This window comes from Hyla sarda, chromosome 3 (assembly GCF_029499605.1).
Source record: "Hyla sarda isolate aHylSar1 chromosome 3, aHylSar1.hap1, whole genome shotgun sequence".
Taxonomy (NCBI): domain Eukaryota; kingdom Metazoa; phylum Chordata; class Amphibia; order Anura; family Hylidae; genus Hyla; species Hyla sarda.
Window position 1 is genome coordinate 8,168,883 of NC_079191.1, and position 144,179 is coordinate 8,313,061.

General features: G+C 44.3%; 4 protein-coding genes across 4 annotated transcripts; all 4 read right to left on the reverse strand.

The window, feature by feature from the left end:
* Window positions 1–4,398: 4,398 nt before the first annotated feature.
* Window positions 4,399–5,334, reverse strand: LOC130360479 (olfactory receptor 1019-like). Its single transcript, XM_056562970.1, has one exon. The coding sequence runs from the start codon at window positions 5,332–5,334 to the stop codon at window positions 4,399–4,401; it is 936 nt and encodes a 311-aa protein (XP_056418945.1).
* Window positions 5,335–55,106: 49,772 nt separating this feature from the next.
* LOC130360480 (olfactory receptor-like protein OLF3) lies at window positions 55,107–95,212 on the reverse strand. The gene is made up of 3 exons (XM_056562971.1): window positions 95,150–95,212; window positions 56,732–56,767; window positions 55,107–56,052 (listed from the first exon to the last, which is right to left on the reverse strand). The coding sequence occupies exon 3, from the start codon at window positions 56,049–56,051 to the stop codon at window positions 55,107–55,109; it is 945 nt and encodes a 314-aa protein (XP_056418946.1). The 5' UTR covers window position 56,052; window positions 56,732–56,767; window positions 95,150–95,212.
* On the reverse strand, window positions 85,304–86,221 carry LOC130360481 (olfactory receptor 11-like). Its single transcript, XM_056562972.1, has one exon. The coding sequence runs from the start codon at window positions 86,219–86,221 to the stop codon at window positions 85,304–85,306; it is 918 nt and encodes a 305-aa protein (XP_056418947.1).
* Window positions 95,213–129,443: 34,231 nt separating the features above from the next.
* Window positions 129,444–130,355, reverse strand: LOC130360482 (olfactory receptor 13-like). Its single transcript, XM_056562973.1, has one exon. It carries the CDS (start codon window positions 130,353–130,355, stop codon window positions 129,444–129,446), a length of 912 nt encoding a protein of 303 aa, XP_056418948.1.
* Window positions 130,356–144,179: the final 13,824 nt, after the last annotated feature.

Consider the following 144,179-nt stretch of genomic DNA (forward strand, 5'->3'; position numbering starts at 1 on the left):
GGCGTAACAACTACATCTTCGAACTATGACTCAACCAAGGTCTATCATGTGATTGGCTGCTTTCATGTGTCAATCAGCACGAAAGCCAATAGGACACAGCCAGGGACACAGATAAAAGAGCACTGACGTCACCCACATTGTTCAGAGCCACAGTGCTGCTGAAGAGAGCAGGAGAGGCAGTAATAGGGACAGCTAGTGTTCATATAAAGAGAGATACAGATTAGAAAGATTGAAGTAATAGGGACAGTCAGTGATTAGAAATAGAGACCGTGTGTGTGTGTGTGTATGTGAGTGAACAGGTTTTAATCCCCATACAAACATCCTATGGGGGCTCCTATACACCAATACAGCATATAAGGGGGATTCTAATGACAGCCTCTGAAGGGCTCATCTTTTGCTACCACAAATCCAAAGTCATTTTCAAGCCTGCATATACCTGAATTAAATAGTGTTCCTAAACCAGCTCCATTGAGGTACATTGATTTGTTCCACTCACTCACAAAGCTTATTAAAGTGGCACCTATATATGCCTATAGGGCCTGTGACAGTAGTGATTTGTGTTGCTGAACCAGCTACAGTAGCCAGTGAGGTGCAGTGATCTGTACCATCCAAAAAGCATGTTGAAATTACACGTATCTAGCCTGTAGTGTTATTTGGTTGTGGTGTATTTAATATTTTTCCACAAACACCTTCAGTACTCACTGTGCTGTCTCCCCTGCCACCCAAAAAGCGTGTTAAAATTATACTGTATGTGTCTAGCCTGTAGTGTTAATACAGGTCTTTTGCATTTTATATTGTTCTTCAAACATCTTTAGTATTCATTGTGCTGTCATCTCTGGCACACATCTCCGATATGTATCTGGCATCTGGCCTGTTAACACAGTTTAGTTAAATTTCATATTTTTCCGCACACACACACACTGTTTATCTTTCTAGTTGTGTACACAAAAACATACATTATACTAAAAAAGTCTGTGCATTCCAAACACATTGAGCTTCTAAAGCGACTGTATTTTTTAATTTTGGTTTTATTAAACTTGCCTTACAGTATGTTCAAAGCATTAAAACTTAAAGTTTACAAGTAGGTTGGTGAAAAATCACCCAAAAAAGATAAAACAACCCTAAAAAAAATATATCTGGTAAAGGAATTGTCCTAGAGGGTCTGTTTCCTCATCTCTGTCTTTACTCTCCCCTACTGCTACGCAGCAGGATAGCACTAGCCATGAGGAGGAGCTTGGTCATGGTCAGCCTTTGGAGCTTGTTGCTGAGGTGGAGGAAGGGGCTGCAGTGGTCGGGCACAGCACTAGTGGGACTGGTAGTTGTGGTGGGGATTCTGGAAGGCATCATGGTGGATGTGGAGGAACGAGGAGACCACAATGACACATCAGAAATGCTAACTGAGAGGAGTGGTGGGGATGATGAAGAGGTGTTTAAAGAGGAGGATGTCAGCGGGCCTTCTGGTATGAGCAGCCCAGGAGAAAATTACGGTGACACTGATGCTGGATCTGAAGGCTTGAGAAAGAAACGTTCACGAACAGCGGCACAATCGGGTGTTGATGAACCTAGCTATTTACGATATCCTGCCATGTGGAAATTCTTTACTATGTTACCATATGCAGGAAAGCAGGCACAGTGCAGTCTCTGCGGAGAGAAAGTGAGGTACAGGCAGGGTCCAAATCTAGAAATTAGGCCTCTACATCAGCACCTAAAGTATCACAAAGCCTGGGTAGAAGTATACCTAGTCCACTACTGCCTGCTCTCTGCTGGCTACAGACAACTCTACCTCACCACCTGCTGTATGCTGGATACTACAAACACCAATCCACCATCACTGTACTTCCAGCGAGGCCTCCACATACACAACCCATCATGCCCAGAAAAGGGCTAATTTTTTCAGGTTTTCATAGAAGAGCTATTTTTCCTTCAGTCTTCACTTTTTTAGAACACTAATTCTGTTACTACTCCCAAAAAAGGGATACTTTTTGGCACATCGGGATAAAGCCACAGAGTCTTCCCATGCCTCTGTGTGCATAATAAAAGTGGCAGGTTTCTACTGACAACCAGGGATACTTAATGCACTTTATTTTGGTGTGAATAAGCCTAAAAAGGGTGAGCTGTAATAGTACCATTGGTTACCCCATGTCGCCATAACTGAGCATTAAAAACACTTTAAAACTACTTGAATACATTCCTAACAATGTTAGACAGGGGTTTACAGCTGTTAGGCAGTGTTATAAATGTGTTCAGGGGCTTATTTCATTGCCAGTCTACTTGAGCCAAATCGAACTTGCTATTTTCAAAAAGTCCGGCGAGTCCGGCAAACTGAACTTTTTAAAAGTTCACTCAACTCTAGTATCTACTATAGGTTTTTCTGGAGCTAAGATCACATAATAAAATAGAGACATCTTTATCATTATTTTTGACTTTGTCGAATATAAAGCAGTTCTTTATGACTTGTTTTATATTTTTATTTAATAGCAGCAAAATACATATAATTTATTTTTAGTTTTTTTTTTATCTTTTAACATATGTTTGCATAGTCCTCATCATCATTACAATCCAGTCATCCACACAAACCACACAGACGAGGAGTCAGACACACACCTGTAACAAAACCTATTAAGAGAAGGTACATGAGAATGAATTCCAGAGTCATTGAAGTCAAACAAAAATCAGAAGTCAATTAGTCAATTATCAAGATGTGGATGAACATCTCACCAAAAAGCACAGCCTTTATAGAAATCCCTTCTCACTTAGGACCAAAGGTTGATCTAGTCCAGAAACCGATGAAATCTTTCGAATCCAATGTAATAGTGGAAAAGTGTCATTTATGAGTCAATAGGGATGGAACAGTTGATGCTTCAACCAAAATATTGCTCAAGATATCGATGGATGGTCAACTGATAGTCCAACCAAAGATGTTATACATAGAGCCGTATACATGTTGCTTGTCCAAAGGAAAGTGTTCAATTCCAGATGGCCTTATATCTATTGGACAGACAAAACTCTGCCCCATAAAAAGACATTAGTGTTGCTCGCGAATATTCGCAATTCGAATATTATTCGCGAATATCGCATATTCGCGAATTCGCGAATTTCGCGAATATAGCGCTATATATTCGTAATTACGAATATTCGTTTTTTTTTTTTTTTTTTTTCTTCACAGTACACATCACAGTGATCATCCCTCTCTGCTTCCAGCTTGTGTGGTGTAAAGAAGGCTGTAATACTACTGTGTGAGACTGACGCGCGAAAATTCGCATATACGAAAATTCGCATATGCGAAAATTAGCATATGCTACTTTTCGCATATGCGAATTTACGCGCGTGTTAATTTTGTATATGCCAATATTCACATATGTTAATTTTCGCATACGCGAATATTCGCATATGCGAAAATAAAACGAGAATATAACGAATATGCGAATATTCGCGAATATATGACGAATATTCGTCCATATATTCGCGAATATTCGCGAATTCGAATATGGCCTATGCTGCTCAACACTAAAAGACATAAGGAAGGTTTGTGCCCAATGATAGATGACAATATTTAATTTAAGAGAGAAGCATAAAAAATTTTGTAGACAAAGTTATTAGTCCATAAAACTTGGTATGGGGCCTAAGGGCTGGTTCGTTGTAACAAAGACACTTTTTGTATTTGGGACAAATGCAAAAAATGTATGTGTACAAGTTGGGAACTGTTCATGAGATGAGCTAGAGGTGGATTCCTATCACAACATGACAAGTTGGAATATCTTGTACTTCCCTTTGAAATGTCTATCAATGTAGAAGTTTTAAAATACCCTGGTAAGGACACGAGGTGAAGAATGTTCTCAATAGTCAATCGTAAACTCCATACTAAGAGTATTTTTTTTTTTTGGTGATAAAATTGTTATGTCATTCGGACTATTTTAGTTTGCCATAGACATTGTGAAAGACATTAAGCACTTGTTCATTCATCCAAAAGCAGATCCAGTTTACACTTAGGTTTTGTTATCAATTAAACAAAAATAAATAAAGCAATCCTACCAAATTCAATACCATCCAAAATGTTAGTACAGGCAATTCTAGTTTGTATTTTGTGTTACATGTACTCGAGGAAGTCTCTTTGTGTAGATCAGGGCAATTGGAAGATTTAAAGGGGTACTCCGTCCCTAGACATCTCATCCCCTTTCCAAAGGATAGGGGATAAGATGTCTGATTGCGGGGGTTCCGCCACTGTCAAGTTTTCCAAAAACTTCCACCACGCCCCCTCCCATAAATTTGCATTGAGGGGGCGTGGCCATATTTGATGGATGGACCTGTAAGAAATGGGAGCATACTCTATCCAACATTGTCTATCTGCTGCAGAAGTTAGGCTTCTCCCTATTTGTTTAGATGTCTAGGAATTATTTTCTAGAGTGAACACCTTTGTGTGAAGTTTGTGAGGAACATTTTGATTGAGTCTTTAACATCCCTGTTATTGAGACTGTAGATGAGAGGGTTCAACATCGGAGACACAATAACATAAAAAATGGAGCTATACTTCTCCTGATCTGTGGAGTACATGGATGAGGGGCCAAAGTACATCAACATGACCGTCCCAAAGTACAAAGCCACCACCGCCAGATGGGACGTACAGGTGGAAAAAGCCTTAGACCTTCCAGTGGAGCGAATCTTTAGTACAGAAGATATAATAGAAGCATAAGACAATAAGATCAACATAAGAGGAAGGAGAAGAGTGACAAAACTGATGGAAAATATGTTAAGTTCGCTGGACGAAATGTTCTCACATGCTAGTTTGATGAAAGCCAACATCTCGCACATGAAATGGTTGATCCTGTTGTGGCATATAGTAAGTGGATTAAAAATCGATGGAAAAATACAAAGCATGAAGCTTAAGAAAAATACACCAGAAACAAGCCTATAACAAATGCTCCATCGCATGAGAATAGAGTAGTGGAGAGGTCGGCATATGGCGATGTATCGGTCATAAGCCATCACTGCAAGGAGCTGACACTCACATCCCTCCACGAGGAGGATGACGTAAATCTGGATGACACAACCAATGGCCGGAATTGTTCTCTCCTTAGAGAGGAGATCCATTAATAATTTTGGCAAAACAGTGGATGAGTAACCCAGGTCAAGAATGGAGAGCATGCAGAGGAAAAAGTACATGGGTTTGTGCAACTTAGGGTTAATGATGACCATGCAGATGATAAGGCTGTTTCCAACAGTCGTTACTATGTAGATGACTAAAAATAAGAAAAAAAGGGCGCTATTTATCTGCATATTCGTGGTAAATCCAAGAAGAATGAATTCTGTTATGATGGTTTGGTTCATGGGCTCCATCTTGGGAAGATTTTTAGCTAAAATTATAATAAAAATAATGTTTTTAGTAAGAACTTTTAGAGAAACAATGAGCAATTTCGCATCATTTGACATTATTTATTGTAAGTCCTATTAGTATGTGTGGGATCTGTTAAGGGTGAAAGTAACGGGGTCGCATTTTAGAGTCTAGATTACAAACACAACAACTTAATACACCACTTCACTTAGTTGTAAGACCTGAGTGATTTTAGAACAGACATAGATTCTAAGATTAGAGATGCCACTGTGCTTGTTAAAAAGGTCTCATGACTATTAACAGGTCAGAAAGGGACTCCTGCTGGGAATCCTAGTGATTAACTCTTTTTTCATGGTAAATCTGCCACAAGAAGGGAGAATTGTTCTTTGCCCATTGCAGTCACTTTTCCTGGTCTCCTACTGTGGTTTCCACTTCCCTACCAAATTCCACCCCCAGTAGGGCCCAGTTGTATAACTTACTGGCAATGCTGAGGGGTAGAAAATAATGTGATGATGATGGAATGGATTATGGCACTAATGAATGATGATGTAGACTGCAATCAGGAACTGAAGCAGAATTCTACAGTATAAAACTAAACATGATCAGATATCCCTGATCTTTTCCTGGAACTTTACCTAAACTCTAAAGCTAAGACCACACACCACCAATCTTCAATACCTCTGAAAATGTTCCTTTGTTAACCCTGGTCTACAAACAAGCTGATCCAATGGTTTAAAGACAAGAATAGGACTAAATCCCAGAAAACTAAATCACAGGAACAAAGGTAAATAGAGTCCCACAGTAGCAACACACAGATACAAAGATTACACATGGAAGAGCCAACTGGAGAAACTGGAACAAAACTAAACTTGAACAAAGTTTTAGAAAACAGAAAGAACAATTGACATTATCGTATGCACTCTGGCCGTACAACCTGGCCACGAGGGCATGGTCCCATTACCTGCTGCTGCCAGTGGGGCTAGCATTCCCATGCTAATCCCAGTCCTTCACTCACCGGGTGCTTCTCCTGCCCCTGCCTCTGTCTCTCTGCTCCGGTACGCGTGTCCCCATCCCCTAGGGAGTTGCCTTGCCGTGTATCTGATCCTCTACTCTGTGACCTTACCTTGCTCCTCTGCCGCCTGCCTACTGACCTCCTGCTACTTCCTTACTACACTACTGTGCCGCCTGCCCTGACCTTCTGCTATCCTGCCTATGAGCTGCCTTATCCCTACTGTGCCTCTCATTTCCTCAGCCGCCTGTTTGGTTTAGCTGTGCCAGGGGTAGCGACCTGGGTGCCGCCTGCCGCAGCAAGTCCATCTCGCTTTGCAGCGGCACCTTAGACTCCGCTCCCTTGTACGGTCCAAATCATCTGCTACACAGGTCCAGCGGATTCACATCCACCGGTGTTCCTGTCTTCGGAAACGTGAGTGTTACAGACACAAACACAAATGCCACTATAATCCACATCTTATGCAAAAGCCATTGATCTAACCAATCATGAACTGTACTCTAAACTAGCTTGGGCTGAGCAGTTATGACTATCTGATCCAGAGAAAACAGCTACCAGACAATTGCATAGCAATTGCCTCAAAATAACAGACAAAAGCAACAACTTTACAGCACAACCAGAACCAGACGGAGATACTAGAACAAAACTAGGCTTGAACAAAGTATTATAAAACACAAAGAACAATGGACACAAACAACATAAACTATAATCCGCATCATATTGCAAAAGCCATTGATGGTGAAAGTGTAAGTCCAGAGTAAGTCCAGCTCATGCTGGGAGGTACAGTTGCTGAGACAACCATTTGATGCCCATAGAATTCTATGCACAAGCCCTTTTCTGATGAACAGGAATCTTGCACAGAATTTTCTAGGCTTTGTGTGGTTGTCTTAGCCAAGTGCGAGCGCAACTCTAAGTCCCAATCTTTGTAGAATTAGCGGGAGGACTTACACTTTAAATAAGAGTCTAACAAATCAGGAATTCCTCTGTAAACTAGCCCTTGGGATGAGCAGTTGTGATCAGCTGATCCAGAAAATAAATCAGCAGCCAGACAAAAGGATAAACTCAACAGTACAAACTTTCCAGTACCAAAAAAATTACTCAACAACAATGATCCAAGAAAAACTAGGAGCAAATTACACTGGAACAAGGCACTAGAAAATGTACAACGAAGGCTTGAAACAAATGCACATATGATATCATACACATCATACTGCAAAAGCCAGGGGTTGTTAAAGAGAGGCTAACCAATCAGAAACTCTGCTCTAAACTAACTCTGAACAGAGTAGTCATGACCAACTGATCCAGACTAATACAGAAGCCATGTAAATAAAGTCCCAGCACCCATCAAGTATATTCAGGAATAAGGAGCTTTATTGCATATCCTTCAGATCAAACAGGAAACGTTTCGGCATTCTGTAGACAACAGAGGAAGGCTATTGCCGAAATGCGTCCTGTTTGATTTGAAGGATATGCAATAAAGCTCTTTATTCCTGAATATACTTGGTGGGTGCTGGGACTTTATATACAGTTTCTTGACCTGATCCACCACGTGGGCCACTCCCAATGGAAGTGCTGACCTACTTATATACTAATACTGTGTTTTTCCTTCTCTGTTACTCACACTGACTCTCTCCAACTATGTGAGTCTCATCACATCACAATACTGCAGCCCACCAGCACACCGCAGCCCACCTGCACACTGCAGCCCACCAGCACACTGCAGCCCACCTGCACACCGCAGCCCACCAGCACACTGCAGCCAACCAGCACACCGCAGCCCACCTGCACACCGCAGCCCACCAGCACACCACAGCCCACCTGCACACCGCAGCCCACCAGCACACCGCAGCCCACCAGCACACCACAGCCCACCTGCACACCGCAGCCCACCAGCACACCGCAGCCCACCAGCACACCGCAGCCCACCTGCTCAACGAAGCCCACCAGCACACCCAGCCCACATGCACACCGCATCCCACCTGCACACCGCAGCCCACCTGCACACCGCAGCCCACCAGCACACCACAGCCCACCTGTTCAACGAAGCCCACCAGCACACTGCAGCCCACATGCACACTGCATCCCACATGCACACCGCATCCCACCTGCACACCGCAGCCCACCTGCACACCGCAGCCCACCAGCACTCCGCAGCCCACCAGCACTCCGCAGCCCACCAGCACACCACAGCCCACCAGCACACCGCAGCCCACCTGCACACCACAGCCCACCAGCACACCGCAGCCCACCAGCACACCGCAGCCCACCAGTACACCGCAGCCCACCAGCACACCGCAGCCCACCTGCTCACCGCAGCCCACCAGCACACCCCAGCCCACATGCACACCGCATCCCACCTGCACACCGCAGCCCACCAGCACACTGCTGCCCACCAGCACACCGCAGCCCACCAGCACACCCCAGCCCACATGCACACCGCATCCCACCTGCACACCGCAGCCCACCTGCACACCGCAGTCCACCTGCACTCCGCAGCCCACCAGCACACCGCAGCCCACCAGCACACCGCAGCCCACCTGCACACCGCAGCCCACCTGCACACCGCAGCCCACCAGCACACCCCAGCCCACCAGCACACCGCAGCCCACCTGCTCACCGCAGCCCACCAGCACACCGCAGCCCACCAGCACACCCCAGCCCACATGCACACCGCATCCCACCTGCACACCGCAGCCCACCAGCACACCGCAGCCCACCTGCACACCGCAGCCCACCAGCACACCGCAGCCCACCAGCACACCGCAGCCCACCTGCTCACCGCAGCCCACCAGCACACCCCAGCCCACATGCACACCGCATCCCACCTGCACACCGCAGCCCACCAGCACACTGCTGCCCACCAGCACACCGCAGCCCACCTGCACACCGCAGCCCACCAGCACACTGCAGCCCACCAGCACACTGCTGCCTACCAGCACACCGCAGCCCACCTGTACACTGCTGCCTACCAGCACACTGCAGCCCACCTGCACACTGCAGCCCACCTGTACACTGCTGCCCACCAGCACACCGCATCACACTAGCACACTGCGCCCACATACCTCCTGGTCCTCTTGGCACATTGTAGATGCTATCCAAATACATGCACATGACCGGCAATGTATACACTATACTATATGCATCACTTCATGCTCCAATCACTGGGCCGAACACCCGGCAAGGCCAATGTGTACTGTGTCTGTGAGCCGTGAGGTGAGTGGTGGTGCGGGTCTGACCAGTCGAGTAAATGGTAAATGAGCTATATGGATCACCACTAAGTGTGCAGGAGCCCCGCCATTGTCATCTTTCCATTCAGCTTGACTTTATGAAGAGAACATGTCATGGGGCCGGTTAGAAGCTCTGGTTAGGGTTAGAAGCAGTGGTTTGGGACTTTTTTTTTATTTTATCATTTATTTATTTTATTTAGTTTTTTATTATAGATTTTTTAGTTTTATATATTTACAATTTTTTTTTATATTACACATGTCAGAGGCCGTATTTTGCCATTGCAATATATTTATGTAATTTAATTTTTAATTTTTTTTGCTGATTTTCTTTCTCTGATAGGATGTGACATATTAGCCCCAGCTGTAGGAGTATACAAGCCCCTAAACTCACCGCCCCAGCAGCTTCATCACCTGGACAGAAGATCGAAGTGCCGCGGCCGTTTTCTGCCTTGTATACAGAAAAAGAAAAGGCAAAGACGATAACAAACCATCTGTGCATTCCCTCTTGAGCACTGGCGTACATAGAAAATATTGTAATGGGCTTCCTATTATGGAGTTTGATGCTGCCCACCAGGACAGAAAGGTTTAGAGTCACTTTCCATGACCCTTTTGGTCTATACTGTCCATTAATTGCTAACAATGCAGTTCGGCACAGTTTCTTACCAAAAGTAAAATTCATGGGACCAACCAGGACTGGGCCCCATAGGGCCCCATAGCAGCAGCATGGTCTGCCACTTTAGTATTTACGCCCTTGCTCTTCAGGGTCTTGCTGTCTCTGACAACCTTCTGTCCCCTTATCAGATACAGGAGCAATGGTTTAGAAATGTCCTTTGTTTATTTGTTTAGAAAAAAAAAACAAAAATATTCATAAAACATCATTAAGGCACCAATTCACTTATCTAGTATTGATGTCACTGCTAAGGTAAAGCCGGGATTACACTGGTTTCCGGTTACTATGGAGTAGTGAGCGGAGTATTATGGGTCGGCACGAATATTCTGATGGATTATACGTAGATCAGAGATGGGATTGAATTACCATGAAAAGAAAAGAAAAGCAGCGCTGGATAGGAATGGACTCAAAATAGTACAAGAAGAGTGAAGAAACATATGAACAACGTCTGCAGAAAATACAAGACTGCTGAAAAATGAAATTTTAAAATAAGTTTCCCCGCCAATACAACTTAAAAGAAATCTAATCCTTTCACTTACATGTTCTAAGAGATTAGAAATTCAGTAAAAAAGAACAAAAATAGAATAAACACTTAAAGGTAGAATGAAGGCAGGAATGTAGAACAAGCGGAGGCTGGTGTAGCCTCGGCCACACGTAATGTGCAGTGCGGATTATATGAGGTTTATATAAGGGTTTATTCATTGTGTGTGACCTCCTGAGAATAATTATTATTATACACAATGAGGAAAGTAATGGGAATATTATGCAACTGAAGAGACTAGAAAAGGCCAAGAATAAAGGTAACACATGTCGAACCAAAATACAGTGATCCCCCGACTTACGATGGCCCCGACATGCGATCATTTCAACATCATTCAGCATCCTATGTTGATGCTGCCTTCAACATACGCTGGCCTCTGAGAGGCCATCGTATGTTGAAGGCAGCATCAACATACGATGCTTTTGTGCTTTTGTATGTCGGGGGCCATCTCATAAACGGCTATACGGCAGCCCAGACTGCTTCAGCTGCTGCTGGATAGCCGTTAAATGTGCCCCTCAGCGTGGTCCTGCATCAAATTGTCCAAGTCCACTATAAGTCGAAGCAAGCCCTAAGGTCTCTGAAGTCACTGGTCACCTCCTTGGGCCTAGCCAAGCTGTATAGACTGTTACATCTGTCCGACTTAGTAAAGCTGCCGTTGTAAGGCCACTCCAGGACCTTGAAATGCTTTTTACGAAGCCACTCCTTCATTGCCCGAGTGGTGTGTTTGGGATCATTGTCATGCTGAAAGACCCAGCCATGTTTCATCTTCAATGCCCTTGCTGATGGAAGGAGGTTTTCATTCGTATGTTGAAGGCAGCATCAACATACGATGCTTTTGTGCTTTTGTATGTCGGGGCCATCTCATGAATGGCTGTCCGACAGCCCAGACTGCTTCAGCTGCTGCCGGATAGCCGTTAAATGTGCCCCTGTGAGTGTCACTCACCTGTCCCCGCCACTCCGGACCATCGTCTACACACTCTCCTTTGTCGTCATCACGTCGCCACGCACGCCGTCCCGTCATCCAATAGGAGTGGCGTGCACGGCGACGTGATGACAGCGATCCAGGGCAGCGGTGACGGTCCGGAGCGGCGGGGACATGTGAGTATAACTTTGCCTTTTATTATTGCACGGATCCCTCAACATACGATAAATTCAAGTAACGATGGTTCATTTGTAACAAATTACCAACGTATATTGAGGGACCACTGTACTAGATACATGCGATTTTTTTTTGAATTTTTTTTTTTACGTTTTTCATTAATTTTCTTTTTTTGTACATTTGGATCCATGCAAAATAGAAAAAACTCAATCATTTATTCAGACAAAACAGGAAATCAGAATAGTCAATATGAATGAGGAGAATGAAATGACAAAAAATCCGAATGATGCAGAAAATTAAAACGAAAACTGTCTTATAACAAATAAATTTGAATATTTTCGTTAAATTCCTTCCAAGTATAAATAAAATGCATTTAGAATTAATCGATTCGTTTTTCAGATGGGAAAGGAAATAAAAATGTTCCATAGTGTGAATAATGAAATGTTCAGAATACCATATAAAGTTGAAAAAAACAAAACAACAGAAGAAAAAAAAAAAAACATATGCACTTAAAGAGGTATGTTTTTTAATCAACTGGTGCCATAAAATTAAACAAATCCTTCCAGTACTTATCAGCTGCTGTATGCTCCAGAGAATTTGTGTAGTTCTTTCCAGTCTGACCACAGTGCTCTCTGCTGACACCTTTGTCCATGTCAGGAACTGTGCAGAGCAGGAGAGGTTTGCTATGGGGATTTTCTCCTGCTCTGGACAGTTCCTAAAATGGACAGCAGAGGTGGCAGCAGAGAGCACTGTGGTCAGACTGGAAAGAACTACACAACTTCTCATGGAGCATACAGCAGCCGATAAGTGCTGGAAGGATAAAGATTTTTAAATAGAAGTAATTTACAAATTTTTATCACTTTTTGGCACCAGTTGATTTAAAAAAAAGTTTTCTACTGGGGTACCCCTTTAACCCCTTAAGGACGCAGGACGTAAATGTACGTCCTGGTGAGGTGGTACGTAACGCACCAGGACGTACATTTACGTCCTAAGCATAACCGCGGGCATCGGAGCGATGCCCGTGTCATGCGCGGCTGATCCCGGCTGCTGATCGCAGCCAGGGACCCGCCGCCATTAACCCCTCAGGTGCCGGGATCAATACAGATCCCGGCATCTGCGGCAGTTCGCGATTTAAATGAACGATCGGATCGCCCGCAGCGCTGCTGCGGGGATCCGATCATTCATAACGCCGCACGGAGGTCCCCTCTCCTTCCTCCGTGCGGCTCCCGGCGTCTCCTGCTCTGGTCTGTGATCGAGCAGACCAGAGCAGAAGATGACCAATAATACTGATCTGTTCTATGTCCTATACATAGAACAGATCAGTATTAGCAATCATGGTACTGCTATGAATAGTCCCCTATGGGGACTATTCAAGTGTAAAAGAAAATGTAAAAAAATGTAAAAGTAAAAAAAAAGTGAAAAATCCCCTCCCCCAATAAAAAAGTAAAACGTCCGTTTTTTCCTATTTTACCCCCAAAAAGCGTAAAAAACATTTTTTATAGACATATTTGGTATCGCCGCGTGCGTAAATGTCCGAACTTTTAAAATTAAATGTTAATGATCCCGTACGGTGAACGGCGTGAACGAAAAAAAAATAAAAAAGTCAAAAATTCCTACTTTTTTAATACATTTTATAAAAAAAAAATTATAAAAAATGTATTAAAAGTTTTTTATATGCAAATGTGGTATCAAAAAAAATTACAGATCATGGCGCAAAAAATGAGCCCCCATACCTCCACTTATACGGAAAAATAAAAAAGTTAGATGTCATCAAAATAAAGGGATTATAAACGTACTAATTTGGTTAAAAAGTTTGTGATTTTTTTTAAGTGCAACAATAATATAAAAGTATATAATAATGGGTATCATTTTAATCGTATTGACCCTCAGAATAAAGAACACATGTAATTTTTTCCATAAATTGTACGGCGTGAAAACAAAACCTTCCAAAATTAGCAAAATTGCGTTTTTCGTTTTAATTTCCCCACAAAAATAGGGTTTTTTGGTTGCGCCATACATTTTATGATATAATGAGTGATGTCATTACAAAAGACAACTGGTCGCGCAAAAAACAAGCCCTCATACTAGTCTGTGGATGAAAATATAAAAGAGTTATGATTTTTAGAAGGCGAGGAGAAAAAAATGAAAACGTAAAAATGTAATTGTCTGAGTCCTTAAGGCCAAAATGGGCTGAGTCCTTAAGGGGTTAAAAAAAAACGAGCAGAACAAATTTTTAGTCATCCACATATCTACATAATCCTGATACTTGTAGAGGGATAATATGTACAGGGTACAATGACATCTCAAGACTAGACTAGCCAATGGTTTTGTACTCAGTAAAAGGTCATTGGTCCACTAACTGGATAATGACCCAAAACACATAGCTAAAAACACCCAATAATGAGTGAAACATTGGACTATGGTGAAATGTCTTCTATGAGCCCTGATCTGAGTCATATAAAACATATATGGAAGGAGCTGAAACCTGAACTCTGAAGAAGACACCTTTATGTGGTGGCCCAGCATAGGAGTTGCACCCCTGTACCTAGCTGCCCTGTTAGCAGACTCCATTCCATGACCCCTGGGCCCCTCTGTACTTGTGTCTTATGTATCCCCTTAAGTGCCTATGTTATCTAGAGGAATGTACATAAATTGTTATATACCTTTAAGCATTATTGTCATGTGATTGTAACCAGGGAAGGTACCAGTGACCATGTGACCTACAGAGTGACCTATGGGACCCCTCCTGAGTCTCCCCCATATAAGCCCTGGAAGGAGCTTCCTCACTCCCTTCAGTGCTGAGTTGCAGTGAGGTCAAGGCTGGAGAGAGTGTCTGGTGTCCTAAAGAGGCCTAAAGTCTACCATGCAGCCACGGACCCGCAGGTCCAAGTCAAAACCTGGTAAGCTACAAACGGGGTGAAGTCTGTCACAGTCAGTCAAGTATTCCGTATCAAGACAGCGTGGTTCTGCATCAAATTGTCCAAGTCCACTATAAGTTCCAGCAAGCCCGGTGGTCTCTGAAGTCACTGGTCACCTCCATGGGCCTAGCCAAGCTGTATAGACCGTTACATCTATCTGACTCAGTAAAGCTGCCGTTGTTGGCATCGAAGTCATTATTTGCCCGCGTGCCTAGCCAAAGAGACAGCGGTATACCTTCGGGTGGTGAAGATGATAAACCACGTCCTGGTGTCACGAACACAAGGGGTTAATGCCATCTGCCCCTAAGGTAATTCCATCACACCCTCAACACATTTACACCTGAGACAGCTGTATATTATGAGGAGTGGGCCAAGATACCTTCAGTCTGGAGAATATACCATCACACCTGAGACAGCTGGAAAATGATCTTATGAGGAGTGGGCCAAGATACCTGCAGTCTGGAGAAGACACCTTCACCCCTGAGACAGCTGGAGCAATAACCTATGATGAGTGGGCCAAGATACCTGCAGTCTATGAGGAGTGGGCCAAGACACCTACAGTATGGAGAAGACACCTTCAGCAGGATCTTATGAGGAGTGGGCCAAGATACCTATAGTCTGGAGAAGACACCTTCACACCTGAGACAGCTGGAGCAATAACCTATGAGGAGTGGGCCAAGATATCTGCAGTCTGGAGAACATACCTTCACCCCTGAGACATCTGGAGCAATAACCTATGATGAGTGGGCCAAAATACCTGCAGTCTGGAGAATATACCTTCACCCCTGAGACATCTGGAGCAGGATCTTATAAGGAGTGGGCCAACATACCTGCAATCTTGAGAAGACACCTTCACCCCTGAGACAGCTGGAGCAATAACCTATGATGAGTGGGCCAAGATACCTGCAGTCTGGAGAATATACCTTCACCCCTGAGACAGCTGGAGCAGGATCTTATGAGGAGTGGGCCAAGATACCTGCAGTCTGGAGAAGACACCTTCACATCTGAGACAGCTGGAGCAGGGTCTTATGAGGAGTGGGCCAAAATACCTAAAGCCTGGAGAAGACCCCTTCACACCTGAGACAGCTGGAGCAGGGTCTTATGAGGAGTGGGCCAAGACACCTGCAGTCTGGAGAAGACACCTTCACATCTGAGACAGCTGGAGCAGGGTCTTATGAGGAGTGGGCCAAAATATCTACAGCCTGGAGAAGACCCCTTCACACCTGAGACAGCTGGAGCAGGGTCTTATGAGGAGTGGGCCAAAATATCTACAGCCTGGAGAAGACCCCTTCACACCTGAGACAGCTGGAGCAGGGTCTTATGAGGAGTGGGCCAAAATATCTACAGCCTGGAGAAGACCCCTTCACACCTGAGACAGCTGGAGCAGGGTCTTATGAGGAGTGGGCCAAAATATCTACAGCCTGGAGAAGACCCCTTCACACCTGAGACAGCTGGAGCAGGGTCTTATGAGGAGTGGGCCAAAATATCTACAGCCTGGAGAAGACCCTTTCACACCTGAGACAGCTGGAGCAGGGTCTTATGAGGAGTGGGCCAAGACACCTGCAGTATGGAGAAGACACCTTCAGCAGGATCTTATGAGGAGTGGGCCAAGACACCTACAGTATGGAGAAGACACCTTCAGCAGGATCTTATGAGGAGTGGGCCAAGATACCTATAGTCTAGAGAAGACACCTTCACACCTGAGACAGCTGGAGAAGGATCTTATGAGTGGTCCAAGATACCTGTGTCTGGGCTAGTAATTTATTTTCTGAGATTAAATTATTTAGGGGTTTGGTGTGTTTATTCATTAAGATGTGTGAATTTATTCAGGGATCTGGGGTCTGAATTCACTCAGGGGTGGGGGTATACATTTATTTATAGGTATGAACTTATTCAGGTTTTTAGGGTATGAATTTATTCAGGGATCTGGGGTTTGAATTTATTCAGGCATATGGGGTCTACATTTATTCAGGCATCCTGGTAAGAATGTAAATAGGGTACATTTACAGTGGGGCAAAAAAGTGTTTAGTCAGCCATCAATTGTGCAAGTTCTCCCACTTAAAAAGATGAGAGACTCCTGTAATATTCATCATAGGTTATAACCTCAACTATGAGAGACAGAATGAGAAAAAAAAATCCATAAAATCAAATTCTCTGATTTTTAAAGTATTTATTTGCAAATTATGGTGGAAAATGAATATTAAGTCAATAACAAAAGTTTGTCTCAATACTTTGTTATATCCCCTTTGTTGGCAATAACAGAGGTCAAACGTTTTCTGTAAGTCTTCACAAGGTTTTCACACACTGTTGTTGGTATTTCGGCCCATTCCTCCATGCAGATCTCCTCTAGAGCAGTGATGTTTTGGGGCTGTCGCTTGGCAACACAGACTTTCAACTCCCTCCAAAGGTTTTCTATGGGGTTGAGACCTGGAGACTGGCTAGCCCACTCCAGGACCTTGAAATGCTTGTTATGAAGCCACTCATTCAATGCCCAGGCGGTGTGTTTGGGAGCATTGTCATGCTGAAAGACCCACATTGCCCTTGCTGAAGGAGGTTTTCCCTCAAAATCTCACAATACATGACCCCATTCATTCTTTCCTTTACAGGATGAGTCGTCCTGGTCCCTTAGCAGAAAAACAGCCCCAAAACATGATGTTTCCACCCCCAAGCTTCACAGTAGTTATGGTGTCTTTGGATGCAGCTCAGCATTCTTTCTCCTCCAAACACGACGAGTTGAGTTTTTACTAGGGATTGACCGATTATTATCGGCCGATATTCACGATTTTGGACATTATCGGTATTGGCAATTACCTTCCTGACATGCCCATAATGCCTTGCCCCCCCGGCTAGAGACCACCGCCGCCACGACCACTGCCGCCGCTGCCCCTTTGTCTCCCCCATCCCCGGTTTTATAATTACCCATTCCCAGGGCCCGGGGTCCGCGCTACTTCTGGCTCCTGTGGCGTCCTTCATGTTGCTCTGCGCAATGATGAGGGACGTCCTCAACACGACGTCACCGTCAGTGCACACAGTGAAAGCTCAGGATGCCGCCAGAGCCAGAAGTAGCGCGGACCCCGGGATCAGGTAATTATAAAACCGGGGATGGGGGAGGCAATGGGGCAGCGGTGGTTGTGGTTGGACTAGGGAGGACCCCAGGACAGGCAGGGGGAGAGAAGCGGGTGGTGTTGGCGGTCTCTGGCCCCGCAAAAGCCGCTGCAGTTCATTGATTTAAAGTGCCCGTTTTTAATCATTGATCTGCAGCGGCTTCTGCAGGGCCGGGTGGGGGAAATGGCCGATAACTTATATCGGTACAAGTTATCGGCTATCTGCTTGAAAGGTCACAGATTATCGGTATCGGCCCTAAAAAATTGATATCGGTCGATCCATAGTTTTTACCAAAAGGTTCTACTTTGGTTTCATCTGACCATATGACATTCTCCCATTACTCTTCTGGATCATCCAAATGCTCTCTAGAAAACTTCATAGGGGCCTGGACATATACTGACTTAAGCAGGGGGATATGTCTGGCACTGCATGATTTGAGTCCCTGGTGGTGTAGTGTGTTACTGATGTTAGCCTTTGTTACTTTGGTCCCAGCTCTCTGCAGGTTGTTCACTAGATCCCCCATGTGGTTCTGGGATTTTTGCTCATCGTTCTTGTGATCATTTTGACACCACGGGGTGAGATCTTGCGGGTAGCCCCAGATCGAGGGAGATTATCAGTGTCTTGTATGTCTTCCGTTTTCTTATAATTGCCCCCACAGTTGATTTCTTCACCCCAAGCTGCTTGCCTATTGCAGATTCAGTCTTCCCAGCCTGGTGCAGGTCTACAATTTTGTTTCTGGTGTCCTTTGACAGCTCTTTGGTCTTGGCCATATTGGAGTTTGGAGAGTGACTGTTTTTGGTTGTGGACAGGTGTCTTTCAAACAGGAGCCATTAATACAGGTAACGAGTGGAGGACAGAGGAGACTCTTAAAGAAGAAGTTACAGGTCTGTGAGAGCCAGAAATCTTGCTTGTTTGTTATTGACCAAATACTTATTTTCCACCATAAGTTGCAAATAAATTCTTTAAAATCAGACTGTGATTTTATGGATTTTTTTTACTCATTATGTCTCTCGTAATTGAGGTATACCTATGATGACAATTACTGGCCTCTCTCATCTTTTTAACCCCTTAAGGACCCATGATGTACTGATATGTCATGAGTCCGCTCCCATTCTATAATGCGGGGCCACGGCCTGGCCTCTAACAACGGGCGGGACCCGTGGCTAATAGCTCGTGGCACTGATCGCGGTGCAGCACACTATTAACCCTTTAGACGCAGCGTTCAAAGTTGAATGCCGCATCTAAAGTGAAAGTAAATCATTGCCGGTTAGCTCAGGGGGCTGTTCGGGATGTCCGTGGTGAAATCGCAGCATCCCAAACAGCTGTGACACAGCAGGAGGGTCCCTTACCTTGCCTCCTGGTGTCTGATCGCCGAATGACTGCTCAGTGCCTGAGATCCAGGCATGAGCAGTCAAGCAGCAGAATCATTGATCAATGTAAAAGATCAGTGTATCCAGTGTTATAGCCCCCTATTCCTTGTCCACGTGGTAGGACCCAGAAGGACAGGAGCGAAATTTGGCTTTCAGGACATCATTTTAGGCCGAATGGATTATAAGCCACACTTCATGCCTGGGTTTTCGCTGCCAGAACCATACAGAACCCCCACAAGTGACCCCATTATGGGGTATTTATCTAGACCAAAAGTGATTACTTTGAGTCCTTTTTGTGTGGCTGGAATGGTTACAAAGTCGGTGAAATTTTTTTAATTTGCTTTCTTTTCCACAAATGCATCATTTGTGGGGCATATCTTTTTTACATTGCAACTGAAAAGGAGGAAATACACCCCTTATTTTATTATGCTGTTCTTTCATGTTCGGTAATACCCCCACTTAGGATATATTTGGTTGCATTGCTACATGTGGGACCCAAAAGGAGATGAGACCCATTTGGCTTTCAGGATATCATTATGCAAATTATAGGCCGCACTTCATCTTGCAAAGCATTCTAGCTGTCAGAACAATACCGCAACCCCAGAAGTGACCCCATTTTCAAAATAACACCACTAAAGTATTCACCTAGGGCAAAAGTGAGTATGTTGAGCCCTTATTGTGTGGCTAGAATTATTTGAGTCAGTGGAAAAAAATAGCAATTCACTTTTTCCACACAAATTCTTTATTTGTGGAACATCATTTTGGTAAGTCGCTTTTGAAATGGAGGAAATGTGCCCATATTTTATCAAGCTGTTTGTCCCAGGCTGGGCAGTACCCCTACTTAGGCCATATCTGGTTACCTGACCACCTGGTAGGACCAAGAAGGAGAGGAGCCCCCTTTGGCTTTCAGAGCATCCTTTTATGAAGTATAGATCCCACCCCATGCCTGCAAAGGATCGGAGCTGTCAGAACAATACCGCACCCAAACAAGTGACCTCCAATTATATACTGCACCCCTACAAGTGTATTGGCTGGACCAGGGATCACTATGATTGGTCCTTGGTTGGCTAGCAGTGACGTGCGGTTGTCTGTGACAGTTAAAGTACCTAATGGATAAATCCGTCATGTTGTGGGAATAAGCACCTACTCATGACCAATATATCCATTAGAGATGAGCGAACTTTTGAAAAATTCGATTCGGCCGATTCAACGAATTTTCCGAAAAAAGTTTGTTTCGATCCAATTTTTTTTGCGGCAAATCTATATTAAAAAAGGTTATTTCTAGCCTACATACAGCCTCAATAGGGGTATAGAACACTTTGCTGTGTTCTAAAATGCATATGGAGTGTGCTGGGGTAGTGAAATAATACAGTTATTCAGAATAACATGCAGATTACTAGCATCGCCTTTAGAATCACTGCCGCACAGCAGCACAATGACAGAGCCTGGTGGTGGCATCAGTGTCAGGAGACCATATAGTGACTGAATGACACAGCGTGGAGGTGTTGGCAGCATGAGGAGACCATATAGTGGCTGAATGACACAGCCTGGAGGTGTTGACAGCATGAGGACACCATATAGTGGCTGAATGACATAGCGTTGAGGTGTTGGCAGCATGAGGAGACCATATAGTGGCTGAATGACACAGTGTGGAGGTGTTGGCAGCATGAGGACACCATATAGTGACTGAATGACACAGCGTGGAGGTGTTGGCAGAATGAGGACACCATATAGTGGCTGAATGGCACAGCGTGGAGGTGTTGGCAGCATGAGGACACCATATAGTGGTTGAATGACACAGCTTGGATGAGGCTGAAGCATGAGGAGACCATATAGTGACTGAATGACACAGTGTGTGTCACGATGCCGGCTGACAGGTAGTGGATCCTCTGTGCCAGAGAGGGATTGGCGTGGACCGTGCTAGTGGATCGGTTCTAAGTCACTACTGGTTTTCACCAGAGCCCGCCGCAAAGCGGGATGGACTTGCTGCGGCGGTAGTGACCAGGTCGTATCCACTAGCAACGGCTCAACCTCTCTGACTGCTGAAGATAGGCGCGGTACAAGGGAGTAGACAGAAGCAAGGTCGGACGTAGCAGAAGGTCGGGGCAGGCAGCAAGGATCGTAGTCAGGGGCAACGGCAGGAGGTCTGGAACACAGGCTAGGAACACACAAGGAAACGCTTTCACTGGCACGATGGCAACAAGATCCGGCAAGGGAGTGCAGGGGAAGTGAGGTGATATAGGGAAGTGCACAGGTGAACACACTAATTGGAATCACTGCGCCAATCAGCGGCGCAGTGGCCCTTTAAATCGCAAAGACCCGGCGCGCGCGCGCCCTAGGGAGCGGGGCCGCGCGCGCCGGGACAGGACCGAGGGAGAGCGAGTCAGGTACGGGAGCCGGGGTGCGCATCGCGAGCGGGCGCTACCCGCATCGCGAATCGCATCCCGGCTGGAAGCGGAATCGCAGCGCCCCGGGTCAGTGGATCTGACCGGAGCGCTGCAGTGGGGAGAGTGTAGCGAGCGCTCCGGGGAGGAGCGGGGACCCGGAGCGCTCGGCGTAACAGTACCCCCCCCCTTGGGTCTCCCCCTCTTCTTAGAGCCTGAGAACCTGAGGAGCAGACTTTTGTCTAGGATGTTGTCCTCAGGTTCCCAGGATCTCTCTTCTGGACCACAACCCTCCCAATCCACTAAAAAAAAGGTTTTCCCTCTGACCTTTTTAGATGCTAGAATCTCTTTGACGGAGAAGATGTCCGAGGATCCGGAAACAGGAGTGGGAGGAACAGATTTGGGAGAGAAACGGTTGATGATGAGTGGTTTAAGAAGAGAAACGTGAAAGGCATTAGGAATACGAAGAGAAGGAGGAAGAAGAAGTTTGTAAGAGACAGGATTAATCTGACACAAAATTTTGAAAGGACCAAGATAGCGTGGTCCCAACTTGTAGCTAGGGACACGGAAGCGGACATATTTAGCGGAGAGCCATACCTTGTCTCCAGGGGAAAAAATGGGAGGAGCTCTTCTTTTCTTATCCGTGAACTACTTCATGCGTGATGAAGCCTGTAAGAGAGAATTTTGGGTCTCTCTCCATATGATGGAAAGGTCACGAGAAATTTCATCCACAGCGGGCAGACCAGAGGGCAAGGGGGTAGGGAGGGGGGGAAGAGGGTGACGGCCGTACACCACGAAAAATGGGGATTTGGAGGAAGATTCAGAGACTCTGAAGTTATACGAGAATTCGGCCCATGGAAGGAGATCTGCCCAGTCATCCTGGCGGGAGGAAACAAAATGTCGTAAATAATCACCCAAGACCTGGTTAATTCTTTCTACTTGTCCATTGGATTGGGGATGATATGCAGAAGAAAAATTTAATTTAATCTTGAGTTGTTTACAGAGAGCCCTCCAGAATTTAGACACGAATTGGACGCCTCTATCCGAGACGATCTGCGTAGGCAACCCGTGAAGACGAAAAATGTGTACAAAAAATTGTTTAGCCAACTGAGGCGCTGAAGGAAGACCAGGAAGAGGGATGAAATGTGCCATTTTGGAGAATCGATCAACGACCACCCAAATAACAGTGTTGCCACGGGAAGGGGGTAAATCAGTAATAAAATCCATACCAATCAGAGACCAAGGCTGTTCGGGGACAGGCAGGGGATGAAGAAAACCAGCGGGCTTCTGGCGAGGAGTCTTATCCCGGGCACAGATAGTGCAGGCTCGCACAAAGTCCACAACATCCGTCTCCAGAGTCGGCCACCAATAGAAGCGGGAGATGAGTTGCACAGATTTCTTGATGCCCACATGACCTGCGAGATGGGAGGAGTGACCCCATTTGAGGATTCCGAGGCGTTGGCGTGGAGAAACAAAGGTCTTTCCTGGAGGAGTTTGCCTGATGGAGGCTGGAGAAGTGGAAATCAGGCAGTCAGGAGGAATGATGTGTTGCGGAGAGAGTTCAACTTCCGAGGCATCCGAGGAACGAGAGAGAGCATCGGCCCTAATGTTCTTATCGGCAGGCCGAAAGTGAATTTCAAAATTAAATCGGGCAAAGAACAGAGACCACCGGGCCTGGCGAGGATTCAGCCGTTGGGCAGACTGGAGGTAGGAGAGGTTCTTGTGATCGGTGTAAATAATAACTGGAAATCTTGATCCCTCCAGCAGATGCCTCCATTCCTCAAGTGCTAATTTGATGGCTAGAAGCTCTCGATCCCCGATGGAGTAGTTCCTCTCCGCCGGAGAGAAGGTCCTAGAAAAAAAACCACAAGTGACAGCATGCCCGGAAGAATTTTTTTGTAGAAGAACAGCTCCAGCTCCCACTGAGGAGGCATCAACCTCCAATAGGAAGGGTTTGGAAGGGTCAGGTCTGGAGAGCACGGGAGCCGAAGAAAAGGCAGACTTGAGTCGTTTAAAGGCGTCTTCCGCTTGAGGAGGCCAAGACTTGGGATCGGCATTTTTTTTGGTTAAAGCCACGATAGGAGCCACAACGGTAGAAAAATGTGGAATAAATTGCCTGTAATAATTGGCGAACCCCAAAAAGCGTTGGATAGCACGGAGTCCGGAGGGGCGTGGCCAATCTAAGACGGCAGAGAGTTTGTCTGGATCCATTTGTAGTCCCTGGCCAGAGACCAAGTATCCTAGAAAAGGAAGAGATTGGCATTCAAACAGACATTTCTCAATTTTGGCATAGAGTTGATTGTCACGAAGTCTCTGAAGAACCATACGGACATGCTGGCGGTGTTCTTCTAGATTGGCAGAAAAAATTAGGATATCGTCCAGGTATACAACAACACAGGAGTATAAAAGATCACGAAAAATTTCATTAACAAAGTCTTGGAAGACGGCAGGGGCGTTGCACAGGCCAAAGGGCATGACCAGATACTCAAAGTGTCCATCTCTGGTGTTAAATGCCGTTTTCCATTCATCCCCCTCTCTGATGCGGATGAGATTATAAGCACCTCTTAAGTCCAGTTTAGTAAAGATGTGGGCACCTTGGAGGCGATCAAAGAGTTCAGAGATGAGGGGTAGGGGGTAGCGGTTCTTAACCGTGATTTTATGAAGACCGCGGTAGTCAATGCAAGGACGTAGGGAGCCATCTTTTTTGGACACAAAGAAAAATCCGGCTCCGGCAGGAGAGGAGGATTTACGGATAAAGCCCTTTTTTAAATTTTCCTGGACGTATTCAGACATGGCAAGAGTCTCTGGGGCGGACAGAGGATAAATTCTGCCCCGGGGTGGAGTAGTGCCCGGGAGGAGGTCGATAGGACAATCATAAGGCCTGTGAGGAGGTAGAGTCTCAGCTTGTTTTTTGCAGAAAACATCCGCAAAGTCCATATAGGCCTTAGGGAGACCGGTTACTGGAGGAACCACAGAGTCACGGCAAGGGTTACTGGGAACCGGTTTTAGACAGTCCTTGGAACAAGAGGGCCCCCAACTCTTGATCTCCCCAGTGGACCAATCCAGGGTTGGGGAATGAAGTTGAAGCCAGGGAAGTCCAAGGAGAATTTCAGAAGTGCAATTGGGGAGGACCAAAAGTTCAATCCTCTCGTGATGAGATCCGTTACACATTAGAAGGGGCTCCGTGCGGAAACGTATGGTACAGTCCAATCTTTCATTGTTTACACAATTGATGTAAAGGGGTCTGGCGAGACTGGTCACTGGGATGTTGAACCTGTTGACGAGAGAGGCCAAAATAAAATTTCCTGCAGATCCAGAGTCCAAGAAGGCCATAGTAGAGAAGGAGAAGGCAGAGGCAGACATCCGCACAGGCACAGTAAGACGTGGAGAAGCAGAGTAGACATCAAGGACTGTCTCACCTTTGTGCGGAGTCAGCGTACGTTTTTCCAGGCGGGGAGGACGGATAGGACAATCCCTCAGGAAGTGTTCGGTACTAGCACAGTACAGGCAGAGATTCTCCATGCGGCGTCGTGTCCTCTCTTGAGGTGTCAGGCGAGACCGGTCGACCTGCATAGCCTCCACGGCGGGAGGCACAGGAACGGATTGCAGGGGACCAGAGGAGAGAGGAGCCGAGGAGAAGAAACGCCTCGTGCGAACAGAGTCCATATCTTGGCGGAGCTCCTGACGCCTTTCGGAAAAACGCATGTCAATGCGAGTGGCTAGGTGAATGAGTTCATGTAGATTAGCAGGGATTTCTCGTGCGGCCAGAACATCTTTAATGTTGCTGGATAGGCCTTTTTTAAAGGTCGCGCAGAGGGCCTCATTATTCCAGGATAATTCTGAAGCAAGAGTACGGAATTGTACGGCATACTCGCCAACGGAAGAATTACCCTGGACCAGGTTCAACAGGGCAGTCTCAGCAGAAGAGGCTCGGGCAGGTTCCTCAAAGACACTTCGGATTTCCGAGAAGAAGGAGTGTACAGAGGCAGTGACGGGGTCATTGCGGTCCCAGAGCGGTGTGGCCCAAGACAGGGCTTTTCCAGACAGAAGGCTGACTACGAAAGCCACCTTAGACCTTTCAGTGGGAAACTGGTCCGACATCGTCTCCAGGTGCAGGGAACATTGGGAAAGAAAGCCACGGCAAAACTTAGAGTCCCCATCAAATTTATCCGGCAAGGATAGGCGTAGACCAGAGGCGGCCACTCGCTGCGGAGGAGGTGCAGGAGCTGGCGGAGGAGATGATTGCTGAAGCTGTGGTAGTAACTGCTGTAGCATAACGGTCAGTTGAGACAGCTGTTGGCCTTGTTGCGCTATCTGTTGTGACTGCTGGGCGACCACCGTGGTGAGGTCAGCGACAACTGGCAGAGGAACTTCAGCGGGATCCATGGCCGGATCTACTGTCACGATGCCGGCTGGCAGGTAGTGGATCCTCTGTGCCAGAGAGGGATTGGCGTGGACCGTGCTAGTGGATCGGTTCTAAGTCACTACTGGTTTTCACCAGAGCCCGCCGCAAAGCGGGATGGACTTGCTGCGGCGGTAGTGACCAGGTCGTATCCACTAGCAACGGCTCAACCTCTCTGACTGCTGAAGATAGGCGCGGTACAAGGGAGTAGACAGAAGCAAGGTCGGACGTAGCAGAAGGTCGGGGCAGGCAGCAAGGATCGTAGTCAGGGGCAACGGCAGGAGGTCTGGAACACAGGCTAGGAACACACAAGGAAACGCTTTCACTGGCACGATGGCAACAAGATCCGGCAAGGGAGTGCAGGGGAAGTGAGGTGATATAGGGAAGTGCACAGGTGAACACACTAATTGGAATCACTGCGCCAATCAGCGGCGCAGTGGCCCTTTAAATCGCAAAGACCCGGCGCGCGCGCGCCCTAGGGAGCGGGGCCGCGCGCGCCGGGACAGGACCGAGGGAGAGCGAGTCAGGTACGGGAGCCGGGGTGCGCATCGCGAGCGGGCGCTACCCGCATCGCGAATCGCATCCCGGCTGGAAGCGGAATCGCAGCGCCCCGGGTCAGTGGATCTGACCGGAGCGCTGCAGTGGGGAGAGTGTAGCGAGCGCTCCGGGGAGGAGCGGGGACCCGGAGCGCTCGGCGTAACAGTGTGGAGGTGTTGGCAGCATGAGAAGCCAATATAGTGGCTGAATGACACAGCATGGAGGTGTTGGCAGCATGAGGAGACCATATAGTGGCTGAATGAAACAGCGTGGAGGTGTTGGCAGAATGAGGACACCATATAGTGGCTGAATGGCACAGCATGGAGGTGTTGGCAGCATGAGGAGACCATATAATGGATGAATGGCACAGCCGGAGTTGCCAGCAGCATGAGTAGGCACTAGGACTTCACAATCCCTAAGATTAAAAGATGAATTTAGAAATTTAAACCGAAGATTTTGGATAGCGGGTGCTACCTATGATAAAATTTTAATTTCCCAGACCCAGGCCCAGCAGTGGCATCAGTAAATCATATATTGCCTGAATGACACAGCCTGGAGTTGGCTGATGCATGAGCACACACCAGGGTTTCACAATCCCCCCCAAAAACTCAACAATGTAAGAAATTTATGAAGAAGATTTTGCATAGCGGGTGCTACCTATGAGTAAATTAGAAATTCCCAGACCCCGGCACCACAGCGGCATCAGTAAACCATATATTGCCTGAATGACACAGCCTGGAGTTGGCTGATGCATGAGGAGACCATTGAAATGTCTGATTTTTTTAATTGAAATTTAAATCTAACTTTGAGGGGACCGGACCCCATTGTGTGGGTACGAAGGACCAAATCCAACAAACCCCCACAGGGCTCATGTGGCTGTGAGATGTAGACGCAACGTCTCCATTGCCCTGACCGACCCTTTTTTTTTTGTACCTTTGTTTGAGAACAAACGCATTTCCAAGAGTCCAGAAGACTCTATAATGCAGGACGGTGGACCACCAAAAGACATTCTTCTCTATAGTAATGTTTTCTGAAATAAAAAAGCAGAGTTCATCTATCTCCATATTATTTTTGACAATTTTAATTAAAAAATCACACACAACAAGCGTTCAATGGTGTAATGGTTATTATTCTGGAAAATTCAAGTTTATTACTGTGAAAATTATCATAAAATTTGAAAAAAACACTGCTCAAGAGGGTTTAATAACCCCATACATTGCACCATAAATGTTGAAATTTTAATTAAGCATGTATGTATCTATTTCACAAATCGTAAAATTAAAGGCCCAAGCCCAGAAGCATCATGAAGGCAAGTAGTTCCTGAAAGACACAGGAGCAGTCAGCAGTAGGCATCAGCAGTACCCAAGAGGCTTTCATAACCCCTTAAATAGCACGATCCATCGCGAGATCGAGCAAGAACAGGTGTTTGATGCCCTCAGATGTCCGGGGCTGCACATGCGCTACACTGAACGGACCAGCGTGTGTCTATCCTTCACCGACAAGTGCGGGTAACCCGCTAAACCCTGTTCGTGATAGGGATCGGGGATTGCAATTATTTGCCATGAAAGAAGGATTCCAACTAAGTGCGGGTCATAAGCTCGGGTTCATTAAGTCCCTGGCCTTTGTACACACCGCCTGTCTCTACTACCGATTGGATGGTTTAGTGAGGTGCTCTGATCGGCTCCGGCGGGGTAGGCGACGGCCCTGGCAGAGCGCCGAGAATTTAAAGATCATTGTTGAAATTAGCATTAAGCATGTATTAGCTACTGCTAAACTTCCAAAAATTAAAGGCCCAAGGCCAGAAGCATCAGTGAGGCAAGAAGTTCCTGAAAGACACAGAATGAGCCAGGAGCAGGCATTCACAGTACCAAAGATTGTTTCATAACCCCTTCACTAAAGATCAATGTTGAAATTTGCATTAAGCATGTATTTAGCTACTGCTAAACATCCAAAAATTAAAGGGCCAAGGCCCGAAGCATCTGTGGGGCAAGAAGTTCCTGAAAAACACAGGATGAGCCAGGAGCAGGCATTCACAGTACCCAAGAGGGTTTCATAACCCCTTACATGTAAAGATCAATGTTGAAATTTGCATTAAGCATTAAGCTCCTCCCCGGAGCGCTCGCGGCGTTCCTCTCTCTGCAGCGCCCCGGTCAGACCCGCTGACCGGAAGCGCCGTACTGACTCTGCCGGCGGGGATGCGATTCGCATAGCGGGATGCGCCCGCTCGCGAATCGCATCCCAAGTCACTCACCTGTCCCGGTCCCCGGCTGTCACGTCCTGGCGCGCGTGGCTCCGCTCCTTAGGACGCGCGCGCGCCAGCTCTCTAAGATTTAAATGGCCAGTGCACCAATCATTGGTGCCTGGACCAATCAGTCTAATTGGCTTCCACCTGCTCCCCGTGTATATTACCTCACTTCCCCTTCACTTCCTTGCCGGATCTTGTTGCCTTTGCGCCAGAGAAAGCGTTACAGTGTTTGACTTACCAGTGTACCTGACCTCTTGCTGTTGCTATTGACTACGAACCTTGCCGCCTGCCCCGACCTTCTGCTACGTCTGACCTTGCCTCTGCCTATTCCTTCTGTCCCACGCCTTCTCAGCAGTCAGCGAGGTTGAGCCGTTGCCAGTGGATATGACCTGGTTGCTACCGCCGCAGCAAGACCATCCCGCTTTGCGGTGGGCTCTGGTGAAAACCAGTAGCAACCCTAGAACAGGTCCACCGACACGGTCCACGCCAATCTCTCGCTGACACAGAGGATCCACATCCAGCCTGCCGAATCATAACAGTAGATCCGGCCATGGATCCCGCTGAGGTCCCACTGCCAGTTGTCGCTGACCTTACCACGGTGGTCGCCCAGCAGTCCCAACAGATTGAGCAACTTGGACAACAGTTCGCCCAACAAGGACAGCAGCTGTCGCAGTTGACCGCCATGCTACAGCAACTTCTGCCACAGCTACAGCAGCAACCATCTCCTCCGCCAGCTCCTGCACCTCCTCCGCAGCGAGTGCCCGCTCCTGGCCTCCGCTTGTCCCTGCCGGACAAATTTGATGGGGACTCTAGACTTTGCCGAGGTTTCCTGTCACAATGTTCCCTACATTTGGAGATGTTGTTGGACCAATTTCCTACAGAACGGTCGAAGGTGGCTTTCGTGGTCAGTCTCCTCTTTGGGAAGGCCCTGTCATGGGCCACACCGCTCTGGGACCGCAATGAACCTGTCACTGCCTCCGTACAGTCCTTTTTCGCTGAGATTCGAAGTGTCTTCGAGGAACCAGCCCGAGCTTCTTCTGCCGAGACTGCCCTGCTGAACCTGGTCCAGGGTAATTCTTCAGTAGGCGAGTACGCCATCCAATTTCGTACTCTCGCCTCCGAATTGTCTTGGAATAACGAGGCCCTCTGCGCGACCTTTAAAAAAGGCCTATCCAGTAACATCAAAGATGTGCTGGCCGCACGAGAAATTCCTGCCAACCTGCATGAACTTATCCATTTGGCCACCCGCATTTATATACGTTTTTCTGAGAGACACCATGAGCTCCGCCAGGAAAAAGACCTTGATCTCTGGGCACCTCTCTCACAGTATCCTTTGCAATCTACCCCTGTGCCTCCCGCCGAGGAGGCTATGCAAGTGGATCGGTCTCGCCTGACCCATGAAGAGAGGACTCGCCGCAGAGAGAAAAATTTATGTCTGTACTGCGCTAGTACCGAACATTTCTTGGTGGATTGCCCAATTCGTTCTCCACGTCTGGAAAACGCACGCACGCACCCAGCTCACGTGGGAGTGGCGTCTCTTGGTCTGAAGTCTGCTTCTCCACGTCTCACTGTGCCCGTACGGATTTCTCCTTCTGCCAACTCCTCCTTCTCAGCTATGGCCTTCTTGGACTCTGGTTCTGCGGGAAATTTCATTTTGGCCTCTTTTGTTAATAAGTTCAACATCCCTGTGACCCGTCTCGCCAAGCCGCTCTACATTTCCTCGGTCAACGGAGTGAAATTGGACTGCACTGTGCGTTACCGCACAGAACCCCTGCTCATGAGCATTGGACTGCATCACGAAAAAATTGAACTTTTTGTTTTGCCCAACTGCACCTCTGAAGTCCTCCTCGGTCTGCCATGGCTAAAACGCCACTCTCCTACCCTTGACTGGACCACCGGGGAAATCAAGTGCTGGGGTGCTTCTTGCCACAAAAAATGCCTCACGTCTGCTCCCAGTCCCGTCAGGCAAGCCTCAGTGCCTCCTCCTACACCTGGTCTCCCCAAGGCCTATCAGGACTATGCTTTGCCTCCTCGTAGCCTCCGTCCTGGTAACACTCTGCCCCGTACCAAGCTTCACCCTCTGCCCCCCTCCCCATTCTCACTCCTTCTGTACTGCCAGCCGTTGATATGTATACCCAGGACTTCTCTGTCCTCCAGAAGGAGACTCCACAATCGCTCCCAAAGTCCTCGTCCCTGGTGGAGCGACAACCGGACAAAAAGAAGGGGAGACCTAAGGGGGGGTACTGTTACGCCGAGCGCTCCGGGTCCCTGCTCCTCCCCGGAGCGCTCGCGGCCTTCCTCTCTCTTCAGCGCCCCGGTCAGACCCCTGACTGGGAGCGCTGTACTGACTCTGCCGGCGGGGATGCAATTCGCATAGCGGGACGCGCCCGCTCGCGAATCGCATCCCAAGTCACTCACCTGTCTCGGTCCCCGGCTGTCATGTCCTGGCGCGCGCGGTTCCGCTCCTTAGGGCGCGTGCGCGCCAGCTCTCTTAGATTTAAAGGGCCAGTGCACCAATGATTGGTGCCTGGCCCAATCAGTCTAATTAGCTTCCACCTGCTCCCTGTGTATATTACCTCACTTCCCCTTCACTTCCTTGCCGGATCTTGTTGCCTTTGTGCCAGAGAAAGCGTTACAGTGTTTGCCTTACCAGTGTACCTGACCTCTTGCTGTTGCTATTGACTACGAACCTTGCCGCCTGCCCCGACCTTCTGCTACGTCTGACCTTGCCTCTGTCTAGTCCTTCTGTCCCATGCCTTCTCAGCAGTCAGCGAGGTTGAGCCGTTGCCGGTGGATACAACCTGGTTGCTACCGCCGCAGCAAGACCATTCCGCTTTGCGGCGGGCTCTGGTGAATACCAGTAGCAACCCTAGAACCGGTCCACCGACACGGTCCACGCCAATCCCTCGCTGACACAGAGGATCCACATCCAGCCTGCCGAATCATAACAGCATGTATTTAGCTACTGCTAAACATCCAAAAATTAAAGGCCCAAGGCCAGAAGCGTCAGTGATAACCCAAGAGGGCTTCATAACCATAATTGGGAAGTGCTGGTGTAGCAGCATGGTCAATCTACTCTGAGGCATCTGGCATTGGTGGCTGGAAATCTTGGCTGATCCATCCTTGATTCATCTTGACAAACGTCAGTCTCTCCACATTTTTTGTGGACAGACGAGTTCGCCTTGGGGTGACTATGGCCCTGGCCTCACTAAACACCCGCTCTGATGGCACACTACTGGTCGGGCAGGACAGCTTTTCCAGGGCAAACTCTGCTAGTTGCGGCATAAATCAAGTTTGGCTGCCCAGAAGTCAAGCGGATCATCAATGTTTATTGGCATGGCCATGTCAAGGTATGCCACCACCTGCTGGTTCAGGTCCTACTCCATGTCTACCTGCTGCTGATGAGTTGCTTCACTATGCGGATGAAGAAAGCTACTCATCAGCGACTGTAGACTAAGGCTGCTGCTGATTGAGCTGGTATTGCTCCTGCCATCCCTCCCCTCCCTAGCAGCCATGGCAGTAGAAGGTGAGCGCAGAGGGCCCCCCGAGTCAGTTTACTTCAGTCCTGGCAGTGCGGCAGGCCCTCACCTGCCGGGAATCACACACAGCATCCAGCGATCGCGCTGCGGGGTGCTGCTGGGAAGACAGAGGGAGCTCCCTCCCTTTGTCAAAATATTTATAGTCCGTGGTCACTTCTGGCCACGGCTGTAAGGGTTAAACTGCTTGGACTGAAGTTTACTTAGGTCCCGGCAGTGCGGCAGGGTCCCGGCTCTGTGTTACAGCAGAGTCCCTGCTGCGATCTCGTGGGTACCCGCGAGAACCATTGACGTGCATACTCGTCCAAGTGCAGGAACGTTCATCCACCCTAGACGTTTATACACGTCCATGGTCATTAATGTGTTAAGTGCCTTTCTGTGTTATTTCTATATTTAAAATAAATGCTGTGGCCTGCCTCCACCCATTCATAAGTTAAAATGTTGTCATGTTGTTAATTGATAAGGGCTACAAGAGGTAGCATGTGTTTTCCTTTAGGTTAGGTCAGGTCTGCAGAGAGTGGAGGACAGAAGAATGTCTACTTGTGAGAGACCCAGGATGCCTTCTCTTGCTGTGAACATTGACATGTACATAAAGGGGTATTCAGGGCAAAAACATCTTATCCCTTATCCAAAGGATAGGGGATAAGATGTCTGATTGTGGGGGGCCCGCTACTTGTAATCCCGCAATCTCCCTGCTGCACCTGCATTCTATGCGGGGCTGCGTCTCCAGTTCTGGAAACCTCCAGGTTTCCGGGACTGGGGACGTCACACCACGCCCCCTCCATTCATGTCTAGACATGAATGGAGGGGACGTGGCGTGTCATCACGTCCCCAGTCCCGGAAACCTGGAGGTTTCCAAAACTGGAGACGCAGCCCCGCATAGAATGCTGGTGCTGCAGGGAGATTGTGGGGGTCCCAGCATCGGGCCCCCCACGATCAGACATCTTATCCCCTATACTTTGGATAGGGGATAAGATGTTTTTGCCTGGAATACCCCTTTAATGATCATGACAAGAATAAAGAAAGGGAAAGTGAGTGTAGGAGGGGAAGGAGAGATGTACAGCCTTTTGGCAAGACCTAGAACCATGTGGGTACCAAACTACAGACCCGCAAAACCTGCAGCCTGGAAACTGCATCACCAGTTGTGAGTAAAGGCTTTTGCACAAGCTGTGAGCTGAACAGCTAGATTCTGATCCAGGAGGAAAGACAAGACGTACACAAGGGATAGAGCAAAGAGAACAAGCTCCAGGTTCTCTGGTAAACACTACTTTTCTGGGTTACCCTTGCTACAGCCAAAATCATCCTGTTATATGGTTCAGGAGAATACCACCTCCTGTTGTTTTCAGTATAGATTGTAATGTTCTTAAAAAAATTCAGATCAACTGGTGCTAGAAAGTTAAACAGATTTGTAAATTACTTCTATTAAGAATTCTTAATCCTTCCAGTACTTAATCCTTCCAGCTGCTGTATGCTCCAGAGGAAGTTGTGTAGTTCTTTCAAGTCTGACCACAGTGTTCTCTGCTGACACCTCTGTCCATGTCAGGAACTGTCCAGAGTAGAAGCAAATCCCCATAGCAAACCTCTCCAGCTCTGGACAGTTCCTGACATGGACAGAGGTGTCAGCAGAGAGCACTGTGGTCAGGCTGAAAAGAACTCCAGAAAGAAATACAACTTCCTCTGGGGCATACAGCAGCTGATAAGTAATGGAACGATTAACCCCATAACGACCAAGGACGTATATTTACGTCCGTGGCCGGCTCCCAATCTGTGAAGCGAGCTCAGAAGCTGAGCATGCTTCATATCTGCCGGGTCCTTGTTGCTATCAGCAACCAGGACCCGCGGCTAATACCGGACATCGCTAATCGAGCTGATCGGGTATAAACCCTTTAGACGGAGTCTCAAACTGGAGAAATCCATACCGGATAGCTCAGTGGACCGGATAGCTGTTTGGGACCACCACGGTGAAATTGCGGTGTCCTGAAGAGCTGAGAGGACAGCGGGAGGTGCCTTACCTTCTTCACGGCTGTCCGATCGACGTTTGATTGCTTCAAGCCTGAAATCCAGGCTTGAGCAATCAAACGCAGAAAACACTGATCAATTCATTCCTATGGAAATGCATTGAACAGTGCCTGCAATCAGTGAATGCAATGTTATAGCCCCTAGAGGGTGTTATAACACTGCATAAAAAAAGTTTTAAAAAAAAGTTAATAAATGTGATTTAACCCCTTCCCTAAAAAAAATCCGAATCACTCCCTTTTCCCTTTAAAAAAAAGTGTGTAAATAAAAATAAAAACAAACATGTGGTATCGCAGCATGCATAAATGTCTGAACCATAAAAGTATATTGTTAATTAATCCACACAGTCAATGGTGTACGCGCAAAAAAATTCCAAAGTCCAAAATAGCGTATTTTTGGTCACTTTTTATACCATAAAAAAATGAAGAAAAAAAACGATCAAAAAGTCCAATCAAAACATAAATGGTACCACTAAAACTTCAGATCACGGCGCAAAAAATGAGCCCTCATACCGCCACCTTCGTGGAAAAGTAAAAAAGTTATAGGGGTCAGAAGATGAGAATTTTAAACATATTCATTTTCGTGCATGTAGTTATGATTTTTCCCAGAAGTACGACAAAATCAAACCTATATAAGTAGGGGATCATTTTAACCGTATGGACCTACAGAATAATGATAAGGTGTAATTTTTACCGAAAAAATGTACTGCGTAGAAACGGAAGTCCCCAAAATCACAAAATGCCTTTTTTATCTTAAATTTTGTCGCACAATGATTTTTTTTTCCGTTTCTCCGTAGATTATTGGGTAAAATGACTGATGTCATTACAAAGTAGAATTGGTGGCACAAAAAAATTAATTAAAAAAAAAAACATCATATGGATTTTTAGGTGCAAAATTGATAGGGTTATGATTTTTTAAATGTAAGGAGAAAAAACGGAAGTGCAAAAACTGAAAAAGGCTTGGTCCTTAAGGGGTCAAGATTTTTTAATAGAAGTGTTTTACAAATCCGTTTAACTTTCTGAAACCAGTTGATTTGACAAAAAAAACCTTTTCACCGGAGTACCTTCATTACTTGCACCATCAATGCCACCCCACCTGATAATATGCCGGATGTACCTTGTGAAACTTGGGTCTTCATTGATCTTCTTGTCTTGATGCCTCCAAAACACAGTAAACTAACCCCCAGCCAATCACAGAAATGACCTGATTCTGACAGTGAGAGGGTATTTATTTTTTTTATGTCGAAACATGGACCATGAAGCAAAGATCTCTCAGGACCCAGGCACCATCGGTAGGGGATCGGTGGGGTGAGTACAGATATATATTTTTTTTACTTCGTTTTTTAGTCTTTTGTTTATTTTATCCTGCACAACAATCAATTTTATCATAGATTTTTATTTATAGATTTTTAGTTTATATAATAAATACTCTATTTAAACATTAACACCGCATTTTGTAATCAAAATTTTGAATGAGGTTTTGACTTCTCTGTTGTTCATACTGTAGATGAGAGGATTTAACATTGGGCAGATAATAACATAAAAAATGGATGTATATTTCTCTTGATTAGATGAGTACTGAGACGAGGGTCCAAAGTATGAAAACATTCCTGTCCCGAAATATAGAATGACCACGATGATGTGGGAGGTGCACGTGGAAAAGGCTTTGGACCTCCCGGCCGACTGCATCATCAACACGGAGGACAAAATACAGATGTACGACACAAGAATAAGCAGGAAAGGAAGGAGGAGGGACACAAAACTGATGCAAAAGATCCCAACCTCATTGAAATGGATATCTTCACAAGTCAACTTTGTGACGGCCAAAAGCTCGCACATGAAGTGGTTGATCTGGTTACGGTTACACAACTTCATAGGCACCAACAAGCAAGGGAAGATGTAAATCATGAAGCTAAAAAACCATACAAAAGCCATCAGCTGATAACAAACGCTCCACCTCATCAGAATAGGGTAGTGGAGCGGCCTGCAGATGGCAACGTATCGGTCATAAGCCATAAGGACAAGAAGCTGACACTCGGTTCCTCCCATGAAGAGTATAATGTAGAGCTGAACGCCACAAGCGAGGATGGAAATGGTCCTGTGAGTCGAAAACAGGTCGGCCAACAATCTCGGCACAGTGGTTGAGGAATAACAAAAGTCTATGAGAGATAAATTGCAGAGGAAAAAATACATGGGGAGGTGTAGACGAGAGTTCATGAGGATGATGCATATTATAAGGAAATTTCCAGAGATGGTTATAAGGTAGATGGTCAAAAATAAGAAAAAAAGAGCAACGTTTGTGCTTAGATCTGTGGAAAAGCCCGTAAGAATGACTTCTGTGATGACCGTTTGGTTGTCCATACTAGCTAAACATTGGAGAAAGATACTGTAACCGGTGATAGAAAGTTCTGTATATAATAAATATATAGACTTGTTGATATATTGGGTGCTTAAATCTATATAATATGTAGAATAATCACAAACATGATCAGTCTCAGGAGGGTTCACCAATGGTGGACTATACAGCGGTAACAATGACCTATCGGAACAGCAAAACACAACCACACTAGGACTTGTGTAATTAACTTCTTCACTCTGTTAAAAGGAATAAAAATTGTATAAATTGACCCATAAACAGTCATATTGTTACTTAAGTGAGGTCTTATGTTGTATATGGGCCCCTTGATCTCCTCAGTCTTGTAGCGACTTTGCTGTTATTTTCTAAAACCTCTGTCATATAGCAATACAACCACAACGTGTGAACATAGCCGAAAACTTCAGCAGACCGGTTATCATGTTCTAGCTGCTTAACCACGTACGATCTGTTGTTAAAGGGGTATTCCGGCCATAGACATCTTATTCCCTTTCTAATGGATAGGGGATAAGATGTCTGATCGCGGGAAGTCTGGGACATTGGGATCTCCATGCAGCACCCGCATTCTATGCAGGGCTGCTGCTCCAGTCTTGAAAACCTCTGTTTCCGGGACTGGAGACGTGACATCTCACCATGGTCCCTTGTGGCATCACGCCACACCCCCTCCATTCATTTCAATGGGAGGGGTATCACGGCCGTTGGATGCTGCAACAGTTTACTTAGCTCAGACAGCTGGACAGGGACCTATTGTAGCGGTCCCTGGCCAGTGATTGCTGCTATTGGTCCGTCAGTACAGAAGGACCAATAGCATGGATATTGCGGGAGTCTTCTCTCTCACTCTCCCCCGTCGCTTCACACAGGTAGAGTCTGATCTGCTATCCTATGCCTGTCAGTGTAAAACTGACATAGGCATAATTCAATAGAGTACAGATGTCTACTCCATTGAATTATGTGCTTAATAGTAAAAAAAAAAAAAAAGTTGTGTTAAAAAAATTTGGGGAAAAATAAATAAAAATTTAAAAAAATTAAAAAAGATGAAAAAAGTATGAAAATAATAAAATAAATTACATATAATATATATATATATATATATATATATATATATATATATATATATATATATATATACCCCAAAACACACCCAAAAATAGTCATAATCATATCAACCTGCAGTGTAAAGTTAACATGTCATTTATACCGCATGACGAACGACCTCAAATTTTTTATAAAAAAAACAATTGCAGAATAGATTTTTTTTATTTACCACCTCATAAAAAATAAAAAACGATCAGATTGTCACATGTACCCCAGAATGGTACCAATGAAAGTGTCAACTTGTCTCCTAAATATTTTTGCACCCCAAGGCCTCTGCAACTTTACATAATGCCAACCAAATATCCTAAACTAAAAGGAGGCCCCAAAATCCACACAGAACGCCTTCATGTCTGAGGCCTGTGTGAGAGACACATAGCGCACAAAGGCCATATATGGGATATTTCTAAATACGACAGAATTCGGGGAATAAATCTTCAGTAGCATTTCTCTGCACCTGCTGTGTTACAGAAATAATGTATTAAAATGAAAAATCTGCAAAAAAATTTTAATTACGCCTCCACTTTGCTTTCATTTCTGTGAAACACCTAAAGGGTTAATAAACTTCTTTACTGTCACTATTTCTACTTTAAGGGGTGCAGTACAGGCCCCTCAATTCCACTTCAGAACTGAACTGGTCCCTGAAAAACCAGATTTAGAAATTTTCTTGAAAATCTGAAAAATTGCTGCTAAACTTCTAAACCTTCTGACATTCTAAAAAAAGTAAAAGAATGTTTATCAAATGATGGGAACATAAAGTAGACATATTGTAGATGGGAATTAATCATTAATTTGGTGTGGAATGATTATTTGTCGTACAAGCAGAAAATGTAAAATCTCTAAAAATTTTTTTTTTACAAAAAACGCTAAATATATCAATCAAAATTTACAATTTAATGTAAAGTACAATACGTCACGAAAAAACTATCTCAGAATTGCTTTCATAAGTAAAAGCGTTCTAGAGTTATTACCAAATAAGTGAGCATTAAGATCAAAACAGGCTAAGGAGTAAAGAGGTTTATGAAGCAACCGCATGGTGAACATAATAAAATCGGCAGAATTTTTGATGATGGTCAATTCATATATCAAGAAAAAGATTAATATTATGCGATCAAAAAGTCCCATGTAAATAAAAATTATACTGATAAAAACTACAGATCGCTCCCAAAATAATGACCTTAATACATCCCAATTTACGAAAAAAATTTAAAAAAATTCTAAGGGGAAGAAGAGGACAATTGTAAGCATACTGATTTTGATTTTAAAAAAGTAAAAAAAAGAATAATAACAATAATACTAGTAAAATAAAACAATATCTATATAAATTGGGTATTGTTGTAATTGTATGGACCTACAGAATAAGGATAACATGTCATACCATACCATAAAGTGCATTTTGTAGAACCAAAAACGCCCAAAATAAGATTTTTTTTTTCTCAGTGGACGGCCAACCACTAGGACCCCCATTGAGATGTCTTCTCCTAGTGAAAGAGACAGCAGCACACATGTTGGATGGGGAACAATTGGTCTCCATATTTTTCATTATTAGGAATTCCCATCCATTAGTTAGACACAGGAGAGAGGGTAACTTTCATGTTTGGATACATTTTTTTCGAAAATTGCAAAAAAATTCAAACATTTTTGATAAATAGCGCCTCTCGTACATGGTCTATATTTGGTATTGCAGCTCATCTCCTTGAGAAGAAAATATCATAAAGACTCTTGCACATGGGTGATGATGTTTCTAGGAAAAATTGTTCATACCGCTCCTCTTATTAGGTACACCAAGCATTAAACACTAATAGATGCTATATAGATCACCCGGTATGGGCATCTCGAGTTTCTCAAATTCCAAACTACATAAAGGGGTACACAGGTGGGAAAATAATGTTTTTAAATCAACTGCTGGCAGAAAGTTATACAAATTTATAAATTACTTCTGTATGCTTCACAGGAAGTAATGTAGTTCTTTCCAGTCCGACCACAGTTCTCTCTGAATCATAAAGAATCATCACATGAAAACCCATTTTACCTGTTAGATTTGATGTTTTTTATTTTCTTCCCATCTTGGTCTTCATGGAAGGTGGACAAAAACATTTCTCGATACAGAAACAATAAAATCATAAAATATTTAGAAAGTAAATAAATTAAATGTACGGAGGAGGCACACACAGCATGCCATGCCACCAAAGCCTCAAGGCATTCCTATCCATTGGCTTTTAATATGTTTCAGGAGATTACACCAGTGGTTAATAAACCCCCTGAGGCTCTTCAGTGCAGGGCACTAGAGGCGTCTAATGATGGCGAACAAGGGAATAATTTCTAATATAGAAAATGAAATTAAAAAAACATAATTTTGCATGGATTTCTATGATTGTAACTGTAAATAACAACTACTGCATAATCTAAAATTTAAAAAAATGCTTAGAAGTTCCCACAAACATTTTATAGGAAGCATTAGGCCTTGAATAGTAAGAGTGGACCTTTGGTCAACCATTTAGATCTCTAACTTGGCCATTGGGTCAGTGGAAGGAATTGAAGATTTTTCCTACCCTTGTAAAACTTGTATGTAAAGAAAAATATGCTACAATATGATCAACCAATGAGGAGTGAGTCCAGGTGATATTGGCTGTTACATCCAGGTATTCTCCCTCTTTCTTTGCGATAACTGTAGAACTATCAAAAAATAATATCACAAACTGAGGAAAAAACTGTACAATTCAGGAAAAGGGATCCAACAAGGTTTAGAGTCTTGAAAAAGAAGCTCAAACTATGGCAGCAAGGAAGTGAGGCTCTCAAATATGGATGAAGATCAACAGGAATCTGTAGATCAGGAAGAATATGGACCAGTGGCCAAAATGAGACTGATGAAAGAGGAAAGAAGAACAAATACAATGTAAGGAATGGGTTAAAGGGAGGGATAATGTTTGTCTCCTGTCTTTCATAAAATCTATATTTTCCATCACCAAGGGTAGGAAAAATCTTCAATTTTATATCAAGACAGGAGACTTCCATTATGCAAGTTTAAAGCTAAAGCATAATATCCATAATGTATTATAATAACAATAAAATATATATACAGTCTAGATAAGAGACAGAATTAGACAACATGTAGAGAAACATGAGGATCAGGTCGAAAATAGAAAGTCTTGAAAGTAGACTCAGAAGACCAATTGGCTGCTTTGAGAAGATCAGATAGGGAAGCACCGGCCTGAACAAGTCTGGTGGACATAGCACCTCTAGAAGAATGAGCACCAAAAGCAGAGATGTCGATGCCAGCAAGAGACATGGTCTGTCTGACCCATCTGGCCAAAGTAGAAGATGAGACAGGAAGATGGGGTTCAGACAAGGAAATTAGGAGTTGGGAAAGAGAAGACAATGAAGATTTTCTGTTCTGGATTCATAAGAACGTGAACAGCAAACCACACAAAGTTTATCCTGATGAGGAAAAGAGGGATAGAAGACTTTATGTAGAGTAGTTTTCATGCGTCTACAGACAGTAAAAAGAACACCTTGTAGAGAATATTGTCTTCGTGAAATATAATGCTCTAACATCAGAGACTCATTTGATGGAACTGAGACATTAAAGAGAAGTGAGTTTGAAAGATAAAAGTTTTAAGGATAAAGCCTCTTTATCTTCCAAGAGAGAAACAGGGAAAACAATTTATTAACATTCCAATTTGATTGATATTTAGGAAGGGGAGGACGTCTGAAACGAATGCCTTTAAGAAGTTTACAGATCAAAGGATGTTTACCTATAGGAATAGAATCAACAGGTATATGAAAGAAAGAAATAGCAGCTCTGTAAAGATTCAAAGTCCGATAAACTTTACCAGAATCAAAGCAAGCCATTCTGGTACTTGGAGCCCAGGCGTCAGAAAGGATGCCTAGCTGATTTAGAATATTCTGATTCAAAGACGGAAGACCCGAGATGAACCAAGCAATTAGAGGAAGATTGTTCGATAGGATAAGAGGATGAAGATTCCCCAATGGGTCCAGAAGGAGAGATGTTTTGTATGGAATGATTATCGGAACATCCATTAACAATTTGAGAATCCGAGGAAACCAAGATTGGGTTGACCACCAAGGGGTGATTAAAACAATTGTGGACTTCTGAACCGAAATCTGCCAAAGAACTCTGGGAATCTGAGCAAAAGGAGGAAAAGAGTAGAGAATCTTGGATGGCCAAGATTGAAGAAATGCATCTACTCCTAGTGCCTCTGGATCTGGACACCAACTGTAAAAGAAAAGAAGTTGATGGTTGAGATGCAAAAAGATCCAGATGAAGTGGAGATTGATCTGGTGAAAGATTGAAGGGTCCAGTCTCCAATCACTGGAATAGTAGGTAGTACAGTATGCTTTCAAGGTAGTACAGTATGCTTTCTTGCCAGACCACCTGGCTCCACGCACAGGAGTCATCTGGTCTATTGGGCCAGCCACAACCCACAACAAAACCACTCTTGGGAAGTGACCTGATACCCTCTAGTAGCAGAAGTCCAGCCTCTGCATCCTGTATTGGGTAATGGGTAAAAACCTTGAGAATACTTGGACTCTGCTTCAGAGCCAAACCAGTGGGTAGCGCAGAGGGTTTGAGACTTTGCTGATCACTTCACTATGGTTTCCTATTGGATCAAGTTCCCACGGAAAACAGTTTAGCCCAATGATTTTACCATTAATGGTTTATTTAAAGGGGCACTAAAAAGAAAATTATCCAAACATCCACTTAAACTGTGTTTGTGTAAAGATTTGTCCAATCACTAATTACCATATGATGGGGTGTAACGTACCCAGGGTTCCCCTTACCCTTATAGAAGATAGGTTGATTTATTTTTGTTCATATTTGGTCTTGTCCTGATGGTGCACCTGGGCAAGGATAGTGTCCTCCACTTCCCAAAATTTATTTGGGGACCATTCACTCAAATTGGCAATTTAGTTTTGGGTTTGACATCCGATTTAGTATTGGGCATACACTTGTGGTGCCCCAGCACCAAAGGCTATCCCAGGCCTTTGGGCTGTCTCGGGCAGCTCGTCAGCAAAGAGTGTTGGGCCGACACCAGTTCTACTGGGATAATGTTCATGTTATAAATATGAGATCAAGTAATATATTTTAATAAGTTAATTTTGTTATTTACGTGTATATAAGTTGTGATAAGTGTACTGTGCCTTTAAAAATGTGAGCAGTGAACCCCATGTGACACTGCCTGCCAATGAGACCCCTAAAGTCTCCCTTGTATAGTGAGGTACAGGGGAGGAGTTAGCCAGTCTAGTACTGGACATTACTCAGTCTAGTTCCATCCAGGCTCCTGAGCAACAGCTTAGCTCAAGTGTGCTGTGTGTCTGGGGTGCTCTAAGTAGAGGCCTACTCCAGTTCAAATTTGGGTGGCACACTGCCCAGCCCAGTGAATGTGCACTGAGCAGTGGGCCTGCAATTTATGCATACTGCTCAGTAGGTACAGAAACAGGATCTCTGCCCCTGTACTTTATTTCTGCCAAATAAATTCCCAAAAATTCTAATTTGTACTAATTCGCTTAGATTGTTCTCTCTCTCTCTCTTTTTTTTAGAACTGTTTATTTATGAGTTTTAACCCCTTAAGGACTCAGCCCATTTTCACCTTAAGGACTCAAAACTATTTACGTTTTTGCACTTTCGTTTTTTCCTCCTCACCTTCTAAAAATCATGACTTGTTAAATTTTGCACCTACAGACCCATATAAGGGCTTGTTTTTTGCATCACCAATTGTACTTTGTAATGACATCACTTATTTTATAACATAACCTGCTGCAAAAATAATAAAATATTTGTGGGGTGAAATGAAAAGAAAAATGGCATTTTGCTACTTTTTAGGGCTTCAGTTTCTACGCAGTGCCCTTTTCAGTAAATATGACACCTTATCTTTTTTCTGTAGGTCCTTACGGTTACAAGGATACCCAATTTATATAGTTTTTATTTATTTTACTACTTTATAAGAATTATAACTACATGCACCAAAATTGTGTTACGTTCAGACCCCTATAACTTTTTTATGTTTCCGCATATGAGGGCTCATTTTTTGCACTATGGTGTGTAGTTTTTATCGGCACCATTTTCTTAATGGGAATTTTTGATCGCTTTTTATTAATACTTTTATTAATACATTTTTTGACGTGTATGCAATCGACCATGCGGTTTAGCTAACATATTTTAATAGTTCAGACATTTATGCACACGGCAATACCGCATTCCAATGATTATTTTGACACTTTATTACATTATTTTTCTAAAAACAATGGGAAAAGGGGGGTCATTTCAACTTTTAATGGGGAAGGGGTTTATGAATTTTTTATAAACTTTTTTTTTTTACACTTTTTTTTAAGCCCCCACAGGGGGCTACAACATGCAATATTCTGATTGCATATACTGATCATTGCTATGCCATAGCATAGTATTGATCAGTGTTACTGGCACTCTGCTGCTTCTGCCTGTTGAGCAGGCATGGATCAGTAGATTGATGATTGGACAACTGAGAGGCAGGTGAGGACCCTCTCGTTGTCCGGTAAGCTGATCGGGACATAGCAATTTTGTTGCTATAGCCTCAATCAGCTCCGCTGAGCTGCCGGGATTCTTTCACTTTCGCTTTAGATGCCGCAATCTAATTTGATTGTGGCGTCTAAAGGGTTAATGCCGGGCATTGGCCCGATCGGCAGTGCTTGGCATTAGCCGTGGGTCCTGGCTGCCCGTAGCAACCGGGACCCACCTGGTTTAACCCGTTCTCTGCAGGGAGCTCAGGGAGACTGCAGTACTCCCTGTACTGCAGCGTGTTCCCTCCTATAACATGCATTGCACTTATTGCCAGCACTGATCAGTGTTATGCTATAGCAGAGCATTGATCAGTGCTTTCAGCGCTTGACTGCTCCTGCCTGGATCTCAGGCATGGAGCAGTCTTTCGGCAATCGAGGCAGGTAAGGACCCCCCCCGTGTCCGTACCTCTGATCGGCACACCACGGTTTCAGCTCGACTGAGCAGCCTGGAACGCTTTTAATTTCACTTTAGACGTGGCGATCAACTTTGATTGCGGCATCTGAAGGGTTAATACTGGGCATCACTGCGATCGTTGATGTTCTGTATCCAGCCGTTGATAGCCGCCGAGACCGACCCGATATGAGGCGTGGTCACAGCGGGACCCCTCGTTATATTGCAGGAGAAGGTTCAGTACGTAAATATTTACGTCCTGCGTTGTTAAGGGGTTGAGCATACTTAGGTATATATTTTTAAAAGGGGGAGATTTATCAAAATGTGCCGTGGAAAAATTTTGTAGTTGCCCATAGCAACCAATCAGATTGCTTCTTTTAGTTTTCAGAGGCCTTTTAAAAATTTAAGAAACAATCTGATTGGTTGCTAGGGGCAACTGCACTTTTTCTCTGCACAGGTTTTGATAAATCTCCCCCAGAATTTTTAGGTAGTAAATTAAAACAGAAACATTTGGTATCATGTAATCGTATGGACCTACAGAATATAGATAATGTGTCATTGTTACTGAAAAGTGCACTGCATAGAAACTCTTCATAGAAACTCTGCTTTTTTTTTCAATTTCTCCCCAGAAATGTTTTTTTGCTTGTTTGACTGTAGATTTGGTGCTAAAATAAATGATGTCATTACACAGTAAAATTGGTGACTGCACAAAACAAAGTCCCCATATTGGTTTAACTAATTTATTTAACTAAAAATAATTTTGATAACACAATAAAAAAAAAACTATAGTAACAAAAAAGTGGGCGGGGCAATGTATTTTTGTTTTTGGTTTTCGGCAGAGCACAGCCAAAGTTTTTGGTTTCGGCCTAAAATTTCCCTTTCGGTGCATCCCTAGTTTAAACCCGGTAAGCGCGACCAGGGTGTACAGGTATGCCCTGCGTCCTTAAGGGGTTAAACAATTTCTCCAAGAAAAAGTAACATACATAGAAGTACATTCAGTGAATCAGGATATTATAAGAGACCCACAGAGTGGCAAAGCCTCCAGGAGTACAAATGAGATCTTCAAGAACTAGGGTAAGTCCAGGTAGGTCCAGGTTAGCGGATGATCTCTGCTTAAAGGGGTATTCAGGTCCAAGACATCTTATCCCCTTTGTTTCTGGGACTGGAGACGTGATGTCACACCACGCCCCCTCATGACATCACGCCCCCTCCATTAATGTCTATGGGAGGGGGCATGATGGTCATCATGGCCCCTCCCATAGACATGAATGGAGGGGGGGTGGCATGACATCATGTCTCCAGTCCCGGGAAACATAGAGGTTTCCAAAATTGGAGCAGCAACCCAACATATAATGCGGTGCTGAACGGAGATCCCTGGGGTTCCAGTAGCAGGCACCCCGCGATCAGACATCTTATCCCCTATCATTTGCATAGGGATAAGATGTCTTTGGCTGGAATACCCCTTTAATATGTTAGCCTTGAATTACATCCAGGATACAGCTTCGAATCAATTGAAGCGAAGACTTTGTATTTATGAGAAGCAAAAAATTGATGGTTCACTAAGAAGTTGAGGGAGAAAAAAAGAATAGGAAAATAGAGTAAGCAGGAGATAGGAAAGAACAAGAAGAAAAGAACTCGCTTGGCCAAGAACATCTCCGATTGTCCACTGGGACTAAGTAGTCCCCAAGATCTTGTTGTAGTCCTCCCATAACCTCCAAATCTTCTAGAAGTTTGTAAGTCTATTGTCAGTGATAGCTGAAAGATGCTCCATCCGTCTTACCTCTCTAATTCTATCCAACAAAGCCTGTACAGGTTGCGTCTCTACACGTCACCACCATTGAGCTAGGAGACACTTTGAGGCATCTGAGACATAGAGAATCAGTCTAGCGAAGGTGCTGGGGAGACTTGAGGGTGGGAGGCTGAGAAGATATGAGGAATTCTGGGTTATGAGGAATATAGACTCCCATAACTTTCCGTACCAGGAATTGGACTTCTAGCCAAAAATGTTGCAATGAGGGGCAATGAATATCTGAAAAAACAAGGGGGCAGAGCTCCTCATAGGGCAGTACTGTTAGGTTAACAGCAAATTGGTTAAACAGAAGGACCCTGCGGGGTTAACAGTCTGCTCACCTACTCAGGTTTTGTGCCAGACACAGACACTTTGACAGCATAGTAGGAGGCGGTGCAACTATCCCGGAATTGGTTAGGGTGTACAGTAGATTCAAAGAAGGTGTGAAGAAGCTGGGTCCACAGCGCGATCCACCAGTCAGAACCACTATGGTCAAAAGCGTTACAAACTTTTTTTCAAGGCGTTAAAGCCTCTTCGTCAGATGTGTAGGCATAGCAACGTTGCTATGCCTATACATCTGATGAAGAGGCTTTAGGGCCTTGAAACGGGTTATGTTTGGCTAATAAAGTTTGTAACACTTTGAACCATAGTGGTTCTGACTGGAGGATCGCGCTGTGGTGGATCACACCATGGGCCCGGTTTCTTTATACCTTCTCTGAATCTACTGCAATGAAAGGCAGTCCCCAAAAATATGAGGGAGGGTACCTATATCTGTGCCACATTTTGGAGACAAATGTGGAAAGAGGCGATGTCATTTTTCTTGGGTGTGGTACCAATAGGTGACCATTTTATACTGATTCTCCTTGTGGGATATACAGGAGGAGGTTTTAGAGGCCAGGGCCCAGATTGTTTGCCATTGTTCTTAAGAGAGTGATTCCCCAAGGTATGCCTCCCACTTGTCTATGTAGGCATGCTGAAAGTTAGAGATATTTATTGGTGAAGATATTTATTGGTGAAGATATTATGTCATAAACTCTGCCTCTGGTAGTGACAGGTCCCCTACATTGCATTTCCAAAGGTGAAGTTGGAGGAAATGTTGCATCTCTAATGGTGTCCCCTGCGCAGTGACCTCAGGGGTGGTGGTGAGACCTCCTGTGTGATCCATAGATACGGCCGTAACCAAAGTCGTAAATGATCTCCTGATTGCCAAATCTTATGGCAATTTCTCTCAATAGATTCTCCTAGATTTCTCTCCAGCTTTAGACACTGTAGATCACCAACTCAGTAGTCTCTGCGCCACTGGTCTTAAAGGTGTTTTCTTATGGAAAACTTTTTTTTTTTTTTTAAATCAACTGGTGCTAGAAAGTTAAACAGATTTGTAAATTAATTCTATTAAAAAATCTTAATCTTTCCAGTATTTTTTAGGGTCTGTATACTACAGAGGAAATGGTTTTCTTTTTGGAACACAGAGCTCTCTGCTGACATCCCGAGCACAGTGCTCTCTGCTGACATCTCTGTCCATTTTAGGAACTGTCCAGAGCAGCATATGTTTTCTATGGGGATTTTCACCTACTCTGGACGATTCCTAAAATGGACAGAGATGTCAGCAGAGAGCACTGTGGTCATGATGTCAGCAGAGAGCTCTGTGTTCCAAAAGTAAAACCATTCCTCTGTAGTATTCAGCAGCTAAGTACTGGAAGGATTACGATTTTTTTATTGAAGTAATTTTACAAATCTATTTAACTTTCTGGCACCACTTGATTTAAAAAAAAAAAGTTTTCCACAGGAGTACCCCTTTAACCACATAGGGACCCAGGGCGTACAGGTACGCCTTCGCTCCCTGGTACTTAAGGACCCAGTACGCCCGTGGGTATTTCGGTTCCCTGCCGCACACCGGGCAGGGACCGGACCGGGATGACTGCAGATATCTATCAGCAGGCACCCCACGCAAAGGCCTAGGGGAATCCGTATTGGCATGGCTGGATTTACTGAAATTGACTTTTTCAGTAATTTTTTCAGTGACAGTTTTGTCACTCACATGGTGGAGCAGACGAATCTATGTGCCCAGCGGTTCATCACCCATCACCCTGATTCTTTTTTGGCCAGGTCCAATGAATGGTACGCCATTGATACAGCAGAAATTAGGACATTTTGGGGCCTCGTGCTGCATATGGGCCTGGTCAAAAAGCCAAGTGTCAGGCAGTACTGGAGCGGGGACATCCTATACCAGACCCCGCTTTACATTATGGTCATGACATGGTTCGAGGCCATTCAGAAATGCCTCCATTACTCTAAGCACCCTCAGAGCTCCTAAAGCTCAGACATGAGGTATGTCCTTACGCCAAAGAAATGTATTTACAAATTTATGGTGACATTTTCTCCTATTACCATTTGTGAAAATGAAAAATTTGGGGTAACCCCAGCATTTTAGTGTAAAAAAAATAAATTTTTTCCTGTTCACATCCCACTATAATGAACATTTATCAAACACCTGTGGGGTGTTAAGGCTCACTGTACCCCTTGTTACGTTCCTTGAGGGGTGTAGATTCCAAAATAGTATGCCATGTGTTTTTTTTGCTGTTTTGGCACCATAGAGTCTTCCTAAATGCGACATTCCCCCCCCCCCCCCACACATTTCAGCAAAATTTGCAAATGTGACTCCTTCTCTTCTGATCATTGTAGTGCGCCCGGAGTGCACTTGACATCCACACATGGGATATTTTCATACATTTCATGAAGAGATGGGGTTACACATTTTGGGGGCATTTTCTCCTATTACCCCTTGTAAAAATTAAAAATTAGGGGGAAAAAATGCATTTTAGTGGGAAAAAAATAATCATCTACACATCCAAAGTTGTCAAACACCTGTGGGGTGTTAAGGCTCACTTTACCCCTTGTTACATTCCTTAAGGGGTGTAGTATGCAAAATAGTATGCAATGTTTTTTTTTTTATTTATTTTTTTGCTGTCCTTGCACCATAGGGGCTTCCTAAATGGGACATGTCCCCCAAAAATAATTTCTGCAGAATTTGCTTTCCAAAAGCCAAATGTGACTCCTTCTCTTCTGAGCATTGCAGTGCGCCCGAAGTGCACTTGACGTCCACACATGGGGTATTTCCATACTCAGAAGAGATTGGGTTACAAATTTTGGGGGGCATTTTCTCCTATTACCCCTTGTAAAAATGTAAAATTTGGGGGGAAACCAGCATTTTAGTGAAAACAAATAATTTACACATCCAAATTTAACGAAAAGTCATCAAACACCTGTGAGGTGTTAAGGCTCACTGTACCCCTTGTTACATTCCATGAGGGATGTAGTTTCCAAATTAGTATGCCATGTGTTTTTCTTGTTTTGTTTTTTTGCTGTCCTGGCACCATAGGGGCTTCCTAAATGGGACATGCCCCCCAAAAACCATTTCAGCATTTGCTTTCCAAAAGCCAAAGGTGACTCCTTCTCTTCTGAGCATTGTAGTGTGCCCGCAGTGCACTTGACGTCAACACATGGGGTACTTCCATACTCAGAAGAGATGGGGTTACAAATTTTGGGGGGAATTTTCTCCTGTTACCCCTTGAAAAAAATTAAAATTTGGGGGGAAACTGGCATTTTAGTGAAAAGAAAATATATAATTTACACATCCAAATTTAACAAAAAGTCTTGAAACACCTGTGGGGTGTTAAGGCTCACTGGACACCTTGTTACGTTCCTTGAGGGGTGTAGTTTCCTAAATAGCATGCCATGTGTTTTTTTTTCTGTTCTGGCACCATAGGGGCTTCCTAAATGTGACATGCCCCCCAAAAACCATTTCAGAAAAACTGACTCTCCAAAATCCCACTGTCGCTCCTTCCCTTCTGAGCCCTCTACTGCGCCCGCCGAACACTTGACATACACATATGAGGTATTTCCTTACTTGACAGAAATTGGGTTACAAATTTTAGGAAGATTTCTTTCCTCTTACAACTTGTAAAAATTCAAAAACTGGGTCTACAAGAACATGCCATTGTAAAAAATGAAGATTTTGAATTTTCTCCTTCAATTTGCTACTAATCCTGTGAGAATGTCATTTTGAATACTTTGAGGGGTGCAGTTTTTTATAATGGGTTCATTTGTGGGGTATTTCTAATATGAAGGCCCTTCAAATCCACTTCAAAACTGAACCGGTCCCTGAAAAATTTCGATTTTGAAAATTTTGTGAAAAAATGGAAAAATGCTGCTGAACTTTGAAGCCCTCTGATGTCTTCCAAAAGTAAAAACATTTCAACTTTATGATGCAAACATTAAGTAGACATATTGTATATGTGAATCAATATATAATTTATTTGGAATATCCATTTTCATTTTAAGCAGAGAGCTTCAAATAAAAAAAAATGCAAAATTTTAAATTTTTTCATCAAATTTTGGAATTTTTCATCAAGAAATGATGCATGTATCGATTACATTTTTCCACTAACACAAAGTAGAATATGTCAAGAAAAAACAATCTTGGAATCAGAATGAAAGGTAAAAGCATCCCAGAGTTATTAATGCTAAAAGTGACAGTGGCCAGATGTGCAAAAAATGGCCGGGTCCTTAAGGCGAAAATGGGCTTGGTCCTTAAATGGTTAAGGATTCTGCTTTCTCCTGGTTCTTCTACTTCTCTGACTGCTTTTTTAAAGGAGATTTCTGGCAAAATATAACTTATCCTCTATCCAAGTAGCTGATCGTAGGGGGTTTGACCGCTGGGGTCCCCTGAGATCACCAGAACGGGACCCGGCGCTCAGTGAGAAGCACATGCTGCAGCTGGCACGCGCTCCATTCATTCTTATGGGAGTGCTGAAAAGGACCCGAGTACAGCTCTCGGGCATCATCGGCGCTCCCAAAGAAATGAATGGAGCGTGTGCCATCAGCCGTCTTACCCTCTGCGATCAGCTAATTATTCCCATGTTGTGGATATGGAATAAGTTATTTTTCACTGGAGTAATTCTTTTGAGTCTCATTTTTCCAGCTCTACTTCTTCTCCTCTTCCTATTGGTGTCGGGGTTCCTCAGAGATCAGTCTCGGGTTCTCTCCACTTTTCTCTCTACACAGCCCCCATTGGACAAACTATCAGTAGATTTGGTGTTTAGTAACACCCTCAACTCTCTATCCCTTCCCATGATATCACCCCTGTACAACTACAAAATACCATCATGTCTTTCCTATATCTGAAACAAAAAACTTTTTAAAAGTAAACTTCTGGTGTTTCCTCCATCGTCTAATTTCCACCTTGGTGTGTGGTATTACCTTAACTACCGGGTATCACACTGACTGTCTTGGCGTTATTCTAGACTCTGATCTGTCTTCCACTCCCTTTATTCCATCCCTCTCATGTCACTTGCATCTCAAAAACATCTCCAGAATTTGTCACTTTCCTACTGTTAAAACAGCCAAAACTCTCTGATTCATTCTCACCTTGACTATTGTAACTCTTTACTACTAGGCCTTTCCTTCTCGTAAAGGGGTATTCCGGGTTTATACATCTTAACCCCTATCCAAACGATAGGGGATAAGATGTTTGAACGCAAGGGTCCCGCTGCTGGGGACGTCCGCGATCTCGGTGCAGTCCCTGGCATTCTGTGTCAGGCGCTGCTTCCGAGACGGTGATGTGAAGTCACGCCACACCCCTCCATTCATCTCTATGGGAGGGGGCGTGACGGCCGTCACGCCACCTACCATAGACATGAATGGAGGGGGCGTGGCGTGATGTCCTTTGGATAGGGAATAAGATGTACAAACCCCCTTTAAGTTTTCCCTTCTCCAGTCCATCCTAAATTTTGCAGCCAAACTCATCCTCCTCTCCAGCTGTTACGCAGATGCCTCCAACCTGTGTCAGTCACTTCACTGGTTACCTGTATCCAGAATGCACTACTCAGAACTCCTCAGTCTCTCCCCAGTGCTCCACCTCCCTACATCTCCTTCCTCATCTCTGTCTACCATCCTACACATTCTCTCCGCTCTGCCAATGATCTAACGCTAACATCTTTTACAATCCGAACCTCTCATTCCCAGCTCCATGACTTCGCTCGTGTTTCACCAGTTCTTTGGAATACAATACCCCAAACCTTCAGACTAATACTCAAGATCCATAGTTTTAACCGTGCCCTGAAGACACATCACAATCATTCACAATCATTCGGTAGTCTCTCACCATCCTTTATGTAACCTCCCCATTTATAAATCATGGCTGGACCATTGTATTAAAGGAGACATCCAGTGGTGAAAAACTTATCCCCTATCCTAAGGATAGGGAATAAGTTTCAGATCACGGGGGGTCTGGCCGCTGGGGCCCCCCGTGATCTCCTGTACGGGACCCCGGCAGCCTGCGGGAAGGGGGCGTGTTGACCGCCACACGAAGCGGTGGTTGACACGACCCCTCAATACAACTCTATGGCAGAGCTGGAGCGCTGCCTTTGGCAATCTCTGGCTCTACCATAGCGATGTATTGAGGGGGCGTGTCGGACGCCACTTCGTGCTGTGGTCGACACCTGCTATCTGGCTAGCGAGCCAGGGCCCCAGCGGTTGGACCCCCCCATGATCTGAAAAGTTTTTCCGCATTGGACTACCCCTTTAATAAACCACTGTCCACCTTGTGTTTTGCCCCGTTCCTTGTAGACTATAAGCTCTCGCGAGCAGGGCCCTTACTCCTCCTGTTTGAAAATATAGTGTGCAATATTGTAATGTCTGATACTTGTCATCAACAGAACACTTGAATATCTTTCTTTGCTCCTGAGTTGCTGCAACAGTATTTTTTTATTGAGGAAAAAAAATCCCCCCAATAGGGTGTGGTGGTCAGACATTCAAGTTGCCACAAAAGAAACCAAAACTCTTTTCTGGGACAGTGCCACCAAATTATCTGTAGAGGAGGAGGAGAAATGGACTGATTCCTGTCTCAAAGTCACATATTGAGGTAACATCATCCTTATTTGTTTTCCGATTTCTCTACCTTAACATACTTACTGGAGATGATGAACAACGGTGACCTGATAATTCTGGCCCTGCTATTGCTTGCACTACTGTCACCCACATACCTTCTGGTGGATGATGTGTCACAAGTGTTTCCGGTTGTAGTTATATTGCCCCTTTGCCACTGTCTTTTACCAGACTTTTTCTGACTGATCTATAATGCGGCTGTATAAATTCTTGCTTGACATGAAACCGTTAAACTCTTAGTGGCACTAACTAAAAGATACAAAACAGTGACTGCAAAGTGCCATTAACCTGTTAAGGACCCAGGGCGTACCGGTACGTCCTGAGTCCGCTCCCGTTCTATAATGGGGGCCACGGCGTGGCCCCGCGTCATAGCGGGTCGGGCCCGACCTCTAACAACCGGGACCCGTGGCTAATAGTGCGCGGCATTGATCGTAGTGCTGCGCTCTATTAACCCTTTACGTTCAAAGTTTAATGCCGCGTCTAAAATGAAAGTGAAACCATGCCGGTTAGCTAAGGGAGCTGCATCCCGAACAGCTTACATGACAGCCGGAGGATCCCTACCTGCCTCCTTGTTGTCCGATCGCCGAATGACTGCTCAGTGCCTGAGATCCAGGCATGAGCAGTCAAGCGGCAGAATCATCGATCAGTGGCTTCTTATGAGAACTACCGTAACTACCCTGCTTCTATTATCGTGAGGGGATCTCAAGATCCTGAAAAGCAGGAAGTGTTCTGGTTTTCACAGAAGAGAGATATACATAGGGGAGATTTATCAAAACCTGTCCAGAGGAAAAGTTGCTGAGTTGCTAATAGCAACCAATCAGATTGCTTCTTCATTTTTTAAAAGGCCTGTAAAAGATGAAAGAAGCGATCTGATTGGTTGCTGTGGGCAACTCAGCAACTTTTCCTCTCGACAGGTTTTGATAAATCTCCCCCATAGAGTATTGTATGGTGTCTCAGTGTGAGAAGGTTTGGAGGATAGGGTCTATAAGAGGGAGAGACTTTCAACAGATATATGGTAAAAGGTATGAAACTAGTGTGGATCTGGGAAGGGATTATGGTCGGGTAATGTACATCTCTAACACCCAATAGCTTTACAGGGCATACAGGCAGGGCCATACAATCAGGACAACCACTTTGACGGAAGAGTATAAAATAAAAGATAAAAGCAAAATATAGCAAAAAAATGTAATCCACATATCACTGGAAGAAAGTATTACTTATAGTTATAATCATGAAGTGCCGGCCCAAGACATTGTGCTGCCTGTGTGCCCCCCACATTAGGTAGGTAGCATAGTTCCCCCACAATAGGTAGGCAGCATAGTTTCCCCATATTATATAGGCAGCATAGTTCCCCCACATTAGATAGGAAGCATATTTTCCCCATATTAGATAAGAAGTATAGCTCCCGACATTAGGCAGGCAGAATAGCTCCCCCACATTAGGTAGGCAGCATAGTTTGCCCACATTAGATAGGCAGCATAGTTTTCCCACATTAAATAGACAGTATAGTTAGTAGGTAGGGCCAGCCCTGTAATCATGGAAAATTAGTCATGGATTTATTTTTGTCATCTTAGTTCATTATCGAGGATGAGACAATGTGCTTTGTAAATAAAGTCCTAAATGATTTTCTTACTTCTCTGTTATTCAGACTGTAAATTAGCGGATTTAACATCGGGCAGACAGCAACGTAAAATACAGAGATATACTTCTCCTGGTTGGATGCGTATAGGGACGAGGGGCCAAAGTAAGTGATCATTCCAGTCCCAAAGTACAAAACCACCACAATGATATGGGAGGTGCAGGTGGAGAAGGCTTTATACTTCCCGGCAGTGCGAACCTTTAATACAGAGGAGATAATACAAATGTAGGAAATTAAAATAAACAAGAACGGAAGCAAAAGGGAGATAAAACTAATGCAAAATATCACAAGTTCATTCAAGTAGATGTCCCCACATGAGAGTTTTATAACAGCCACAAGTTCACACATGAAGTGGTTAATTTGGTTACGGTTGCATAAGGATATTGGCATCACTAGGGAAGGGAAGATGTAAATCATGAAGCTGAAAATCCATACAAAGGCGGTGAGTCTGTAACAAACGCTCCACCGCATCATTACCGGATAGTGAAGGGGCCAGCAGATGGCAACAAACCGGTCATAAGCCATTAGGACAAGAAGCTGACACTCCGTTCCACCCATGAAGAGTATAATGTATAGTTGGATTCCACAGGCCCGGTTGGAAATGGTTCTATGGAGAGTGAAGAGGTCAGACAACAATCTCGGCACAGCGGTTGACGAATAGCAAAAGTCTATGAAGGATAAATTGCAAAGGAAGAAGTACATAGGGAGGTGAAGACGAGCGTTCATGAGAACGGTGCATATTATAAGAAAATTCCCGATGATGGTTATTAGGTAGATGGTCAAAAATAACAAAAACAAAGCAATGTTTATCTTCAGGTCTGTGGAGAAACCCTGTAGAATGACTTCAGTGATGATCGTCTGGTTCTCCATTCCCATCCTATACAATTATTCAGATGACAGAAATCTTATCATTATATTATATACTGTATGACACATTTTTATATTATAATTTTGTAAATCCAAAAAAATGGATGAAAATATTTTTTGGTCCAAACCCTGCAGCTCCCGTTCAGCTACATTCAGTCCCCCAAACTTCTCTCTTATAGCACTTGGTGCTGCAACTGCTGGCTCAGCCTATCAATGGCCACAGCAGTGTCCAGTCTTGGGCTGTCATTGGTCGAGCAGGCAGGTCCTGCAACAAGAGCTCGGCTTGGAAGCTAGAAGAAGGCGAAAAATTCCGGGGACCCATTGGTGCTAAACGGAAGCTCAGGGTAACAATTGGGAACTGGGACTAGGTTGGTATAGTTTTACAGATGCACCAAAACATAGATGCACCAATTTTTTTCAAGGATACTGTAAAAATAAAAAGTTCTTAATTTTTATTTTTTTTACAATTGTACAAAATTTTTGGGATGTTTGGCAACACTGCTAACCACAATATGATAGGAATATCCATGGATTAGGATTCTCATCTCCTTGAAAAGGGTGGAGATTCGTACAATCCCGGCAAAAGATATTTAGTCTATCCCCTTGTCTAGTCCATCGACTAGTATGGAGCTTCCTGCACAGGGTGTGAACCAGCGTGTCGTAGGACCATAAAAAGAGGGTTCACTTACCTTTAATCACTGCACTGTGGATGTTTACTCAATGTGCTAAATAAAAGACATGAACGGTACAATATAAGTTTAGTTAGGTCATATTTTATTAGAAATCAATTCAGAAATCCAGGTAATTGCCAAGGGTTCACTTACTTTTTCTTGCTGCACCGTGGAAGTTAATTAAATTTGCTCAGTAAAAGACTTGAATAGTACGACTGTCTGTTGGTTGTCAGTTTAGTAAGATTGTATTTTATTGGGATTCAATTAACAAATCTAGATTATTTAAAATGGTTCACTTACTTTTCTCCTGCACTGTGGATGTTTACTAAATTAAAAGCCTTAAAGGGGTATTCCGGGCAAAAACATTTTATGTCTGATCGCGTGGGGATAAGATGTCTGATCGCGTGGGGCCCGCCGCTGGGACCCTACGATCAGACATCTTATCCCCTATCCTTTGGATGGAGGAAAAAATGTTTTTGCCCAGAATACCCCTTTAAACTGTTTAAAAGACTTAACCAGTACGGCAGTCCGTGTTTTACTCATTTAGTTAGACTGTGTTTTACTAGTAATCAATTCAGAAGTCCAGGTAAATCATTTACTTGTTTCCTGCAGTTGTATAGGGTAAATAAGCCCTTTAGCATTGTAAATATTATAGTAATTAAAGGGGTATTCCAGGCAAAAACTTTTTTTTATATATCAACTGGCTCCGGAAAGTTAAACAGATTTGTAAATTACTTCTATTAAAAAATCTTAATCCTTCCAATAGTTATTAGCTGGACAGCTCCTGGGACGTGAGTCATCAGAAAGCAGTTAGACAGAAAACAGCAACTCAACTTCAGAAGCTAATAACTATTGGAAGGATTAAGATTTTTTTATAGAAGTAATTTACAAATCTGTTTAACTTTCCGGAGCCAGTTGATATATATAAAAAAAGTTTTTGCCTGGAATACCCCTTTAATTGTATTTTTCTATAAGATAAATATGCAGAATTTCAAAATACTGCTGGAAAAGAAATAACAATAAAAACATTTAAGATAAAAAGCAATTTAAAGTGTAGCTAAACTTTTGTTTAACTTTGATATGTCATAGTGATACCACATAATCTTGTCTGGATGCTAGGACCCCCATTGATCGGTAGAATGAAGGGACAATGTTGTGTATTGAGTACTTTGGTGGGGGTCCTAGCGGCGGGATTCCCACCATTTACAACTTCTGATAGAATAAAAGGTTAGTTACACTTTAACCCTTTAAAGGGGTACTCCAGTGAAACAAAATGTTTTCAAATCAACTGGTGTCAGAAAGTTAAACAGATTTGTATATTACTTCTATTTAAAAATCTTAATCCTTCCAGTACTTATCAGCTGCTGTATACTACAGAGAAATTTGTGAAGTTCTTTCCAGTCTGACCACAGTGCTCTCTGCTGACACCACTGACTGTAGAAGGGTGTCCAGAGCAGGAGAGGCTTTCTATGGGGATATGCTTCTAACCTGGACAGTTCCTGACATGGACAGAGGTGTCAGCAGAGAGCACTGTGGTCAGACAGAAGGGAACTTCACACATTTCTCTGTAGTATACAGCAGCTGATAAGTACTGGAAGGATTACGATTTTGAAATATAAGTAAATTTCAAATCTGTTTAACTTTCTGCCACCAGTTGATTTGAAAACATTTGTTTTTCCACTTGTTTCCACTGGATTTCCCCTTTAACTCCTTAAGGACTTAGGGTCCGCTCAGAAGTACGACAAAATCAAACCTATATAAGTATATATGTTTCATTTTAATTGTATGGACCTACAGAATAAATATAAGGCATAAATATAAGGCATAAAAATTTACTGCATAGAAACGGAAGCCCCCAAAAATGACAAAATGGCGTTTTTCTTCAATTTTGTGGCACAATGATTTTTTTTCCATTTTGCCAAAGATTTTTTGGTAAAATCACTGATGTCATTACAAAGTAGAATTGGTGGTGCAAAAAATAAGCCCTCATATGGATTTTTAGGTGCAAAATTGTGATTTTTTTTAAAGGGCAGGAGAAAAAAATGAAAGTGCAAAAACGGAAAAATGCTCAGTCCTTAAGGGGTTAATGACCACCCAGTATCTTTCAATGATGAACATTGTTTGTGCACCCAATCTGCAGGGACCTCTTTTGGCATTGCTGCAGTTGGAGGAAGTTCTCAGTGCTCCGGCCACTTCTAGCTGGAGCTGTCATTTACTGCTGTGCCACATCGACAGGATCGGAGGAAACTCCAATTTTGGGTGATTTTTGGGTCTTATTGGGCCCTCTGCAGTGCAATGTGTTGGCCCTGATCAGTAAACATGGTGTCTGGAGAACTTCTCTATAACTCTATAATTCTCTATAATGTGATGCCCAATTTCAGATTTTCTTATAGAGACTGCCTAGACAGCCTGTACATGTAGATCACCGATAGTACAGATCTGTGCTGATGTCCAGTATTAACCTTTTATAGTTGATCTATTGCTGATTAGCTCAGGGTAGCTGATCGGAACACTTGCAGCAAAATCACAGGTTCTGAGATGAAGGTCCCTTACCCGCCTCCTGCTCGGCCGATTGATGCTCCATGACTGTAGGCAGCCCTCAGCAGCCTGTAGTAATGGAGCACAGATAACACTGATCAATTCTGTTCTATGGTGCAGCATTGTTCAGTGTATGCATTCGCAAGATTATATTTAATAGTCTCATATGGGGACTAAAAAATTGTGAATAAAATGTAAACAAAATAATAAATGTGAAATGCATATTTTTATCACTTTATGTTCCAGAAAAAAAGGTAATACAAAGTCTCATCTAAATAAATGGTAACAATAAAAACTACAGTTCACGGCGCTAAAACTGCTTCTTACATAGCCCCTTATATGGAAAAATAAGTGTCAGAGAGGTCAGATAAGGGCAAATTTAATCATACTTATTTTCTTTTAAAAATTTAACACTTTATTTTTTAAAGTAGTAAAATAAAACAAAAACCTATACACGTAGCATATCATTGAATTGTATGGACCTACAGAAGAAATGTAAATTTTACTGTAAAGTAATCTGCAGCAATGCGAAAAATCCCCCCCTCCCCCCTAAAGTTAAAATTTCACATCACAAATATCTTTTTTTTTTTTTTTATCTCTTTCCCCATACATAAATATGCCATTAACAAAGTACAATCGTTCCTACATAAACAAGTCCTAATATGGGTGAGAAACTGAATTCATAGGTGAGGAGGAAAAACAAAAATGTCAAAAAGGAAAATCTTCCCAGTCAATAAGGAGTTAAAATGAACATGGACATATCTGAGGCAAGGAATTACCTGTATACTTTTTATGTATGTGTGATGATTTTTATTTTTTTTCTTCTACATCAAATCCTAAATTCACAAGATTAAAACAAATTATAAAAGAAAACTAAATGTAAAAGAAAATGTACAAAATAAACAAAGACAGGGACGACAATGACAGGACATGGCACAACAAGCACCGCTCCACCGATCCCACGGCTTATAAAACAGTTCTACGCACTGGGAGGAGAATTTATTGGCCCCAGAGATTAATTATTTTTGTCTATTTTCTCGCGTAAGATAAAAATATTTAATAATTCCAAACAAGAAATTTTAATAAGGTGAATTAGTTGATGTTTTATTAACAAAAATGGAAAAGCAAAAAGTTGCATATGAACATGAATTCTGCCATGATGCTATGCTCTGATTTAGAAAGTACTTTAAAGGGGTTATCCACCATATGGTGATTTTAGTACGTACCTGGCAGACAGTAATGGACATGCTTAGGAAGAATCTGTGCTTGTCTTGGGGCTAAATGGCTATGTTGTGAGATTAACATAACACTGTGGTTAGCTTTTTGTGAACTGGTATTTCCTGTTTGAGTTTTCTTTTTTTGCCTACAAATCCCATAATTCCATTTTCCTTCCTCCCACACATCTGCCACCCCACCCATTGAAACATAAATGAGCTGCATCCATTCAAAAGACCTGTGGTTTTCAATCAGGGTGCCTACAGCTATTGCATTAGTTGCAGATTGATCTCTCTCCCACCAAGTGATCCCTCCACCCATTGAAGCAGACAGGCTCCCTCTCATCAGCTGACTAGTGATGTAAGGTCTCGGCCGCATTGCAACCTGGGAAAAATCTGAGACAACAGTCATTTTGTATCCTGTTAAAAATAAATATTGTGGTGAAAACCACATAAGAATTGTGAGAAAACCGTCCCACACAGGTAGAGACACTATATTATGAACTACACTAATTTTACAGCCCCTGTAGCATAGTCAAATAAAAAAATTCCTGGAATATCCCTTTAACAGGGCAGCTTATAGTGGGGACACATTCCAATTGGGCAAAAATCTTCATAGAGAAAAATAGAAAAGCTAATATTTTGCGCTGGTCCTCCAGAGCGAATTTTTTTGTCCTGGTCCTCCTGTTTGGTGCAGGACCTGCCTCTCAGTCAGTCACTTGACAAGATGACACATCACTGCAGACATTAATAGGCTGAGGACCGGAGCTGCAGGGAACCAGGGCTACGTAAGTACAGTTTTTTTCCCCATCCCTTTATTGGTAGCAGCTCTGTATATTATTTTTAATAAAGATTTCTATTTCCTTAATTTCTCTGCTCTTTATTTATCCTATCCCATAGAACTTTTGTGTGTTACATAACTTTACAGCTTGGACAGTAAAGCAATGCCTTACGACTTTGCGATGACATTGCAAAATTGCTATTTCTTAACCCCTTAAGAAGGACCCATAACGTATGCATACGTCATCACACCCTGGGTCTTAAGGACCCATGACGTATGCATACCCGGCGGAGATCGGAAGCGGATCCCTGCTGAAATCCTTCAGCAGGGATCCAGGGCAAAAGCCGAGGGGGGCCATGTAGGCCCCCCATGTCGGCGATTGTCGCAAATCGCGAAGGAAATCGCCCCTGCGATCTGCGGCAATACCGGGCTGATCGGGTCTCTGGGACCCGACCGCCTGGTAATTTTGCATGATCCCGGCTGTCACAGACAGCCAGGACCATGCTGGAGGCTAGGAGCGAGGTGGCAAGCCTGCCACCTCCTCCTCTCCCCTGCGATTTCTCGGTTAGCTAACCGACCAATCGCTGGGGGGGGGGGATAGGGCGGTTACATCCTCCCGCCCTGCCCGGCTTCTGGAAGTCCGCCGCCGTCTTCTTCGCCGGGATCCGGGTCTTCAGGGATGAGGTAAGTACGGATCTTCAGCCGCGGTTGGGCCCTTTACAGCAATGCATGTTGCCGTAAAGCAACATGCATTGCTGTATTGGGACCCTGTATACTACAACTCCCAGCATGCCCAGGCAGCCCTTGGTGTCTGGGCATGCTGGGAGTTGCAGTTTTTCAACATTTGGAGGTCCGCAGTTTTGGGACCACTGTGCCCTTCCAGATGTTGCAAAACTACACATCCTCAGCATGCCCTTACTGTCCAGGCATGCTGGGAGTTGTAGTTCTGTAACATCTGGCCCTTCAGATGTAGCAGAACTACAACTCCCAGCATGCCTGGACAGTTTTGGCATACTGGGAGTTGTAGTTTTGCAACATCTGGAAGGGCACAGATTGGAAACCACTGTATTAGTGGTCTGCAAACGGTAGTCCTCCAGATGTTGCAAAACTACAACTCCAAGCATGCTGGGAGTTGTAGTTCGGCAACATCTGGCTCTAAAGATGTTGCTGAACTACTACTTCCAGCATGCCTGAGAATGTTTGGGAGTAGTGGTTTTGCAACAACTGGAGGCACACTGGTTGGGAAACATTGTCTGTTTCCTAACTCAGTGTTTCCCAAACCGTGTGCCTCCAGCTGTTGCAAAACTTAACAACCAGCATGCACTGATAGACTGTGCATGCTGGGAGTTGTAGTTTTGCAACAGATGGAGGTCCCCCCCTTGTGAATGTACAGGGTACATTCACATGGACAGGGGGCTTACAGTGAGTATCAGGCTGCAAGTTTGCGATGCAGCAAATTTTGTGCGGCAGCTCAAACTCGCAGCGGGAAACTCGCTGTAATCCCCCGCCCGTGTGACTGTACCCTAAAAACACTACACTACACTAACACAAAATAAAATAAAAAGTAAAAAACACTACATATACACATACCCCTACACAGCCCCCCTCCCCTCCCCAATAAAAATGAAAAACGTCTGGTACGCCACTGTTTTCAAAACGGAGCCTCCACCTGTTGCAAAACTACAACTCCCAGTATTGCCGAACAGCCGTTGACTGTCCAAGCATGCTGGGAGTTTTGCAACAGCTGGAGGCACCCTGTTTGGGAATCACTGGCGTAGAATACCCCTATGTCCACCCCTATGCAAATCCCTAATTCAGGCCTCAAATGCACATGGCGCTCTCACTTTGGAGCCCTGTCGTATTTCAAGGAAACAGTTTAGGGCCACTTATGGGGTATCGCCGTACTCGGGAGAAATTGCCTAACAAATTTTGGGGGGCTTTTTCTCCTTTCACCCCTTATGAAAAGGGGAAGTTGGGGTCTACACCAGCATGTTAGTGTAAAAAAATAATTTTTTTACACTAACATGCTGGTGCTGCCCTATACTTTTCATTTTGACAAGAGGTAAAAGGGAAAAAAGCCCCCAAAATTTGTAATGCAATTTCTCCCGACTACGGAGATACCCCATATGTGGGTGCAAAGTGCTCTGGGGGCGCACAACAAGGCCCAGAAGGAAGAGTGCACCATGTACATTTGAGGTGATTTGCACAGGGGTGGCTGATTGTTACAGCGATTTTGACAAACGCAAAAAAAAAAAAAATAAAACACATGTGACCCCATTTCGGAAACTACACCCCTCACGGAATGTAATGAGGGGTGCAGTGAGAATTTACACCCCACTGGTGTCTGACAGATCTTTGGAACAGTGGGCTGTGCAAATTAAAAATTTTGTACAGCCCAGTGTTCCAAAGATCTGACAGACACCAGTGGGGGGGTAAATGCTCACTGTACCCCTTGTTACATTCCTCAAGGGGTCTAGTTTCCAAAATGGTATGCCATGTGTTTTTTTTTTTTGCTGTTCTGGCACCATAGGGGCTTCCTAAATGCGACATGCCCCCCAAGCAAAATTTGCTCTCAAAAAGCCAAATATGACTCCTTCTCTTCTGAGCATTGTAGTTCGCCCGTAGTGCACTTCAGGTCAACTTATGGGGTACCTCCATAGTCAGAAGAGATGGGGTTACACATTTTGGGGGTATTTTCTGCTATTAACCCTTGCAAAAATGTGAAATTTGGGGGGAAACACACATTTTAGTGACATTTTTTTTTTTTTACAAATGCAAAAATCGTGAAACACCTGTGGGGTATTAAGGCTCACTTTATTCCTTGTTACGTTCCTCAAGGGGTCTAGTTTCCAAAATGGTATGCCATGTGTTTTTTTTTTCCTGTTCTGGCACCATAGGGGCTTTCTAAATGCAACATGCCCCCCAAAAACCATTTCAGAAAAACGTACTCTCCAAAATCCCCTTGTCGCTCCTTCGCTTCTGAGCCCTCTACTCCGCCCTCCGAACACTTTACATAGCCATATGAGGTATGTTATAGGAAATGCCGAGGGGCAACTCAGCTCACTCACCACACCGTAATGTAGTCCTGGGCTTCGTGGAGAGAAGACAGTCTGGAGCACGAACATGCGGGCCGCTTCCCGTTAGTAGCATGCAGAGAGAAAGGGTAGGAAGTTCAGCTCACGGACCAGAGAAAATAAAACGTAACCTTTACTGTGGACGGTTAAAATCCATGAGGACAAGAAAAACTAAATAAAGTATAAAAACATCGCGCCGACGCGTTTCGGGCTACAGACGAGCCCATAATCATGGCAGTGCATAACCGGACAGTGCCCGTTTATATATGAAATACCATATTGGAAACATACCGGAGAACCAATGACCTCGAGGTCCGGCGTCTGACATCAGATCCGGTCCGGCAGGCGCGTCACAGCAAGGTAAGATCCGAAATGGATTGAATGCTTGTGACAGCATACCTATGATGCGGGCCGGCTAACGGCAGGTGTGGACAAAGGGAATGGGCAACAGTAAATAAGAGTAAATTAAATTAATAATGATAATTACTCAAGAGAAATTGGGCTACAAATATAAGTATACATTTTCTCCTTTTACCCCTTGTAAAAATTTAAAAATTGGGTCTACAAGAACATGCGAGTGTAAAAAATGAAGATTGTGAATTTTCTCCTTCACTTTGCTGCTATTCCTGTGAAACCCCTAAAGGGTTAACATGCTGACAGAATGTCATTTTGAATACTTTGGGGAGTGCAGTTTTTATAATGGGGTCATTTGTGGGGTATTTCTAAGATGAAGACCCTTCAAATCCACTTCAAACCTGAACTGGTCCCTGAAAAATTGTGATTTGGGATATTTTGTGAAAAATTGGAAAATTGCTGCTGAACTTTGAAGCCCTCTGGTGTCTTTGAAAAGTAAAAACTCGTCAATTTTATGATGCAAACATAAAGTGGACATATTTTATATGTGAATAAAAAAAAACATTATTTGGAATATGCATTTTCCTTACAAGCAGAAAGCTTCAAAGTTAGAAAAATGCAAAATGTTAAAATTTTTCATCAAATTTTGGGATTTTTCACCAAGAAAGGATGCAAGTTACCAAAAAATTTTACCACTATGTTAAAGTAGAATATGTCACGAAAAAACAATCTCGGAATCAGAATGATAACTAAAAGCATTCCAGAGTTATTAATGTTTAAAGTGACAGTGGTCAGATGTGCAAAAAATGGCCGGGTCCTAAGATATAAAATAGCTGGGTCCTTAAGGGGTTAAAGTATAGCTGTCATTTTTTTTTTATTTAGGTGATTTTAAAACTTAGAAAAATTTTATTTATTAACTTTTTCACAACTCTTCTGTGAGAAAATGGCATCTAAACAGACACCCTCCCCTCCTCAATCCTTAATAGCCATTGCTATGTTGCGCACATATGGTACACAGAAGCTGTATAGCTGTATTTTGCTGCTCCCAATGCTGTGTATCTCTAAATAGTTATACCAGATGCCGTTACTGATGCCAGAGACAAAGAGCATTGGGAATGGCATCGGGAAAAGCTATTTAGGGTTAAACAGCACTTAAAACAGCAGAGCCGTTGGTGCACTACAAATCCCATCCAGCATTGAATGAGTCCATAAAAGATATCACATTACAATACCTAGCAAGCTGAGAAAAGCAGTGGGCTGACTTTTTTTTTGTTGAATAAATATATGTTACATGTATTGGCAACGTGGAATACCCATTTTAGGCCAAGTTACTTGTATTTTCTGGCTTTAATCTAACATATTCAAACATATAGTTTAACATAACTACGTATTTAAAAGCGATAAGAGTAAGTGCAGCATTGCCAACTAAGGACAAGTTAAGTGCATTTTCTGGGTTTTATATAGTATTTATGTGTGGGTTTATCTTAACGCATTGAAAGTGAACGTGGAATAGTCATCTAAGGCTCAGACACTTGTATTTTCTGGGTCTAATCTAACAGTATTTCTTCCTGAGTTTAAGATAACAACACAGTAAAAAGCATTGAGAGTGAAGACTGACTATTAGGTGTGTGACAAACTGCCCCAAAAATATACAAATATATTTTACAGTAAAAAAAAAGATATGCCTGGGAATGACAGGTTAGAGGACAAAGCATCCCTCCCATGTTCTTTGCCACTAAGAATGTTGGTGGCAATACCAGCATCAGTACAGATAGCAGCAGCCAGATGCCTATCCTAGGAAAATATGGGCCTTGATAACTAGTTGACTGGTTTGAGGTCTTCTCAGGAGCAGGAAGAAGTGTCTGAAGATATGAAGTTGAGCCAGCTGTCAGTGGCTTCCTCATCATCTACAGTTATATGGCACGGCGGAAATGTCCATCCTAGATTGTCTGTTCCATCATCTCTGTCTTGGCTCCCCCTCCCCCTTAGGGCTAAGCAGAAGAAAAGCATTAGCTATAAGGAGAAATTGTATCACAGTCAGCCTTTGGAGTGTGTTGCAGAGGTAGTGAAGGGGGGACACAGTGGCCAAGCAAAACACTAGTAGGACTGGTGGTGGTAGACGTGGTGGGGATACTGTGAGGCATCATGGTGAATATGCTGAAGAGGAGCAACAAGCCCATGATCAGACATCAGAAGTTCTTACTGAGAGGAGTGGTGGGGAACATGAGGAGGAGCAGCTATCTTCAGCTAACACTTGTTCACCACTGCCTGCTGTCCATTGGCTACAGCTACCACTAGTAAGTCCACCATTGATGACCCTGACAGGTAATTTTTGCACATGAGAGAAATAAATAGGTACCCAAAAGACACACTATAAGACCCTTGGTACAAAGAAGAAGGCTAGATTAGGGACAAGCTACGCAGCCAGCTCCCACAGCTTCACAACAGCAAACTCCTGTCAAACGGGAGTCCACTTTCTCTTCCTGAGCTGCTTCCCCTGCAAGAGCCAGAAGCAGTAGATGCATTTTTATGTTTAAGTGCATGATAATGACAAAGTTTTTACATCTGGTATTCCACCCTGACATGAGTCATCACTGAAGGGATATACTTCTACTATCAGCGAGTAGACAAATCAATAAAAATGTTTATATATTTTTAAAAATTTTCACATTTTATATTGTGTCTTATAGATATACTGTGTACAAGTTCTTTAATATCATGTTTCAAATTGTCAAAATTTTCAAAAAAACAAACAAACAATGGCCGGTTAGCCATGAACCAACAATTAAATGATTAAACACAACTTAACCTTCATCGCCGGGTACTGGTATTGCCACCCTCTCTTTCCTCCCCTCTGCCACCTCCAGGCTGTCTCTTTCAGTCACTATATTGTCTTTTCTCATGCTTGTGCCAACTCAAGACTGTGTCATTCAGCCACTATATGGTCTCCTCATGCTTCAGCCACCTCCAGGCTGTGCCAGTCATCCAATATATGGTTTACTAATGCTTCAGCAAGCTCCAGTCTGTGTTATTCAGCAGCTACATGGTTTAGTGATGCTGCTGGGCCTAGGACATTACCTATATATGTTTATAGTAGCACTAGGTACCATACATCTTTCAAAATTCATCTTTTCATCTTAGGGATTGTTAAGCCCTAGTGTCTCCTCATGCTCCTGCCAACTCCAGGCTGTGCCATTCAGACACTATATGGTCTCCTTATGCTTCAGCCAACTCCAGGCTGTGTCATTCAGCCAATATATGGTTTACTGATGCTGCTGGGCCTGGGTCCTGGCCTAAAAAATGTTTTAGGTAGCACTAGCTACCCTAAATTTTCAATTTAAATTGAAAAACGTGTCTTTTAATCTTAGGGATTGGGAAGCTCTAGTGTCTACTCATGCTGCTGCTCACTCCAGGCTGTGCCATTCAGCCAATATATGGTTTACTGATGCCGCTGGGCCTGGGTCTGGGATTAAAAAAATTCATGGTAGCACTAGCCACCCTAAATCTCCAATTTAAATTTAGAAAATTCATCTTTTAATCTTAGGGATTGTGAAGCCCTAGTGTCTACTCATGCTGCTGCCAACTCCAGGCTGTTCCATTCAGCCAATATATGGTTTACTGATGCAGCTGGGTAGAGATGAGCGAACTTTTCAAAAATTTGATTCGGCCGATTCGCCGAATTTTCCCGAAAAGTTTGTTTCGATCCGAATTTATTTGCGGCGAATCAATGTTAAAAAAGGCTATTTCTAGCCTACATACAGCCTCTACAGGTGTATAGAACACTTTGCTGTGTCCTAAAACGCATATGGAGTGTGCTGGGGTAGTGAAATAATACTGTTATTCAGAATAGCATGCAGATTACCAGCATCGCTCTTAGAATCACTGCCGCACAGCAGCACAATGACAGAGCCTGGTGGTGGCATCAGTGTCAGGAGACCATATAGTGAGTGAATGACACAGCGTGGACATGTTGGCAGCAAGAGGAGATCATTTAGTGGCTGAATGGCACAGCGTGGAGTTGGCTGATGCACTAGTACACTACACACCAGGGCTTCACAATCCCCCCCAAAAAAACCAACACAATATATGAAATTTTTGTGAAAGATTTCTCATTGGTAGCACCCGCTATCCAAAAATGTGAAATTTCCAGAACCAGGCCCCACCCCTGTGGCATCAGTAACCCATATATTGCCTGCATGGCACAGCCTGGAGTTGGCTGATGCAAGAGTACACACCAGGGCTTCACAATCCCCCCCAAAAAAACAACACAATATATGACATTTTTGTCAAAGATTTCTCATTGGTAGCACCCACTATCCAAAAACGAATTCAATATGTGTGTAAGCGCATCTGTCTCCTAAAGATCATATCACCAAAGGACTTTTTTTGCCCAAAATGATGAAGCAGAGTTAATCCTTTTTATATATTTTTTTTATTTTCATTAAAAAATCACACGCAACAAGCGTTCCGTTGTGTAACGATTAGCATTCTGGAAAATTCAATTTTACTACTGATAAAATTATGAGTAAATAAAAATAAAAAACACTACCCATGAGTGTTTAATTACCCCATACATTGCACCAGAAGCAGTCAAGAGTAGGCCTCAGCAGTACCTTTGCACGATCAAATGCGAGATTGAGCAATACCAGATGTTTTTCGGGGGCCGCAGGCGCACTCCACTGAACGGATTAGCGTGTCTCTATCTTTAATCGACCGGTGCTGGTAACCCGCTAACTCCCGGAAAGGTAAGCTGGCGCGAAGCAGGTGGTCTCCAGCGAGCACGTTTGGCTTCAGAATTTCCACTACTGCCACACCACGCTGACTGCCAACCGTGCTACCGCCTTGCTGACTCAAGGGCAACCTGCAACTCTCTTCTCCTGAGATCGAGCAATAATTGGTGTGTTATGCCCTTAGATGTCTGGGGCCGCAGGCGCGCTCCACTGAACTGATTAGGGTGTGTCCATCTTTTTTTGTAGCACCCTCAATCCAAAAATGTTTAATTCCCAGACCCAGGCCCCACCTCTGCGGCATCAGGAACCCATTTATTGCCTGGAGGACAAAGCGTGGAGTTGGCTGATGCACCAGTACACACAGGGCTTCACAATCCACCCCAAAATCAACTAAATTGTATAATTTTTTTTTAAAATTTACAACTTTGTGTAAGCACAAGCGCATATCCAACATTTCAGAAGACCCTATAAGGCAGGACAGTGGACCACCCAAAGACTTTCTTCTCAAAAATAATGAACCACACAATTGTTGAATTATTTTTTTTTAAATTGAAATTCCTAGACCCAGGCCCCACCTCAGCTGTATCAGTAACCCATAGATTGCCTGAAAGACACAGCCTGGAGTTGGCTGAGGCACAAGTACACACCCGGGCTTCACAATCCACCCCAAAAAAACACAATTTTTTTAAAAATGATCTAACAAAATATCTTTTTGTTAAAACAAACGCATATACAGCAGTTCAGAAGACTCTATAATGCAGGACGGTGGACCACCCAAAGACATTTTTCTATAATATAATAAACCACACAATATGTTCAATTTTTTTTTTAAATAATTGAAATTCCAAGACCAAGGCCCCACCTCTGCTGCATCAGTAACCCATATATTGCCTAACGGACAAAGACTGGAGTTGAGTGATGCACGAGTACACACTACACACCCATCAACCGGGCTTCACAATCCACCCCAAAAAAACGCAAAATTTTTTCGAAATTGTCTGAAAAAATACCTTTTTTTGAAAAAACAAGTGCATATACAGCAGTTCAGAAGACTCTATAATGCAGGATGGTGGACCACCCAAAGACATTCTTCTATAATAAACCACACAATATGTTCACATTTTTTTAAATAATTGAAATTCCAAGACCAAGGCCCCACCTCTGCTGCATCAGTAACCCATATATTGCCTAACAAACACAGACTGGAGTTGACTGATGCACGAGTACACACTACACACCCATCACAATCCACCGAAAAATGTTATCGAAATTGTCGGACAAAATACCTTTTTTAAAAAAACAAGCGCATATACAGCAGTTCAGAAGACTCTATAATGCAGGATGGTGGACCACCCAAAGACATTCTTCTCAAAAGTAATAAACCACACAATGTTTGAAATTTGGTTAAAAAAATTATTACATGTGTGTAAGTGCATCTGTCTCCAAAAAATCAGATGGCAAAAGGATTCTATTCGCCAAAAATGATTAAGCAGAGTTAATCCCTCTCCATCTATTTTTTTTTTCATTAAAAAATCACACGCAACAAGCGTTCCGTTGTGTAACGGTTAGCATTCTGCAAAATTCTATTTTATTACTGATAAAATTACCAGTAAATTTAACAATAACACTACCCAAGAGTGTTTAATTACCCCATACATTACACCAGGAGCAGTCAGGAGTAGGCCTCAGCAGTACCCAAGAGGCTTTAATAACCCCTTACCTTGCCCCAATCAATTGCGAGATCGAGCAATAACAGGTGTGTTATGGCCTCAGATGTCCTGGGCCGCACTAGCGCTCCACTGAACGGATTAGCGTCTCTCTATCTTTTAAGGACAGGTGCGTGTTGCACGCTGAAACCAGTTCGTGATAGGGATCTGGGATTGCAATTATTTAATCTTAAAACAAGGAATTACCAGTAAGTGAGGGTCATAAGCTGGCGTTTATTAAGTCCCTGCCCTTTGTACACACCGCCCGTCGCTATGAGCGATTGGATTAGTTAGTGAGTTGGTTAGTGAGGTCCTCGGATCGGCCCAGGCGGGGTAGGAGAAGGCCCTGGCAGAGCGCCGAGAATTTAACGATCATTGTTGAAATTTGCATTAAGCATGTATTTAGCTACTGCTAAACAACCAAAAAATTAAGGCCCAAGGCCAGAGGCACCAGGGAGGCAAGTAGTTCCTGAAAGACACAGAATGAGTCTGGAGCATGCATTTGCAGTACCCAAGAGGTTTTTCATAACCCCTTACATTTAAAGATCAATGTTGACATTTGCATTTAGCATGTATTTAGCTACTGCTAAACTTCAAAAAATGATATGCCCAAGGCCAGAAGCTTCAGTATTCCCCATATTAGGAGCATAGTTGTCCCCCAGATTAGGCAGCATAGATGTCCCCCAGATTAAGACCATAGTTGTCCCCCAGATTAGGCAGCATAGATGTCACCCAGGTTAGGCAGCATAGATGTCCCCCAGAGTAGGTAGCATAGATTTCACCCGGATTAGGCAGCATAGATGTCCCCCAGATTAGGAGCATACTTGTCCCCCAGATTAGGCAGCATAGATGTCCCCCAGATTAGACAGCATAGTTGTCCCCCAATCAGCGCGGGCCGGTCAGAGCCAATCAAAGGGCCATATGTGTCAAGCAGGCCATACAATCCCCAGGTCTGCCCCAGAGGGTTTCATAACCAACCACAATAGAGAAAATTTTGTTGTAGGAGCATGGTCAATCTACTCAGACCCATCTGTCATTGGTGGCTGGAATCCTGGCTGATCCATCCCTGATTCATCTTGACAAACGTCAGTCTCTCCACATTTTTAGTGGACAGACGAGTTCGCCTTGGGGTGACTATGGCCCCGGCCGCACTAAACACCCGCTCTGATGGCACACTACTGGTCGATCAGGACAGCTTTTCCAGGACAAACTCCGCTAGTTGCGGCCATAAATCGAGTTTGGCTGCCCTGAAGTCCAGCGGATCTTCAACGGTTGATGGTAGGGTTGTTACACCGAGCGCTCCGGGTCCCCGCTCCTCCCCGCTCCTCCTCACAGCGTTCTCCTATTCGCAGCGCCCCAGTCAGACCTGCTGACCGGGTGCGCTGCGATAATGTTCCCAGCCGGGATGCGATTCGCGATGCGGGACGCGCCCGCTCGCGATGCGCATCCCGACCCGCTTACCAGACTCGTTCCCCGTCTGTGATGCCCCGGCGCGCGTGGCCCCGCACCCTAGGGCGCGCGCGCACCGGGTCTTTGCGATTTAAAGGGCCGGTGCGCCACTGATTGGCGCATGGGTTTTAATCAGTACCTTCACCTGTGCACTTCCCTATTTATACCTCACTTCCCCTGCACTCCCTTGCCGGATCTTGTTGCCATTGTGCCAGTGAAAGCGTTTCCTTGTGTGTTCCTAGCCTGTGTTCCAGACCTCCTGCCGTTGCCCCTGACTACGATCCTTGCTGCCTGCCCTGACCTTCTGCTACGTCCGACCTTGCTCTTGTCTACTCCCTTGTACCGCGCTTATCTCAGCAGTCAGAGAGGTTGAGCCGTTGCCGGTGGATACGACCTGGTTGCTACCGCCGCTGCAAGACCATCCCCCTTTGCGGCGGGCTCTGGTGAAAACCAGTAGCAACTTAGAACCGGTCCACTGACATGGTCCACGCCAATCCCTCTCTGGCACAGAGGATCCACCTCCAGCCAGCCGAATCGTGACAAGGGTCATGTCGAGGTAAGCCATCACCTGCTGGTTCAGGTCCTGCTCCAGGTCCAACTGCTGCTGATGAGTAGCTTCACTATGCGGCTGAAGGAAGCTACTTATCAGCGACTGTAGACTCAGGCTGCTGCTGATTGAGCCGGTACTGCTCCTGCCACCCCTCCCCTCCTCAGCAGCCGTGGCAGTGGAAGGTGAGCGCAGGGGGCCCCCCGAGTCAGACCTGCGAGTGGATGGACCATGTGGCCGATGGGCATCGGCCAACCGACTACGTAGAAGCTCCCTGAAGTAGGTCAGTTTGTCCTCCCTCTCAGTGGGTGTAAAAAAGGCCCCCATTCTGGGCCGGTAGTGAGGGTCTAATAAGATGGAGATCCAGAAGTCATCGCGCTGACTAATTTTGACAATTCGGGGGTCACTACGCAAGCAACTCAGCATGCATCGTGCCTTTTGTGACAGTGACTCACTGGGACTACCTGCCTCCATCTCCACTGCATACTGCCACGGTGTGTCTGTGTCCTCTGTCTCGCCTCCCTCGCCGTCGTTCATGGCGTAATTCGAGCGACTAACAAAAAAAGTGGCTTCCTCAAAGGGCCTCAGCAAACGGCAGGTGTCACGTATGGGCTGCCACTCGTTCACATTGAAGTTACACAGGGGAGTACTCCTATTTGGTTGTATCATCAAAAAATCTGTGATGGCTTTTCTTTGTTTGTATAGTCTGTCCAACATATGGAGGGTGGAATTCCAACGTGTGGCAACGTCACAAATGAGACTATGTTGTGGGATACCGTTCTGACGCTGCAGCTCAAGCAAAGTGTGCTTGGCGGTGTACAAGTGGCTGAAGTGCATGCACAGTTTCCTTGCCATTGTCAGGACATCTTGCAAATGGGGTGAAGACTTGATGAACTTCTTGACAACCAGATTCAACACATGTGCCGTGCAGGACGAATGGTTCACACTTCCTTGTCGCAGCGCGGCCACAATGTTCTTCCCATTGTCGGTCACCATGGTTCCCATTTCCAGATTTCGTAGAGTAAGCCATACTCGGATTTCTTCCCTAATGAACTTCAGCAGTTCCTCCCCTGTGTGACTCCGTTCGCCAAGGCAAACCATGTGAAGTACGGCTTGACACCGCTGCGCCCTACACACGTGGTGCTATGAAGGGCCACCGAGATTTGGATGTGCAGTGGAGGCCGAGGACACGGGGGAGGAGTAGGCGCACACTGTAAAAGGACCAACTGCCTGGGAGAGAGAGTGTGGAGGAGGAAGCGGTGTGACCTGTCCAAGTTGCTGCTGTGGCTGTGCAGGAACAACATTTACCCATTGGGCCATAAAAGACATGTATTGTCACTGCCCGTAGTTACAGCTCCACACGTCAGCGCTGCTGTGCACTTTTGAACACACCGACAGGCTCAGGGACTGACTCACCTTCTCTTGTACAAACTTATGCAGGGCTGGTACTGCCTTCTTCGCAAAGAAATTACGAATTGGTACTCTCCACCTCGGCTCCGCACAAGCCATCAATTCCCTGAAAGCTGCAGAGTCCACCAGTTGGAAAGGGAGGGACTGCAACACTAGCAACATGGACAGGAGCACATTCAACTTCTGTGCCGTTGGATGAGTGGGCGCATACTGTTGTCTCTTGGACATGGCTTCGCCGATCGATTGTTGGCGGAATGGCTGACTACGAGCGGAGGAAGCAGGAGCGCAAGAAGGATGGTTTGACACAATGCTCCCTTCGGTTGAGGTGGTGGAGCCTTGGCTGGATGACGGAGGGAGCAGATGGCCACTGGGTGATGCAGCAGGCTGGACCACTACCTCGGAGCCACGGTTATCCCAGGCCGCTTTATGGTGGCGAATCATGTGTTGACGCAGGGCCGTGGTGCCGAGATTGGGACCCTGGCCACGCTTCACTTTCTGCCCACAGATTTTGCATGTGACTACGCTATGGTCCTCCGGATTCTTTATGAAGAACAACCACATCGCAGAGTAGCTGATTTTCCCACCCGCAGTCCAAACTATTTCACTGCTATTGACGCCGTCTCCAGGAACCCCTGTTCCACAACCTCCCTGAATGGTAGCTTGCCGCGAAGCAGGTGGTCTCCCCCTGGCACGTTTGGCTCCTGAATTTCCACTACTGCCAAGACCATGCTGATTGCCAACCGTGCTACCGCCTTGCTGCCTCATAGACAAAGAGCAAATCTGTTCTCCTGATGATGATGAAGCCCCGGCTTCTGCACCCGGCTCCCAATTGCGATCGACTTCATCATCATCAAAAGATGTGTGCACGTCACTGATGTCCTCCTCGTGTTCCACAACAGTGTCTGCCTCAGGACCCTAAGCAATTGAAACACCGCCTCCCACGTCACTCTTCGCATCACTACTTGGCCGCCTTGACTGGGGAACCCACCGACTCTTAACTGGGGTTGTCAGATCTCGCTTGTGATGATGGGGATGAGTGTGCAAACCAATTGACGAGGAGAGATGGGTCGACGACACGACCGCTGGGTGTTAACGGGAGCTCAGGCCTATTGCTGCGACTCCTGCTGCCACTCGCCCCAAGTCTGCTGCCAACTCTGCCTGATGTATGTAGGTCTCTGCCCCTTCTCTGTGCACGTCCTGGCAGTTCCCTGCCTGACATACTTAGTGCGTTTATGAGGGTATAGAACAGCAGCAGGTGATTACTTACGGCTGTCCTTTCAAAGTATATAGGCCCTAGACAGAATAACAGTTACTAAATAGTACACTCCTTTGTTGTATGTATGCCCTTTGCAATGATGAGCGCACTGTTAAGCGTATTTATACGCAGAAAAAAACTCTTTTTTTTTGTATACACCAACCAGTGTATACTAATGTGTGGAATAGCACTGAATTTAGCACCGAGACAGAAATACAGGTACTAAATAGTACACTACTTGGTTATATGTATGCCCTTTGCAATGATGAGTGCACTGTTAAGCGTATTGTTACGCAGGAAAACCTTTTTTTTCTTTAATACACCGGCAGGTATATAACGTGTGGTATAACACTGAATTTAGCACAAAGACAGAAAAAAAGGGAGTATATGGTACGTTATTTGCTTGAATTTAGGCCCTTTGCCATGATAAGGCCACTGTTAAGTGTATTTTTACGCAGGAAAACCTTTTTTTTCTTTAATACACCGGCAGGTATATAACGTGTGGTATAACACTTAATTTAGCACAGAGACAGGAAAAAAAGGTAGTATATGGTACGCTATTTGCTTGTATGTAGGCCCTTTGCAATGATAAGGCCACTGTTAAGAGTATTTGTACTCAGGAAAAAAGAAATTTTCTTTAATACACCGACAGGTGTATAACGTGTGGTATAACACTGAATTTAGCACAGAGACAGAGTAACAGGTGAAAAATGGTAAAAAGGCACTAAAGTCCACACTTATATGACTTATTTCTGAACAGCAGCAGGACCCAACAGTGCAGCACCACCAAAAAAAAAATCCAGGGATTAAACCCTAAATTGCACTCTGTCACACAATTCTGAGCAGCAGAAGATTTGTTGAGAGAAAATAACTCAATAGAGCTGAAAAATGAGGAGATAAGATGGTTGATAAAGTTCAGGCAGCTTGGAGATCTGTATGAGGCAGCTGACAGCTATCTGCCCCTCTCTGCTGCAATGCTCAATAACGTGAATAGGAGGTTTAGCAATCAATGATCCTTCCCAGAGTAACAGCACAGCACTCTGCACTCCTGCCTTTCCCTAATGCTGATGTGACTAGCAGTTGCCGTGTAACGCTGTGGTATGAGCTATTCACACACACGCAGTCCTGTCCTCTCCATCTGAGTGCATAGATGAAATGAAGTGAGGCAAGATGACCGCCGATTATATAGGGGCTGTGACATCACAGGGGTCAGTGAACACTGACAGGCTGCATCTCACATGTGGTTCAGGGTCAGCCCACCTACCTTCATTCCCGCCACTGTTTCCCGACCTCCCATAATCCCCTGCCCCATGTACTCACATGTGGATCCGCCATCTTAACTCTATAATAGCCTGGAATGCTGTAAAATTGAGTTTAATGAAGCGATTCGTGCGATAGAATCGCGGCGATATTCGTAGCAAATCAAATTTTTCATGAAATTCGTAACGAATTCGGGTTCGTCAAGTTCGATACGCTCACCTCTAACTTAGATGTACGTATGGTAAATGCACTTATAAGGGCAGAAATATGTGCTAGAGTACGCTTAAAAAAGTATGTCTACAAGACCAGCTGGTAAGTACTTCTGGCTGTTCTTTCACAGTATCCAGGCCCTTAAGACTTTATCAGGAATAAAATGGTACAACACTTAGATGTACGTATGTGGCATGCACTTATGAGGGCAGAAAAATGCACTACAGTATGCTTAAAATAGTATGTGTACAACACCAGCCGGTGAGTTCCTTTGGTTGTCCTTTCACAGTATCTAAGCCCTTAAGACTTTATCAGGAACAAAATGGTACAACACTTAGATGTATGTCTGTGGTATGGACTTATGAGGGCAGAAAAATGTGCTACAGTACGCTTAAAAAAGTATATGTACAAGACCAGCCGGTGAGTACTTTTGGCTGTCCTTTCACAGTACCTGGGCCCTTAAGACTTTATCAGGAACAAAATGGCAAGACACATAGATGTATGTATGTGGTATGCACTTATGAGGGCAGAAAAATTAGTTACAGTACGCTTAACCCCTTAAGGACGAAGGGTTTTTCCGTTTTTGCATTTTCATTTTTTCCTCATCACCTTCTAAAAATCATAACGCTTTCAATTTTGCCCATAAAATTCCATATGATGGCTTATTTTTTGCGCCACCAATTCTACTTTGCAGTGACATCAGTCATTTTACCCAAAAATCCACGGCGAAATGGAAAAAAAAATAATTGTGCGACAACATTGAAGAAAAAATGTCAGTTTGCACTTTTGGGTGCTTCCGTTTCTACGCAGTGCATTTTTCGGTAAAAATAATACCTTATCTTTATTCTGTAGGTCCATACAGTTAAAATGATACCTACTTATATAGTTTGGATATTGTCGTACTTCGGAAAAAAATCATAACTACATGCAGGAAAATTTACATGTTGAAAATTCTCATTTACTAACCCCTATAACTTTTTTATTTTTCCATGTACGGGCCGGTATGAGGGCTAATTTTTTGTGCCATGTTCTGAAGTTTTTATTGGTACCATTTTTCTATTGATCAGACTTTTTGATCGCTTTTTATTCATTTTTCATGATATAAAAAGTGACAAAAAATACGCTATTTTGGACTTTGGAATTTTTTTGCGCGTACGCCATTGACCGTGCAATTTAATTAACAATATATTTTTATAATTCGGACATTCCCGCACGTGGTGATACCACATATGTTTATTTTTATTTACACAGTTTTTTTTTATGGGAAAAGGGTGGTGATTCAAACTTTTATTAGAGAAGGGGTTAAATGACCTTAAGTAACTTTTTTTTCACTTTTTTTTTGCAGTGCTATAGCTCCCATAGGTACCTATAGCACTGCACACACTGACCTCTTATGCTGATCCCTGCAAAGCCATAGCTTTGCATGGATCAGGGAGATAGGGGCTCGATTGCTCAAGCCTATAGCTCAGGCTTGGAGCAATTAAACCCAGATCGGACGTGGCGGAGACAAGTAAGGGGACCTCCACTCGCGTCCTAGCTGATCGGGACATTGCGATATTATCGCGATGTCACAATCAGCCCGACTGAGCTGCCAGGAAGCGTTTACTTTCACTTTCAGAAGCGGCGATCAACTTTGATCGCCGCGTCTGAAGGGTTAATAGCGTGAGGCTCAACAATCGGTGCCGTGCGCTGTTAGCCCAGGGTCCTGGCTATGAATAGCAGCCTGGATCGAGCCAGTGTGCTGCGGGGTCACGGTGCGGTGGCATACAGGTACACCCTACGTCCTTTAGAGTTTAAAAAGTTTTTGTGCACAACACCAGCAGTACACACCAGTGCTGCAGCACACAGTTGCTGTGAACTACAGCCAAAATTGCACTTTCTCAATCTCACTGCCTTCCCTATCAGTGCTTCTAGGCAGGATTTGTGCTTGAGCTGAATCGCTGCTGTTTTTCTATGCAACACACTGCTCTCGGATCCTCCCTATAATAGAATGCTGTAGACAGTGACTGGGAGGTGGATCGCTGCAGTAAGAATGCTTGTCTGTGACAAACAAACTGCTCCAAAAGAACGCTGACTTGACTAGGAGGTAAATCGCTGCTGGAAAAAGCTTTTCTGTGTAACACACAGCGCTGTCTGTCCCAATCTATCTCTCTGCAGTGTAAGAATGAAGTGTTTGGCCGCAATATGGCTGCCGATTATATAGGGCTGTGACATCACAGGGGTGACGGCCTGCTGATCCTGCATGTGATTCAGGGTCATTCCACCAACCCTTGTTCCCGCTGCAGGATTTCTTGCCCCATGTCCTCACATGTGGATCTGCTATTTTAGATGCCCTGGAGCCTGGACCGCTCTAAATGCGCATTCTTTGCAAATCAAATTTTTCCTGAAATTCGTAGCAAATTTGGATTTGTCAGGTTCAATTCGCTCATCTCTAGTTATTGTGTTCATTACTAGCTTTTTATTCACTGGACAGGTGAATGGTGTTTATCTTTTTGTATTGTGGGACAGGTGCTATTTCTTGGTGGGAGAGCACTGATGACCTCATTCTATATTGTGGATAAGATTTTAATAGTTTTTAAGTTGTTGCCCTTAGTGTTTTGGTGTATATTATGTAATAATAAATGTAACAATGCTGGATGTGGATCCTCTGACCTGTGTTTCAGATGACACGGGCTGTATTGGGGAGCGGAGTCTAAGGTGCCGCTGGTCTTCACCAGAGCCCACCGCAAGGCAGGATTGGCTTGCTGCGGCAAGCGACACCCAGGTCGCTACCCACGATACGACTCAACCACATAGGCATCTGGGCAAGACGAGGTACAGAAGGATAAGACAGAGACGTAATCGGGCTTAGCAGAAAGGTCAAGGCAAAGGTGCGTAGTCAAATAACGTAGCGGAAGGGCACTGAAGATCCGGCAGGGAAGAGGGGAAGGAGCTACCTTAAATAACATAGAGGAAGGACCAAGCACTAATTAGCGGTGTACTGGCTCATTAAATCTTGAGAAGCCGATGGGCGCGCCCTAGGAACCAGAGAGTCGGGCAGAAGCTGGTAAAGAACCGGCCCGCGATTCGCATGTGGGTGCGTCCCGCAATGCAAATCAGGGTCCTGCCGGGGGAACGGTGCGGTGAGAGCTCACTGTCAGAGCACCGGACCGGAGCGCTCACCGTAACAATAAAGCTTGTAATATTTGCAACAAATATTTTTAATGATTTGTGCCTATTTTCAGTGTTTATCTTTCTTTCTTTCTAACTAGTCATATCTTTTTATCACGCTAAGGTAGCACTCTTAAGTGTGTACCCTTTTAGGTTGTTAGGGTATCTTCACACTGCAAATTTTGAACAGAAGCCCTGTGTGTCACCATTAATGGCAATGCAGGGCTCGCAGACTTCAGAGCAAAGAATGAACATGTTTTTCTTTGCGCGGATCAATTTCGGCAGCGGAATTGTTTGCCCCAGAAATTCCTTAGTGTGAACAGGTCTCGCGGAAGACACATTCACACTGATGTTACTGTTCACTGCCCATAATTCCACGGGAATTACGCAGTGTGAACATACCCTTATAAAGGCTAACACTGCTCCACCACTGCCTGCTGTCCACTGGCTACAGCTACCACTAGTCCCTGTTGGGCACAATCCTGTGACGAAGAATGTGGGCCACTCTATTTCATTATAAAAAAAAAGGAAAAGGCTATTACTTTACTGTTTACATGTTCTTCATGGTAGTATTGGAACGCTTCTCAAGGGAGAATTTTATATCAATCTTAAAAATGTAAAACATTGGGAAAATAATTTTTGGGGAAAGTTTGAAAAACTTATTTTTGGAAAATTTGAAAAACCGCTTCTTTACCCTCCAGTTTAGCATCAGCAGGCAGCGTCATTAGAGAGGAGAAAGCATTGACCGCTCACCCAGAAATCACACACCTTCTGTGCGCGGATCCACCAGTCCCGCCTCCGGCTTCAAATAGCAGACAAAACAAAATTATTGTCCAGCACCAGGATGTGGATAAAAATGGGTTTCTTTTTTCAATGAAGACAGCTACATACATGAAATCTCTGACGCGTTTCACGCTTTCGCGCTTAGTCATAGAGTGGCATACAACACATAAGAACACATATATATACTAAAATTACTTCTCACCAATTGGTGATAAAACAGATGGAAAATACGAAACGGATTCGGTATATTCAAAAAACATGTACTGGATTCACCAGAAATATACATTGTATTGTGAATGCAGTGTGAATAACGTTCAAGGCACAAGCGAAGACTGCGACAAATATATAAATTTATCAAAATGAATATATATTATATGTAAAAAAAAAATTTCTTTTATATATAAAAAGAGTTACAAAAAGATATTGCACAAACCACAGGAAAAATCGCATGTGTCTGAATATATACCACACTGTCCAATTTAAGCAGGGACCATTATCAAAATAAGTAATTAATAATATGAATAACAATGCATTCCTCTTTATATCAGACACCCAACTGGCAAGTAAAAATTAATATGTCATAATTAAATCCAATCTATGATTTAAACCAGTTGGGTGTCTGGTATTCAGAACAAATATCCAGTAAGTCTCCCTATTTAGCAGTTTTCTACGGAGATCTCCTCCCCTAATGTTATATTTAACCTTTTCAATGCCCATAACTACAAGAGATGTAACATTCCCTTTATGAATATCTCTAAAATGTTTGCTCAACGCTGAGATATTAAATTTATCAGTACGGACATCGGAAATGTGTCTCCTAATTCTTTCTTTTAAATGGTTGCTAGTACAACCGACATATTGTTGGCGGCAGACTGTACATGCTGCCAGATAAACCACCGATGATGTATTGCAGTTCACAAAGGTCTTTATAACATATTTTCTACTCGTAGCATACGATTCAAACTCCTTGCTAACCTTCATATGTGAACAAGTAACACATCTTCGGTGGCCACATCTCCAGTTTCCCGTGCTGTTCAACCAAGTACTGGCTGACGCACTGTCTGTATTACTACTAAAGAGACTGGGTGATACTTTAGATCCTAAAGACGAATTTCTCAAAAGTGGATCCATTTCAAGTAATGGTAAATATTTATTGATAATGTGTCTAATACCTGCAAACTGTCTACTATATGCAGTAATGAAAGTTGGCTTGCGTTTCTCCTGTTTTTTCCACCCATCTCTGTCATCTCTCCTACTTTCTCCAATTAAATCTCTTCTGTCTATTTTCTCCACTTTATTTTTAGCAATCTCTATATCCTTTTTTCCATACCCTCTTTCAACAAATTTTTGTTCCCAAATCTTTTTTTCTTTTTCGTATTTTTCTGGATCAGAACAGTTACGTTTAATTCGACATAATTCACCAAAGGGAATATTTTTTACAACATGTCGTGGGTGGCAGGATGTGTCAAGTAACACAGAATTAGTTGCCGTTTCTTTTCTATACAGACTTACCACAAACCTGTCATCCCGGCATGTCACTGTAATATCCAAAAAAGTCACAGAAATATTATCAAAATGGGAGGTAAATTTTAAATTGACATTATTATCATTTATATAGCTCATGAATCGCTCAAATTCACTTTCTGTCCCCCTCCACACCAGCAGTAGGTCGTCTATAAAACGACCCACCCACTGGATGTGGTGGGAGAAAGGGTTGGAGGATGAAAAAAGAAAACATATTTCCCAGTAGATCATAAAAATGTTAGCCAAGGAAGGCGAATATTTGGCCCCCATCGGAGCTCCCCTGGATTGAAGGTAATACTGGCCATCGAACATAAAAAAATTGTTATGTAACAGATAGTTTAATGCCATAAGAATGTATTCCTTCAATCCAGGGGAGTAACTACTGAACTGATCCAGACAGTATTCTACAGCTTCCATGCCTTTGACCCAGGGTATAGAGGGATATAGTGCTATGACATCACATGTGGCCAGGGCCAAACCAGGCTCACAGTTGATGTCATCAAGCAAATTGATGATATGTTTTGTGTCTCTTATATATGTGGGAGTTATTTTTGTAATAGGCTGTAGATAGTGATCCACCCACTCCCCCGGGTTGTACTAGCAACCATTTAAAAGAAAGAATTAGGAGACACATTTCCGACGTCCGTACTGATAAATTTAATATCTCAGCATTGAGCAAACATTTTAGAGATATTCATAAAGGGGATGTTACATCTCTTGTAGTTATGGGCATCGAAAAGGTTAAATATAATATTAGGGGAGGAGATCTCCGTAGAAAACTGCTAAATAGGGAGACTTACTGGATATTTGTTCTGAATACCAGACACCCAACTGGTTTAAATGATAGATTGGATTTAATGATGACATATTAATTTTTACTTCCCAGTTAGGTGTCTGATATAAAGAGGAATGCATTGTTATTCATATTATTAATTACTTATTTTGATAATGGTCCATGCTTAAATATGGTATTGGACAGTGTGGTATATATTCAGACACATGCGATTTGTCCTGCGGTTTGTGCAATATCTTTTTGTAACTCTTTTTATATATAAAAGATTTTTTTTTTTACATATAATATATATTCATTTTGATAAATTTATATATTTGTCGCAGTCTTCGCTTGTGCTTGAACGTTATTCACACTGCATTCACAATACAATGTATATTTCTGGTGAATCCAGTACATGTTTTTTGAATATACCGAATCCGTTTCGTATTTTCCATCTGTTTTATCACCAATTGGTGAGAAGTAATTTTAGTATATATATGTGTTCTTATGTGTTGTATGCCACTCTATGACTAAGCGCGAAAGCGTGAAACGCGTCAGAGATTTCATGTATGTAGCTGTCTTCATTGAATAAAGAAACCCGTTTTTATCCACATCCTGGTGCTGGACAATAATTTAGTTTTGTCAGGCAGCGTCATTACTCCTAAGCGAACAAGATTGTCAACCAATAACATGGAAAAACTGAGATTCACCAAAATGAATCAGGCATGGTTTAGGTATGGATCAGTGAGGAATTTAAAGCTCCTATGCCAAATGCCAATGATTAGACAGTACTGCAACCACCCCTGGTGCCCTCTGGCTACTAAAATTCCCACCAATTAGCCACCTTCTCCTGTATGCTGTCTACTATAAGGCTCACCAGTCCGCCATCTCCTGCGGTACGGTGACTATTATAACGCTACCTCTTGCTGTACACTGGCTGCTTCAAGATCAATTGTTTGCGATCTCATGATGAACGTTAGCTAGTACAAGAAGCCACCTCCTGCTGTAAGATGGCTACTATGAGCCCGCTGTATGCTGGCTTCTACAAGACCTAGTCCGCCACTTCCTAGTGAATGCTGGCTGCTAAAAGCTACTGCCAGTCTGCATTCTCCTGCTGTATGCAGGCTACTACTAAGCTGCCAACTCCCGATGTACGCTGGCTTCTACAAGACCCGCCAGTCCACCACCTCCTGCTGTATGCTGGACACTGCTTCCTCAAACTTCTGCTGTATGATTTTTACTACAGAACCACCAGTCTGCCATCTCTTGATGTACACTCAATACTACAATTCCCACCAGTCCACCACTTTCTGCTATACACTAGCTACTAAAAAGTCTGCCATCTCCTGCTATATGCTGGCTCTTACAAGACCACCACCTACTACAGAGAAAAGCAGTAAATTCTATTTTCAAAAAATGCCTTCAGTAAGAACTGGTTTGCACTAGGGAAAATGTATATAGATCAAGAAGTATATACTGTAGTATATAAAATCAAATCTAAGTAATACAATGGCTTAGATTCACAATACTCATGCCAGCCGCTTATTGTCGACGTTTGCAACATAATTTTGGCACACACTTTCTTGGGCAAAATTTCAGCATCTATTTAACAAAAACAACCCCCCCACAATTTATTTTTTATTTTTAACCCAATAAACTGGGTGTGTCTACAGTTTTTTTTTCCAAAACCCTACCGGGGTGGATTTACCCATGACAGACTTTGTTAGAGAAACATCGAAATTTCTGTAACAAAATCTGCCGAGTGCAAATCCTCCCTGTCTCGTACATTGTAACTACTAATCTCATGACTCTCTGTAAAGATCTGTACAGCTTTTATTCTCTTCTAGTGTATGAATTTCTTTTTTCCATAACAAGTGTTCTTTTAACTTCTCTGTTGTTCAAGCTGTAAATCAGTGGATTCAACATTGGGGAGACTACAACATAGAAAACAGAGGTGTACTTCTCCCGGTTTATTGAGTCCTCGTCTGTCTGTCCAAAGTATGTGACTATCCCAGTACCGAAGTACAACACCACCACCATAACATGGGAAGAGCACGTCGAGAAAGCCTTAGTTCTTCTTGTAGACTGGATCTTTAGGACAGAATGTATAATAAAAACATAAGATGTAACAATAAAGACAAAGGGAGGACATAAAGTGATAAAACTAAGAGAAGATATCACAATTTCTTTAATTCGGGTATCATCACATGACAACTTGAGCAATGCTAGAATCTCACACATGAAGTGATCAACCTGGTTTGGGTAGCATAGCACTAGGGGTAAGGCAATAGATGGCATAACCGAAATGGTAAAACTAAATAACCACAACAAGGCTGTCAGCCAATAACAGATGTGCCATCTCATTACCACGGGATAGTGAAGAGGGTGGCAGATGGCAACATACCGGTCATAAGCCATGATGGCCAGTAGGTTGCACTCCGTCGTCCCTATCAACAATATAACTTTGAACTGTATGAGACAAGCGCTGAGCGAAATGTTTCGATAAGTGGAGAAGAGGTCGACCAACAGCTTGGGTACAGTTGAGGAAGCATTGCACAGGTCAATGAAAGACAGGTTGGCCAGGAAGAAGTACATGGGGGTCCGTAGGTGAGGGTTTATAAACACCACGTACATGATAAGAACATTTCCAAAAATTGTTATGGCGTAGATGATGGAAAATAACAAAAAGAGGCAAGTGTTAATTTTAACATCATCAGAAAAGCCCAAGAGGATCAGCTCAGTGACTGTCATGTTGTTTTTGATGTTCATTTTCTTCAAAACTGAATTTTCCTTAGATTTGAATAAACTTTGAAACAATTAATAAACAATTTAATAATCAATTTTTCAAGTTTTTGTGAAAACTCATCTTTTGGGGGAAACAACGACATATAAGCAATAATTAGACAAATAGTTACACTGATGGTTGTCATGGAGGGCACAAGATATTTAGGTTTTGGATTGAAGAATAAACAGTTTTTAGGGCTATCATCCCTATAAATCACATTCATGTTAAAATTAATTTCATATTATTTCTTACTTCATATTATAACATTCATTGTTCTGGTTTAAACCTTTCTTTCTTTAGATACTGTAAATGGAATAAGTTATCTTTATATAGTTATAGTATCATACTTATGCTATAAATTTTAACATTGTGAGGGAGATTTATCAGGGGATTTAGAGGGGTTTTTTTGCTTAAAAAAGTTGCACAAAAAGTCGCAAGTGCGCCTAAGCAATTGTTTTGTGTGACTTTTGTGGCAAAAAATTTATGGTAAATTTAAAACATTTTATGGTAACATAAATGATATCATTACAAAGTACAATTGGGCATGCAATTAAGAAAAAAATAAATAAAAAATCTCCTATGGGTTTGATGAGAGTTATGGATATTAAAAGTCGAGGAGGAAAAAACAAAAACGCTAAATGAAACTTGATGGTGAATCCTTAAGGGGTTAAATTTGCACTTTTTCATCCTTAAGGGGTTAAATTTTCACTTTTTTCAATATGTGGGACATGCAATATGTGAATGTTTTGTGTACTTTCATTACATTTAAAAAAAAACAAAAAAAAACAAAACCCATATTTTAAAGGTGTTTCCTCTTACCTAAATAGATAAATAAATAACATAATATAATATGATCATTTAGTCATTTATTCATTTGGTAATTCATTTATTATTATATTTCTTTGTTTATTTATTTAGTCATTTATTTATTTAGTGCTTTATTACTTTATTCATTTATTTCTTTCTTTAATTATTTAATTATTTATTTATTTTTTACATATTTTTATTTATTGAGTCATTTATTTAGGCAGTTAATTTTTCTTGCATGCTTTATTTTTCATGCTTTTTTTCTGGCAATTTTCATGATTTTGTCACTTTTCTATGTAGAAAAAGGAGAAAGAAACTTTTCAGGAATTGCCGTATTTTTCGTCCTATAGGACGCACCGGCGTATAAGATGCACCCAATTTTTAGGGGCAAAATCTTAAAAAATAAAGATTTTGAACCCAATAGTGGTCTTCAACCTGCGGACCTCCAGATGTTGCAAAACTACAACTCCCAGCATGCCCGGACAGCCGTTGGCTGGACAGCCGTTGGAGGTAATACTCACGTGTCCCCGCCGCTCCGGACCCGACACCGCTGCCCTGGATGTCGCTCCATCGCTGTCGCCGTGTCCCCGTCGCTCTGGAACGTCTCTCCATCACGTCGTTACGCACGCCGACGCACATATGCGACGACGTGATGACGAGGAAGGAGAGCGCCGGCATACAGGGGATCCCTGAACGGAGAAGACACCGAGGAGGCAGGTAAGGTCGCCCCCGGTGTCCTGTAAGCACTAACCAGGCTATTCTGTCGGGCTGTTCGGGACCGCCGCGGTGAAATCGCTGAACAGCCGGGTCAGCTTTGATCGCCGCATCTGAAGGGTTAATACAGGGCATCACCGCGATCGGTAATGTCCTGTATTAGCCGCGGGTCCCGGACGTTGATGGCCGCAGGGACCGCAGCGATAGGGGTGTATTTGCCGTATAAGACGCACCGACTTTTCCCCCCCAGTTTTGGGGAAGAAAAAGTGCGTCTTATACGGCGAAAAATACGGTAAGTTCTCACTTGTATCATATAGAAATAATATTATAATGTTTGGCTCTATTGCAATGTTTCCAAACCAGGGTGCCTCCAGCTGTTGCGAAACTACAACTCCATGCGAGGAGTTGTAGTTTTGCAACAGCTGGAAGCACCCTGGTTGGAAAACGTTGCTTTAATGTTATATTTTTAGTGCATTGATGCCGTCAAACTTGTGTCAGTTGTGTTTGTAGTCTCCAAATTCTTTTCTTGCTCACACACCCTTCAGATGTGATGTTCACCTGTGAGATTCACCTCAGATGCTAGACATGTTTACAATTCAATGCATAAGACCATGTTTACAACGCCCATTTCATGCAGAATGTCCGCCCGGAAAAAAATGGATGGACATTCCACACATTTCAAAGTACCAGCGGGCGCGAGGACCACTCGGAAATGTGCAGTCTCCATAGAAGGCAATGCATTTCTAAGCGAAATCTACAGAAAGAATAGACAAGTCTATTCTTTTGCGGTTGCTTGAATCGGGCTGCGGAAATTCAGCTGTGTGCACAGTGCAGCAGAATCATATTGAAATCAATCGGACTCTGCTGCAGGGGAATTTCCAAGCTGAAAATTCCCACGGATTTCAGCTCAGAAATTCCTCCAAGTGAACATGGGTGGATTACCTGCCGAATTTCTTCACTGTATTTGCTGTGAAAAATCTGCAGCAGATTTTGCTACCATTGACTTCAATAAGTCAGCAGAAAATCCACAATAGAGGCAGATTTGCAGATTTTCCTATGGACCCATTGAAGTTAATTCCGCAGGTAATCCGCCCGTGTGAATGTACCCTAAGGCTAGGTTCAGACTATGGAATTTCCGCCTGCAGTTTTGCTTTGAAATTGCAGGCGGAAATTCCGCTTTCTAAAATGTATAGTGTAGTGCATGATTTTCCGTTCACAAATTCACACTTCGGAATTTGTAAAGCGGAATTTGTAAATGGACAATCCGCTTGGAAATTTCCGCCTGAAGAAAGGCGGTGCTCTTTCTTCAGGCGGAAATCCGCGCGGAACACATTGCAGTCTATTGGAGACTGCAATGTCTGCGCGGTCCCAGTGCCGACTGATTCAGCCGGCGCTGGCTGCACTCGGAATCTCCGGGGGGAAATTTTCTGCCTGGAGATTCCGTAGTCTGAACCTAGCCTTATAGTCACTCCAAAATGAGCTGTGAGAAAGTAGATAAAAGTTTGAGATATTTTTCCCTAAAATATTAAAGGGGTCCTCCGGTGGAAATGTTTTTTAAAATCAACTGGTGCTAGAAAGTTCTACGGATTTGTAAATTACTTCTATTAAAAATCTTAATGCTTCCAGTACTTATCAGCTGCTGTATGCTCCACAGGAAGTTGTGTAGTTCTTTCCAGTCTGACCACAGTGCTCTCTGCTGACACCTCTGTCCATGTCAGGAACTGTTCAATGTAGGAGCAAATCCCCATAGCAAACCTCTCCTGCCCTGGACAGTTCCTGACATGGACAGAGGTGTCAGCAGAGAGCACTGTGGTCAGACAGGAAAGGACTACACAACTTCCTGTGGAGCATACAGCAGCTGATAAGTACTGGAAGGATTAAGGTTTTTAAATAGAAGTAATTTATAAATGTGTAGAACTTTCAGGCACCAGTTGATTTATTTTTTATTTTTTTTATTGTTTTCCACTGGAGTACCCCTTTAAGTTTAACATAGAACTGAATGCTCAAGTACATTGGTTTCCAATCTGTGGCGCTCTAGATGTTGAAAAATCCCAAATCACAGCAAGCCGAGAATTGTAGTTGCAAAGTCTGGAGGGCCACAGTTTGAAGACCACTACTGAAGATGTATAAGCAGAATGTTCCATCATTATATCAGCGCCTGGCACAAGGAACATTGCTTCCATAATTGGAAACCACAAAAACGAGCAGAGAATTTCGAAAGATTTCAGCTCTGAAGCCTGCAGAATTGTCAAAATAACAATAGTTTTTTTTTGTTTTGTTTTTTACCTCGGTTTACACTAAGGCAACATGAGAACAGTACAGGTGACAACAGGAGATGAAATCTCAAAAGAAACCAGAATTGGCCTTAGAATGAGACTATTATAACGGCAGCTTAGGAAACAAGGGCACCCGGCTGGGAAAAATTATAGTTACCGTAATAATCCGAATAATTACAATCTGGAGATTACACCACAGTTCATGGGTATACAGAAAGTTTAGGCTCTTAAATTCATCAGGCAGAGGTGGCAGCAGATTAGGGGCGAGTGGCAGCAGGAGTCGCAGCGAGAGGCCTGAGCTCCCGTTATCAGTCAGCGGTCGCATCTTCACCAGCATCCCGTCTGCCGTCATCGATTGGTTAACACACTCATCCCCATCATCACAAGTGAGATCTGACACCCCCAGTCAACAGTCGGTGGGTTCCTCAGACACAACCCTCAGTTGGCATGGCCCGGGAGCAGTCCGTGTCCTCCCATTGCCTTCGTCCTATTCTGTTCCCTCTCCTAAAGAAGTATATTATGCTGTGGATTCAGCTCCACTATTTACTGAGGACGATCTAATAGAGGACAGTCAGCAGCTACTGCCCAGCCAAGAAGGGGAGGAGACATGCGTCGCTTCCTCAGCTTGGCGGCCAAGTAGTGATGCGGAGAGTGACGTGGGAGGCAGTGTTGCCAGGGTTCAGGGTCCTGAAGCAGACACTGTTGGGGAACCTGAGGAGGACATTAGTGACGTGCAGACACTTGTTGAAGATGATGAAGCCGATCGCAATTGGCAGCCGGTTGCATTAGGGGCTTCATCATCATCAGGAGAAGAGAGTTGCAGGTTGCCCGTGAGGCAGCAGCTGAGCCAGCAAGGTTGTAGCATGGTTGGCAGTCAGTGTGGTGGCAGAAGTGGAAATTCTGGAGCCAAACGTGCCCGGGGAAGACCACCTACTTCGCAGCAGCCTACCTTATCGGGAGGTAGTGGAACAGTGGTTCCTGGAGAAGGCGGCAGTAGCAGTCAATCAGTGCGGACTGCGGGTGGGAAAATCAGCAACTCAGCGGTGTGGAACTTTTTCATCAAGCATCCGGAGGAGGTCCACATAGCCACATGCAAGATGTGTCGGCAGAAGCTGAAGCGTGGCCAGGGACCCAATGTTGGCAACACGGCCCTGCGTCAACATATGCTGTGCCACCATAAAGAAGGCTGGGAGAGCTGTGGCTCCGATATGGTGGTCCAGCCTGCTTCATCACACAGTGGCACGCCTCTCCCTCTTCTCAGCCGAGCTGTGTGTCATACCCTCCTTCTGTCACTTCAGAGGCTCCTACATTCCGTCAGCAATCCATCGGCTAAGCCTTGTCCAAGAGACAACAGTATGTGCCCACTCATCCATCGGTGCAGATGCTGAATGTGTTCCTGTCTAAGTTCCTGGACTGTAGTCCCTCCCTTTTCAAGAGGTGGACTCTGGCTTGTGCCGAGCCGAAGTGGAAAGTCCCAAGCCATCATTTCTTTGCGATGAAGGCAGTACCAGCCCTGCACAATTTTGTGGAAGAGAAAGTGGGCCAGTCCTTCAGCCTGTCGGTGTGTACCAAAGTGTACAGCAGCGCTGACGTCTGGAGCTGTAACTATGGTCAGGGACAATACATGTCCTTTATGGCTCACTGGGTAAATGTGGTTCCTGCACAGCCACAACACCAACTTGGACAGGTCACGTCGCACGGGGCATGGCGGCTTCATGCTGTTCATAACATGGTTTGCCTTGGCGAACAGAGTCACACAGGGGAGGAACTGCTAAAAATCATTCGTAAAGAAATTGGAGCATGGCTTACTCTGCGAAAACTAGAAATGGGAACCATGGTGACTGACAACGGGAAGAACATCTTGGCCATGCTGCGACAAGGAAGGGTGAGCCATGCGTCCTGCATGACACACGTGTTCAATCTGGTTGTCAAGTGGTTCCTGAAGTGTTCCCCCATTTGCAAGACATCCTAACAATGGTAAGGAAACTTTGCATGCACTTCAGCCACTCGTACACCGCCAAGCACACCCTCCTTGAGCAGCAGCATCAGAACGGTGTCCCACGACATAGTCTGATTTTTTACGTTGTCACACATTGGAGTTCCACCCTTCATATGGTGGACCAACTATACGAACAGAGAAAAGCCATCACCGATTTCTTGATGATCAAAGCAGATAGGGGGACTCTCCTGTGAAACTTCAATGTCAACCAGTGGTAGCTCATACGTGACACCTGCTATTTGCTCAGGCCCTTTGAGGAAGCCACATTATTAGTCATTCACCAGGATTACGGGATGAATGATGCCATTCCACTGCTTCATTTCTTTCATTGGAATCGATGGCTGGTCAGTGTACTGGAGACGTGGCGCCTACATCTCACGACCACATGAGCCCTGTGGGAGCTGAACTGGAGGAGAAGGATGAGGGGGAGGGGCACAGTGGAGCACAGTTTAGGTTTCACAAAATTGGCGGTTTTCAGGAGAGGAGAAGCAGCCAGAAGAGCTAGAGGGTTATGAGGAAGGCAAGACAGAGGACCTAGACACACCGTGGCAGTATACAGTGGAGATGGAGGAAGGGAATCCCTCTGAGTCACTTGCACAAATGGCACGATGTATGCTCACTTGCTTGCAAAGTGACCGCCGAATTGTCACCATTTGGCAGCGGGATGAATTCTGGCTCTTCACCTTATTGGACCCTTGCCTCCGGCACAAAATGGAAGCCTTTTTTACACCCACTGATAGGGAGGACAAACTGACCTACTACAGAGACATCCTACATAGTGAGTTGGCCGATGCCTATTGGCGCCATCGTCCATCCTCTCGCCGGTCTTACTCGTGGCCCCTCTGCGCTTACCTTCCAATGCCATGGCTGCTGGGGAGGGGTGGGGTGGCAGGAGCAGTACCAGCTCCATCAGCAGCAGCCTGAGTCTACTGTCGGTGATGAGTACCTTTCTTCAACCGCATAGTGAAGCAACTCATCAGCAGCAGGTAGACATTGAGCAGGACCTGAACAGCAGGTGATGACATACCTTAACATGCCCATGCCAACACACCATGAAGATCCACTGGACTTTGGTGCAGCCAAACTTGATTTATGGCCGCAACTAGCAGAGTTTGCCCTGGAAAAGCTGACCTGCCCAGCCAGTAGTGTGCCATCAGAGCGGGTGTTTAGTGCAGCGGGGGCAATAGTTGTCAGGATTCGGCAGGCTGGAGGTGGATCCTCTGTGTCAGAAAGGGATTGGCGTGGACCGTGCCGGCGGACCGGTTCTAAGTTGCTACTGGTTTTCACCAGAGCCCGCCGCAAAGCGGGATGGTCTTGCAGCGGCGGTAGCAACCAGGTCGTATCCACTGGCAACGGCTCAACCTCTCTGACTGCTGAGATAGGCGCGGTACAAGGGATTAGGCAAGAGCAAGGTCGGACGTAGCAGAAGGTCAGGGCAGGCAGCAAGGATCGTAGTCAGGGGCAACGGCAAGAGGTCTGGAACACTGGCTTGGGATACACAAGGAACGCTTTCACTGGCACAATGGCAACAAGATCCGGCAAGGAAGTGAGGGGGAAGTGAGGTAATATAGGGAAGTGCACAGGTGAACACACTAATTAAAACCATGCGCCAATCAGTGGCGCACTGGCCCTTTAAATCGCAGAGAGCCGGCGCGCGCGCGCCCTAGGGAGCGGGGCCGCGCGCGCCGGGACAGCACAGATGGGGAACGAGTCTGGTAAGCGGGTCGGGATGCGCACCGCGAGCGGGCGCGTCCCGCATCGCGAATCGCATCCCGGCTAGGGACATTATCGCAGCGCTCCCGGTCAGCGGGTCTGACCAGGGCGCTGCGAACAGGAGAATGCTGCGAGCGCTCCGGGGAGTAGCGGGGACCCGGAGCGCTCAGCGTAACAATAGTCACCACAAGGAGAACTCGTCTTTCCATGAAATATGTGGAGAGACTGACCTTATTTGAAGATGAATCAGGCATGAATCAGCCAGGATTTCCACCCACCATGGCCTGATGCATCAGAGTAGATTGACCATGGTGCCACACCAACACTTTGGATAGTGCCAAAAAAATTTAAGGCGCTGCTCCCCAAATACAAACATTCATCTGCATCAGACCTTTTTTCACCCACCTTCGTCACCGGGTATTGGTATTGCCACCCACCGCACCATTCACTGGGTAACTTTCAGGACTCATGATTCTGCTGCTGCCACCTCCAGGCTGTCTCATTCTGCCACCATGTGTTCTCCTCATGCTGCCGTCACCTCCGGGCTGTGCCATTCAGCCACTATATGTTTTCCTCATGCTGCCGCAAACTCCAGGCTGTGTCATTCAGCCACTATATGGTCTCCTCATGTTGCCGCCACCTCCATGCTGTGTCATTCAGCCTCTATATGCTCTACTCATGCTGCCGTCAACTCTAGGCTGTGCCAATCAGCCACTATATGGTCCCCTTATGCTTCCGCCACCTCCAGGCTGTGTCATACAGCCATTATATGTTCTCTTCATGCTTCTGCCACCTCCAGGCTGTGTCATTCAGCCACTATATGGTTTACTAATGCTGCTGGGCCGAACATTACCTAAAATTAATGGTTGAACTAGCTGTCATAAATCTTCAATTTATATTTGAAAATTCATCTTTTAATCTTAGAGATTGTGAACCCCTATTGTCTTCTCATGCTGCCGCCAGCTCTAGGCTGTGTGATTCTGCCACTATATGGCTTACTCATGCTACTGGGCTTGGAACATTACCTAAAAATTCTTATGGTAGCACTAGCTAAATCTTCAATTTAATGGGGTTCTCCACCATAAAGTGATTTTAGTATGTACCTGGCAGAAAGTAATGTATATGATTAGGAAGGATCTGCGCTTGTCTTGGGGCTAAATGGCTATGTTGTGAGATTACCATAACACTCTGGTTAGCTTTTGTGAGCTGGTATTTCCTGTTTGTTTTCTTCTTTGCCTACAAATCCCAGAATTCCATTTCCCTCCCTCCCACACATCAGCCACCCCACCCATTGGAACATAAACGAGCTGCATCCATTCAAAAGACCTGTAGTTTTCAATCAGGGTGCCTACAGCTGTTGCATTAATTGCAGGTTGATCTCTCACCAAGCGATCGCTCCACCCATTGAAGCAGACAGGCTCCCTTTCATCAGCTGACTAGTGAGTCAGGTCTCGGCCGCATTGCAACCTGGGAAAAATATGAGACAACAATAATTTTGTATGCTGTTAAAAATAAATATTGGGGGTGAAGATCGCTTAAGAATTGTGAGAAAACCATCACACACAGGTACAGACACTATGTTATGAACTACACTAACTTTACAGCCCCTGTAGCATAGTCAAATAAAAACAATTCCTGGAATACACCTTTAAATTTGAAAATGTATCTTTTAATCTTAGGGATTGTGAGGCCCTATGGTCTCCTCATGCTGCCGCCAACTCCAGGCTGTGTCATTTATAAACTAAATGGTCTCCTCTTGCTGATGCCAATTCCAGTCTGTGTCATTCTGCCAGGTTATGGTCTCCTCATGCTGCTGCAACCTATAGGCTCTGTCATTATGCCGCCATGTGACTCCTTGTTAGATTGGGTTTTGTGGTCATACAGTATTAGTTCAAAGTAATCGCCGGGACATTAAACTTGGGAATCTAATTAAACTCTTAAAGCGTACCCATCAGATCCAAAAATGTTTTTTTTTTATATATATCACTGTGAAGGTCTCCCTCAGTATGCTGTCTGCTCACATCTCCCCTAGCATTAGCAAAACTACAACTCCCAGCTTGTCCTCACTGACAGTAGCGGGACACAATCTGACAGTGGGAGGAGTTTTCCTCCAGCTGTGAGCCCTGCGCTCACAGCTGTCAATCAAGGAAGTGTGTCCATGACATAGGTGATAATGCATGGGCACAGCAGGACTAGTATGTGTCCAAGCAGACAAGGGGGGCAGTTGTTTGACTGGCTTTTTCTGTATGAAATACTGACATTTTTCTAATGAAAGCAACTGCAAAACCTATTGGTTATACAGGCTTTACAACATATCAAAAGTTTTTGTATCTGACAGTGGCCATTTAAATAAAAAAAATCAATGTAATCTTTTCAAGACTGAGGCCCTATGGTCGTCGACGTCATATTACCTGTGGAACTATTACAAGAATCCAATGAAACAGCTTGAAGCGATAACAATGAACCATAACTGAGTAAATGAAACATTTGCGCTTTCACAGTCAAGGCGGCGCTGAGAGGCAGGGGCTGGAACAGGTGGTATCTTCCCTGGAGGAGGACCTCCAGCTCGATGCTCACCAGAATGCGTAATCATAAAATTAAAATAAATTCAAATTAAATGAAATAAAAATTCCATAAAAAATCTGCCACATCCTGATGCTCTGCGGCAGGGATTCTAATAGCGATGCCTGTAATCTGCATGTCATTCTGAATACCAGTATTATTTCACTGACACAGCATACTACCTATGCGTGTTAGAACAAAGAAAAGTGTTCTACGCCCATAGGGCCAGAAATACTCGTTTTTAAAAGCAATTCACCGTTAATAAATTCGAAACAAAACAAATTATTTGGGAAAATTCGGTGAATCGGCTGAATCAAATTTTTCAAAAATTCGCTCATCTCTAGTGTAAATGTAATAATATACCAAATATATCAAATGAATAAAAATCTGTCAAAAAGTCTACATAAAACAAGCCTCATATGGGTCTGTAAGAAAATTGAAAGAGTTATAGATTTTAAAAGGCAAGGAGAAAAATCCCTGCGTCATTGAGGGGTTAAGTAGGTCAAAAATACGGACATGTTTTTTCAAAAAAAAATTTGTATGGAAGTTTATGCAAAAGAGTCTGTCAGTGCGCACATTGTGGGCAAAAACACCTGTAAATCCTATCTTAAAATAATCAGCCAGTTTACTATTTGAGGTGATAAGAAATAATGTCCGGAATTAACAAATCCGACCATTAAACAATGCAAAAAACGGACATACAAATTTGAAATAAACTGCAACAATTGCCCCAACATTGCATGTTTACAGCTATAAATATGACCAAAAATACATGGAGTAAACAAGGCCTCATTCCGATATTTAGCCCCGCTTCACACAATGGGGAATTCCCTATTTTATTCTACCTTTATGTTATTTAACTTTGTGGACGTTTTCTCTTTTGCCGATTACAGATGAAAATCTGGCCCTAAAATAGAATAAGTCTGTGAATGTTCTGAGGTAAAGCTTCAGAAGTTTAGAATAATGTTACTTTTGTGTCATTTTTCTGCAGTATTGGCAGCAAACAAATCCTGGAAGACAAAGACAATAAAAGAAAATGCCAGAAATATGAAAAATATATAAAATATACCGGATTTTCATAACCTCGTCAATTCAAAACATTTCTCACAACAACATTGTGTTACCTGAATAAACATACAAACATTCTACAAGGAAACGTGAAACATGTCATAAGAAAATATACAGGAAAAAAAGAAAAAAAGTGCCCCCGCCACACTGTGCACCTGATAATGACTGCAATCCGGGGTTATATCAAATCCATCCTGCTCTCTAGAGACAACATCTTAATCCCAAGACAAAGTCTTCAGCGTAATGAGTGTTGTTAACGGCTTCATCTTTATATATATAAAACTCAACGTGTGTGTGTATGTATGAGTGTATGTATGTGTGTGTGTGTGTGTGTATGTATGTATGTATATATGTATGTATGTATGTTCCACAAAAACTTTCGAACAGCTAAAGATATTAACATGAAACTTGGCCACATGTTACTTATATGTCAACAACAAACATAAGATAGGTGATTTAACCCTTACTCACCCCCATTTGCCAGGGGCGGGGCATATGTTTAAAGTCCCATGCAAGTCAATGGGAAATATATGTTACCGCATAACTTCCAAACGGCTGGAGATATTTCGATAATACTTGGTCACATGTTACTTATATGCCCACTTAAAATATGGGATAGTTAATTTAACCCTTAACTACCCCCATTTGTGAGGGTCAGGTTTTTTTTTTTAAAGTCCCATGTAAATCAATGGGAAATGTATGTTCCCATCTAATTTCTGTTAGGCTGGAGCTATTTCATTACCTGGTGCATATATTACGAGTCAGGATATGAGGACGGGATGGGAGGGGAGGTCGGGATAGGAGGACAGGATACGAGGACAAGATATGAGGTCGGGATAGGAGGTCGGGTAGGAGGTCGGGATAGGATGTCGGGATAGGAGGTCGGGATAGGAGGACAAGATAGGAGGACGGGATATGAGGACGGGATAGGAGGTCTGGATAGGAGGTTTGGATAGGAGGTCGAGATAGGAGGACGGGATAGGAGGTCAAGATAGGAGGTCGAGATATGAGGACGGGAAAGGAGGTCGGGATAGGAGGATGGGATATGAGGTCTGGATAGGAGGTCAGGATAGGAGGTTGAGATAGGAGGATGGGATAGGAGGTCAAGATAGGAGGTCGAGATATGAGGACGGGAAAGGAGGTCGGGATAGGAGGTCGGGATAGGAGGTCGAGATAGGAGGTCGGGATAGGAGGACATGATAGGAGGACGGGATAGGAGGACGGGATAGGAGGTCTGGATAGGAAGTTGGGATAGGAGGTCAAGATATAAGGACGGGAAAGGAGGTCGGGATAGGTGGACGGGATAGGAGGTCTGGATAGAAGGTCAGGATAGGAGGTCGAGATAGGAGGTCGAGATAGGATGATGGGACAGTATGCCAAGATAGGAGGTCGAGATATGAGGACGGGAAAGGAGGTCGGGATAGGAGGTCGGGATAGGAGGACGGGATAGGAGGTTGAGATAGGAGGTCGAGATAGGAGGACAGGATAGGAGGTCGGGATAGGAGGTCGGGATAGGAGGTCAGGATAGGAGGTCGGGATAGGAGCTCGAGATTGGAGGACGGGATAGGAAGTCGGGATAGGAGCTCGAGATAGGAGGACGGGATAGGAGGTCGAGGACGGGATAGCAGGACGGGATAGGAGGACGGGATAGGAGGACGGGATAGGAGGTCGGGATAGGAGGTGGGGATAGGAGGATGGGATAGGAGGACGGTATAGGAGGTCGGGACAGGAGGTCGAGATAGGAGGTCGGGATAGGAGGTCTGGATGTGGGGTCGGGATATGACAACAATATATGAGGACTGCATATGAAGTCAAAAGCTTCCTCCTTTGTTTATTTTCCTCCCCAAAAAGGATTAGGAAGGAAAAACAGGGCAACGCCGGGTACTCTAGTATACATATAAAACTCAATGTGTGTATGTATGTATGTTTGTAAGTTTGTGTGTGAATGTTCCAGCATCACGTCCAAAAGGCTAAAGATATTAATATGAAACTTGGTCACATGTTACTTATATGTCAACAACAAACATAGGATAGGTTATTTAACCGTTACTCACCCCCATTTGCCAGGGGCGGGGTTTTTGTTTAAAGTCCCATACAAGTCAATGGGAAATATATGTCACTGCATAACTTCCAAACAGCTTGAGATATTTTGATAATACTTGGTCACATGTTACTTATATGTCCACTTAAAATATAGGATAGTTAATTTAACCCTTAACTACCCCCATTTGTGAGGGTTGGGGTTTTTGTTTAAAGTCCCATGCAAATCAATGGGAAATGTATGTTCCCACATAACTTCCGTACGGCTGCAGATATTTCAATACCTGGTACACATATTACGGGTCGGGATATGAGGTCAGGATAGGAGGTCAGAATAGGAGATCAGGATAGGAGGTTGGGATAGGAGGTCGAGATAGGAGGTCGAGATGGGAGGATGGGATATGAGGATGGGATAGGAGGTCAGGATAGGAGGCCAGGATAGGAGGTCAGGATAGGAGGTCGGGATAGGAGATCGAGATAGGAGGTCGGGATAGGAGGTTGAAATAGGAGGTCGAGATATGAGGATGGGAAAGGAGGATGAGATAGAAGGTCGACATAGGAGGTCGGGATAGGAGTTCAGGATAGGAGGTCGGGATAGGAGGTCGAGATAAGAGGTCGAGATAGGAGGTCGAGATAGGAGGTCGAGATAGGAATCCGAGATAGGAGGACGGGATAGAAGGTCGGGATAGGAGGTTAGGAGGTCGAGTTAGGAGGTCGGGATAGGAGGTCAGGATAGAAGGTCGAGTTAGGAGGAAGGGATAGGAGGTCGGGATATGACAACAATATATGACGACGGGATATGAAGTCAAAAGCTACGGTGTGTGCCAGTGCCTTTGAACCTGATCAGGGTCCATGTATATAGCAAACCAAGAATTTGCACAGCACTCCAAAGATGCAAAAAAATCAACAAAGGCTTATCCCAAAATTATCTCCTTATCTTCACATAAAGGAGCACAGTGAAAGGTGACACCAGTCTATAGATAACAGAAGTACAGACAATAGATGAGCCTCCCTCTCCCTGTAGAACGACTTCTACAAAGGTCCCAGAGCCCACCCAGACACCTTACCCATTCATGCCAACGGGATAGATTCAGTCAATTGTTGTCTATGTTAATAAGGATAATTGGTGAAATTTACTAACGGTGTCTAATACTTAGAAAATGATGATTAAAATAGTTAGTCTCTAGGTGTGCCAGATTTGTGGTAAGTGTTTCAGGCTTTTTGATAAATCTGACTCGTCTGTAGACTGTCCAGTTTAAGTTAAGATCACTATTAATTGCCTACTTGGCAAAAAATATTAGTGCATTTTTGTAAAATTAAGGCCACATCTTCTTTCATGTTAAATCACACCCTTCCTGATAAAATAAACCCCTTTTTTTGATCAGATGCCAAATTGTCTTGGCATGTAAAACACACAATAAATGTGGAGCAAGTCTTGCGAGACAGTTTTTCTGTGTAAATTACATTTCACCTTGTGAATATATCTTACCTCGATCAAATTCATGACATAACCCTCAATACTTACCCTTCACCTGATTCAGCTGCTTTCTGTTTCACATGGACCTTGCCCGTCTGCAGCAGTACATTTATCCTCCTCCCGGCATGCCAGGCAGCTTCCCTCCTCATCACTTTGTGGGGCCGTTCATCAGTGAGCGATGTGCCGGTCAGCCTATCAGGAGGCGAGAGCACTGGACCAATCAGCACAGTGCCGGTGCTCAAGTTTCCTAGAGGCGGGAAATTTTAACCTACTCTTATTGTAAACCTGAACATGTGGTTCTTCCCATCACCAGCATTCCAGTATTCCCAGGGCCTGAATAAGCTTCTGACCTCCTATGACTTGACTTTCTGCCTGTTTTATGACACTTTGTTTGCTTGATTTTGTACCACACTGCTCTCTATGTTTTACCCATAGCTATCCTGTTATCATGATTTCTCTCACTTCCCTGTATTTAGTCCAGTATAGGGACCTTCATCCACTTGGGAGCTGCCATTTAGGGCAGATTGTCCAAGTAGTTAGGAAAAACAGTTTTCAGCAAGACGTAGGTTGCACTCTTTACCTAAGCTGGATGACGAACTCTACAGACTTAAAAATATAGAGGTGGAAAATAAGCTCATTCTAGATCTCTCTAGTATCAACCTATGTCCTACCAAAACAAGAAGTCCACCATGTTGAAAGCCAAAATGCCCCCTCCTACATTTTCTCTACATCTGCCATTGGATAACAAGAATCCCTACACCGGATAATTTTTTAGATAATGAATGTGTAGTGTCCCAGTACCTGTTTTTCTAACTACTATCCTTAAAGGGGTACTCTGGTGGTCAACGTGTTTTTCCGTTTTTGACTCACCCTATTTGTTTTGTTTCATTTCTATTCTTGTTGTTTAGCCTACTCTATTTCCGTTCTTTGTTGTCTTTTTATCCCCCACTTTGTTTTCCTATCTTTGCTTCTATTTCCTGTTTCTTGTTGTACTGAAAACTACAAATCCCAGCATTCCACATGCCTTGCTGGTTTGGGGCGGCTCCTTTTTTTTTGTTTGTTTTTCTGCCCTTCACCCATCCTACTGTTTTCCCAGGTCGGCCCCCTTATACAAAGCATACTAATATAATCAGCCTTGGTTGGGATACACTGGCATACACACACAAAAGGGACTACAACTCCCAGCATGTGTCATTCAGGAGTCTTCAGTCTGTGGTATAACACCAGCATGCTGCCTCTGTAGTCTCCTGGGGGTTGTAGTTCACCACACCTCTGGAGGGCATACACCAGTGTTTCCCAACCATGGTGCCTCCAGGTGTTGCAAAACTACAACTTCCAGCATGCCCTGACAGCCTTTGGGCATGCTAGGAGTTGTAGTTTTGCAACAGCTGGAGGCACCATGGTTGGGAAAAACTGGTGTAACATGATGTGTATGCTGAATAGGCTAGAACAGTGTTTCCCAACCAGTGTGCCTCCAGCTGTTGCAAATCTACAACTCCCAGCATGCCCAAAGTCTGTCAGGGCATGCTGGGAGTTGTAGTTTTGCAACAGCTGGAGGCACACTGGTTTGTAAACACTAGCATACACACACACACACACACACACACACAACAGGGACTACAACTCCCAGCATGTGTCATTCAGGAGTCCCCCCTCCCCCTTCACATATAGGGGGAGATTTATCAAAACCTGTGGAGAGGAAAACTTGCCCAGTTGCCCATAGCAACCAATCAGCTTGCTGCTTCATTTTTATGAAGGCCTGTGAAAAATGAAAGAAGTGATCTGATTGGTTGCTATGGGCAACTGGGCAAGTTTTCCTCTGCACAGGTTTTGATAAATCTCCCCCATAGAGATAATTCCCAGTATGAGATTTCTTCCCCTGCCTCCATACATCCCCGGCCCCTGCACCTTCTCATCCTCCCCTTTACATAACACTTATCGTCTCTGTGTTTCTTCTCCTGTGCAGACCTGCGTCCTTAGAATACAGAGCAGGGGGGAGGGGAGGAGCTGTGTACTTAGCTGGATGAGATGAGGGGGCGTGGCTTATTCCTCTCATGACAGAGAGAAAAAAAAGCTGTGACATCTTGTCCACAACAGACTCAGAACTGTGGACGACAGTAAAAGAAAACCCTCCGAACTACAGAACTTCCTGCCCAACTAACAGGTAAGAAAAACACACACATGCTGCCAAATTATATAACACATGTATATTGCAAAAAAACAAAACTTACAAAGAAGATGCCATATAGTCAAAAATTTTTACCACTGGAGTACCCCTTTAACCCCTTAAGGACGCAGGACGTAAATGTACGTCCTGGTGAGGTGGTACTTAACGCACCAGGACGTACATTTACGTCCTAAGCATAACCGCGGGCATCGGAGCGATGCCCGTGTCATGCGCGGCTGATCCCGGCTGCTAATCGCAGCCAGAGACCCGCCGGCAATGGCCGACGCCCGCGATCTCGCGGGCGTCCGCCATTAACCCCTCAGGTGCCGGGATCAATACAGATCCCGGCATCTGCGGCAGTTCGCGATTTAAATGAACGATCGGATCGCCCGCAGCGCTGCTGCGGGGATCCGATCATTCATAACGCCGCACGGAGGTCCCCTCTCCTTCCTCCGTGCGGCTCCCGGCGTCTCCTGCTCTGGTCTGTGATCGAGCAGACCAGAGCAGGAGATGACCGATAATACTGATCTGTTCTATGTCCTATACATAGAACAGATCAGTATTAGCAATCATGGTATTGCTATGAATAGTCCCCTATGGGGACTATTCAAGTGTAAAAAAAAGTGTAAAAAAATGTAAAAGTAAAAGTAAAAAAAAAGTGAAAAATCCCCTCCCCCAATAAAAAAGTAAAACGTCCGTTTTTTCCTATTTTACCCCCAAAAAGCGTAAAAAACTTTTTTTATAGACATATTTGGTATCGCCGCGTGCGTAAATGTCCGAACTATTAAAATAAAATGTTAATGATCCCGTACGGTGAACGGCGTGAACGAAAAAAAATAAAAAAAGTCCAAAATTCCTACTTTTTTAATACATTTTATTAAAAAAAAATTATAAAAAATGTATTAAAAGTTTTTTACATGCAAATGTGGTATCAAAAAAAATTACAGATCATGGCGCAAAAAATGAGCCCCCATACCGCCACTTATACGGAAAAATAAAAAAGTTAGAGGTCATCAAAATAAAGGGATTATAAACGTACTAATTTGGTTAAAAAGTTTGTGATTTTTTTTAAGCGCAACAATAATATAAAAGTATATAATAATGGGTATCATTTCAATCGTATTGACCCTCAGAATAAAAAACACACGTCATTTTTACCATAAATTGTACGGCGTGAAAACAAAACCTTCCAAAATTAGCAAAATTGCGTTTTTCGTTTTAATTTCCCCATAAAAAACAATTTGGTTGCGCCATACATTTTATGATATAATGAGTGATGTCATTACAAAGGACAACTGGTCGCGCAAAAAAAAAGCCCTCATACTAGTCTGTGGATGAAAATATAAAAGAGTTATGATTTTTAGAAGGCGAGGATGAAAAAATGAAAACGTAAAAATTAAATTGTCTGAGTCCTTAAGGCCAAAATGGGCTGAGTCCTTAAGGGGTTAAAGAAGTTGTTGTGTGGCCGCCAGAAAACTATCTACAAACTACTTCAATAAATTGGGGTAATTGGACTAATTAGCAAAACAGTTTTTTTGTGCATTGCACTACTTTCATGGCTACACTGAGGTAAAGCAAAAGTGGTCGGGTTAAAGGGGTACTCCACTGCTAGACATCTTATCCCCTATCCAAAGAACAGGGGATAAGATGTCTGATTGCGGGGGTCACGCTGCTCGGGCCTCCCACGATCTTACTGGTGCATTCTAAACAAATGCCGGCTTCCTGCAGTAGTGGTCGTGATGTCAAGGCCATGCCCCTCACAACATCACGGCCATACCCCCTCCATTCATGTCTATAGGAGGGAGTGTGTCGGCAGACAGGCCCCCTCACGTAGACACGAATGAAGGGGGGCGTGGTGTGACATCACTTGGGGGCGTTGTCGTGACATTACAATCATGGCCTCCGGCTCCAAGCCTACTCCTTCTCTTCACTCATTCACAGCTCCACCATCACCGAACTTGATCTTCACTCAGGCTTTTTTGGTGGTTAAACGTTCCTCTCCATTGCTACCACAATTCCCGTCTCTCTTTCTGCTTCATGGTGTTGCCTGTTACCTCATGGTTGGGAGTCAGCCACTTAGCCTCAGTTCAGCAGAACCAATTGTACAGTGACCAACGCATTTCTTAACCTGGGAAAATAGGTTTCCCTGATCCAGTTCACCACACCCTCTGCTATTATGGCTGGAGGGGCCCAGTGAGCTGCGTGCCTGTCACACGTGAGGCACACCATTACAGTGGCTACACTATGAGCTCATCATCATCTAAGTGCTAGGCTATCTAGACTATAGGTGTTCAAGTATTTACCGTATTTATCGGCGTATAACACGCACTTTTAAAACTTTAATTCAAGGCAAAAAGTCTGCCTGCGTGTTATACACTGATAAATCTTTTTGTCACTGATTCAAAGTGGCCGCAGCAGCGGCTGCTTGTTAAGGATTAACAGCCTGGCCGTGGCCACTTTAAATCAGTGACCAGCGCGCGGCTCCCCCTTTGTTTTTTTTTACATTTTCCTTCTTTTCCCCTCTGCTTTTTATTGTATTGTTTTTTTTTCATTTTCGTTACCGTGCCGAGCTCGCCAGGCCAGGTCCGGTGTCGGCTGCGGTCAGTGAAGCCGGATGAGTGATGTCCTCTGCTAGCTCCGCTGCACAAGATCAGGGACGTCCCTCATTCAATGCTGCTGCCACTGTGACTATTCTAAGGTGGCTGCGGTTGGGCTGCCAGCGGCGACCACACTGACCAGCGGCGGATGCAGCGAATGATGAGTGATGTCCCTGATGCTGTGCAGCCGGCAGAGTACGTCACTCATCCAGCTTCACTGACCGCAGCCCGCAAGACCCGACACCGGACCTGGCCTGCCGAGCGCGGCTAAGTAAGGAAGATGGGAAAAATTTATATATCAAAAACGGAGGGAAAGGGGATGATGAAAAGGGGGCATGATGTGAGGGGGGCATGATTTCAGGGGGCATGATGTGAGGGGGCATGATGTGAGGGGGCATGATGTGAGGGGGGCATGATGTGAGGGGGCAAGATGAGAGGGGGCATGGTGAGAGGGGGCATGGTGAGAAGCGGGCATGATGAGAGGGGGCAAGATGAGAGGGGGCATGGTGAGAGGGGGCATGGTGAGAGGGGGGCATGGTGAGAGGGGGGCATGGAGAGAGGGGGCATGGTGAGAAGGGGGCATGATGAGAAGGGGGCATGATGAGAAGGGAGCATGATGAGAAGGGGCATGATGAGAAGGGGGCATGGTGAGAAGGGGGCATGGTGAGAAGGGGGCATGGTGAGAGGAGGGCATGATGAGAGGGGGCATGGTGAGAAGGGGGCATGATGAGAGGGGGCATGATAAGAGAGGGGTGGGGGAATGATAAGACAGTGGGGAATGATGAGAGGGTAAGGGGGGGGGTGTAAATGTGGCACACCGGCTGATATAAGGGGAGGAATTATGAGGCACTGGAAGGGGGGACCAAACTGAAGTTCAGGCAAAATCAAAGTTAGAGGGATGATATGGCATTTAGTCTGTCATTTATCTTATATGTATTTTTTTTTAACTTAAATTTCCATATTAAAATGGGGGTGCGTGTTATACGCCAGTGCGTGTTATACGCCGATAAATACGGTAATAAAAGTTATATTTTATTATTCCTTATTTTGGGGTGGTTCTAGCTTAGGGTACCCCTTTGGGGGTTTCCCCTAAAGTTGTTTTTTGGTATTATTACCCAGTTACTTCTCTTGGTTTGTTGTATGGGCTCTTTCATAGCCAGCACTCCCCTCCACCCATTTAGCCCAGGCATTTTTAAGTAGCAGGAGACTGCATATGGGTTTCTTCTTAGCAATCTCACAGCCTTCTGGCAGGGATCACATGGTAGGTGTTCAAACTGGTGTGGCGGTCATGCTTTGTCTGTGGGATGGTGCAGCCCGGAGCCAGGGGCTAGATCAGGCAGCAGTGGGGCTGCCTGGCCACCGGGTCATTCCCCCTATGGGCTTGGTGTCGTGGAGACAGTGGTCACGGCCTGGCACTACGCCAGTGTTAGGTTAGGGACCTACTCTGATGTGGCAAGTGGGCTTGTACTTTATGATCAAAATGTATACTAACAACCTGTTAGTCTTTGAATTTATGCTGAGAAGCAATTAGATCAAAATACAAATGGTGGATGTGCGGCTATGTTTCTGTTTCTTTATTTGTGTTTCACATTTGTAGTTCATAATATAGTGTCTGTACCTGTGTTTCATGGTGGTCTCGCAATTCTTCTGGGGTTTTTTGCCCAATGTAAATTTTTAGCAGCATACAAAATGAGTGTCATCTCAGATTTTCCCAGGTTGCAGTGTGGTCCAAGAAGGTGATCAGAGGGAGCCTGTCTTTGCTTCAATGGGTGGAGCGGCCGCTGGGTGGGAGATCATTCTGCAAGAATTGTAGGTTTTCAACATCTGGAGGCACAGAAAACACTGGTCTATTGCATTGAAGGGATAACAGGTGTGTTTCAATAGGTAGGGTGGCTAAGGAAAAAAATGACATCACACTTATAAACAAGGAATTATGGGACTTATAGTTCGAGGGAGGGAACTCCAACAGGAAATAGCTGTTAAGAAAAGCACAGATCCTTCCTAAGCATGTCCATTACTGTCTGGCAACTAAGTACTAAAATCACCTTATGGTGCTTAACCCCTTTAATGATTTGACTTAATGGTCTCCTAAATAGTTCCCAACATAAAAGAGCAAACTAAGAAATCCTTTTTTTGGGGGAGGGGTTGGGAGGGGCTACCTTTTTACATCGTATTTTGTGTATAAAAAATGTATTATCTTTATTTTACCACTAGATGTCATATTTCACCCACATATTTACTATAGACAACAGTCAAGTTGAAAACAATTGAGCTTAATATAAGGAGATTTAAAAAAGGACATTATGTAATGTGTGTAATGTAATATAAATTCTTCTTCATACAGTGTTCTTATGATGGAAAACTGAACATCCAGAGATCACATTGATAGGGTAAGCTTAGACTAGACAGTCCAATAATGTGCCAGATTAATATAGCTGGCTCAGACTGTTTATATATATCTGGGCCATCAGGATCAGTATTTTATGCAAATATATATACATATTTTTTAACTGTAAATTCTGTGAGACAGGTTCTCCTATCCAGCGGGTGGGCCAGTCCAGCATTATAATGGACACACTGGATACCACGAATGATCACATGGTGCCATTTATTGTGTATGGTCTACAGGTTAAAAAAGGGAAACAAATTAAAATATTGTCCAATTAAAATAAATTAACATCAACAAATCTGAGGCCAGGATTGCCAGTACACTTTTTGTGAACAGAATTTCCAGCGTCTACATCGTATCATAAATCCTCATCATGAGCTTCGCACAAGCTCTTCGTCGCATCAGAATTCCATGAACTAAAAAGAATTGATCTTGTATCAGATAATAATTTTTAAAAATAATCTGTCGGTGTTTCAAATGGCTGGCACTGTTAGGACAAGGAGACACATGGTGTCTCTTGTGCTTTTATTCTCTGGTGCAAAGAGTCAAAGAGGCGTGACCAAGCCCCTGAAGAGCTGAGGGATAGAATGCCTCCTTGCTCCCTCACCCATCCCTGTCCCTGCACGATTGGCAGTCAACTGGAAGCTGAGGCCTGTTTCCAAATCTCACACCTGCCCACAATCTGTGTGCACATCACGGGAACCAGATTTGAAAACAAGGCCCGGCTTCCAGCTTACTGTCAATCATGCAGGGACAGGGATGGGAATTGGGGGCACAGACAGATAAATGAAAGGTTTGGGTCTTTCACCCCTTAACGGTGATGCGGTACTTAACGCACCAGGACATACATTTACGTCCTAAGCATAACCGCTCCGATGCCCGGATCATGCGCGGCAGGTCCCGGCGGTTGATCGCAGCCAGGGACCCGCTGGTAATGGCGAACATCCGCGATCCCGCGAATGTCCGCCATTAACCCCTCAGATGCCGTGATCAATACCGTTCACGGCATCTGCAGCATTACTGTCACTTAATTGGATGATCGGATTGCCCGCAGCGCTGCCGCGGCAATCCGATCATCCAGCATGGCAGCCCCGGAGGTCCCCTCACCTGCCTCCGCTGTCTTCCTGGAGTCTTCTGCTCTGATCTGCCTTCCCGCAGACCAGAGAAGAAGATCACCGATAACCCTGATCAGTGTTATGTCCTATAAATAGCACTGAACAGGATTAGCAATCGAATGATTGCTATAAATAGTCCCCTATGGGTACTATTAAAGTGTAAAAATAAAAGTAAAAAAAGTAAAAAAAATGTGAAAAAACCCCTCCCCCAATAAAAACGTAAATTGCCCCATTTTCCCTATTTCACCCCCAAAAAGTGTTAAAAAATATTTTATATACATATTTGGCATCGCCGTGTGCGTAAATATCTGAACTATAAAAATAAAATGTTAATGATACCGTACGGTGAACGACGTGAATGTAAAAAAAAAAAAAAAGTCCAAAATAGCTGCTTTTTTATTACATTTTATTCCCAAAAAAATTTATAAAAAATGTATTAAAAGTTTTATATTAGCAAATATGGTATTAATAAAAAGTACAGATCACGGCGCAAAAAATAAGCCCTCATACCGCCGCTTATACGGAAAAATTAAAAAGTTATAGGTCTTCAAAATAGGGGGATCTTGAACGTACTAATTTGGTTAAAAAGTTTGTGATTTTTTTTAAGCGCAACAGTAATAGAAAAGCATATTATCATGGGTATCATTTTAATCGTATTAACCCAAAGAATAAATAACACACGTCATTTTTACCTTAAATTGTACGGCGTGAAAACGAAACCTTCCAAAATTAGCAAAATTGCGGTTTTCTTTTTAATTTCCCCACACAAATAGTATTTTTTTGGTTGCACCATACATTTTATGGTAAAGTGAGTGATGGCATTACAACGGACAACTGTTCATGCAAAAAACAAGCCCTCATACTAGTCTGTGGATGAAAATATAAAAGAGTTATGATTTTTTGAAGGCGAGGAGGAAAAAATGAAAACATAAAAATAAAATTTTCTGCGTCCTTAAGGCCCAAATGGGCTGCGTCTTTAAGGGGTGAAAACTAGTTCAAGAGCCATTGTTGATTCAAAGTCAGTAAGTAATGGCTGCTATTTGCACCAAGGCTCCCCACTGATTCTCAACATTGACATTAACCTTTTAGATCCCACAATCAAAGTTGATCATCCAGATCTAAAATCAGTGAAATTATGATGCTGATCCTTTAGGGGGCAGATCGGGAGCTCTGCAGCGTGAGGTTGTTCTGAGTAGCTGAGTTGATGACTGAACGTTTCTCTCCATCCCCCATGCTGTTCAATCTTAAGTCAGCTGTGTTACGCCGATCGCTCCGGGTCCCCGCTCCTCCCCGGAGCGCTCCTCAGCGTTCTCTCATTCGCAGCGCCCCGGTCAGACCTGCTGACCGGGTGCGCTGCGATATTACTCCCAGCCGGGATGCGATTCGCGATGCGGGACGCGCCCGCTCGCGATGCGCATCTCGGCTCCCGTACCTGACCCGTTCCCCGTCTGTGTTGTCCCGGCGCGCGCGGCCCTGCTCCTTAGGGCGCGCGCGCGCCGGGTCTCTGCCATTTAAAGGGCCGCTGCGCCACTGATTGGCGCAGCAGGCCTAATCAGTATTCTCACCTGTGCACTCCCTACTTATTCCTCACTCCCCCTGCACTCCCTCGCCGGATCTTGTTGCCATTGTGCCAGTGAAAGCGTTCCCTTGTGTGTTCCTAGCCTGTGTTCCAGACCTCCTGCCGTTGCCCCTGACTACGATCCTTGCTGCCTGCCCTGACCTTCTGCTACGTCCGACCTTGCTCTTGTCTACTCCCTTGTACCGTGCCTATCTTCAGCAGTCAGAGAGGTTGAGCCGTTGCTGGTGGATACGACCTGGTTGCTACCGCCGCTGCAAGACCATCCCGCTTTGCGGCGGGCTCTGGTGAATACCAGTAGCAACTTAGAACTGGTCCACCAGCACGGTCCACGCCAATCCCTCTCTGGCACAGAGGATCCACCTCCAGCCAGCCGAATCGTGACAGTAGATCCAGCCATGGATCCCGCTGAAGTCCCACTGCCAGTTGTCGCCGACCTCACCACGGTGGTCACCCAGCAGTCGCAACAGATAGCGCAACAAGGCCACCAGCTGTCTCAACTGACCGTGATGCTACAGCAGCTATTACCACAACTCCAGCAACAATCTCCTCCGCCAGCTCCTGCACCTCCTCCGCAGCGAGTGGCCGCTTCCGGCCTACGATTATCCTTGCCGGATAAATTTGATGGGGACTCTAAGTTTTGCCGTGGCTTTCTTTCACAATGTTCCCTGCACTTGGAGATGATGTCGGACCAGTTTCCTACTGAAAGGTCTAAGGTGGCTTTCGTAGTCAGCCTTCTGTCTGGGAAAGCTCTGTCATGGGCCACACCGCTCTGGGACCGCAATGACCCTGTCACTGCCTCTGTACACTCCTTCTTCACGGAGATTCGAAGTGTCTTTGAGGAACCTGCCCGAGCCTCTTCTGCTGAGACTGCCCTGCTGAACCTGGTCCAGGGTAATTCTTCTGTTGGCAAGTACGCCATCCAATTCCGTACTCTTGCCTACGAATTATCCTGGAATAATGAGGCCCTCTGCGCGACCTTTAAAAAAGGCCTATCCAGCAACATTAAAGATGTGCTGGCCGCACGAGAAATTCCTGCTAACCTGCATGAACTTATTCATCTGGCCACCCGCATTGACATGCGTTTTTCCGAAAGGCGTCAGGAGCTCCGCCAGGATATGGACTTTGTTCGCACGAGGCGGTTTCTCTCCCCGGCTCCTCTCTCCTCTGGTCCTCTGCAATCCGTTCCTGTGCCTCCCGCCGTGGAGGCTATGCAAGTTGACCGGTCTCGCTTGACACCTCAAGAGAGGACACGACGACGCATGGAGAATCTGTGCCTGTACTGTGCCAGTACCGAACACTTCTTGAAGGATTGTCCTATCCGTCCTCCCCGCCTGGAAAGACGTCCGCTGATTCCGCACAAAGGTGAGACAGTTTTTGATGTCAACTCTGCTTCTCCACGCCTTATTGTGCCTGTGCGGATATCTTCCTCTACCTTCTCCTTCTCTGCTATGGCCTTCCTGGATTCCGAATCTGCAGGAAATTTTATTTTGGCCTCTCTCATCAACAGGTTCAACATCCCAGTGACCAGTCTCGCCAGACCCCTCTACATCAATTCTGTTAACAATGAAAGATTGGACTGTACCGTGCGTTTCCGCACAGAACCTCTTCTAATGTGCATCGGACCTCATCACGAAGAAATTGAATTTTTGGTCCTCTCCAACTGCACTTCTGAAATTCTTCTTGGATTACCGTGGCTTCAACGCCATTCCCCAACCCTTGATTGGTCCACAGGAGAAATCAAGAACTGGGGTACTTCTTGTCTCAAGGACTGTCTTAAACCGGTTCCCAGTACTCCCTGCCATGACCCTGTGGTTCCCCCTCTATCCGGTCTTCCTAAGGCTTATATGGACTATGCTGACGTCTTTTGCAAGAAGCAAGCGGAGACTTTATCCCCTCACAGGCCTTATGACCGTCCTATTGACCTCCTCCCGGGTACTACTCCACCCCGGGGCAGAATCTATCCTCTGTCTGCTCCAGAGACTCTTGCCATGTCAGAGTACATCCAGGAAAATTTAAAAAAGGGGTTTATCCGCAAATCCTCCTCTCCTGCCGGAGCTGGATTTTTTTTTGTGTCCAAAAAAGATGGCTCCCTACGCCCTTGCATTGACTACCGCGTACTTAAAATCACGGTAAAAAAAACGCTACCCCTTACCTCTTATCTCGGAACTCTTTGATCGCCTACAAGGCGCCCACATCTTTACCAAACTGGACTTAAGAGGTGCTTATAATCTCATCCGCATCAGGGAGGGGGACGAATGGAAGACTGCATTTAACACCAGAGATGGACACTTTGAGTATCTGGTCATGCCCTTTGGCCTGTGCAACACCCCTGCCGTCTTCCAAGACTTTGTTAATGACATTTTTCGTGATCTCCTATATACCTGTGTTGTGGTTTATCTGGACGATATTCTGATTTTTTCTGCCAACTTAGAAGAACACCGCCAGCATGTCCGCATGGTTCTTCAGAGACTTCGGGACAATCAACTTTATGCCAAAATGGAGAAATGTCTCTTTGAATGTCAATCTCTTCCTTTCCTAGGATACTTGGTCTCTGGCCAGGGACTACAAATGGACCCAGATAAACTCTCTGCCGTCTTAGATTGGCCACGCCCCTCCGGACTCCGTGCTATCCAACGTTTTTTGGGGTTTGCCAATTATTACAGACAATTTATTCCACACTTTTCCACTATTGTGGCTCCTATCGTGGCTTTAACCAAGAAAAATGCCAATCCCAAGTCCTGGTCTCCCCAAGCGGAAGACGCATTTAAACATCTCAAGTCTGCCTTTTCTTCTGCTCCCGTGCTCTCCAGACCTGTCCCATCTAAACCCTTCCTATTGGAGGTAGATGCCTCCTCAGTGGGAGCTGGAGCTGTCCTTCTACAAAAAAATTCTTCCGGGCATGCTGTTACTTGTGGTTTTTTTTCTAGGACCTTCTCTCCGGCGGAGAGAAACTACTCCATTGGTGATCGAGAACTACTGGCCATTAAATTGGCGCTTGAGGAATGGAGGCACCTGCTGGAGGGATCAAAATTTCCAGTTATCATATACACTGATCACAAGAATCTCTCCTATCTCCAGTCTGCCCAACGACTGAACCCTCGCCAGGCTAGGTGGTCGTTGTTCTTTGCCCGTTTTAACTTTGAAATCCATTTTCGCCCTGCTGACAAGAACATTAGGTCCGAATCCCTCTCTCGTTCTTCTGATGCCTCTGAAGTAGAGGTCTCTCCGCAACACATCATTCCTCCGGACTGTCTGATCTCCACTTCTCCAGCTTCCATCAGGCAAACTCCTCCAGGGAAGACCTTCGTTTCTCCATGCCAGCGTCTCGGGATTCTCAAATGGGGACACTCCTCCCACCTCGCAGACCATGCGGGCATCAAAAAATCCTTGCAACTCATCTCTCGATTTTATTGGTGGCCGACTCTGGAGACTGATGTTGTTGATTTCGTGCGGGCCTGTACTGTCTGTGCCCGGGATAAGACTCCTCGCCAGAAGCCTGCTGGTCTCCTTCATCCTCTGCCTGTTCCTGAACAGCCTTGGTCACAGATTGGTATGGACTTTATTACGGACTTGCCCTCATCCCGTGGCAACACAGTTGTTTGGGTGGTCGTTGATCGACTTTCCAAGATGGCACATTTTATTCCTCTTCCTGGTCTTCCTTCAGCGCCCCAGTTGGCAAAGCAATTTTTTGTACACATTTTTCGCCTTCACGGTTTGCCCACGCATATCGTCTCGGATAGAGGCGTCCAATTCGTGTCTAAATTCTGGAGGGCCCTCTGTAAACAGCTCAAGATCAAATTAAACTTCTCTTCTTCTTATCATCCCCAATCCAATGGGCAAGTAGAAAGAGTTAATCAGGTCCTGGGTGACTATTTACGGCATTTTGTTTCCTCCCGCCAGGATGACTGGGCAGATCTTCTACCATGGGCCGAATTCTCATACAACTTCAGAGTCTCCGAATCTTCTGCTAAATCCCCATTTTTCGTGGTGTACGGCCGTCACCCTCTTCCTCCCCTCCCTACTCCCTTGCCCTCTGGTCTGCCCGCTGTGGATGAAGTGACTCGTGATCTTTCCACCATATGGAAAGAGACCCAAAATTCTCTTTTACAGGCTTCATCCCGGATGAAAAGATTTGCTGATATAAAAAGAAGAACTCCCCCCTTTTTTGCTCCCGGAGACAAGGTATGGCTCTCCGCTAAATATGTCCGCTTTCGTGTCCCCAGTTATAAACTGGGACCACGCTATCTTGGTCCTTTCAAAATCAAGTGCCAGATCAACCCTGTCTCTTACAAACTCCTTCTTCCTCCTTCTCTCCGTATTCCCAATGCCTTCCATGTCTCTCTCCTTAAACCACTCATCCTTAACCGCTTCTCTCCTAAAGTTGTTTCTCCCACTCCAGTTTCCGGATCTTCCGACGTCTTTTCTGTGAAGGAGATTCTAGCATCCAAGACGGTCAGAGGTAAAAGATTCTTCTTGGTTGACTGGGAGAATTGCGGCCCTGAGGAGAGATCCTGGGAACCTGAGGACAACATCCTGGACAAAAGTCTTATCCTCAGGTTCTCAGGCTCCAAAAAGAGGGGGAGACCCAAGGGGGGGGGTACTGTTACGCCGAGCGCTCCGGGTCCCCGCTCCTCCCCGGAGCGCTCGCAGCGTTCTCTCATTCGCAGCGCCCCGGTCAGACCTGCTGACCGGGTGCGCTGCGATATTACTCCCAGCCGGGATGCGATTCGCGATGCGGGACGCGCCCGCTCGCGATGCGCATCTCGGCTCCCGTACCTGACCCGTTCCCCGTCTGTGTTGTCCCGGCGCGCGCGGCCCCGCTCCTTAGGGCGCGCGCGCCGGGTCTCTGCCATTTAAAGGGCCGCTGCGCCACTGATTGGCGCAGCAGGCCTAATCAGTATTCTCACCTGTGCACTCCCTACTTATTCCTCACTCCCCCTGCACTCCCTCGCCGGATCTTGTTGCCATTGTGCCAGTGAATGCGTTCACTTGTGTGTTCCTAGCCTGTGTTCCAGACCTCCTGCCGTTGCCCCTGACTACGATCCTTGCTGCCTGCCCTGACCTTCTGCTACGTCCGACCTTGCTCTTGTCTACTCCCTTGTACCGCGCCTATCTTCAGCAGTCAGAGAGGTTGAGCCGTTGCTGGTGGATACGACCTGGTTGCTACCACCGCTGCAAGACCATCCCGCTTTGCGGCGGGCTTTGGTGAATACCAGTAGCAACTTAGAACCGGTCCACCAGCACGGTCCACGCCAATCCCTCTCTGGCACAGAGGATCCACCTCCAGCCAGCCGAATCGTGACAAGCTGATTGAGTCTGCATTAGCAGGCAGGAGAAGCAGAGCGCCGATAACACTGATCAATGCTATAGAACAGAATTGGACAGTGTTGGCATTGAAAGATTGCATGTAATAGTCTCCTATTGGGGACTAAAAAAAAAAAAGTCATTAAAATAATTTTAAAAAGTCTTAATAAATGTGAATAAGCCCCTCCCCAAAAGTGCAGAATTGCTGATTTTTGATCATGTGCTAGATGACAAACATTTTTTTTCAAAAAGTAAAAAAAAAAAAAGTCTAAATTAAAATGATACCTATTATAACTACGGACCTTGGTGCAAAAATGAGCCCTCATACAGCCATATGCAAAAGAATAAAAAAATTATAGGGGTCAGAAGAGGACAATTTTAAGCACATTTATTTTCTTACAACAATAAATGTAAAAGTAGTAAAATGAAACAAATTCTATATCAATTGGGTATCGTTGCAATCGTATGGACCTACAGAATAAAAATAATGTGTCATATTACTTGTAAAGTTCACTGTGTAGAAGCAAAATGTCCCCAAATGTTGCTAGATTGCAGTTTTATTTTTTTTCAATTTGACAAATATTTTACTTTTTTTTTTGGCCTTGTCACAGATTTCGTGAAACATTATGTGATTTCATTACAATGTACAGTTGGTCCCGCACAAAACAAGCCTCATATGGGTCTGTAGGTGGAAAATTGAAAGACAACAGTTTATAAAAGGCGGGAAGGAAAAAAATGACAGTACAAAATAAAAAAAATCCCTTATTAACCCTTTAACGCTGCGACCCCGCATCACATCCTGTCGGGCCCGGCGCTCTACAATGGCCGGGACCCACGGCTAATACCACACATCGCCGATCGCGGCGATGTGCGGTATTAACCCTTTAGAAGCGGCGGTCAAAGCTTTGACCGCCGCTTCTAAAGTGAAAGGGAAAGTATCCCGGCTAGTCAGGATGGCCCTTACCTGCCTCCTCGGTGTCCGATCGACGAATGACTGCTCCGTGCCTGAGATCCAGGCAGGAGCAGTCAAGCGCCGATAACGCTGATCACAGGCGTGTTAATACACGCCAGTGATCAGCATAGGAGATCAGTGTGTGCAGTGTTATAGGTCCCTATGGGACCTATAACACTGCAAAAAAAAAGCAAAAAAAAAAGTGTTAATAAAGGTCATTTAACCCCTTCCATAACAAAAGTTTGAATCACCCCCCTTTTTCCATAAAAAAAATAAAACAGTGTAAATAAAAATAAAAATAAACATATGTGGTATCGCCGCGTGCATAAATGTCCGAACTATAAAAATATATCATTAATTAAACCGCACGGTCAATGGTGTACGCGCAAACAAATTCCAAAGTCCAAAAAAGCGTATTTTGGTCACTTTTTATACCATTAAAAAATGAATAAAAAAAGATCAAAAAGTCCGATCAAAACAAAAATCATACCGATAAAAATCTTCAGATCACGGCGCAAAAAATGAGCCCTCATACCGCCCTGTACGTCAAAAAATAAAAAGTTATAGGGGTCAGAAGAGGACATTTTTAAACGTATAAATTTTCCTGCATGTAGTTATGATTTTTTCCAGAAGTGCGACAAAATCAAACCTGTATAAGTAGGGTATCATTTTAACCATATGGACCTACAGAATAATGATAAGGTGTCATTTTTACCGAAATATGCACTGCGTAGAAACGGAAGCCCCCAAAAGTTACAAAATGGCGTTTTTTCTTCGATTTTGTCGCACAATGATTTTTTTTTCCGTTTCGTCGTGAATTTTTGGGTAAAATGACTGATGTCATTACAAAGTAGAATTGGTGACACAAAAAATAAGCCATAATATGGATTTTTAGGTGGAAAATTGAAAGGGTTATGATTTTTAAAAGGTAAGGAGGAAAAAACGAAAGTGCAAAAACGGAAAAACCCTGAGTCCTTAAGGGGTTAAAATCCCTTATTAAAAAGTCCTTAAGGTATTAATGTAGTTTTTCCTTGTGCCATCAATGTCATCCTTAGAAGAATGGAACCGTGCTGCTCAGTAAGAAACCTTTTATTTTTGGAAGATACTGAAATGTGGGTCCATTTTTATATTTTACGACAGAAAGTCCATTTCCATCCTACTAATAACTTACAGAACAGTCCTATTTTACATCATCATGGAATAAAAATGTAATTCCTTCATTTTACCTCTAGATGTCATATTTCACATACACATTTACTATAGACAACAGTCTAGTTGAAAAGAAATTTTTCGAACATTTACAAATGCTGCTATACTGTATGTAGATCCTTTATGTATGATTCAAATGGGAAGTTAATGGTTAAACTGAAATCCAAGAACTTGTGTTGCTTAAGTGCCCCTTCATTCCCCAAGCAGAGATGAAGTCATGTGACTGCAAAATAACCACAGGGACTTTTTGAATTTTGATTTACAATGCATTGTTGACCTATTGCAAACCTATTGTTGAGTGGGTGCAAAGGAGGACATAGCAGAAGACATACCTGGTCCCAGGAGGACATAGCAGAAGACATACCAGGTCCTAGGAGGACACATCAGAAGACATACTAGGTCCCAGGAGGACACATCAGAAGACATACCAGGTCCCAGGAGGACACATCAGAAGACATACCTGGTCCCAGGAGGACATAGCAGAAGACATACCTGGTCCCAGGAGGACATAGCAGAAGACATACCTGGTCCCAGGAGGACACAGCAGAAGACATACCAGGTCCCAGGAGGACATAGCAGAAGACATACCAGGTCCCAGGAGGACACAGCAGAAGACATACCTGGTTCCAGGAGGACATAGCAGAAGACATACCTGGTCCCAGGAGGACACAACAGAAGACATACCTGGTCCCAGGAGGACATAGCAGAAGACATAACTGGTCCCAGGAGGACACAGCAGAAGACATTCCTGGTCCCAGGAGGACACAGCAGAAGACATACCAGGTCCCAGGAGGACACATCAGAAGACATACCAGGTCCCAGGAGGACACATCAGAAGACATACCAGGTCCCAGGAGAACTTAGCAGAAGACATACCTGGTCCCAGGAGGACACAGCAGAAGACATACCTGGTCCCAGGAGGACATAGCAGAAGACATACCAGGTCCCAGGAGGACACAGCAGAAGACATACCTGGTCCCAGGAGGACATAGCAGAAGACATAACTGGTCCCAGGAAGACACAGCAGAAGACATACCTGGTCCCAGGAGGACATAGCAGAAGACATACCTGGTCCCAGGAGGACATAGCAGAAGACATACCTGGTCTCAGGAGGACACAACAGAAGACATACCTGGTCCCAGGAGGACATAGCAGAAGACATAACTGGTCCCAGGAGGACATAGCAGAAGACATTCCTGGTCCCAGGAGGACACAGCAGAAGACAAACCTGGTCCAATGAGAGTTTGTGTCTTCTCTGGGGACACGCATCATACAATACTATACTGTTGACCTCTTAGGCATATTTATACATGCTACCCTTTTCTGCAATCGGCCATTAGCCGCACATTCCCTATTACATGGGGAGATGTGCAACCAATGATTTTTTTGCAGGTCATAATGTCCCAATCAGCTCTTTAGTCAGCTGATCCTTAGCCCTATTACTGAGGGAAGGGATCCCAAGACAGATTCAAAGAATATCATTCTTTTTAGGTTCATAATATCACAATCTTGCTATCTAAATACTTAACTGTGGACAACGGCTTAGCTAAAGAGGGCCGTAAGTGGAAGGATGTTGTGGTCCGCCCCTTATGACCTCTTCCCTGGTGTAGATTGTGACGTCACTTGTCATTGCCATCTGCATCGAAGGGAAGGAGGTGGCCAGCTGTTGCTGCTTTGCACAGGAGAGTAAGTATACTTTTTTGTTATTATTGTTTTTGTTGTGTTTTGTTTCAGGTGGTTGTGATGCAGAGTACTACCTGACTAATTGGAGGACTACTTGTTTAAATTGGAGGACAGTTTTTTTTTTTTTTTTTAACATGGTGGGCTTTTTGCTTACATGGAGGACTGCCTGCCTACTTTGGGGGATCTCCTTCCTACTGAGGGAATACCTGGCTACTGGGGGAAGCTTTCTGCCTACTAGGGGGATTACTTGCCTACTAAGGGCACTACCTGTCTACTAAAGTGGCCCCCTGCTTACTGACAAACTACTTGCCAATAGCAGAGGGCAATCTGCTTACACAGGGGTCTACATGCCAACTGGGGGACTACCTGCCTATTGAGGGGACTGTCTTCTGCTAAATATTGGATCTGCACCGGTTGTCATATACTCTAAGTATTTCAATGACTACTGACTAGAAAGTTTTTTGTCCATGGAAAGATACCAATATGCTAGGAATTATTGTCATAAACCATTTGTGAATTTTTATTTATTTTTTCTTCACTTTTGGAAAGTAATAAGGTTGTGCGAATGCTACATAAATCAAATGTTATTGCTATTGAATGTTATTGATCTTCAGTATAGAGGCTATGATACAAATATAGGACACTAGAATAATTATGAAGGGGAAAAAAAGAGAAATGAAACTGAAGAAGAAAGTGACAATATTATGGGTATCTTCACATGCCAGCCTCATCACCGATAGGGCCTCACACATAAAATGGTTGACCTTGCAAGGATAACACACTGTTAGCGGCATCATGAACGATGGTAGAAAGACCAAGGCAAAACTGAATATGAATACGCATACAAATATAGCGAGGCCGCGGCAAACGCTCCACTTGGGGTAATGGATGGGATGGTAGATGGCCACATACCGGTCAATAGCCATAACAGCAAGAAGCAAACACTTGTTGGCTCCTATCCATAGAAAAATTAATAACTGAGCTCTACAAGCAGCGATTGATACGGTTCTGTGGGTTAAGAAGAGGTCCATCAATAACTTGGGTACAGCGCAGGAAATGACGCAGAGATCTATAAAAGACAGATTGGTGAGGAAGAAATACATTGGGTTGTGTAGGCGAGGATTAGAGAGGATTTTACAAAACATTTGAATGTTTCAAAAAATTGTCACAACATAAATTAAAAGGAAAATAAAAAAACACAAAAAATGTATCTTTATATTATCGGTAAAACCAAGAAGAACCAACTCAGTGGCAGTTGTGTGATTCTTCATATCCATAAGGAGTTAATAGGAAGAGATTTTATTTCCACTGTTTGCATAAATTTTTATTTAACCCCTTAAGGGCTGAGTCGACGCGAGCAGCTCATGATGTCATAGCCCCCCCTTTCTGATGTCACGCCCTGCCCCCTCAATGCAAGTCTATGGGAGGGGTATGATAGCATGATGGGGCGGGGCTATGACGTCACAAGCTCCCGGCGCCGGCTCCAGCATTGGGAAAAGTTTGTTCCAAATGATGAGCAGCAGAGTACCCCTTAAACCCCTTAAGGACCAAGGACGTACCAGTACGTCCTTGGTCCTGCTCTCCTGATATAACGCGGGGTTACACAGTAACCCCGCGTCATATCACGGCGGGCCCGGCGTCATAGTGAAGCCGGGACCCGCCTCTAATAGCGCGCGCAGCGCCGATCGCGGCGTCGCGCGCTATTAACCCTTTAGCCGCACGCTCAGAGCTGAGCTGCGTGGCTAAAAGTGAAAGTGAAAGTTGCCGGCTAGCTCAGTCGGGCTGTTCGGGATAGCCGCGGCTAATCACGGCATCCCGAACAGCTGACAGGACAGCGGGAGGGCCCCTTCCTGCCTCCTCGCTGTCCGATCGCCGAATGACTGCTCAGTGCCTGAGATCCAGGCATGAGCAGTCATGCGGCAGAATCGTTGATCACTGGTTTCTTATGAGAAACCAGTGATCAATGATGAAGATCAGTGTGTGCAGTGCTATAGGTCCCTATGGAACCTATAACACTGCAAAAAAAAAAGTGGAAAAAAAAGTGAATAAAGATCATTTAACTCCTCCCCTATTAAAAGTTTGAATCGCCCCCCTTTTCCAAAAAAAAAAAAAAACACAGTGTTAATAAGAATAAAAATAAACATATATGGTATCACTGCGTGCGGAAATGTCCGAATTATAAAAAATATATCATTAATTAAACCGCTCGGTCAATGGCGTGCGCGCAAAAAAATCCCAAAGTCCAAAATAGTGCATTTTTGGTCACTTTTTATATAATTTAAAAATGAATAAAAAGTCAATAAGTCCTATCAATGCAAAAATGGTACTGTTAAAAACTTCAGATCACGGCGCAAAAAATGAGCCCTCATACCGCCCCATACACAGAAAAATAAAAAAGTTATAGGGGTCAGAAGATGACAATTTTAAACATATTAATTTTCCTGCATATTGTTATGATTTTTTCCAGAAGTCCGACAAAATCAAACCTATATAAGTAGAGTATCATTTTAATTATATGGACCTACAGAATCAAGATAAGGTGTCACTTTTACCGAAAAATGTACTACGTAGAATCAGAAGCCCCCAAAAGTTACAAAACAGCGTTTTTTTTTTTCAATTTTGTCGCACAATGACTTTTTTTCCGTTTCACCGTAGATTTTTTGCCAAAATGACTGATGTAATTACAAAGTAGAATTGGTTGTGCAAAAAATAAGCCATCATATGGATTTTTGGTGCAAAATTAAAAGAGTTATGATTTTTTGAAGGCAAGGAGCAAAAAACGAAAATGCTAAAACGGAAAAACCCCCGGTCCTTAAGGGGTTAAGGACAATTCTGACCACTGTCCCTTTATGCATTAATTACTCTGGGATGCTTTTACCTTTCATTCTGATTCTGAGATAGTTTTTTCTCATCCTTTCTTGGCGAAAAATCCCCAAATTTCATGAAAATTTTTAAAATGTTGCATTTTTCTAACTTTGAAACTCTTTGCTTGTAAGGAAAATGGATATTCCAAATAAATTATATATTGATTCACATATACAATATGTCTACTATATGTTGACATCATAAAGTTGACATGTTTTTACTTTTTGAAGACATTAGAGGGCTTCAAAGTATAGCAGCGATTTTCCAAATTTTCACGATAACTTCAAAATCTGAATTTGTCAGGGACAAGTTAAGTTTGAAGTGGATTTGAGGGGCCTATCTGTGTGAAATACCCCCTAAATGACCCCATTATAGAAACTGCACCCATCAAAGTATTCAAAATTACATTCAGAAAGTTTGTTTAGGTTTTTCACAAGAATAGCAGCAAAGTGGAGGAGAAAAATCTAAATCTGCCTTTTTTACACAAACATGTTCCTGTGGCCCCATTTTTATTTTCATTTTTAAAAGTGGTATAAGGAGAATCCCCACCCCCCAGAAAAATTGTAGCCCAATTTCTCTTGAGAATTTAAATACCTCATATGTTGACATAAAGTGCTCACAACATGGCTCAAGAGGGAAAGAGCAACTGTGGGATTTTTTAAAACAAATTTTGCTGTCATAGTTTTTGGGGGCCATGTTGCATTTGGGAAGCCCCTATGGTGCCAGAACAGTAAAAAATCCCCACATGGCATACTATTTTGGAAACTACACCCCTCAAGGAACATAACAAGGGGTATAGTGAGCCTTAACACCTCACAGGTGTTTGACGACTTTGCGTTGAAATTGGAAATGGAAAATTAGATTTTTAACACTAAAATTATGGTGTTACCCCAATTTTTTCTTTTTACAAGGGGTAATAGGAGAAAATGGACACCAAAATTTGAATCCCAATTTCTCCTGATTAAAAAAAGGCCCATATGTGGGCGTTAACGCTCTGCTGGCGAACTACAGGTATCAGAACAGAAGGAGCGCCATTGGACTTTTGGAGAGATAATTTTGCTGAAATTGAAGTCGGGGGCCATGTGCATTTTAAAACCTCCCGTGGTGCCAGAACAGCAGAAACCCCCCACGTGTGACACAATTTGGAAACTACACCCCTCCAGGAATGTAACAAGGGTTACAGCGAGTACTTACACCTCACAGGTTTTTTGAACAGTGGGCAGTAAAAGTGAAAAATTTGATTTTTAACACTAAAATGATGGTTACTCATATGGGGTAATAGGAGAAAATGGACCCCAAAATTTGAAGCCCAATTTCTCCCAATTAAGAAAACACCCCATATGTGGATGTTAAGTGCTCTGCTGGCGCATTACAGGTCTCAGAACAGAAGTTTGCTGGAATTGAACAGAATTTTGCTGGAATTGAAGTCTGGGCCATGTACATTTACAAACTTACCATGAATATACACCTACAACTCTGCAAACGCACAAAGAAAACCACCGGGCAAATTAAATATTTGGAATTAATCAGCAAATCTTTATTAATGTTCAAAAAGATATAAAGATATTAAAAACACATGTGAAGGATCGCACAAAGTGGAAAAAATACTTTTATATACAAAAGGATACTGGGATGAAAGTCCTGATAAATTAATACACTGTATGTCTGTAGGGTAATAGTGCTACAGAAGGAAAGGGAAGATATAGAAGTAAGAAGAGTATATATATATATATATATATATAGATATATATATATATATCAGCTCCATGATTACGGTAACACAAAAGCCAGCAGAGTTTAGACAGGCAAAGTGCAATAGGGCAACCGGGTAATAGGTTTGCTGGTTTGCAACCAACATCCGGGAAAAAACTAAAAGAGAATGTAGCAACAGATATATGCAGTGGTCAGGACTCACCCCAGCTCCACACCTAACCTCCGACGAGTTTAGCCGGGAAAGGCATTATCCAAGAGATTTGGAGAGAGACTTTTGAAGAGACAATTTTGCTGGAATTGAAGTTGGGGCCATGCGCATTTGCAAACCTCCCATGGAGCCAAAACAGCAGAAACCCCCATCATGTGACACCATTTTGGAAACGACACACCTCCAGGAACGTAAAAAGGGTTACAGTGAGTACTTACACCTCACAGGTGCTTTGAACAGTGGGCCTTAAAAGTGAAAAATTAGATTTTGATAGTGTTACCCCAAAATGTTTCATTTTTACATGGGGTAAAAGAGAAAAAGGCCCACAAAATTTGTAGTGCAATTTTGCCAGAGAAAGAAAATACCCCATATGTGGATGTAAAGTGCTCTGTGGGCGCACTGCAATGCTCAGAAATGAAGGAACGTCATTGGACTATTGGAGTGAAAAGTTTGTTAGAATTGAAGTCGGGGGCCATGTGCGTTTACAAAGCCCCCATTGTGCAAGAACAGCAGAAAACCCCACATGTGACACAATTTTGGAAACTAAACCACTCAACAAACGTAACAAGGGTTATAGTGAGTATTTACACCTCACATGATTTTTGAACAGTGGACTGAAAAAGTTAAACATTTGATTTTCAACTAAATTGCTGGTATTAACCAACATATTTTTAGTTTCACAAGTAGTAAGAGAAAAAAAGCTCAACAAAATTTGTAGCCCGATTTCTTCAGAATAAAAATATACCCCATATATGGTGGAAAAGCACTATGTGGGTGCAAAACAGGGCTTAGGAGTGAGACAGCACCGATGGGATTTGAGGCCTAAAGTGGTGCTTCGCACTGCAATGGTTGAGGTTCTGACATAAAATCTAGAAAAAAAAATCATGTCAAGTGACCACAATTTTGAAACTGCACCCCTCAAGGAAGGTAACAAGGGGTACAGTGAGTACTTACACCTATCGTGTTTTTTGAACAATGGGCCGTAAATAAAAAATTAAATTTTTTTTACACTGAAATGTAATTTTAAAAATTTTCACAAGGGGTAATGGGAGAAATTGGGTTAAAAATTTTGGAGGGCTTATTCTTCTGATTATTATCCACATATGGGGTAACAGGCTGGGCAGGCGCACAACAAGGCTCAGAAGTCATAGATGTCTGTTTGCATTTGAGGCCTATGGCATATCAGTAGCTGACTATTACATACATTCAGAGGAAAATACAAAAATGAAACACCCACATGTGACACCATTACAGAAAGTACCCACCCTGAGGAATAAGTATAGGGTTAAAGAGGACATTTTGAGCGCACAGGTGTTTCCTAAATTTATTTTCCAGGAATGGATGAAGGGTAGCTTTTGAAAATTGCAATTTTCAACCTTTGCTCTGCTTCATCTTTCTGGGAACAACTAACATGTGACACCAAATTGTCGCCTGGAAATACAACAGAGCTCATGAGGGAGAGCTCTCCGATGTTTCTTACGGATCTAACAGTTACATATATTCAGAGAAAATGTACACCCACTTGCACAAATGGCACGATGTATGCTCGGTTGCTTGTGTTTTGGCCACCAAATTGTCATCATTCGGCAGTGGGATGACTTCTGGCTCTCCATCTTATTGGACCCTCGCTTCCTGCACAAAATGGGGGCCTTTTTTACACCCACTGAGAGGGAGGACAAACTGACCTACTACAGAGACATCCTATGTAGTCAGTTGGCCGATGCCTATCGGCGCCATCGTCCATCCTCTCACAGGTCTGACTCGGGGCTCTCTGCGTTCACCTTCCACTGCCATGGCTGCTGGGGAGGGGAGGGGTGGCAGGAGCAGCCTGAGTCTACAGTCACTGATCAGTACCTTTCTTTACCCACATAGGGAAGCAACTCATCAGCAGCAGGTAGACCTGGAGCAGGACCTGAACCAGCAGGTGGTGGCATACCTTGACATGATCATGCCAACACACCTTGTAGATCTGTTGGACTTCTGGGCAGCCAAACTAGATTTGTGGCCGCAACTAGCAGAGTTTTCCCTGGAAAAGCTGTCCTGCTCGGCCAGAAGTGTGCCATCAGAGCGGGTGTTTAGTGCGGCAGAGGCCATAGTAATCCCAAGGAGAACTTGCCTGTCCACGAAAAATGTGGATAGACCGACCTTTTGTGAAGATGAATCAGGCATGGATCAGCCAGGATTTCTACCCACCAATCCCAGATGCCTCAGAGTAGATTGACCATGGTGCCACACCAACACTTCACAAATATGGATAGTGCCAAACATGTTTAAGGTGCTGCTCCCCAGTTACAGACATTCCTCGCCATCAGACCACAAGTAAGTATAGAGGATATGCATTAGCTAAAACTTAACTTTTCTTAGGGTAAACTATATGTTCTCAATTTCTTTTTCATTAAACAAAAGGAAAGGTGTGCAAAAAACACCATGTACCACCTACACCACAAAGTATTGATGTGATGCAAAGACCTCTAAAAAGTGAAAGGGAACAATGTATAGTCCCGTGTAACCAGTGGGTGTAAAAACTTCTCCTGTAAGGTCCTACTCACGCATTATTAATTCCCTTCTTACTCATCCTAAAAAGGGCGGCCCTACACAGGAACCTCTCCCTTTTTCCCCTACATACACACTGCCATTTCCCAGGGTTTTTAGGTGGAAATAGAGAGAGTTTCCTGTGTGGGGCCGCCCTTTTTAGGGTGAGTAACACTTGCCAAAAATGGAATTAATAGGGCAAGAATAGGGCCTTACAGAGGAAGTTTATACCCTCACCTGCTACAATGGACAATACGTTGTTCCCTTCCACCTTTTAGAAGAAAGTGTTACTCGTCTTAAAAAGGGCTGCCCCCCACAGGAACCAATTCCTATTTCCAACTAAAAACCCTTTGCAGGTTTTGCAGGTGGAAATAGGGAGAGGTGCTGTGGGGCAGCCCTTTTTGCGACGAGTAATGCTTGCCAAGAAGGGAATTAATAATGTGAGAGTGGGGCCTTACAGGGGAAGTTTTTACCCCACCGGTTACAATGGACCATACATGTTTCCCTTCCACCTTTTAGAGGTCTTTGGATCACATCAATACTTTGTGGTGTAGGTGGCACATGGTGTTTTTTGCACACCTTTCCTTTTGTTTGATTTAAAACAGTGTAATTCAGCCACTATATGGTGCCGCCAACTCCAGGCTGTATTATTCAGACACTATGTGGTCTCCTCATGCGGCTGCCTACTCCAGGCTGTGTCATTCAGCCACTATGTGGTCTCTTCATGCTGCCGCCACCTCCACGCTGTGTCATTCAGAGATTTTATGATGCTGCCAACTCCAGGCTATTTCATTCAGCCACTATATGGTCTCCTCATGATGCCGCAAACTCCAGGCTGCGTCATTCAGCCTCTAACTTAATGGTCTCCTCATGCTTTCGCCACCTCCATACTGTGCCATTCAGCTACTATGTGGTCTCCTCATGCTGCCGTCACCTCCATGCTGTGTCATTCAGCCACTATATGGTCTCCTCATACTGATGCCACCTCCAGGCTCTGTCATTGTTCCACTCTGCGACGGTGATTCTAATAGTGATGCCTCTAATCTGCATGTCATACTGAATAACAGTATTATTTCACAAACCCAGCACACTAACTATGAGTGTTACAGCAAGCCAAAGTGTTCTACACCCCTATTGAGGCTCTCAATAGGCCAGAAATAGCCATTTTTAATAGCGATTTACCGCAAATAAATTCGGACAAACCATTTTTTTGGGGAAAATTCGGCAAATCTAATTCTTTGAATAGGGGATAAGATGTCTCAGGGTCGGAGTACCCCTTTAAAGAGGTATTCTGGCCATAGACATCTTATCCCTTATCCAAAAATGTTAAAGAGATTTGTAAATTACTTCCATTAAAAAAAATCTTAATTCTTCCAGTACTTAATAGCTGCTGAATACTACAGAGGAAATTATTTTCTTTTTGGAACACAGAGCTCTCTGCTGACATCCCGATCACAGTGCTCTCTGCTGACATCTCTGTCCGTTTTAGGAACTGTCCAGAGCAGCATATGTTTTCCATGGGGATTTTCTCCTACTCTGGACAGTTCTTAAAGGGTTTTTCTGGTGCCAGAAAGTTAAACAGATTTGTAAATGACTTCTATTAAAAAATCTTAATCCTTCCAGTACTTATTAGCTGCTGAATACTACAGAGGAAATGCTTTTCTTTTTGGAGCACAGTGCTCTCTGCTGACACCTCTGTCCATTTTAGGAACTGTCCAGAGTAGGAGAAAATCCCCATAGAAAACATATGCTGCTCTGGACAGTTCCTAAAATGGACAGAGATGTCAGCAGAGAGCACTGTGGTCATGATGTCAGCAGAGAGCTCTGTGTTCCAAAAAGAAAATCATTTCCTCTGTAGTATTCAGCAGCTAATAAATACTGGAAGGATTAAAGTTTTTTAATAAAAGTAATTTACAAATCTGTTTAACTTTCTGGTACCAGTTGATTTAGAAAAAAAAAGTTTTCCACCGAAGTACCCCTTTAAAATGGACAGAGATGTCAGCAGAGAGCACTGTGCTCGTGATGTCAGCAGAGAGCTCTGTGTCAAAAGAAAAATACTTTTCTCTGTACTATTCAGCAGCTAATAAGTACTGGAAGGATTAAGATTTTTTAATAGAAGTAATTTACAAATCTGTTTAACTTTCTGGCACCAGTTGATATAAAAAAATAAAATAAAAGTTTTCCACCGGAGTACCTGTCTCATAAAAAGTCGGGAGATTTCACAACATCTTTACAATGGTTCCTTTGACGTCTCTATTGTTCAGACTATAGATGAAAGGATTTACCATTGGCGAAATAATGACATAAAAGATAGAGACATATTTCTCCTGGTCTGAAGAAGCATCTGTAGAAGGTCCTAAATATGTGACCATTCCGGTACCAAAGTACAAAGCCACCACGGTGATGTGGGAGGTGCATGTGGAGAAAGCTTTAGACCGTCCTGCAGAGCTGATCTTCAGTATAGAGGCTATGATACAAATATAGGACACTAGAATAATTATAAAGGGAAAGAAAAGAGAGATGAAACTGAAGAAGAACGTGACAACATCATTATTATGGGTATCTTCACAGGCCAGCCTCATCACTGATAGGGCCTCACACATAAAATGGTTGACCTTGTTAGGATAACACACTGTTAGCGGCATCAAGAACGATGGAAGAAAGACAAAGGCAAAACTGAATACGCATACAAATATAGCGAGGCCACGGCAAACGCTCCACTTCATGATCATGGGGTAATGGAGGGGATGGCAGATGGCCACATACCGGTCAATAGCCATAACAGCAAGAAGCAAACACTCATTGGCTCCAATCCATAGAAGAAGTAAAATTTGTGCACAACAGGCGGCGATTGATACGGTTCTGTGGGTTAAGAAGAGGTCCATCAATAACTTGGGCACAGCGCAGGAAATGTTACACAGATCTATGAAGGACAGATTTGTGATGAAGAAATACATCGGGGTGTGTAGGCGAGGATTGCAGAGGATTATGCAAATTATCAGAATGTTTCCGAAAATTGTCACAATGTAGATTATAAGGAAAATAAAAAACAACAAAAAGTTTATCTTCGTGTTATTGGTAAAACCAAGAAGAACCAACTCAGTGGCAATTGTGAGATTGTTTATATCCATGGCGTAAAAGATTCTAAAGGAGCTACTGTTTATAAAATGCTATGTAGTTGTTGTCTTTTTTGTTTTTCTTATTGTTTTTTTTTTTTTTATTCTAAAAAATTTACACTGAGTTGAAGGTTTTGATAATATCTGTAAGACAAAAACATTTTCTAGCAGGTTTTTGATGGTGTAGATAATTCCGGAGTGATGGCTATATGAAGTCAATACATTTTTTAAGATGTAATATCTTAAGAAGCTACAGATGTAACTCGTTGCTATCTCAGTTGTGATTCTGTATAATAGAGATGGGTTTATATATTTATGGGTTGCAAAAAATTCCAGCTAATCAAAATACAATACTTATCTTCAGATCTTTGGAGAATCCCAGCAGAATGACGGCACTGGTGGTGATGATCTGGTTCTCTGTTTCCATTCTTAAATATGGCTTAACTAATGTCCCTCCATCTCATATGATATACTAGAATTAATAACATGGTAAATAAACATAAAAGACTATTTTATTTATTTATTGTACCTACAGAATTTTTTCATTGACCAAATAAAGCGAGGTGTACTTCGATGGATTTTCTCATGTGTGTTTGTCATTGTGTGTATGTTCTGTGATAACTCAAAAACACTTTGAAAGATTTTACTCAAATTTAACATACAGTATTTTCCGGCATATAAGATGACTTTCAATTCTGGTAAAATGTTCTCAAAGGTCGGGGGTTGTCTTATACGCTGGGTGCTGCAGTCGGCCGGGACGCCCAGGGTATGGATTATCGGGCGTCCAGGCTGAGATTAATTTTCCCAGTCACATTCGCAACATCTTTTCGGGACACAAGGATGTCCCGGTTATCTCTCTGCGGCCCCATGTTAACTTTAAAAACACAGGGGCCTCCGGGAGGTAGCGCATGCAGGGACATCACTGACGTCCTGTGCGTGCGTCCATAGAGATGGCAGTACAGAGCGGAGTGGAGCAGAGAGAACCTGCGCGGATGGTAAGTTACCTGCAGCACGTCATCTTCGGTGCTCTGACCACCGCTCCTCCAATCCCGGGACCTACTGCTATGGCCTGTAGGTCATAGAAGTAGATCGTGACCCCTGACCAGTGGAGCAGTGGTTGGAGCACTGAGGTGAGGCAATACACAGGCATACAGCCTCCAGCCATACACTTTGTATGGCTGAAGGCTGTATGTCTGTGGGGGGCCACTGCCTACCTAATGTGGGGGGGAACTATACTGCAAACCTAATGTGGGGGAACTACAACCTAATGTGGGGGAATTATACTGCCAACCTAATGTGGGGGAACTACAACCTAATGTGGGGGAACTATACTGCCAACCTAGTGTGGGGGAACTACATCCTAATGTGGGGGAACTATATTGCGAACCTAATGTGGGGGAACTACAACCTAATGTGGGGGAACTATAATGCCAACCTTATGTGGGGGGGAATTACAACCTGATGTGGGGGAAACTATACTGCCTACCTAATGTGGGGGAACTACAACCTAATGTGGGGGAACTATACAGCCAACCTAATGTGGGGGAAACTATACTGCCAACCTTATGTGGGGGAACTATAACCTAATGTGGGGGAACTATAATGCCAACCTTATGTGGGGGGGGATTACAACCTGATGTGGGGGAAACTATACTGCCTACCTAATGTGGGGGAACTACGACCTAATATGGAGAGAACTATACTGCCAACCTAATGTGGGGGATCTACAACCTAATGTGGGGGAACTATAATGCCAACCTTATGTGGGGGGGGGGATTACAACCTTATGTGGGGGAAACTACACTGCCTACCTAATGTGGGGGAACTACAACCTAATGTGGGGGAACTATACTGCCAACCTAGTGTGGGGGAACTACAACCTAATGTGGGGGAACTATATTGCCAACCTAATGTGGGGGAACTACAACCTAATGTGGGGGAACTATACTGCAGACCTAATGTAGTGGAACTATACTGCCAACCTAATGTGGGGGAAGATCTAAGAGGAAGGCATTCCCGCCAAAACGCGTCCTGTTCGCCTTTTTTGCAAAACTAGTGAATGCTGGGCCTTTCTTAATGTACATTGATCTCTTCTTGCCATGCGCACCACCACCAGCTATGGAAGTGCCGACCACTATGTTCCACATTGTTGTAGGTAGTGACTGTGCATTGGTTCGGTCCACAGATAGCTGACAGGCAGTTGGGACAGTGCATTGGATTGGTCCACTTTTGTAGGTAGTGACTGTGCAGTGGTTTGGTCCACAGATAGCTGACAGACCGTTAGGAGTTAGAGAGGGCACCAATGCATCGAACCAGAAAGCAATCCTATAAACAAACTGTTAAATGTTCGGCAAGACGAGCTAAAAATTACAGGGAATGTAGACTCCAACAAATAAGAAACGGAATCCCGTACTTGAGTTGTCATTCATAGGTTTAGATCAGACAGATAATTAACTGAGATAGTTAACTTACACATATTTGATTATGGTGAGGTCTCCTGTTCGCCATTCTCCTAGTATAAATTATTTGAGTTTTTTTTTATGCTCCTGGGTTAGATTATCTATTCATCTGTTAGGCAAAGAGAAAAATATCAGTAAATAATTAGCAAAAATATTCTCTTTATAAAGCCAACATCATTCTTAATACATAGTCATCTTTTAGGGATAAATCTCCTGAGATTTGTTTAAGATTTGTTTTTGGTTTTGACCCCCATCGGGATTTTAAAGTGTCCCAATTGCCCACATAAAGTATGCACAGGTTCAGGGATTTTAGGGAACATTTACTAAGATGTGTGATGTAGTTCATTTTTTAGTTCATTTTTTTTGCGTGTTTTTTTGCGTGACTCCACCAAACTTATCGAATGGTCACAGGGCATTTGAGGGCATTTGATACATTTTGTGGAGGTACATATTTTCTGAAATCTCACTCTTCACATACACCAAAAAGCTAAGCTAAGTTTGGGCTGGTGTAGTTATGCGACTTTTTGGTGGTTTTTGTGACTTTTTTTGTGACTTTTTAAAAACAGTTGCAGTTGATAAATTCATTACTACAGCACACGACTAAACCTTGACAGCTGGTTTTTCCAATGTTTTTTGTTTTTTTAAAAGGTGTAAACCAAAAAGTCGGAAAAAATAGCCTGAGGTGCTGCGCTGCGCCAAAATAGAGACAAATCTAAGCACAAAAACAGCTCTAAAGACAATGGTAAATGCCCTTCTTTTTTTTTTTCTTTTGTAACCTCCAGGCCACTCAGTGACTTTCTCTGATAGGAGTCCCCTTTCCAGTATTTACTTTTCGTGGGATAAAAAAAAAAAGTTAGGATTTTAAAAAAATCTGAACATTTTGAATATTTTGTTAAATCAGATTTTTGACGAATCTCCAGCAGCTATTATGAGGGTCAAAAAAGGAGGTCCATGTTAGGTTCCATGCCCCATCACAATTCTAGATGGGCACCGCGAATATGAAATGATCCAATAAACAAGCTGCACGCAAAAACTTTTCAGAACCCATTTGGTAGGGGATGTACCTATATGAGGGGCTCCTCTTTTGAATAACATAGAGCAGCGGCTGTTGAACAATAAATTTTTACCTTAATCAGCACTGGATCAGCTTTTCCTTAATGTCCTTTTAATGGGGGAAGTTGGGCGTATGGTAACTCATATTCACCCTCCTTACAAACAATTTTGTGTGTGTCACTTTAAATGGTTTATTCAGCAATAAATGAAGAAATGAATCCAGCACTCACCGCATCCACCGATGCAGAAAATAAGGCTTCATGGAGGGGTGAAGACAATTGACGGGGGAAGTGCTCAATAGCACGAAACCACCGGTCGTTGCCTCTGAGCCCCCGTCAATTGTCTTCACTCATCCATGAAGCCTTCTTTTCTGCAGCTGTGGATGCGGTGAGTGCTGGATTCATTTCTTCATTTATTGCTGTATTTTTTCATGTCCCTTTGTTCATCCGCGCACCACAAGCCCCCGGCCTTGGCCGGAAGAAGTGCTCAATAGCACGAAACCACCGGTCGTTGCCTCTGAGCCCCCATCAATTGTCTTCACTCATCCATGAAGCCTTCTTTTCTGCAGCAGTGGACACGGTGAGTGCTGGATTCATTTCTTCATTTATTGCTGTATTTTTTCATGTCCCTTTGTTCATCCGCGCACCACAAGCACCCGGCCTTGGCCGGAAGAAGTGCTCAATAGCACGAAACCACAGGTAGTTGCCTCTGAGCCCCTGTCAATTGTCTTCACTCATCCATGAAGCCTTCTTTTTTGCAGCGGCGGACGCGGTGAGTGCTGGATTCATTTCTTTATTTATTGCTGTATTTTTTCATGTCCCTTGGTTCATCCGCGCACGACAAGCACCACCCCACCATTCCACAACATTGAGCTGTTTTCGCATGGAACCATTTTCCAGGTACTGGATCAATTAATCCTAAAAGTGTTAACTGTGCCTCCTTTTCTTCTTTTTTAGCTATATTAAATGGTTTCTTGTTTCCATGTTTACAGTATATCAAGATTATTTGTATATATATTTATATTTCTGTAAATCTTTGATGTCTCTTTTTTAGAAAGTTTTTGGTGGGCCACTGCACCCGATACCACTGGAAGATTCTGCTAGTGTTGTAGTGTCACGATTCGGCTGGCTGAAGGTGGATCCTCTGTGCCAGAGAGGGATTGGTGTGGACCGTGTCGGTGGACCGGTTCTAAGTTGCTACTGGTATTCACCAGAGCCTGCCGCAAAGTGGGATGGTCTTGCAGCGGCGGTAGCAACCAGGTCGTATCCACCGGCAACGGCTCAACCTCTCTGACTGCTGAGATAAGCGCGGTACAAGGGAGTAGACAAGAGCAAGGTCGGACATAGCAGAAGGTCAGGGCAGGCAGCAAGGATCGTAGTCGGGGGCAACGGCAGGAGGTCTGGAACACAGGCTAGGAACACACAAGGAAACACTTTCACTGGCACAATGGCAACAAGATCCGGCCAGGGAGTGCAGGGGAAGTGAGGTATAAGTAGGGAGTGCACAGGTGAGGATACTGATTAGGCCTGCTGCGCCAATCAGTGGCGCAGTGGCCCTTTAAATCGCAGAGACCCGGCGCGGGCGCGCCCTAAGGAGCGGGGCCACGCGCGCCGGGACAACACAGACGGGGAACGGGTCAGGTACGGGAGTCGGGATGCGCATCGCGAGCGGGCGCGTCCCGCGTCGCGAATCGCATCCCGGCTGGGAGTAATATCGCAGCGCACTCGGTCAGCAGGTCTGACCGGGGCGCTGCGAATGAGAGGACGCTGCGAGCGCTCCGGGGAGGAGCGGGGACCCAGAGCGCTCGGCGTAACAGTACCCCCCCCTTGGATCTCCCCCTCTTCTTGGAGCCTGAGAACCTGAGGATAAGACTTTTGTCTAGGATGTTGTCCTCAGAGGAGACAATTCTCCCAGTCAACCAAGAAGAATTTTTTACCTCTGACTGTCTTGGATGCTAGAATTTCCTTCACCGAGAAGACGTCAGACGAACCGGAAACAGGAGTGGGAGAAACAACTTTGGGAGAGAAGCGGTTAAGGATGAGTGGTTTAAGGAGAGAGACATGGAAGGCATTGGGAATACGGAGAGAAGGAGGAAGAAGGAGTTTGTAAGAGACAGGGTTGATCTGGCACAAGATTTTGAAAGGACCAAGATAGCGTGGTCCCAGTTTATAACTGGGGACACGAAAGCGGACATACTTAGCGGAGAGCCATACCTTGTCTTCGGGAGCAAAAATGGGGGGAGTTCTTCTTTTTTTATCAGCAAATTTTTTCATCCGGGATGAAGCCTGTAAAAGAGAATTTTGGGTTTCTTTCTATATGGTGGAAAGATCTCGAGTCACTTCATCAACAGCGGGCAAACCAGAGGGCATGGGAGTGGGGAGGGGAGGAAGAGGGTGACGGCCGTACACCACGAAGAATTGGGATTTAGCAGAAGATTCGGAGACTCTGAAGTTGTATGAGAATTCGGCCCATGGTAGAAGATCTGCCCAGTCATCCTGGCGGGAGGAAACAAAATGTCGTAAATAGTCACCCAGGACCTGATTAATTCTTTCTACTTGCCCATTGGATTGGGGATGATAAGAAGAGGAGAAGTTTAATTTGATCTTGAGCTGCTTACAGAGGGCCCTCCAGAATTTAGACACAAATTGAACGCCTCTATCCGAGACGATATGCGTGGGCAACCCGTGAAGGCGAAAAATGTGTGTAAAAAATTGCTTTGCCAACTGAGGCGCTGAAGGAAGGCCTGGAAGAGGGATAAAATGTGCCATCTTGGAAAATCGATCAACGACCACCCAAACAACTGTGTTGCCATGGGATAAGGGCAAGTCAGTAATAAAGTCCATACCAATCTGTGACCAAGGTTGTTCAGGAACAGGCAGAGGATGAAGGAGGCCAGCAGGCTTCTGGCGAGGAGTCTTATCCCAGGCACAGACAGTACAAGCCCGCACGAAATCAACAACATCAGTCTCCAGAGTAGGCCACCAATAAAATCGAGAGATGAGTTGAAAGGATTTTTTGATGCCCGCATGGCCTGCGAGGTGGGAGGAGTGTCCCCACTTGAGAATCCCGAGGCGCTGGCGTGGAGAAACGAAGGTCTTCCCTGGAGGAGTTTGTCTGATGGAAGCTGAAGAAGTGGAGATCAGACAGTCAGGAGGAATGATGTGTTGCGGAGAGGCTTCCACTTTAGAGGCATCTGAAGAACGAGAGAGGGCATCGGCCCTAATGTTCTTGTCAGCAGGGCGAAAATGGATTTCAAAGTTAAAACGGGCAAAGAACAACGACCACCTAGCCTGGGGAGGGTTCAGTCGTTGGGCAGACTGGAGATAAGAGAGATTATTGTGATCAGTGTATATAATAACTGGATATTTGGATCCCTCCAGCAGGTGCCTCCATTCCTCAAGCGCCAATTTTATGGCCAGTAATTCTCGATCACCAATGGAGTAGTTTTTCTCCGCCGGAGAGAAGGTCCTAGAAAAAATTTTTTTTGTAGAAGAACTGCTCCAGCTCCCACTGAGGAGGCGTCTACCTCCAATAAGAAGGGTTTAGATGGGTCAGGTCTGGAGAGTACGGGAGCAGAAGAAAAGGCAGACTTGAGATGTTTAAATGCGTCTTCCGCTTGAGGAGACCAGGACTTAGGATTGCCATTTTTCTTGGTTAGAGCCACGATAGGAGCCACAATAGTGGAAAAGTGTGGAATAAATTGTGTGTAATAATTGGCGAACCCCAAAAAACGTTGGATAGCACAGAGTCCGGAGGGGCGTGGCCAATCTAATACGGCAGATAGTTTATCTGGGTCATTTGTAGTCCCTGGCCAGAGACCAAGTATCCTAGGAAAGGAAGAGATTGACATTCAAAGAGACATTTTTCCATTTTGGCATAAAGTTGATTGTCCCGAAGTCTCTGAAGAACCATGCGGACATGCTGGCGGTGTTCTGCTAAGTTGGCAGAAAAAATCAGAATATCGTCCAGGTAAACCACAACACAGGTATATAGAAGATCACGAAATATTTCATTTACAAAGTCTTGGAAGACGGCAGGGGCGTTGCAAAGGCCAAAGGGCATGACCAGATACTCAAAGTGCCCATCTCTGGTGTTAAATGCAGTCTTCCATTCGTCCCCCTCCCTGATGCGGATGAGATTATAAGCACCTCTTAAGTCTAGCTTGGTAAAGATGTGGGCGCCTCGTAGGCGGTCAAAGAGTTCCGAGATAAGAGGTAGGGGGTAGCGGTTTTTTACCGTGATTTTATTAAGTCCGCGGTAATCAATGCAAGGGAGTAGGGAGCCATCTTTTTTGGAGACAAAAAAAAATCCAGCTCCGGCAGGAGAGGAGGACTTGCGGATAAACCCCTTTTTTAAGTTCTCCTGGATGTATTCCGACATGGCTTGGGTTTCTGGAGCAGACAGAGGATAGATTCTGCCTCGGGGTGGAGTAGTACCCGGGAGGAGGTCAATAGGACAGTCATAAGGCCTGTGAGGAGGCAAAATCTCTGCTTGTTTTTTGCAAAAAATATCAGCATAGTCCAGATAGGCCTTAGGAAGACCAGATACCGGGGGAACAACAGGGTCTAGACTGTGAGTACTGGGAGCCGGTTTAAGACAGTCCTTGTGGCAAGAAGTACTCCAGTTCTTGATTTCCCCTGTGGTCCAATCAAGGGTTGGGGAATGGCGTTGAAGCCACGGTAATCCAAGAAGAATTTCTGAAGTGCAGTTAGAGAGGACCAAAAATTCAATTTTTTCGTGATGGGGTCCGATGCACATTAAGAGAGGTTCCGTGCGGTAACGCACGGTACAGTCCAATCTTTCATTGTTAACAGAGTTGATGTAGAGGGGTCTGGCGAGACTGGTCACCTGGATGTTGAACCTGTTGATGAGAGAGGCCAAAATAAAATTTCCTGCAGATCCGGAATCCAAGAAGGCCATAGCAGAGAAGGAGAAGGTAGAAGAAGACATCCGCACAGGCACAGTAAGACGTGGAGAAGCAGAGTTCACATCAAGAGCTGTCTCATCTTTGTGCGGAGTCAGCGTGCGTCTTTCCTGGCGAGGAGGACGGATAGGACAATCCTCCAAGAAATGTTTGGTACCGGCACAGTACAGGCAAAGGTTCTCCATGCGGCGTCGTGTCCTCTCTTGAGGTGTCAAGCGAGACCGGTCAACTTGCATTGCCTCCACGGCGGGAGGCACAGGAACGGATTGCAAAGGACCAGAGGAGAGAGGAGCCGGGGAGAGAAACCGCCCCGTGCGAACAAAGTCCATATCCTGGCGGAGCTCTTGACGCCTTTCGGAAAAACGCACGTCAATGCGGGTGGCAAGATGAATAAGTTCATGCAGGTTAGCAGGAATTTCTCGTGTGGCCAGCACATCTTTAATGTTACTGGATAGGCCTTTTTTAAAGGTCGCGCAGAGGGCCTCGTTATTCCAGGATAATTCGGAGGCAAGAGTACGGAATTGGATGGCGTACTCGCCAACAGAAGAATTACCCTGGACCAGGTTCAGCAGGGCAGTCTCGGCAGAAGAGGCTCGGACAGGTTCCTCAAAGACACTTCGAATCTCCGTGAAGAAGGAGTGTACAGAGGCAGTGACAGGATCATTGCGGTCCCAGAGCGGTGTGGCCCATGACAGGGCTTTCCCAGACAGAAGGCTGACTACGAAAGCCACCTTAGACCTTTCAGTTGGAAACTGGTCCGACATCATCTCCAAATGCAGGGAACATTGTGAAAGAAAACCACGGCAAAACTTAGAGTCCCCATCAAATTTATCCGGCAAGGATAATCGGAGGCTGAAAGCGGCCACTCGCTGCGGAGGAGGTGCAGGAGCTGGCGGAGGAGATGATTGCTGAAGCTGTGGTAGTAGCTGCTGTAGCATCACGGTCAGTTGAGACAGCTGGTGGCCTTGTTGCGCTATCTGTTGCGACTGCTGGGCGACCACCGTGGTGAGGTCGGCGACAACTGGCAGCGGGACCTCAGCGGGATCCATGGCCGGATCTACTGTCACGATTCGGCTGGCTGGAGGTGGATCCTCTGTGCCAGAGAGGGATTGGCGTGGACCGTGTCGGTGGACCGGTTCTAAGTTGCTACTGGTATTCACCAGAGCCCACCGCAAAGCGGGATGGTCTTGCAGCGGCGGTAGCAACCAGGTCGTATCCACCGGCAACGGCTCAACCTCTCTGACTGCTGAGATAAGCGCGGTACAAGGGAGTAGACAAGAGCAAGGTCGGACGTAGCAGAAGGTCAGGGCAGGCAGCAAGGATCGTAGTCAGGGGCAACGGCAGGAGGTCTGGAACACAGGCTAGGAACACACAAGGAAACGCTTTCACTGGCACAATGGCAACAAGATCCGGCGAGGGAGTGCAGGGGAAGTGAGGTATAAGTAGGGAGTGCACAGGTGAGGATACTGATTAGGCCTGCTGCGCCAATCAGTGGCGCAGTGGCCCTTTAAATCGCAGAGACCCGGCGCGCGCGTGCCCTAAGGAGCGGGGCCGCGCGCGCCGGGACAACACAGACGGGGAACGGGTCAGGTACGGGAGCCGGGATGCGCATCGCGAGCGGGCGCGTCCCGCGTCGCGAATCGCATCCCGGCTGGGAGTAATATCGCAGCGCACCCGGTCAGCAGGTCTGACCGGGGCGCTGCGATTGAGAGGACACTGCGAGCGCTCCGGGGAGGAGCGGGGACTCGGAGCGCGCGGCGTAACATGTAGTTGAAGGTGTTGGACACAATGATGCCCCATGCAGATCCCAGGACTGAGGTGGTCCTATTGGATATTGTAGCAGCCGGTAAGCTGTGAGGGTTGACAGAAGTATTACGAAGCAGTAATTTTGAACTGTGTGTTCGGTGAGATAGTGCAAGATGCCTCCTTGAAATAGATGGTGTGAGATCCATGAAGAGGCAAGACAAATCCTATAAAGGTTATCGGTCGGAGCCTCAGCGCTGACACCACCATTACTAGATATAGCTGGGTGACGTGTGCAGCACTCCTCTGATTTGCACTTTATGCCACCTACAAAGTGATGGATTGAGCAATGAGCCGGGGAGTGGAGTGTCTGCATGTTGTGGCAAATTTATTTTATTTTTTTATCATAGAACTAATGCTTTAAGAAAGTTGTTCAGCTGGAAAAGGTCTGCATCGTTCCAGAAGGGGGGTCCCCACTTTTAAGCCCCCCACCAGTTCACCTGCCCCACTTGGCCACTCGCTACACTTGGCCTGTATGCACAACATCACTCAGGCTCTCAAAGTCATTCAATAATGAATTCCTCTCTCTGGCCTGGAGGAAGCATGAACCACACAGTTGAAGCAGGATGAACCACACAGCCTAAGCTGATCGAAGTGACGGCAACAAGCCTTGTTTTGCAGTCTTCCCGCTTCCTCTGGCCTGGAGGCCAGAGGAAGCGGGAAGACTGCAAAACAAGGCTTGTTGCCGTCACTCCACTCAGTTTTGGCTGTGTGGTTCATCCTCCCTCTTCATGCCGGTCGCCAGTGAATTATAGAAGAAAGATTATTTACATGGTGAGTGCAAAAACTACTTTTTCTATTTTTTGCAGCTTTAAAGAGTACCTGTCATCAAATCAAATTTTCTAAACTAACTCAGATTATAATCCCTAACTATTCCTTACACCCCTCCTGCCCTTAAAATAAAAATGTCTGAGCTTTAAAAAGCTTTGTATCATACCTTTCCCCTTGCTCACATTGCGGGAGTGGGTGTTCCCCAGCAGGCACGACGTCACTGAAGCCACCATGCCCCGCACGCACTTTCTGAGTTGGGTCTCCTTCCAGGCTGAGAGGAGACCAAACTGTTTAACTTGTGGCAGGGAACAGAACAGAGCCACCTAATGGCCGTTTTTTCAATCACATTAAAAACATATAAAGGTTGAGTATTTTAACAGCAAGTAAATAGCAAAGTGGCTTATAATTGCATAAGGAACAATATAGTAAAAGTTTAGTTTCGTGACAGGTACTCTTTAAGAAGTTTTTTCACCTTGGAAAGTAAACCTCTATCCACATATGTGATTGTGGATCCCATAGAGGATGAATAATTCAAACCCCCCCCCCCCCATGCCCAGCATCATTCTAATGTAGTCTCAGGATTCCATTCTACAGATTGTATTGGGACCCTAGTGGTCAGACCACCCCTGACCATCTTGTGGATAAGATGGAAAACTCCTTTTAAGGGGAAATACCATTAAAAATACTATATCACATCCTCACCTATCTAATTGGTAGTAGAACAAATATGAAGGGATTCTTCCAAAAAAAAAAGTTCAAGGGGATGTAAGTAATTGGACCGGTCGTATATAAGGACAACACGGAGGCTGCAGACATGATGGAGGGCTTGGAAAGAAGTTAAAATATTTTAATTCAAAGTAATTTGAGACAAGACATTTATACTGGCCCATGTATATTCCCGTGACTGATATTTGTTGAACAAAAATCCTTTAGGAAACGGTAACGAAAACGGTTCATCACATACACAAAGAAAAAGTAAAAAAAAGATACAAAGACAACAGGTTGCCCGGAGCATATTACTGCGCACACCGCGCTGGTACGACCTCGGCTTATAAGACATTGCAGGAATAAATCTTCGTAAATTATCCTCTCCTGAGATTCATTAGTTTTGCAGATAAATTAGATTAATCATCACACAAAGAGGGAATTGTCATTAAGATTCAGATTTGTTTTATAAATAAATATACATACAGGGGATATATTTCTCTTTTCACATTTCTGTTGTTTTGTCGGGCAAAATGAAATACACTTTGTAATAATGGCTTCGCTTAGTGATGCCCCATATTGCATTTCACATTGTGATAGTGCTCCCCATGTAATTATGAAGCCCCTCAAAATGCCCTCCACTTAGTAATAACGTCCACATTGATAATGTCCGCCACATTGCCATAGTTAAAGGGGTTATCCAGGAATAGAAAAACCAAACTACTTTCTTTCTTAACCCCTTAAGGACTCAGGGTTTTTTTTTTTTTTGCACCTTCGTTTTTTCCTCCTCACATTTTAAAAATCATAACCCTTTCAATTTTCCACCTAAAAATCCATATTATGGCTTACTTTTTGCGGCACCAATTCTACTTTGCAGTGACATTAGTCATTTTACCCAAAAATTCACAGTGAAACGGAAAAAAAATCATTGTGCGACAAAATCGAAGAAAAAACACAATTTTGTAACTTTTTGGGGCTTCCGTTTCTACGCAGTGCATATTTTGGTAAAAATGACACCTTATCATTATTCTGTAGGTCCATACGGTTAAAATGATCCCCTACTTATATAGGTGATTTTGTTGCACTTCTGGAAAAAATCATAACTACATGCAGGAAAATGTATACGTTTAAAAATGTCATCTTCTGACCCCTATAACTTTTTAATTTTTCCACGTACAGGGTAGTATGAGGGCTCATTTTTTGCGCCGTGATCTAAAATTTTCATCGGTACAATTTTTGTTTTGATCGAACTTTTTGATCACTTTTTATTCATTTTTTAATGGTATAAAAAGTGACCAAAAAGACACTTTTTTGGACTTTTGAATTTTTTTGCGCGTACGCCATTGACCGTGAGGTTTAATTACCAATATATTTTTATAGTTCGGACATTTACGCACGTGGCCATACCACATAAGTTTATTTATTTTTTTTAAACTGTTTTATTTTTTTTATGGGAAAAGGGGGGTGATTCAAACTTTTATTAGGGAAGGGGTTAAATGACCTTTATTAACACTTTTTTTTAACTTTTTTTTGCAGTGTTATAGGTCCCATAGGGACCTATAACACTGCACACACTGATCTCTTATACTGATCATTATTATCCCATAGGGACCTATAACACTGCACACACTGATCTCTCATGCTGATCACTGGCGTGTATTAACACACCTGTGATCAGTGTTATCGGCGCTTGACTGCTCCTGCCTGGATCTCAGGCACGGAGCAGTCATTCGTCGACCGGACACCGAGGAGGCAGGTAAGGGCCCTCCCGGTGTCCTGTAAGCTGTTCGGGATGCCGCGATTTCACTGCGGCGGTCCCGATCAGCCTGACTGACTAGCCGGGATACTTTCACTTTCACTTTAGAAGCGGCGGTCAGCTTTGACCACCGCTTCTAAAGGGTTAATACCGCACATTGCCGCGATCGGCGATGTGTGGTATTAGCCGCGGGTCCTGGCCGTTGATGAGCGTGGGGACCGACGCGATGTGATGTGCTGCGACCCCGCTTCATATTGCGGGAGCCGGCGCAGGACGTAAATATACGTCCTGCGCCGTTAAGGGGTTAAAGAGGTACTCCGGCCCTAAGACATCTTATCCCCTATCCAAAGGATAGGGGGTAAGATGTC

Coding starts and splice junctions, on each gene's coding strand:
- LOC130360479 (XM_056562970.1), bottom strand. CDS start 5,334: ATGGAGCCCATGAACCAAACCATCATAACAGAATTCATTCTTCTTGGA.
- LOC130360480 (XM_056562971.1), bottom strand. CDS start 56,051: ATGGGAATGGAGAACCAGACGATCATCACTGAAGTCATTCTACAGGGT.
- LOC130360481 (XM_056562972.1), bottom strand. CDS start 86,221: ATGACAGTCACTGAGCTGATCCTCTTGGGCTTTTCTGATGATGTTAAA.
- LOC130360482 (XM_056562973.1), bottom strand. CDS start 130,355: ATGGATATAAACAATCTCACAATTGCCACTGAGTTGGTTCTTCTTGGT.